This window comes from Salmo salar, chromosome 14 (assembly GCF_965601325.2).
Source record: "Salmo salar chromosome 14, fSalSal1, whole genome shotgun sequence".
Lineage (NCBI taxonomy): Eukaryota > Metazoa > Chordata > Actinopteri > Salmoniformes > Salmonidae > Salmo > Salmo salar.
Window position 1 is genome coordinate 12,025,664 of NC_138304.1, and position 134,346 is coordinate 12,160,009.

The following is a 134,346-nucleotide window of genomic DNA, read 5'->3' on the forward strand; positions in this document are numbered from 1 at the left end:
ACAACCTTGCACGGGTGGCAGAGGAAAACTTCTCAATGAACAACAAGAACAAGAGATCTGTAACATGGTGATGGCAAATAATGCCATCACATTGAGACAGATCCACGCTGCAATCCTACAAGACAATGCCATATTCCAAAATGTCAACTCTATAAGCAACTCCACAATAGACCGGATATTGAAGAAGCATCAGATGACAATGAAGCAAATTTACAGGGTACCATTTGAGAGGAACTCTGATAGAGTGAAAGAGCTGCGGTACCAGTATGTACATGTAAGTCAGTTACTGGTTGTCCATCATTATAACCTTTTTACAATTAAGCAGTGGTTCCCAAACTTTTTTGGCTTCAGTACCCACTTTACCTGATTTGTGTATCCGGGTAATCCAGGTATGGAAGTATTTGATTTATCTGACTTCAACATTTCGCCTAAAAACTGCAGCTTACTGTATGATGCAATTATCATTATAATCCTTATTTTGAAGAATATAACATACAATAAGAAAAGGGGTCAAAGAGCTGCAATTAGTGCCTCCCATGTACATCTATCTAATACTGTGGGTTTTACTGTAACATTTCAGTAAGTCTAGTCATTGATGATTTCCCCCCTCCCCTTTCTGTCAAATACCCCCTGTAGTACCTCTGCATAGGGGTAGGTTTGGAACCACTGGAGTAGTGGCCAGTAGTATATTGAACTTGTGGAGAACAGAGAACATTCCTATGTAATTGTCTGTAACTGTAGTGTATGACTCTTCTGTATGACTGATTTGATGTTTTCTTTTTTTTACGCTATTGTAGAGAATAATGGCATTGGAAGGAAACGAGACCCATCACATCCTCGTGTTTGTGGATGAAGCTGGCTTCAACCTGGCCAAGGGCCGAAGACGTGGCCGTAATATTATTGGCCACCGGGCCACGGCGGATGTCCCAGGCCAGCGAGGGGGCAATATAACTATGTGTGCTGCCATATCTGAGAATGGTGTGGCCACTCACATCCCCAGTCTTGGCACATACAATACACAGAAGCTCCTCATCTTCTTGGACCGCCTTCATTTTGATTTGATCCCTGAAAATGAGAGAGGTCTCGTGGGGCCTCACCTACCACAATATGTCATTGTATGGGACAATGTGAATTTCCACCGTGGCCCGCTCATCAGGGCCTGGTTCAATACTCATCCAAGGATGGTCATGGTGTTCCTACCACCTTACTCTCCTTTCCTCAATCCTATTGAGGAGTATTTCTCCGCTTGGAGGTGGAGAGTGTATGAGCATCGGGCTCAAGATCAGAGGTCCCTGCTCCATGCAATGGACGCTGTGTGTGAGGATATTACAGGAGATCAGTGTAGGGGATGGTTGCGACATGCACGCCGTTTCTTCACTCGTTGCATCGCAAGGGAGAATATACGCTGTGATGTGGACGAGAATCTGTGGCCAGACAGACAGCAGCGTGTGGATGGCCAGGAGGGTGAGGATGGTGGCCAGGAGAGGGAGGGTGAGGACAGCGACCAGTGAAGAACTGTTAGTTGTGAAACTCCAGCGTTATTTACAGCACTGTAGGCTGCATATAATTTTCATTGTTTTTTGTTTGTGTGTTTATATTACAGTATATTATGCTGTATACATTTTCTTTTTACTCTGATGTATGGAAGTTACTTTATGTGTGTGAATGATAATGCTTACAATTTCCTTGGCAGTATGAGTGCAATGTGTGATGTCAAACCTTGGAGGCTACTCTTACCCTAAAATCCTATTTCTTTTTTTCAGTTTTATACACAATTGTATTCTGTTAGCTGGACAAAAAACAGTACAGTAACTATTGTCAATGAAGGACTGGGCTAAGACTGAAAGGTGGACATGAGGGATATTTCAATGGTCCTCTGCCATAGTGACAAAACATCTAAACATTTTGACTTGCAGTGCTTACACAATGCCAAAGGGACGAAGCATTTTGGGGGCACTGACTGTTTAAATGAGAAGGAAATTTAGTTTTGGTTAAAGCACCAAGAGTGTTGAGAACGTCCGGTCTGTTTCAAGAAATGAGCCAAAGCAATTGAGAAGGATCTTCGCCATTTTCGTGGCACTGACTCTTTATATGGGAAAGGAATTTAGTTTTGAAGCATGAGTGAACAGTTTTAGGAGAGATATGAGCTTTTGCAAGTGAGCTATAGTGTTGTGCTGAACTGTAAGACTGTTTTGCCAAATGATCTTAGAGTTTTGAGAATGTAATTTCTGTTTCAAGAAATGAGCCAAACCAATTGAGAAAAACTGTAAATTGTATTGGAGTGAGATAATTTCTTTCTTCCGGGAAATGTATACCGAGTACGTCCACATCCCCGTCAGACCATTTTATTGGTAAACTACACGGTAATGTAAAAGTTAAATGAGTTAATATAGTACACTTATCATCATTTGGTTGTAATCCAGAGAGGTTAGAAAAATGATCTAGATCCTATATGATGCTGTGGAGGGATCCAAATGGTGGATTTAAAAGAAGACATGAATCATCAGCATACAATGACGCCTTTGTTTTTAAGCCCTGGATTTCTAACCCCTTGATATTATTGTTGGATCTGATTCTGCAAAATTGAAATATTCCAGGCATTTATATTTAACTCCAGTCGTACTTTTTCAAAAGCCGTTTCAAAGTCAGCTATGAATGCCAGGCCTGGTTTCCCAGATTTTTCATAGTGTTCTATTGTTTCCAGTACTTGATTTATATTATCTCCAATGTATCGTCCATGTAAAAAACCTGTCTGATTAGGATGAAAAATATCTGACAATATCTTTTTAATTCTATGTGCTATGCATTTTGCTCAAATTTTTGCATCACAACACTGAAGTGTAAGAGGCCCCCATTTTTTTTTTTTTTATTGACTGGATCTTTATATATACCACTTGGATCCTGTTTCAGTAATAATTCAATCAGACTTCTTGTTGAGTGCCTGATAATCTACCATTTATATAGGAGTGGTTAAAACATGCTAATAACGGTCCTCTGAGTATATATATAAAAAAAGGTTTGGTATACCTCCACTGGTATTTATTTTACCTTCATTTAACTAGGCAGGTCAATGAAGGAACAAATTCTTATTATCAATGACAGATTTGTACCTTGTCAGCTCAGGGATTTGATCTTGCAACCCTCTGATTAGTAGTCCAACACTCTAACCCTGCCCTCACAAAATTTTGCCATCAAGCCCTGGAGTTTCCTGGACTTAAAGGATTTAATTGCAATGAGAAGTTCCTCCTCTGAAATTTGGCCTTCACATGAGTCTTTCTGTACAGCTGTTAATTTGACATTATTAATATAATTGTTTTTTATTCAATTAGCTTCAATTAGTGGCGATAGAGGAGACTGAAACAAAAACATATGCTTAAAGTATTTTGCTTCCTCTTTCAAAATACAGTTTGGTGAATCATGGGTGACTCCATCATTTGTAAAAAGTTTCAGTAAATTATTTTTGGTATCATTTCTATGCTGAAGATTAAAAAACTATTTGGTGCATTTTTCCCCATATTCCATCCAGTTCGAACAATTATCTGGAGGTGTCTTGCAAAGTCCTCAATGCTCCTTACCAGAAGAGGCCACCTGTACATGTTGCATGGAACCAGTGGCGTTTCTCATTGAGGGGGAGTATATCGGGGTCAAAGGTGAGGATGATGCCAAGGGCGGGGTGGGGTAGCGAGGCTGGGGAGGCACCTCCTTCACCGGCTGCTGGGGACACATACGGGACAGGGATGAGGAATATGTCAATGAATAAACAGTAATAGATAAACATATTGGAACAAAGATATATTACAAATATATTACACATATATTTAGTATTGTAATATATATAGAGAAATATATATATTTACAATATATTTATAATATTATATACACTGTATGTATATGTGCACTGGGTGTACAAAACGTAAAGAACACTTTCCTAATATTGAGTTGCACCCTCCCTTTTGCCCTCAGAACAGCCTCAAATCGTTGCGGCATGGACTCTACAAAGTTGGCTGGATGTCCTTTAGGTGGTGGACCATTCTTGATACACACGGGAAACTGTTGAGCGTGAAAAACCCAGCAGCTTTGCAGTTCTTGACACAAACCGGTGCTCTAGATTTTGCTTGCCTGAAGTAGAGTATCTTGTGATAAAATGCAGACCACACGATTTGCCTAGAGAGTTTTCAGCAAAACTTTTCGTGGCTGTTTATTTACCACCACAGACGGATGCTGGCACTAAGACCGCACTCAGTCAGCTGTATAAAGAAATAAGAAAACAGGAAACAGCTCACCCAGAGGCGGTGCTCCTAGTGGCTGGAGATTTTAATGCAGGGAAACAAATCAGTTCTAAATAATTTCTATCAACATGTTAAATGTGCAACCAGAGGGAAAAAAATTCTAGATCACCTGTACTCCACACACAGAGACGCGTACAAAGCTCTCCCCCGCCCTCCATTTGGTAAATCCGACCACAATTCTATCCTCCTGATTCCTGATTACAAGCAAGCACCAGTGACTCGGTCTATAAAAAAGTGGTCAGATGAAGCAGATGCTAAACTACAGGACTGTTTAGCTAGCACAGACTGGAAAATGATCCGGGATTCTTCCGATGGCATTGAGGAGTACACCACATCAGTCACTGGCTTTATCAAAAAGTCCATTGAGGATGTCGTCCCCACAGTGACTTACGTACATATCCCAACCAGAAGCCATGGATTACAGGCAACATTTGCACTGAGCTAAAGGGTAGAGCTGCCGCTTTCAAGGTGCAGGACCCTAACCCGGAAGCTTATAAGAAATCCTGCTATGCCCTCCGACGAACCATCAAACAGGCAAAGCGTCAATACAGGGCTAAGATTGAATCGTGCTACACCGGCTCTGATGATCATCTTATGTGGCAGGGCTTGCAAACTATTACAGACTACAAAGGGAAGCACAACCACGAGCTGCCCAGTGACATGAGCCTACCAGACGAGCTAAATCACTTCTATGCTCACTTCGAGGCAAGCAACACTGAGGCATGCATGAGAGCATCAGCTGTTCCGGACGACTATGTGATCATGCTCTCCGTAGCCGACGTGAGTAAGACCTTTAAACAGGTCAACATTCACAAGGCTGCGGGGCCAGACAGATTACCAGGACATGTGCTCCGGGCATGTGCTGACCAACTGGCAGGTGTCTTCACTGACATTTTCAACATGTCCTTGATTGATTCTGTAATACCAACATGTTTCAAGCAGACCACCATAGTCCCTGTGCCCAAGAACATGAAGGCAACCTGCCTAAATGACTACAGACCCATAGCACTCACGTCCGTAGTCATGAAGTGCTTTGAAATGATGGTAATGGCTCACATCAACACCATTATCCCAGAAACCTTTGACCCACTCCAATTTGCATACCGCCCAAACAGATCCACAGATGATGCAATCTCTATTGCACTCCACACTGCCCTTTCCCACCTGGACAAAAGGAACACCTACGTGAGAATGCTATTCATTGACTACAGCTCAGCGTTCAACACCATAGTACCCTCAAAGCTCATCACTAAGCTAAGGATCCTGGGACTAAACACCTCCCTCTGCAACTGGATCCTGGACTTCCTGACGGGCCACCTCCAGGTGGTGAGGGTAGGTAGCAACACATCTGCCACGCTGATCCTCAACACTGGAGCCCCTCAGGGGTGCGTGCTCAGTCCCCTCCTGTACTCCCTGTTCACCCACGACTGCATGGCCAGGCACGACTCCAACACCATCATTAAGTTTGCAGACGACACAACAGTGGTAGGCCTGATCACCGACAACGACAAGACAGCCTATAGGGAGGAGGTCAGAGACCTGACCGGGTGGTGCCAGAATAACAACCTATCTCTCAACGTAACCAAGACTAAGGAGATGATTGTGGACTACAGGAAAAGGAGGACTGAGCACGCCCCCATTCTCATCGACGAGGCTGTAGTGGAGCAGGTTGAGAGCTTAAATGTTTTTGGTGTCCACATCACCAACAAACTAGAATGGTCCAAACACATCAAGACAGTCGTGAAGATGGCATGACAAATCCTATTCCCCCTCAGGAAACTAAAAAGATTTGGCATGGGTTCTACAGCTGCAACATCGAGAGCATCTGACTGGTTGCATCACTGCCTGGTACGGCAATTGCTCGGCCTCCAACAGCAAGGCACTACAGAGGGTAGTGCGTTCAACCCAGTACATCACTGGGGCTAAGCTGCCTGCCATCCAGGACCTCTAAACCAGGCGGTGTCAGAGGAAGGCTCTAAAAATTGTGAAAGGCCCCAGCCACCCCAGTCATAGACTGTTCTCTCTACTACAGCATGGCAAGCAGTACCGGAGTGCCAAGTCTAGGACAAAAAGGCTTCTCAACAGTTTTTACCCCCAAGCCATAAGACTCCTGAACATGTAATCAAATGGCTACCCGGACTATTTGCATTGTGTGGCCCCCCCCAAACCCTCTTTTACGTTGCTGCTACTCTCTGTTCATCATATATGCATAGTCACTTTAACTATACCTTCATGTACATACTACCTTAATTGGCCCGACCAACCAGTGCCCCCGCACATTGGCTAACCGGGCTATCTGCATTGTGTCCCGCCACCCACCACCCGCCAACCCCTCTTTTACACTACTGCTACTCTCTGTTTATCATATATGCATAGTCACTTTAACCATATCTACATGTACATACTACCTTAATCAGCCCGACTAACCGGTGCCTGTATATAGCCTCGCTACTGTTATAGCCTCACTACTGTATATAGCCTCGCTACTGTTTTTTTTCACTCTCTTTTTACTGTTGTTATTATTTCTTTACTTACCTATTGTTCACCTAATACCTTTTTGAACTGTTGGTTAGAGCCTGTAAGTAAGCATTTCACTGTAAGGTCTACGCCTGTTGTATTCAGCGCACGTTACAAATAAATGTTGATTTGATTTGATTTGATGTGTTCAACAGTGACTGGTTTCCCAGACTTCAGGGTCGGTCACCTTGCTGCTCTCCATTTCAGCCCGTGAATAGGTTCCTCCTTTTGTCCAGGTAGGCAGGATAGTTCAAGGTCAAGCTCAAGGAGTATCTTCAGACCCAGAGCCTCTAATACACTGTCGGTCTCCTCTCTTTCTCTCTGGATGGGAACACTCTCTGGAAGACAGTGTCAGAGAGGAAGAACACCACATAACATAGCAGTTGCCGTTATTGTCGGATGATAATCAGTAGTGAATTGGGTTAGCCATACTGTACGAAGAAAAAAAAAATGTATGAAATGTATGCGTTCACTACTGTAAGTCCCTCTGGATAAGAGCGTCTGCTAAATGACTAAAATGTAAATCAGCAACTCACAGACCCGAGCTGGTCAAGAGCACCCCACCTAGAGAGAAACGTGACCTCAGAACATGACCCACAAGTCGATAAGAGGCCCCAAACCAATCTTCTAAGAGACCAAGACCCCCAGGAAGGAGGATACATACAGTATGCAAACACCCACACAAACACACACACGCTACTGTACACAAAGTCCAGAGGTAAAAGCTAGAGGTGAAACGTGAGCCCAGACTGTTGAATGTAGCATACCCCCCCATGGGATGTAGGAGAGACAGACAGTGAGTGTGTAAGAGGTCAGACACCTGATAGTACGGTTCAGGTAACCTTAGTGATTCACAGGATTTTTAAGGACTTAATGCTATTCATTAGCCTAAATGCTACAAGGTCCACTTAGGGTAGGCTGTGCCACCCAATAACACTACACTGGCACTTAATCCAAGTGCTGTGGTTACTTAGCTACAGTAATACACACTCTAATTAGTAAATATTAAGATATCAAGAGCCCAATTGAAAGAATGATTCATTGAATGCATGAACACATAAGCAAACGTATGCTTTCCATATCTAATTTTGAGAAAGCTTGTCATATGTTTAGCTGTTTTATAAGCATCCGTAAGTCCCCCACACAATCACAGCAATGATAGCCTATCTTTCAGTAATAGGACAATATGAAACAAAATAAATCACTATCTGTTTACAGTAGCAGGAGATTATCAGTCACCTCACCTGGAGACTGACACACTGAACAAACATTTGAGACAAATGTAATGGTGTAATTATTATTTCCCCATTTTATAAAGGAAAACCATCCTTTTGTTCAAGGAATCCGACAACATGGCTTGGCATTCATTATTTCAGAAAGTCAGTTGTGTAAATACTAAAACTACTGATAACATGTCTAGACACAGATCTATCTCCGCTGGTGAAACTATACCCTGCAGTACTCCAATTATCACATTTTGCCCTCTCAAAACACCCAACTACGGTTCCCACATCATTTTGTTTTTATACCAGAGATTCTTCTAAACAAAGATGTATACTTACAATAACTGCTGGGTTCCCGGCATAGATTAAGTGCTGGTATGTTTGAGAAACGGTCTTCAACTTCTTTGACGTCCTCTTTAGCCGGCCAGCCAATGAACAAGGAAGAGTGGCCCATGTTCCAAACCCTCAGATAGGGGCCTTCTTAATGTTAATTATTCAAGGGTGGGATTGGATGTCCAGGGATATGGAAGTACAGTAGACCCAATGTCATGTGGATGTATGTATGTGAGGGAACCAAAGGCTGGGGGCAGGTGAAAGAAATGACATGTGACAAAGGAAGGCGAGCAATGCCTGTCAGTCAGATTGAAGGCAGCGAGGCATTGAATACCGCTTGGCTGACTGGCTAGCCATTATGTTGTAACATCGGAGACATTCAATGGCATCAGGATTGATAAAGAGATCTGGCTTTGCAGTGACGGGGCCAAAACAAAATGATTGTGGCTGTAGGGAGAACTTTTTGGGTACGTGCTGCCCCCCCCCCCCCCCCCCCCCAAAACACAGACACACATGCTCGCGCATACAATCCCACATACAACAGGCCATCCTCCCCAAATATGTCACAGATTACAAAGGCCTTTTAATCCCTGAATTGTGAATTGTCCTGTAATCCCATCTGCACCATCCCCACCATGGCACACTATTGGGTCCCATTGTGTGGAGTAATAAGCAAAACATTTATGTCTCTGTTATTAAGGGATTAGGGTTAATGACCTGTCTGTCTGGCCTGAGAACATCCTGAGTGCATTATCAATTATGGAGGGAGGCCATCACGGGCGTCAAGGGCCACACACACACACACACACACACACACACACACACACACACTCTGAACAGGTAGGGCCAAACACACACACAAGACATCATCCAAAAAACGAATCATCAAGTATTTGATTAGTTGAATCAGCTGTGTTAGTGCTGGACTGGACCAAAAACTTGCACACCATGTAGGTTCCCCAGGAAGAGGAATGAATAGCACTGCATTAGAGATGCTTAGAGTTCTAGGTGTCCAGTTGAGTTGTCCAAACCAGCACATCTGTGATCTTTAGCTAAATCCAAACAAAGGACACAAGCAAGTGTTGCATAAATTTCACATTTATTTCACTTTATTTTGACAACTGGTTACGTGTCCACAAACATTAGAAGACACTAGAACTCCAACACTCAAAGATAACGTGAGCACTGAGATGATGTCACAGGCCAGTTATTATGGTATAAAGGAACGGGGGGTTACATCTGTGCGATAGGATCCATCACAGCCAATCAGGTTACTTATTTACAAGAAAGGTGCCAATTAAATGTCAAGAGTCAATACAGAGTCATGGAGGTGGGCGTTTCTCTACAGGGCTGCATTAAGGGGGATAGGACATCAATAGCAAGCAGAAAGGGAAAGAGAGAGAGAGAGACCAGGGTGAGGAAGAGACACATCTACATGCTTGGATCCAGGAAATGTAATGCCACATTAAAAAAAGCAGTCAAATCAGTGAAAGAGCCAATCCATATTCGTCTATAGCCAGATCACTGAACTTCAAATGCGTTGTTTTAACTTGTAGTGAATTCTTCTTTGAGGACAGAAAGTCAGCTATTCTAGCATTAACAAGTAGAGTTAAGAGTCCTCTTTACAGTAGATGCAGTAAGATGCATTTAAGGTGCTACACGCTAAAGCGACAATAGTACAGTTGAAAAAACAACATCTCCTTCTGTTGAAGGATATCGTAACCCCCAACCAATCTTACTCACACGTTATTCATTAAATGATGATATGTGATAAATACAATAAAATATACTTGGATGACAATTCAATAGCTCAAACATTTCCCTGCTTAAATACCCCACCTCCAAATAGCAACAATAATTCATAAATAAAGCTTTATTTCCGTCCATTGTTCGAGCAGACAAAATAAAGTGGCATACCAGTGTACAACAAAGCTTAAAATGCATACACCAAGATGACCACAACCTAACCCACCATATGAATCCCAGATTCCGTAGTTAATGGTATTTACCTAGCGATAGGTCGTGTTTTTGAATCAGAAAACAGAAAGAACCGCAGGGGGCGTGATTTTCCACTGAAACCATCCAAATATTGCACTGCAGTATAACAGCAATATATTCCTTATTGGGAGGATATGTTTATAATTGGAGACTATAAGCGCTTAGTATGGGACAGTGTGTGAGCATGCCATGTCTTGCATGTTTTACCTTGCCGTGGCTATCTCAGCATGCTCTGTAGGTTGGCTGGCCTAAAGCATGCACTACGTGCTACACGGGAGAATTGTGTTTGACCGAACCACGACCCTCGCAGTAAGAACAAGGAACAACAGTAGGACATGATCCAATTGGCTGGCTGGCCATGGCCGATCTGCTGCGCTAACACACGACGTTATCGTAAACACAAGACTAGCACTTGATTTTCAATAAAGCATGGTCACGCAAGAGCATAGCACAGCTAGACTAGGAGACAACCGGCAACTTTAGTTTGAAATGGCCCATCTTTTATGGCTGCTAGACCAACATAGCGCTGAAGAGTCACTTTGCTTTAACTTCAGTCGGCGGTGCTCCCTTGATTGACTTTGGACTAGGTTTGTTTCAGAGAGCAGTTTGTAGTCATCTGGATGTAGCAGTATGGTCACAGATACGATAAACGGCTTCCTAAGTCCCTGGATGTGAGACTTCATAATATCAACAGGTTCATACTGTATAGGTTTCGGATACAAACACCAGGCTGTAAAACAAGCTATATAAAAGCAGAGCAAAGGATGTTAGACGCTACTTTACATAAGGAGCTGATGTAGGCTATATACTGTATTAGGCCTATTTAATCCAAACGTATAGATTCACATGGACACATGGTGGCAATGTAAGGTTCATAGCATCCCAGTAAATAAATGTTTGCTTTGATACATGTAGTATTGAGCTAACGTGGTGGGCGTCAACGATGTGAAAATGTGGGATTGATGAAAAACTGGAAAGAGAGAGAAGGGAAAAAAGGAGAGGCACTACCTGGTGCATAACGATATACTTTCAGACTCACAACTCGACTGTCGAAAAAAAGGTCAAAAATATCCCACTAACCCATCAATACAGTAGGATCAAATTTGTCCTTAAAATTATTCAACATACTGTAACCCACCACCATAGAACGGAAAAAAACGTCAACTTGCTCGAGTGGAGCCATTCTCAGTGTATCCACATGGTATAATTCACTCATAAACAGACATTCAGGGTCAACATAGAGGAGTAGAATAGTAGGTTTTGATGTTTTTAAGATTACATTAATATCTCTCTAAAACCTGGGAGCCATTTTGTCAAGTCTACACAACAGAGGATATCTTTACTATTTAAAATTGAGATTGGAATGCTTTGGTTTAAAGCAACTGAGTGAAATAAAGTGTATATAATGCAACAATAAAGTGCGACGCAACAAAACTGGTCAGTGATCCCATACAACAACAAAAAAAGAACAAATAATGTACATACTCAAATAATATGGAAAAATACACAAGGTGAAAATAAGTCAAGGACACAACTGCTCTCCACTGTCAGGCAGCCTGCGAAATTACATGCTTTATACTCTACTGTAGCAAACGTGTTACTATGAAATGTTAGCACAGCGAACTCATCATTATCCAAACATGGAAGCCAAAGAGTCATCCTATTCTCCTATCATATTCTATTCTGTCCATCGTATTATCCAACTATTACAATTCTATCCCACTGTATTCTGTCCAAAACATTGGATTCAAAACATTGTCCTATTATGTCACTTTTCACCCTACACAGTCAAATGTACCTTTACAGCATCCCATCTATCACACTGTATATCGTCCAAAACCTTCGATACAAAACAGATGCAACGTCAACGAGTTACAGTATGCGCCTGCAGCCCAGCGATTTTCAACATGAGGTAATATGGATATGCTGTTTTAACATGAGAAAGAGCATTGATAGTTACTGCTATCTTCCCTGCACTCAACACACACAGAAACAGAGATCTCTTATGAGAGGACTAGAAAAGGGAATATACAATTTTCCCATTATTCTTTTTCTTATTAGACTACAGTGTTTATAAGAAATACATGAGAGGTTTGGATATGGGGCATCATATACAAATAGAGGGCGGTAGTAGTAAGTTGCATGATATTGGAACTGATAACAGCTCGGACTAAGACATAAACGTTATATTGTTTCTTTGTTTGGCTAAACCCTATAGGGACTGTAAACCTGGAAGGTAAAGTCTACATACACATGACAATAGGGAGCATCACAGCCAGCGGAGATAAGCCCCACTACTCAGAGTTGCGTTGTTAGTTACTCTTACAGTATATGGGTTTTAATGGTCTTTAATGGGTAGTTTATACCATGCATGATCCAGGTAACCAGGAAGAGGCGTCAAATAGGAGATCAGCTGGGATGGTTTTAAGTGCTGTTTGAGGAAGTATCAGCGACAGGATGGAGCACTGTTAGGGCAGAGAGCAGCACAGGAGAGAGCTGTTTAGATAAGCTATATACAGCAGAGGGTCAGTGGAGATTTCAGATGTTTTTTTTTGTTTTGTTCCCCCCCCCCCACCCCCCACCCACAGCGGGTGTTCCAGTTTCTCACATCCTCTTCCCTGACTTTCTTCTGGAGAGCTTAGACCTTGAAGAGGTAAGAGAGGGGAGGGTTAATCTTAAATAAGTGTTTACAAGGAGATTGAAGTAATCTGGTATTACACTAAAAATAAAGATTTGAGGAAAGGTTTTTATTAATGAACACATGAGGTAACAAGGTTGAGGCAGTGAGGGTTACTATACCTGATGGTTCCGGCGAGCAAGGGGTTAAAAGCATACAGCCAGTCATGCATCTCCTTGTCGTTACTGGCCTGGAGGAGTATTCCACGATGCTCGGTGCACACTGCAAATGTGTTTGGAGTCTAAAAACAGAGAGCATATTCTGTGGTTACTAGGAGGATGACACATGGTAAATTAGCTAAACTTGGAAAGATCCAGGATAACATTACGTAAGGGTATATGTATTATATATTTACAAATATATTGACAGAACAAATGTATTGTCATGACGTTGGCCTGTGGGTAAGGTTTATGACCCCCCCATAAATACCTTTCTCCCTTCCCCTCTCTCTCTGACCCTACTGAAGGACTGTTGAATAGCCTTTGTTAAATATAGAGAGTCTGGGAACATCAAACAAATGGGGAAAAGGAACCATATGTCGGTAATAGAACCAGTTGGAAATATGCGTTGGAACTTAATGAATATGGATGTCAGTTCGGTTGTCATCTGAGACATTATGACTGATGACAGGACGACATAAACTGTACCTGGGAAAGTCTACACCCTCCAGTTATCAGAGTCACATGGAATTGTTAAGCAATTGAAATGTTTGATATTGAAATTGTTTGTTAGGAGATTAAATGTAATTTTAGCTTCCAATTGAGAGAATTGGATTTTCATAAGGAAAGTGCCCTGCTTTGATGAAGATACCCCAACGTATCCAATTGACCACCAGAGACATTCTTCCGAGGACAGGAAGATCCCTGTTGGCCAACCCGGCCTACTATCTACGACTAATCTACCGAAGTGCAGCTCAGAGTAAATATTTATTGCATTTTCCTTTTCCAAATGGGCGGTAATTTAGAATGCATAAGATACTGTATTTACGATAGCATAGCTGCTGTTTCTTTTGTTCCTCAGTCTTCCCGCTCTTTCATTCAAGCCTAACCCCCTTTCTTTGTGTAACAAGCCGCCATGTCGGCTCCGTCCACCAGGGGTGTTTTCTGTATGACATAATTTGTATTCTGTGTACATGTAATTCTGTGTGATTAGTTTAGGTATTTGGTAAATAAATAATTAAACCCAATTTTGTATTGCTGATTCAACCTGTTAGCCAGGGTTCGTGAAGATAACCAAGAATTTACAACTTTCATTATGAGACTGAAAATAAGGTGACGATTAATATTGACTGCTATCGATGTAAAATAATACTACGTTTTTAAGAGTTTATTCGGAAGATAACGGCTCTATAAACACTCTTCCGTGGTGTCCCGACTTTCTAGTTAATTACATTTACATGATTAGCTAATCAGGTGATATTAATTACAGAGAAAGGATTTTATAGGATAGCATTTCATATCACTTAATCCGGGCATTGCCAAAGACATGACATTTTGGAGCCCCCGTGCGAGGAATCTAAAATAGGATGACGCTTTCATTTTGATTCAGCCTATATAAAATTGAAAAGCAGATTACATAATATACCAATTTTATTATAGACATTATGGGAATTGTAGACAGGAGTTATTGGTGGTGTGTGCTGGAGATTCCCCGCCACCGTGTTGTGCTCTGACATAGTCAGTGGGTAGCGTAAGTTATACATGAGATTAGCTTGACCAGCGATAAGTATCTCTCTGTCTCTCTCGTGTTTCCACGCGAGTAGACCACGGCGCATTTCGTTGTTTGCTGCGAGTTCCAGTTAAAACATCGTCAAAAATCGCCGAAAAGGGTTTGAACATGTTATGAGTAAAACCTTTCCCTTGCCAAGGGAATCCTATGTTATGCCTGAAAAATGCAAAAAGTAGGATTAGCTTGCTCGAGATGCTAAGCTTACAAAAGGGAAAACAGCCATTTTGTCTTGTGCCACATGGTAAGTCCTCCGCCTTGCGGAACGGAAGTCCCACCCTGGGTACTTCCGCTTGATTTCAGCGTGTGCCAGCAGGGACCTCTTTAGAGTCACCAGTACTTTCCTTTAAGAAGAATTAGTCAGGTGACACTCAAGTCGTTACTCATGATATCCAGACGGATATCGATGTCTTATTCAATTGAACTAATAAGTGAAATTGCCAGATTTACATTCTCAAGTGGATCTTTTAAATAATATCCAAATTGATGAGTTTTCTAAATGAGACATTGTAATCTTTTTTCCACATTAGCCTAGATGTATAAACCTCTCAGGTTAATTAAAGTTTAAATCCCAAATAGCCTATACAGGTTTGATTTATCATTAAAATTGATCAATCAGTAAAATTTGGTTTTTGCAAAACCCATTCAGTAATCCAGTACTGACAGAAGTCCCGCCCCAGCGGGAATCCCATGTGGCTTCGGCCCAAGGAAGAAGTGTACCATAGTGGGGAGTATTCCCAACATTTGATCGACTGTTTACACTTATGAAATCCAATCAATGGAGATTGTATGGATTATCGTCTCATTCAATTTAATAAGTTAAATTGTTGAACATACCTTAATGTTCTTCCAATCAAATGAGACACTTTTAAACTTCTCATATTAACCTGGATGAAGCAACCTCTCAGGTTAATTCAAGTTTAATACCCAGATAGCCTACCCAGGTAGGATTAATCATTGGCATTGATTAATTAATTCAATTTGCTTTTGCAAATTCATTCACGTCCAACTTCCACATTACTGGTACAGTACTGATGGTTCGTCAACATCTATAAATAGATTAAACTTGTCTTTGCAGCTTCCAATGAATTCCAAACCCAAACATTGAAAAAAATAGGAACATTTTTCCTCTAAATTTTTCTAATAATGTGCAAGCTACCAAAGGAGGTGGTCACCACTCCTCCGCTAATTAGTGAACCTCCACCCATAAAAGGATTGATCTCTGACCTCAGCAGCGATACCAACCCTAATTATGCCATTAGCGAAAAAACAGCCGAAATTGCAAACGCTCTCCAAAATCAACCATCAAACACAGGCTTTGTGACGGTTCTCTCCACTTTAGCACTTATGTATCGCCATCAAAGGTTGGCATCGGTCCAATACCACAGTGCACAGCTGAAGCACATGCAAGACATGGCTAACATGAGGGCACAGGTGGAGAGAACTGAGAAACTATTGACAAAAGCAGGAAATGAAAACATTCTGCTAGTCGAGGAACTGCGTTTGAAATCGGAACAATTAATAGAATTGCAAATACTTATGACGATGAACGAGCACAAACTCTCCAACAAAATCATCGTCTGCAGGAACAACTCGATTTAGCCAAAACTAAATGCGATGTAGTCCACGCCAAACTAGATAAATCTGTCGAGTTATCTACAAACAGGAGCGCTCAATTTGATAACATGCAGGCAGTTTTGTTGAACGTTACTCAAGGTAACAATGTTCTACTCCAAATTCTGCAGACCAAAGACGATCAGTTGATGAACACAATGACTAAGTTGGAAGACAAATCAGCAGAACTTATTGAAGTCGCTGACCAAATGAATGATGAGAGAACTCAGGTGATGAGGATGGAAATTTTGATTTCTAAGTAAGCAGAGGAAATCTCATCACTGAATCTCTCGCTCCGTACTCAAGACCTCTATCTGCAAACCATGACAGATAAGTTTGAGACTGAAAGGAGCAGGTGTGACACTCACGTCTCCAAAATCGGTACTCTAAGCGCTCAAGTGGACTCTGCAATGCAGCAGAATACCACCCTTAGGTACCATCTGGAGGAAGTCCAGAATGGTCACGCTCTACAGCATGACTATCCATCCAAGCAACCGGAGTCCAGTACTCAAAGGAGTGAAGACGATAGGTTTCAGATATTGCCTCCATCATGTGTCCCTCAGTCTTCTCCTTTTGGCCATTCGGCACTGAGTAATATGGCGCCTCTTGGCCAACAAAGCCAAAGCTTGGCTTCTCCTCTTGGCCTTTCGGGCCCAATTTCCCCACAGGATGAAGTCAACCCTCTCCGCCCGCTTGATGCGGAACACCTTGACAAACTCGTCAAGAATTTCCCCACCTTTGACCCCGTTCCAGGTCAGCCAAACGATACTGAGACGTTCCTAGCTGACATAGAGGACGCGTTGGATAGCTACCCGAACGCTACGGGTTCTGACAGGGTTTACCTGTTGAAGCGAACGTCGAATAGACACGTGACGAGGTTCATTCGCCTACAACAGCAACACATGCTAAATGACTACGCTAAACTTGCCACAGCTTTGAAATTAGAATTCAGTGGTTCTGCGACTCGCAAACACAATAGCTCACTGGCTAACACGGTCAAACAAGCTCGGAACGAACACCCACAAGCTTTCTACCATAGGCTTCGATCAGCTTACTTTGGCCTACTCACAGAAACAGGAATGGAAGAGCTGTTACCATTCAAACAAATCTTTCTGTCGAACATGTATCCCACTTTCATTACCTACTTGGGCCCTGCAGCCCACGTTGGCTTGCCTATCTTACAACTCAGAGAGCTTGCAAGCACAGCTTTTGAGGCATCAAAAGCTCGCAACGCTAAGAGCCCTGACCACTCGGTTTTGAAGTTTGACCAGGAGCACTCACTCCAGTTAGAGGGTGCATTATCAGGTATTGGAGCGTCGAGAGATGACGCACAACAACAGTTTCTACCACAAAACCATGATTCCAATAACCGCCAAAGTCGAAATAACTGTAAAGTACGTCGCCTTCAAAACGACTATCGCTACAATCGACCTGTTCGCTACGTTCCTGCACCCAACCCACACAAAGTGTCCAAGCACAAGGGTAACAAAGGGTTGAAGGACTATCAAAACATAGACCAATGTTCTCCAGAAGTTCCACTACGGGAAGAACTAAAGCGAGAACAATTTGAGAAAAGGGTAAAAGATAAGTCACAAGGACTAGACGGGGAATTACCGGACACCAGGTCAGCAGAAATTAACACCCATAGCAAGGACATTAAAGCAAAAATTTCTCCCGCTCTCATTCAAGACCCTATCCAGGGCCCGCTTGATCAAGAAACAAGCCCCCGGGCTTTGTCTATAGACTCTGATACAAAAGTTGCAAAGAAAAAGGTCTAACGCTTCGTTAAAGCCAAGCCCACTCAAAATCGGAAAAGTCAATCTGCTTCCACCTTGAACAGAAATGGCACATCACGTCGTTGCGAACGACCACTCCACTTTGTGGGGAATATGTCCACTAACCACGAATCTAAACGGCCATACCTGGAAACAGTCCTGGAGGACTGCTTAACTTGTCATGCGCTAATTGATTCGGGTGCAACAATATCACTCATCTCTCAAACATTGTTCGATGATCTCAAAAGGGCTTTGAAGCCAACTAAACGTTGGTTAAAAGTGGAACGATGCGACACTAAACTTCGAGGGGTCACTCAGACTACCTCGCCTCTCACATTGAGAGTCATGCTGAAACTACACTTCCAGGATGTATCGCTCGTTCACCCTGTGTATGTTACCAGCCTCGAAACTGTACCCCTGCTACTTGGAGCAGACTTGATGGATCGGTTACTCCCACTGATGGATTGGAAAACCAACCAGGTATGGTCACAGGCCACAGTGCCTTCTCCACTGACCACACTGTCTCCCCCTAACGCTAGCTGCAGCGCAGTCATTCACGAGGGGTATCTGTTGAAAGCACCCCTTGGGAAAAAGACGTTTAGAAACCTCTTGGTGCAGAATCCGATCCAAGGAGATATTACGATATCTTGACACATTCCATCAGCCAATCTGATTGACCATTCTTTTCATGATTTCGAGCCAGCTGTCTCTGTGAATGAGCAACTTCCCTCCTCCTTGCAGTCATGCAATACGGTACTTGAGATTAACTTCTCTTGCCCTTCGGACACTTCCGCAAGCACTGCGGCTGTCTCAGCAAGAAAAACATCGATGCGCAGAGTATACTCTGCTTCCGATGATACACCTTCCGCTTTGTGGGCGACTGTCAACCCTTACAATGACACTAATGGCATCAGTCCAGCAACTGACCCGACTCCCACTGGTGAAACACTTTGCGATATCACAGACCGATATCCTCGTCTCAGTTTGCAGGTACTGAAGAGGTTGCCACACGCGGACGCAGTGGTGACTGACAGACCTCGACAGCCACTGAGGGTGTTGAAGCACAAACACCAGGAGATTTGGTTGAAAGGTTACAGCCATTCTCATAATAACGCGGCCACTGACAACTCGTACATAGAGTCCGAACTTTCGTTTGCGCCTCGGATACCAACACCACCCGCTGGTGGGGGGGTCCCGAGACACAAAGGGGGGGAATAGTGGCCCAGACCCATGATGAGCCTTATCGAGGCCGGTGGGGGGCTCGAGACTACGGACAACACCGTACGAGGCCGCCAGAGCATAAATCAAATCTAGTTGTAAACTCCCCTTTGAGAACTGTGAGGAGCAGACAGGCCCCTAGACGGGGGATTATCTTAAAACACACCTAAGATAGTACTGAGGTGTACCACACTGGTCGTAAAGGAAGTCCAGTGGACTTGTCCACCTCCAAAACAAATGGCAACAATAATCATTCCTTGCCATGTGTAGGTTCAACTACAATACAACTAGTAAAATGCTCCAATCATGTGTTCCGTTAGATAATATTTCAGAATAAATCGGTAGGATAACTGGTCCCCTTGAGTACCAGTACCAATACCAGCAACAGTCAGTCCAGCTACAATCAGTAAGAAGGTTAGAGACCTAACCAATCAAATTACCCTTGACAACAGCGACATAGGAGTCACTCAGAGTGCAACACTTGGAGGGGAATCTCCAGTGCACTCTTCCAATGGTTAACACACGTCACTAATAAATAGGACCCTCTGTTCAGGAGAAAAGTTATTAGAAGTCATGAACCATGATCACACCACGTACGACTGGTCTAATACTTAGAGTACTTCCGTCGTGAGGTTAACTCCTCCGTGGATAACATAGCTATGAAGTAGACTTCATACCTATCGCCACTACAATAGTGGAAGACACAGTGACTTGTAGTAAAACCACTACAGACTCCCTCGACACCAATTCTGACTGACCTCCAGGCATTGACCTGAAAATTACCTGACTACGTCAGACTCATTCTGAACAAGTTGTAATCTGCCAGGGTACTTGGATTTCTTCCCTTGACATGTGTGCTTGTGTAAGCATAAACGCACATGCACAACGGAACATCCCATTAGGATTTATGCTAGGATCACTTAAGGCTCCAAGCAAAATACCAGCCTTAGTAAAGTGAACAGTTATTTTGAGGCGTTTAACTCTACAGCTACAGCACTCACCAGTTTTCTTCTCAGAAGTCCATCGGTCATCCCTGTAGACTGCCCAAAACGAGTGCCTTACAGCTGTAGACTTATCATATAGTTGTCAACTTAGGATAGTACCCTAAGCACCACCCCGCAAATTAGGAAAGCCCTAGATATGACATTAGACAATGCCATGATAGGGTCATTTTGCCAAGACCATGGACGTAGATAGAATACAGTCCAATTAGATGATTAAGGTGGCATAACTATATTTTGTTTTGTTTATGCTTTCATTCATTTTGTTTCATTTTCTTCGGCACATAGAAAGTGATAGTGCCATAAACAACTCCCCCATACAACCATCAGTTAGTGCCACAACGCCGCTCATTTGGGTGGAAATGTAATGATATTTTTCATGAGTGTGTGTGCGTTGTTAACATCTGCCTAAGTTACTGCCCAGATATTCCAGTCTGGACGACCAGGCGACGGGTCTGGAACGGCGATCCCAATCCGGCCATCCGCTGCCGAGCCATGGAACGGACTTCTTCATTTGCAGAGACCCTACCCGGGTCGACCACCAGAGGTGGGACTGAAACAGCAACCTCCAACTGGACATCTGCTGCCCAGCCTTGGAGCGGACTTCTTCATTTGCAGACACCCGACCCGGGTCGACCGCCAGATGGGGACCACAACGATGATCCACAACCAGGACAACCCACGTTCATTTTTATGTTGTTTTGCAACATGCAGGATAATCGCAAGATTGAACCCAACATGGGGGGACTGTCATGACGTTGGCCTGTGGGTAAGGTTTATGACCCCCCCATAAATACCTTTCTCCCTTCCCCTCTCTCTCTGACGAGTGCGCCATCGTGCATACATTAAATGTGTCCTATTTAGCTAGCTTGCTGTTGCTATCTAATTTGTCCTGGGATATAAAACATTGAGTTGTTATTTTACCTGAAATGCACAAGGTCCTCTACTCCGACAATTAATCCACACATAAAACAGTCAACCGAATCGTTTCTCGTCATCTCTCCTCCTTCTAGGCTTTTTATTCTCTGGACTTTATACTGCGATTGGCAACTTTCATAAATTAGGTGCATTACCGCCACCGACCTCGTTCGTCTTTCAGTCATCCATGTGGGTATAACCAATGAGGAGATGGCACGTGGGTACCTGCTTCTATAGACCAATGAGGAGATGGGAGAGGCAGGACTTGCAGCGAGATCTGCGTCACAAATAGAACTGACTTCTATTTTAGCACCTGTCAACGCAGACGCTCGTTGGCGAACGCGAGCAGTGTGGGTGCAATAATTGAATAATATAGATTTCTACATTTATTTTGCAACGCTAGCGCACATGACGCTAAATGACTATCGCCCCGTAGCACTCACTTCCGTCATCATGAAGTGCTTTGAGAGACTAGTCAAGGACCATATCACCTCCACCCTTCCTGACACCCTAGACCCACTCCAATTTGCTTACCGCCCCAATAGGTCCACAGACGACGCAATCGCAATCACACTGCACACTGCCCTAACCCATTTGGACAAGAGGAATACCTATGTAAGAATGCTGTTCATCGACTACAGCTCAGCATTTAACACCATAGTACCCTCCAAACTCGTCATTAAGCTCGAGACCCTGGGTCTCAACCCCTCCCTGTGCAACTGGGTCTTGGACTTCCTGTCAGGCCGCCCCCAGGTGGTGAGGGTAGGTAACAACATCTCCACCCCGCTGATCCTCAACCCTGGTGCCCCACAAGGGTGCGTTCTCAGCCCTCTCCAGTATTCCCTGTTCACCCATGACTGCGTGGCCATGCATGCCTCCAATTCAATCATCAGGTTTGCAAACGACACTAAAGTGGTAGGCTTGATTACCAACAACGACGAGACGGCCAACAGGGAGGAGGTGAGGGCCCTCGGAGTGTGGTGTCAGGAAAATAACCTCACATTCAATGTCAACAAAACAAAGGAGATGATCGTGGACTTCAGGAAACAGCAGAGGGAGCAGCCCCTTTATCCACATCGACGGGACAGTAGTGGAGAAGGTGGAAAGTTTTAAGTTCCTCGGCGCACACATCACGGACAAACTGAAATGGTCCACCCACACAGACAGCGTGGTGAAGAAGGCGCAGCAGCGCCTCTTCAACCTCAGGAGGCTGAAGAAATTTGGCTTGTCACCAAAAACACAAAAACTTTTACAGATGCACAATCGAGAGCATCCTGTCGGGCTGTATCACCGCCTGCTACGGCAACTGCACAGTTGTACAGGTGCATCAAAGCGGGGACCGAGAGACTGAAAAACTGCTTCTATCTCAAGGCCATCAGACTGTTAAACAGCCATCACTAACATTGAGTGGCTGCTGCCAACATACTGACTCATCTCTAGCCACTTTAATAATGAAAAATTGATGTAATAAATATATCACTAGCCACTTTAAACAATGCCACTTTATATAATGTTTACATACCCAACATTACTCATCTCATATGTATATATTGTACTCTATACCATCTACAGCATCTTGCCTATGCCGTTCGGCCATCGCTCATTCATATATTTTTGTGTACATATTCTGATTCATTCCTTTACACTTGTGTGTATAAGGTAGTTGTTATGAAATTGTTAGGTTAGATTACTTGTTAGATATTGCTGCATGGTCGGAACTAGAAGCACAAGCATTTCGCTACATTCGCATTAACATCTGCTAACCATGTGCATGTGACAAATACATTTGATTTGATTTGATTTTCTGATTTTGTGTAGTCAGCCTGTTAGTGCAAACCAGATGGGATGTCGTATCGCTGCAGAATGCTGTGGTAGCCATGCTGGTTAAGTGTGCCTTGAATTCTAAATAAATCACTGACAGTGTCACCAGCAAAGCACCGCCACACCATCACACCTCCTCCTCCATGCTTCATGGTGGGAACCAGACATGCAGAGATCATCCGTTCACCTACTCTGCGTCGCACAAAGACACGGTGGTTGTAACCAAAAATCAAAAATGTAGACTCATCAGACCAAAGGACAGATTTCCACCGGTCTAATGTTCATCGCTCATGTTTCTTGGTCCAAGCAAGTCTCTTCTTATTGGTGTCCTTTAGTAGTGCAGCAATTCGACCATGAACGCCTGATTCACTCAGTCTCCTCTAAACAGTTGATGTTGAGATGTGTCTGTTACTTGAACTCGGTGAAGCATTTATTTGGGCTGCAATTTCTGAGGCTGGTAACTCTAATGAACTTATCCTCTGCAGCAGAGGTAACCCTGTGTCTTAATTTCCTGTGGCGGTCCTCATGAGAGCCAGTTTCATAACAGGACTTGAAGGATTTTGCGACTGCACTTTGAGAAATTGTCAAAAAATTTATAAAAAATCCTGATTGATTGACCATGTCTTAAAGCAATGATGGACTGTTGTTTCACTTTGCTTATTTGCCATAATATGGACTTGGTCTGCTACCAAATAGGGCTATCTTCTGAATACCACCCCTACCTTGTCACAACACAACTGATTGTCTCAAACGCATTAAGAAGGAAAAACATTTCACAAATTAACAAGACACACCTGTTAATTGAAACGCATTCCAGGTGACTACCTCATGAAGCTTGTTGAGAGAATGCCAAGAGTGTGCAAAGCTGTCATCAAGGCAAAGGGTGGCTACTTTGAAGAATCTCAAATATAAAATATTGTTTAACACTTTTTTGGAAGTACGTCATGATTCCATATGTGTTATTTCATAGTTTTGATGTCTTCACTATTATTCTACAATGTAGAAAATAGTAAAAAAAGAAAAGAAAAACATGACCAAATGTATGTGGACACCTGCTCATCTCATTCCAAAATCATGAGCATTAATATGGATTTGGTCCCCGCTTTACTGCTATTCTTCCACACCGATCTCGACAAACCATTTCTGTATGGACCTCGCTTTGTGCACGGGGGCATCGTCATGCTGAAACATGAAAGGACTTTCCCCAAACTGTTGCCACAAAGCTGGAAGCACAGAGTCGTCTGGAATGTAATTTTATGCTGTAGCGTTAATATTTCCCTTCAATGGAATTAAGGGGCTTAGCCCGAACAATAAAAAACAGCCCCAGACCATTAATCCTCAACCACCAAACATTACAGTTGGCACTATATATTGGGGCAGGTAGCGTTCTCCTGGCATCCGCCAAACCCAGATTCGTTCGTCAGACTGCCAGATGGTGAAGTGTGACTCATCACTCCAGAGAATGTTTCCACTGCCCCAGAGTGCAATGGCAGAGAGCTTGACACCACTGATGCTTGGCATTGCGCATGGTGATCTTAGGCTTGTGTGCAGCTACTCGGCCATGGAAACCCATTTCATGAAGCTCCCGATGAACAGTTCTTGTGCTGACGTTACTTCCAGAGGCAGTTTGGAACTCGGTAGTGGGTGTTGCAACCGGGGGCAGACAATTTTTACGCGCTACGCGCTTCAGCACTCAACGGTCCCTTTCTGTGAGCTTGTGTGGCCTACCACTTCGCAGCTGAGCTGTTGTTGCTCCCAGACGTTTTCACTTCACAGCACTTACAGTTGACCGGGGCAGCTCTAGCAGGGCAGAAATTTCACGAACTGACTTTTTGGAAGGGTGGCATCCTATGACGGTGCCACATTGAAAGTCACTGACCTCTTCATTAAGGCTATTTTACTGTCAGTGTTTGTCTATGGATATTGCATGGCTGCGGGCTCAAATTTTATACACCTGTCAGCATTGGGTGTGGCTGAAATAGCCGAATCCACTCATTTGGAGGAGTGTCCACATACTAGTGTATGTGTTACATATTTTTTCATTTGGACAATTGAAAATGAGATGGTGCATCTCAAGAGATTTCATCCTGTAAAATTTCTAATAAATAAACATATTTACAGTGCATTCGGAAAGTAATCAGACTCCTTGACTTTTTCCAAATTTTGTTACGTTACAGCCTCATTCTAAAATGGATGAAATAGATTTTTGTTCCTACCGCATAATGGCAAAGTAAAAGCACGTTTTTTTTTACATAAAATAAAAAACAGAAATATGACATTTACATAAGTATTCAGCCCTTTTAATCAGTACTTTGTTGAAGAACCTTTGACAGCGATTACAGTCTCGAGACTTCTTGGGTATGACGCTACAACCTTGCACACCTGTGTTTGGGGAGTTTCTCCCATTCTTCTCTGCAGATGCTCTCAAGCTCTGTCAGGTTGGATGGGGAGCGTCGGTGCACAGCTATTTTCAGTTCTCTCCAGAAATGTTAGATTGGGTTCAAGTCCGGGCTCTGGCTGGAAGGTGAACCTTCTCCCCAGTCTGAGGTCCTGAGCGCTCTACAGCAGGTTTTCATCAAGGATCTCTCTGTACTTTGCTCCATTCATCTTTCACTCGATTCTGACTAGTCTTCCAGTCACCGCCGATGAGAAACATTCCCACAGCATGATGCTGCCACCACCATTCTTCACCGTAGGGATGGTATTAACCAGGTGATGAGCAGTGCCTGGTTTCCTCCAGGCGTGATGCTTGGCATTAAGGCCAAAGAGTTCAATCTTGGTTTTATCAGACCAGAGAATCTAAATGCCTGATTGGTGGAGTGCTGCAGAGATGGATGTCCTTCTGAAGGTTCTCCCATCTCCACAGAGGAACTCTGGAGCGCTGTCAGAGTGACCATCAGGTTCTTGGTAACCTCCCTGACCAAGGCCCTTCTCACACCAATTGCTCAGTTTGGCCAGATGGCCAGCTCTAGGAAGAGTCTTGGTGGTTCCAAACTTCTTCCATTTAAGAATGATGGAGGCCACTGTGTTCTTGGGTACCTTCAATGCTGCAGAACTTGTTTTGTACCCTTCCCCAGATCTGTGCCCCGACACAATCCTCTCTCGGCGCTCTAGGGACAATTCCTTAGACCTCATGGCTTGGTTTTTGTTCTGACATGCACTGTCAACTGTGGGACCTTATATAGACAGGTGTGTGCCTTTCCAAATCATGTCCAATCAATTAAATTTACCAGAGGTGTACTCCAATCAAGTTGTAGAAACATCTCAAGGATGATCAATGGAAACAGGATGGACCTGAGCTCAATTTCCAGCCTCATAGCAAAGGGTCTGAATACTTATGTAAACAAGGTACTTCTGTGTTTTCTTTTTAATACATTTGCAAAGAAGTTTTCAACTTGTCATTATGGGGTATTGTGTGTAGATTGATGAGGTGGAAAAAACAAATTTAATCCATTGTAGAATCATGCTGTAATGTAACAAAATGTGTAAAGAGTTGAGCGGTCTGAATATTTTCCGAATGCACTGTATGTTATATTTGAAAGTAGTTCTGGTCGGTCGTACCCGGAGCAGAGTCTGCTTGTCCTCACTGTATTCCACCTGGGCGGAGGAAAGGTTGATGACGGAACGCTCCACTCTGTCCCTGTCGTTGCGGTACAGGTAGACGTAGGGCCGGCGCACCACTACATAGCGCTTCACCCAGCCACTGGTGTGGGGCTCCAGGAAGTGCAGGTAGCCTTTCTTAGACACGATGGGGCTGAAATCAACATAATTTCTATTTGATTATTTGTTGTTGATTTAGTACTTTTTTTTTTTAAACAGCCCATTCAATACATTGATTATTATCCAAATAACTCAGGTGTTCTTTATATATTTTCCAACATTAATGTGATTCTAAATAATTAATCTAGCATGGATACTGTCTATCATAATTCCCCACAATATCATACTGCATGACTCATCAGGTCTCTATGGAATCCTGTACAGTAGTCCTAGTTTAATCATATTGTTGTTTCGTTCCTTTTCCTCATTCTGCCATTTAACTGTAAGATGTAAATATTGTGTTTTTTAATCTTCCTGGAGGCTGTTGCCATAGTGATAACCAAAAATGGTCTGGACTCACCTGACGCGGATCTCCTGGATGTCAGGGACGAAGGTGCAGCCTCTACCCAGGGTCCTCTTCTTGTCCACAGGACTGAAGGGGTCCAGGTCTGGGGTGGAAGCGCCAGAGCTGGGCCCAGTGTGTCTGCAGAACAGGGAAAAACACTCTCTCAACGTTCTCAAAATATTCTCTGTGCTCTCTCAATGTTCTATCAACAAAGAGAACAAACTCATTTGCACCTACTATTTGTCCAGGAGCAAGTCTTGGGCAAATAAAATGGGAGTAAGGGGTGACAGTTGAAAGGCGAAAGGTCACATACCTGATGTCATAATGTCCCTCCACCAATGAGGGGCAAGTAGAGGACGGAGTTAGCGTGCTCAGACTAGAAGAGGACGGAGACATCAGCGACGCTGACATCTCAGACAGCTGAAACGCACACACATACAAGCGCATACAGATAATCACACAGACACACACACACACACAGAGATATGCACGTACACAAGAACAAACACAAAAATAAGCACACACAAACACGCACATACAGTGACACCATTATACATAAATCAACAGCTCCAACATACTGTATTGCACTTTGAAGGGTCTGCAAGGTCTGATACTAATCAGGCAATGCGATGAGGTCATGAGAAGAGATAGGTTTCTGCCCCAGGCTTTTTGGTTAAACATGTTACAGACAACATGCTGTAGTAGGGACAAAGAAGCCTGCCATTCTGTGAGAGTGGGGGGTGAGAAAAGAGGGGGCTAGGGGTATGATCAAAAAAGGCTAGGTTGAGGAGGGGCTGGGTGAAAGATTCCATAGGCCGGAGGTAAATCTACAGAGAATATGGGACTTTGGCTTAGGGGATGGGGTTTATGACTGATGATGAGAATATGAGCAAGTACACGTGAATGAATGAAGGAACAGAGTGCGGTTTAGTTATTTTGTTTTTAGTTCAAGTGCTTTGTTAGAATGCAGTTCCTCGTTAGAATTCAGTCATTTGTTGGAATACTAAATTCTCGGAGAGGCTGAGTGTGTGAACGAGACAAGGGATCAGGAGGGGAAAGAACGAAGATGACAAGTATCTTGGGTGGGATCAGTGACAATGGGTCGGAGTCTACAGGGGGCAAGTTTTTATGGGATACAAAGGGCTTCGGGCTAGGGACTGGCTGGTTAAAAGTAGCCTGCATGGGGTACTGTAAGTGGGTTATAGAGGGGGTTAAAGGGTCTGGGGGCTGGGGCTCACCTTGCTCTCACTGGCACTGCTGCTCACCTGGCTGTACTCCCTGTTGAAGGTGTGCATGAGCAACCGCAGACACTGAGACCCCAGGAGGAAAAGAGGAGGAGGAGGAGGAGGAAAAACAAAGATTATTATTACTCATAACAACTACCAATAAAAGTTATAATGCATTTTAATCCAACAAAGAGAGACAACCAAAAAGGTGGCCAAGCAAGTGTTGGGCCTGGTTCCTAACTGAATCCAGGGACTGGTAGTCACCTTGGCAGCCAGCTCCCTCTGCCTCTGGCTGGGGCTCTCCAGGGCGGGGCTAGCCCCGGGGCAGTGGCTGAGGATGGGGCTCTTGGCAAAGTCGCTAATTTCACCACTCTTGCAGAGCGCGTCCTGCCCCACAGCCAGGGTGGCCTCCAGTTTCTCCCGCAGCAGCAGGTAGTGCCTGGTCTTCTCCACCTGTACAGACACAACCAGAGAAACCATTGACTTTCTTTTGGCACAAAATGGCCGCCATGCATCGTCCAGGTGAGTCACCTTCATTGGTGAGTATTAACTCTATTCAATAAAAGGTACTTTGAAAACAGCTACTGTATATGAATGCCAACCATGATGCATAATGTATTCCTATTTATTGACCAACCAATTCTATCACAAATTGACTCCACTACTCTGTGGAGTCTTCGTCCCAAACACCCTACAGACCCCACCAATGCCAGGCCTCACCTCCTGCAGCAGGCTGAGTTTCTCCAGCTCCCATTGGTGGTCCAGGATGAGGCTGTCGCTACGGGGCCTCCACCCAGCCAGGTTCTCTTCCCCACGGACGTATGCCACCGAGGTGTCCAAGACGCGCCTGCGCCGCCGCTGCATGCCTGAGGTGAACAAGAGGGCAACAGAGTGTTTCATATATGCCTGTAGAATAACAGATACATACTGCCAAGAGATCATTTGGTGATATGCCCTGTGGTTAAATCAAGGTTCTGATGTACACAGGATGACAGACATGCGGCATCCGTGCTTGTGACAAATTGTGTAAGGGTGACAACATGGTGGAGCGTTCATTTTTCTCAAGCTTCAACTGTGTCATTCTTTAATTTACCGGGACTTCCGACATCAGCGACATGGCAGAGACTGACTTCATACACTCCAGTGACACGATTACTGAGAGAGAGAGAGAGAGAGAGAGAGAGAGAGAGAGAGAGAGAGAGAGAGAGAGGGGAGAGAATGAGTTGTGTCTACTCTATAAACAACATAGAAATAAAGTTCAGATTCAGAGTTCCAGAAAGAAGGTTGAACCTCTCTGAGGGCCTGAGACAGCCGGTGCTGAAGAGGTTCCTGATGGAGCGTGAGGCGGGGAGCTTGGCGTCACGGGAGTAGAACACCATACAGAAGTCTTTGGTGATCACTGTTGGTTGGGTGCAGTTCTCCATCTGAAGAAAGTTAGAACAAAATGTATCCAAATCAGAACTCACTTAATCCAAGCCGATATTACTTGGGTTACGGTTTAGATGTAATGTTTAGGTTCAAATGTTGATGCGTTTACCTCTAGGTAAGCGGAGAGAGTGATGTAGATCTTTTCTCCATAGGGAGTGACACGGTTCAGGAGGAGGGAGTTGTGCATGGAGCTATCCCACGCCGCCTCAAATCGGTAAAAGGTCCTGTTCAGTCAACATACAGGCAAACGTTACAGGGGTTTAGTGTATAGAACTTGTTTTCATTTTGTCAATGGAGACATGTAATATGATTTTTCTCCATCAGCATATCAGTGAAAAAAATGATTAAGTTGCACAAGACCCTCAAAAACAAGGGGCACTCAAACAAACTATATATACACATATTTACAAGGATAGAAACAAACACCTTTGAGTTCACCTTTTAGAGTGAAGTCAAATGAAAGCATGAGGAAACAGACAACAACAACAGAAAGCTGATTCAGGGAACATACAATTGACAAGAGAGAAGGAGAAGGAGAAAGGTTGTGTGTTATACCTATAGTCAACTCCCAGGGACACACTGCCGTACAGCGAAGCGCGAAGAGAAAAGGGCGAGAAGTTATAAGCAAGCAACTTGGCTGTGGATTTTACAGTAACAAAGTGGCAAAAATGAAGAAACATTAACACAATAGAACATTGGATAAAAATACATGTGGTCTTCAACGCCAAAATATGGTCCAAAAAAAAAAGAATACGGTAAAGAAAATGAGAAAAAGAGAACGAGAGAAAACAAACATACTCAAAACGTTCCATTATGGAAAAGGCCATTAATACACAACCATGTTATTATGTATTACAGTGTGTACAGGAACTAGCTGTGAAAGAGGAGAGGGGACGTACTTGTCATTATATGAGGGCCAGATGTAGCCCGCAGATAGAATGTTGAGAGACAGGATGTTGGGGTCGATGATGGTCTCATCAGCCTCTGGAGTATTCCGGATCCGCCCTGAGAGGTCAAAAGGTCAGTGATGGATCTTTATGTGCTGTAAAGACGGATCTGTGGGATCTGTATGTGCGGTAAAGATTAATTTACTGTGCACATGTCATTGTTGTCTACTCTCATCCGTACTCACCCACCACCAGCTCCTTGACCTCCTTCCACTCCATGTCATTTCCTGTCTCGTGCGCTATGGTGACTGTGATCCTCCGCTGGATGCCCTGATGAAGAAGGAAGGTTCCGTGGCAAGGCATGCCCCCTCTGTGGTCCACCACTGAAGGGATGTAGCTAAGGACAAAAAAATTGCATATTCATCAATGACACACATTAATGACCCTAAACTGTCAGTAAGGCTTTATTTTACAGTTCTATTACCACTGGTATTTACCATGAAATTACTTGGTGAGAAAATGCTGTAATTTCAATGGCTAAAGGTGCAATGTGTAGAAATCAATCCACAATTTCCTGGTTGCAAAAACTCTAATAGTTTGCTTAATTTCAGTTTATGTGACAAAACAAGCAGTCATTGTGTAGAGAATCATTGTACCATCTAAACCACTATGAAATATATTTTCCATAACCAAAAATATTGTATTTTCAGCTGTTTGAAGCTGGTGTACAAAACAGAAAGTAAAAGACAAAATTTAAGAATGGGAAGCATAGAAGTAGTGCATGTATAATGTGGTGGCTAATTTCCACATTACCAAATGAGGAGTTACAAACACACCAGTCCGAGTTAAACTACATCTTTAATACTTAAGATACTTTTGCAAAAGTTCTTGACCCCCAATAATGCACTCTCTCGAATGAATCATTGTACAAAGTGATTACCCAATGGCTACAGGGATCTTTTATAGCAACGATACACCCCCTTCAACGTACATTCACAAACCACAGATACTTAGTAACAGTTCACAAAGGTTAAGTTTTGTATGACAGATATCAATAAAACACATCAGACAGTAACTGCTATGTCAACAGGATTAATGGTATAGACCAGTATCTGGTCTCCTTAGAACCGTCCCTCCCTGGTACGGTATTGAACAGAACTATTTCATCCAATGGCATATATCAATTGTCAACTCTAGATACTCCCATCTCAAGCAAACCCCCTCTTGACCCCACTCCTGGACAGGCTCACTGGGGGGAGTGAGCCTCTAGGCCATATATTATCACAGGATAAGTGTGAGATCTAAGAGAGGACATACAAGGGTCCATTTACTGCCATAATCCTCCCCACAATAAAGAAAAGGAGGGAGTGACTTGCTCACAGACATTGTGGAGACAAGTCATTGGTTCCCCATTAATCACGCATCCCTTCACATGGTTTAAGAAATAGGTAAAGACACATTCCCATGACGACAAGTCTGACCTCTCCCCTCTCTGGGCCCCAAGTGTCTGAGCCCCAGCTACGGTAGACGTGCAACTGAAAAGACACCAGAGTCCAATGGACACTTTCTAATGACAAGTACCTCAAATAAGCATATTATACTAATATAACATCTTAATTATCTGTTACCCAACTAATTCTGATTCGTCCACGACAATAACAGATCTACCACTTCTTAGACTTGCTTTCAATGAGAATGACAGATCTATAACTCATATTTCTATGTGAATTTGGTTGGGTTGCCCAAAAAGTGACATATTGCAGCTTTAATGACCATGAAGAAGGGAAAATATTTTTCAAGGTGCTTTGGAGAGAACTTAACAAAAGAGAACAAATGTTTTATTTAACTAGGCAAGTCAGTTAAGAACAAAGCTCTTATTTACAATGACAGCCTAGGAACGGTGGGTTAACTGCCTTGTTCAGGAGCAGAATGACAGGATTTTACTTTGTCAGCTCGGGGATTTGATCTAGCAACCCTTCGGTTACTGGCCCAATGCTCTAACCACTAGGCTACCTGCCGCCCAAAATAACGTACTGTCATGACGTTACCTTTACCCTTTTCTCTCCACTCTACAGAATGGACTATTGGAAAGCCCTTTGTGAACGTAGAGAAAGTATGGTAACATCAAAAGGTTGGGGAATGGAACAATATTTCCCTTTCTCAACCAGTTGAAAGTGTCCGTTGGTACTTAAAGAATATGATGCTAGATCAGTTGTTTTCTGGGACATTATATCTGATGATAGGACGACATAAATTGTATCTTGGAAAGTATATTTCCCTCACTAACTTTAAACATCAGCTATCTGAGCAGCTAACCGATCGCTGCAGCTGTACATAGCCCATCTGTAAATAGCCTACCCAATCTACCTACCTCATCCCCATATTGTTTTTATTTTTTTTTCTGCTCTTTTGCACACCAGTATTTCTACTTGCACATCATCATCTGCACATCTATCACTCCAGTGTTCATTTGCTAAATTGTAATTACTTTGCTACTATGACCTATTTATTGCCTTACCTCCTCACGACATTTGCACACACTGTATATAGACTTTATTTTTTTTCTATTGTGTTATTGACTGTATGCTTGTTTATTCCATGTGTAATTTTGTGTTGTTTTTTGTGTCGCACTGCTTTGCTTTATCTTGGCCAGGTCGCAGTTGGAAATGAGAACTTGTTCTCAACTAGCTTACCTGGTTAAATAAAGGTGATTTAAAAAAAATTGTAAGTCTACACATTCTATCAGATTCACATGGAATTGTTGTGCAATTTAAATGTTTAAATATGAAACTATTTGTGAAAATATTAAATGTAATTTTTGCCTCCTAAATAAGATCATTGTTTCATAGTAAAACGTAGTCCCAGTCAGTGGCCACACTCAAGTGAACAGACATTGGTTGAGAACTATGAAACACGCCCTTCTCTCCCCCAGTACAGTTCCCGATGACGTGAGGACTGGTGTCCGTACATTTAAAAGGGCGAATTTCAACATGGAGGTGACAATCACCACACTGGAATGGTGAATTTCGACTAGACCAGCCAGAATACAGCACGAGCTGGTATGAACTTTGAACTATTATTCACTAAAGAAGAAGTGATACCTCCTAGACGTCGAGTTGTCAGCTGCAGCTGTAAATGTACGTGACCTAGGAAAGAACAGACATCTCCTAAGAACAACAAGGTACTTTAACGTATCCGCTCTACAACACTAGGACCAGAAAGATTCTTCAAAGGACAATGGGCGATCTCTGCTGGGTAAACCAGTCTTCCATCTTCGACCCATCTATCGAAACGCAGCTCAGAGTAAATATATATCTTGCATTTTCCTTTTCCGAATGGGCGGTTATTAGAATGCATAAGATTCTGTATTTACGGTAGCAAAGCTTCTCAAGGTCCGATAGAGACCCAATCCCTTTGTCCCTCAGTCTTCCTGCTCTTTCATTCAAACCCAACCCCCTTCCTTTGTTTAACCAGCAGTCATATCGGGTTAGCCCACTAGGGGCTTTTCATGACATGATGAGTAATCGATGTGTGATCTATCCTGTGTATATATATGTAATTCTGTGTGATTATTTAGGTATTTAGTAAATAAATAATTAAGCCAATTTGTGTATTGCTGATTCAACTTGTTAGCTAGGGTTCGTGCAGATAACCAAGTACTTACGACAATCAGAACGAGACCGATCAAGGTGACGATTAAATAATTGACTGCTATTGATATAAAAGATCTTCAGATCTTTAAGAGAGTGGATTCGGGAGATAACCGCTCTATATAAATTAATGCTTCTGTGGTGCCCCAGGTTATTAATGGTTTAATTGTTGCATGGTTTAATTCAATCACGTAATCAATTAAATGTTAGATAATCGATTTGATAAAATAGCATGTCATATAATTTAATCATAGTCAGAGACATGACAATACTTACTCTCCATTGGCCTCCAGCTCACAGATCTCGAAGAAGGCCATGAGGTCATATTTGGAGTGGCATGGGCCGGCCGTGGAACGGGTCAGGGTATTCAGCTTGGTGGCTGGTACTGTGAAAGAGAAGGTCAGAAATGTGTCTGAAAATTTGTGACACGCCAGCACAATGATGTGGATGAAGCTAGGGATGTTTAAAAAAAAATATGAACTCAGCAAAAATGTCCCTTTTTCAGGACCCTGTCTTTCAAAGATAATTCGTAAAAATCCAAATAACTTCACAGATCTTCATTGTAAAGGGTTTAAACACTGTTTCCCATACCTGTTCAATGAACCATAAACAATTAATGAGCATGCACCTGTGGAACAGTCGTTAAGACACTAACAGCTTACAGGCGGTAGGCAATTATGGTCACAGTTATGAGAACTTAGGACACTAAAGAGGCCTTTCTACTGACTCTGAAAAACACAAAAAGAAAGATGCCCAGGGTCCCTGCTCATCTGCGTGAACGTGCCTTAGGCATACTGCAAGGAGGCATGAGGACTGCAGATGTGGCCAGGGCAATAAATTGCAATGTCCGTACTGTGAGACGCCTAAGACAGCACTACAGGGAGACAGGACGGACAGCTGATCGTCCTCGCAGTGGCAGACCACGTGTAACAACACCTGCACAGGATCGGTACATCCGAACATCACACCTGAGGGACAGGTACAGGATGGCAACAACAACTGCCCGAGTTACACCAGGAACGCACAATTTTTCTTAGAAGGAATGAGCGTTACACCAAGGAGATCGATTTGGAGGTGGAGGGTCCGTCATGGTCTGGGGTGGTGTGTCACAGCATCATGGGACTGAGCTTGTTGTCATTGTAGGCAATCTCAACGCTGTGCATTACAGGGAAGACATCCTCCTCCCTCATGTGGTACCCTTCCTGCAGGCTCATCCTGACATGACCCTCCAGCAATGCCACCAGCCATACTGCTCGTTCTGTGCGTGATTTCCTGCAAGACAGGAATGTCAGTGTTCTGCCATGGCCAGCAAAGAACCCGGATCTCAATCCCATTGTGCACGTCTGGGACCTGTTGGATCGGAGGGTGAGGGCTAGGGCCATTCCCCCCAGAAATGTCAGGGAACTTGCAGGTGCCTTGGTGGAAGAGCAGGGTAACATCTCACAGCAAGAACTGGCAAATCTGGTGCAGTCCATGAGGAGGAGATGCACTGCAGTACTTAATGCAGCTGGTGACCACACCAGATACTGACTGTTACTTTTGATTTTGACCCCGCGTTTGTTCAGGGACACATTATTCCACTTCTGTTTGTCACATGTCGGTGGAACTTGTTCGGTTTATGTCTCAGTTGTTGAATCTTGTTATGTTCATACAAATATTGACACATGTTAAGTTTGCTGAAAATAAACGCAGTTGACAGTGAGAGGACGTTTCTTTTTTTGCTGAGTTTATATATAAAACATATATAAATATTTTACAAATTTTTTCTCCAGTAATGCCTTCTTGAACATGTGAACTTTCATGTGCCTCAATTGCAAACTTGCATGGGATCTGTAAATATAAATATTAAATTATGAGTTTAGCCAAGGAGAAAGCACTGAGCTAAATAGGGAAAAAGACAGGATCCTTTCTGGCTAGCCATGATTGGCTGAGATAATGGAGGGGTTGACCATGCTGATGGTTGGCCATAAGCATTTTTTGTCATAAGCCCCATTTGGGATGGGCCGTCACATTTGTACTACTAACCAATATCTGGTTAGCATTCTCGTACAAAATGGCTGCAGTGCCAACTTGCTCAGCTTGGTGGCTGGCACTTTCTCAAAGATGTAGAAAGAGACACATACCAAATAAACCACTCACCTGGTTTAGACAAGGGCATGACCCTTGGGAACTGCCTCCTAGAAGGTCGAAGGGGACTGAAATAGAAGTGTGAACTTTTAAAATGGTCTACTTTAGCAAGACAGTGAAACGGGATCATTTGAAGAAGAAGAGGGAAAGTCCAGTTTTCTCACCTGATGAGGTCTTTGCAGAGGGGTGGGAATGGCTGCTTCTGGTAATGGCCAAACACCTCAAAGACGATGGGCTGGGTCTTGATGTACTCCACAAACGACTTGGTAACCTCTACCGTGATCTAATAGATAATCAAAAGCGAGGTAGGCTATCAATAAAGTCCCTTAACAAGGCCAGCGACAATAGGATGAATACAAGGCAATACAACAACAATCTGTAATTCATGATTCATTCATGGTAATATCATAGAAATAATAATAATAATAATAATAATGAATAGCAATGTTATTTCTGGTCAGTGCTTACATTCTGTACATGGTAGAATCCCAGCGGAGGTCCTCTGCCGGTGTTCTTGAGTGGCTCAGTGGAGAAAGCCTCATCATGTCGGTGGATGAAGCTGGAAGTAGGGAAACCACATTCAATCAATATGCGTACATATTCACTATACATATATATTAAAACTACGACACTGTTACATTACTACTATGTACTATTGACTACTCTCAATATGCCGCACTGATTATGATCACATTTGGTGGACACTTGTCTTGCACCATCAGACGAGTCTACTTTAGGAATAACACTAACCATAAGAATTTTGTTTGTTTAAACCAAGAGAGGATGGAGTCGTTTCTGGATGAAGAAAAGAGAGAAGTGAAAGGTCTTGAACGACAAGGCTTTTGCATTTACATTTGAGTCATTTAGCAGATGCTCTTATTCAGAGAGAATTACAGTAGAAATTACGGGAAGGTGCTTGGCTTATGGGGCACAGACAGAATTTTCACAGAGTCAGCTCAGGGATGTTAGACAGCAACCTTTCAGTTACTGGCACAATGCTCTAAACCACTAGGCTACCTGCCGCCCTTTTCCATAGCATAGCTTTAAAATAGTTAGCGTGTTAGATGTCTTCTAAAATGTAGATTCCTGCCTAAATAAAAATCGTTGTAAATTGCTGAGGAGACAAACTCAAGTACATAGTCAAAATATGATGAAAATAGGAAATAAAGTTGAGGAATTGAAATGACTCATTTGCTTTCTACACATAACAATCAAATTATAAATGACTAACTATAAGATTTCTCCTTCCTTATAACTGTCAAATAGATATGATCATATTTAGTGACAGTACAAAATTGCCACCATTTCATAGACTCTGCCTCCCTGCACCTAAACAAGCCATCCTGGATTGTTTTCCCACATCCTCATTACTCTGGCAGTGACATGTGTTACTGTTGCTGTCATGTCTACAGCGCTATCACCTCTCTTGCTTTGCTAGCCTTTTGGTTGGCATAGCAGTGAGCAAGACTCTCGCTTATCGAGCTCTTCCGAGTGTCCATCGGCGGCTTGGTGCTTGGTCAAGTGACTGCCGCAGGGATTTCTGCTCTAACAATTCTATGGATGTAACTGGCACATTCAACACTGGACGTGGCTCTAATCGGGTACTTCTCCATTGAACTGTATCAATTCCAATAGTGTCGCTATAAAGCCCCCCTTTCCCTCTGGTCTCACCGTTATTAAAGGATTGTGCGTCGGGTTGGCTGTTCTCAGAGGGGCTCATCACAGAAAATGCAATTGATGTCATGTGTTTGACTGAAACCTGGCAACAAACCTTATGAATGTTTGTCTTTTAACCTCGCGATCAGACCTCAAAATGGCTATAACTCAGGTACACAATCTGACCTCATTTGAATGCCTAGCGCTCAAACTAGCGCTCCTCATTTTGATATCCAGGCCTCCCATATTCTCCCTTTTCTTCCACTCAAGACTTAAGGCGCTAACATCTTCCTGCTCCATGTGCTGCTTGGGGACTTAAACGTTCATGTACACTCCAGCATGTGAATTTTACAACCTATGTCAAAGGCTACAACCTGGACCTGGTGTGCTACACTGGCCATAGATCCCTCCGACATGTGTGGCCTGAACCTCACCATTTCTGACCACGTGGCCACCCTATTTCATCTTTCCAACCCCCCTGATTGAACTGATTCAGTCCCATGAGAACCCTGACGCTCACCACAAGGCCAAGTCTACCCACTACTCTAACATCAATAAAGGTCATAACCCGAGAGCTCCCTTCTCCATGATCTATAAGCTACTACTGTCACGTAACGACTGTAGGTTGCCAACTCCAGTCCCTCTTTGAGTCCCTTCAAATCAGGCGTTTTAGGCTCAGTCCTAGGGCCACTCCTTTTCATCATCTATATCGTACCCTTCCGGCCAAATACTCCGTCAACACAGTCTGGAATTCCACTGTTACGCTGATGACACACAAATCTATGTTCCCTCCAAACCCACTTGTCAACTGTCTAAAATAAATAAAAACATGGATAAGCTCGACTTCCTGAAGTTCAACGGCGATAAGACAGAAGCTATGTTGGTGGTACCCAGATCTCTCCTGAAGAAGGTTGAGGAGTTTGACCTTAACGTCAACGGCTGCTCTATCTGTCCTACCTCTCAAGTGAATAATCTGGGGGTCATCCTCGATTCCACACTTTGATGCCCACATTAAAACCATCACAAAATCTGCCTTCTTCCATCTCAAGAACATAGGCAGTCTCAGCACCTCACTTACCGACTCAGTTGCTGAAACCCTTATACATGCCTTCATTACCTCACGCCTGGACTATTGCAATGGACTCCCTGACAGCTCCCTCAACAAACTTCAGTATATCTAGAACTCAGCTATAAGACTCCTCACCCGCACCAAACCCAGGGAGCACATCACACCCACACTTCTCCACCTCCACTGGCTTCCAATTAAATTCCTTCTCCTCACCTACAAATCCATGCATGACTTGGCTCCCTTCCATCTTTCCAACATGCAACACATCTACACCCCCATCCGCAGCCTTCGATCCTCTGTCTCTGGCCTACTGGTCACCCCCCTCTCTCCAGACTACGCTCCATGGGGGATTGTGCCTTCAGCAATGCCACCCCCACTCTCTGGAACTTTCTCACCCCTGAACTCCTAGTGCGTTTTAAACCTTGGTCTAGCTGTTTTTTTGTCTTTTTAATCTTCTTATCGTGTAAGGGATGCAGAGGTTGTTGAAGTTAGCCTCTCAATTTGAACTGCCTTGATGACTTTGTCGCTGTTGTTGCTGTTATTTTTTTTGTCCATTTTTTGGGTGTCATGCGCCTTGCTTTTAGTATTGTCATGTTTATGTATTAGCAATTTTTTCTTACTCTGTAAGGGTCCTTGGGTATTTTGAAAGATGCAAATCAAATGTATTATTAGTATTATTATAGAAGTGACGACAGACTGTTCTGCCATGTGACGCAGAGACGTTCTAACTTCAGCTTTTCGTCAGGCTGTGATCAAGAGAAAGTGGCCTTGTTTCAGTTCTATTCTTCAGTTCTATTTTTTTCATGTTGGGCGGTTTAAACCCCAGTGTGAACATCATAGAGAGATTAAACTCACATCAATGGACATCAATGGAATAGTATGGGTGTTGGGTTTCAGGGAACCCCACGAGGGGTTGCAACATACTGATCTGGGTAGGCCAAAACACGCAAGACATCGCTGCCTGTGCTCTCAAGGTCGTACTGCCTTGGTTAGCGACCGGACTCACACATACGCCTATGGAGTTGAATGGTACGACATTAAATGTTTTGTTTCTAAACAGTCCACAGACACATTTACAAGGTAAAAACATATTCAGAACTAGTCCAATACCCATGGTACTCCCTGAATTCAGGGAGTTTACATTCTTAAAGTACCTGAACCACTGGCACTTGCAGATGTTCCTAAGGAGAGATTTTAGAAACAAATGCCTCTTTATGCATCATCATCATCATTCAAAACACTTTTCCTCACTGACATCTTGTCAAGTCTATCTAAAACCTCCAAAACTGTCCTGGTCAAAGCTAAAATACAACAAAATGAAAGGGCTTGAATGAATGGGAGGCACTTACTTGAACTGGCAGAAGATGTCAGCATACTCAGCGGAAATGCTGGAGGCCTGCAGCACTGTGACCCTGAAGGTGAAGGTGGAGCCTATGTGGAGGTGGGACAGGGCCTTCTCCAGGGGCAGTTCCAGACCCAGACCACCCTTCAGTGGGCTCCTGGGGACCTCTGGTGTGGCTGTGATGGGGGACAAGTCTGTGGTCATGGTAAGTACACATGATAAAGACAGGAAATGCCTGCAGTCCTGCACACGGTATGACGGGGAGACACAGTGCTTTACTCCTGCACCATGACTTACACAAATTATAAGTACATGACCTTTCAGTTAAGTCTTCCCCTACGAAACACATTTGTGCTGTTCATATCTACCACCACAATTATGTCATCGAAAAACAACATGATTGGTAGGATCTCCTTACCTGCACAGGTGTTGTTGTTGACCTCGTCAGGGTCAGCTCCTATATCAGAGTTCTGTCCCTCCCCTTCCACGAAGCGTAGCTCTTCATGAGAGGTGTTAGAATGGGACATGCCGCCAGAACACGACTCTGTCTGGAACTGACCAGCCAAACACATGGCCTTTTAAATAATGACACAGCATTTTCATAATCTAGATACTGAATGCAGACAGCGATTTGGCAAGTATTCAAGTTCATGTATAATTTCTTACTGATTCTACCTTCTCAAACTGTTGGTCCTCAAAGGATATCTTGGCGGTTCCTGACTGCCTTACGCCAGAACCATAGTCAGGGGCTTCTTCATCAGCTGGGGAGAGACAATAAAAATGTTGTAATCTCATCCGTTTTGAAGGCCATTTTTATCAAACAGCAATTCACTAATCTCTCAGCACCCACTTGGGTGTCCTTTACAAAACACTAAACAATTGTGTCTAATACTGTATGTTAACTTCTTTGGGAACAGGGGGCAGTATTGAGTAGCTTGGATGAATAAAGTGCCCAGAGTAAACTGCCTGCTACTCAGGCCCAGAAGCTAGAATATGCATATAATTAGTAGATTTGGATAGAAAACACACTAGTTTTCAGAACTGTTATAATAATGTCTGTGAGTATAACAGAACTCATATGGCAGGCAAAAACCTGAGAAAAATCCAACCAGGATGTGGGAAATCTGAGGTTTGTAGTTTTTTAAAGTGATTGCCTATCCAATATACTGTGTCTATGGGGTCAGATTGCACTTCCTAAGGCTTCCACTAGATGTCAACAGTCTTTAGAATGTTGTTTCAGGCTTCTACTGTGAAAGGGGAGCGAATAAGAACTGTTTGAACCAGGGGTCTGGCTGAAAGCCTTGAGTTGTTTATCGCTCGCGGCCGTGAGCACGAGCTCCGTTCCCTTTCCTTTCTAAAGACAAAGGAATTGTCCGGTTGGAATATTATTGAAGATTTATGATAAAAACATCCTAAAGATTGATTCTATACATCGTTTGACATGTTTCTACAAACTGTAATGGAACTTTTTTGACTTTTCGTCTGGACTTGTGCATTTGGAATAGTGAACTAAACGCGCAAACAAAAAGGAGGTATTTGGACATAAAGATTAACTTTATCGAACAAAACAAACATTTATTGTGGAACTGGGATTCCTGGGAGTGCATTCCGATGAAGATCATCAAAGGTAAGTGAATATTTATAACACTATTTCTGACTTTTGTTGACTCCACAACATGGCGGGTATCTGTATGGCTTGTTTTGGTGGCTGAGCGCTGTACTCAGATTATCGCATGGTGTGCTTTCACCGTAAAGCTTTTTTGAAATCTGACAAAGCAGTTGCATTAAGGAAAAGTTTATCTATAATCCTATGCATAACAATTGTATCTTTCATCAAAGTTTATGATGAGTATTTCTGTAAATTGATGTGGCTCTCTGCAAAATCACCCCCAAAAGAAACATTACTGAACATAACGCGCCAATGTAAACTGAGATTTTTGGATATAAATATGAACTTTATCGAACAAAACATACATGTATTGTGTAACATGAAGTCCTATGAGTGCCATCTGATGAAGATCATCAAAGGTTAGTGATTAATTTTATCTCTATTTCTGCTTTTTGTGACTCCTCTCTTTGGCTGGAAAATGGCTTTTTTTGTGACTAGGCGCTGACCTAACATAATCGTATGGTATGCTTTTGCCGTAAAGCCTTTTTGAAATCAGACACTGTGGCTGGATTAACAAGAAGTTTATCTTTAAAATGGTGTATAATACTTGTATGTTTGAGGAATTTTAATTATGAGATTTCTGTTGTTTTGAATTTGGTGCCCTGCAATTTCACTGGCTGTTGTCAAGGTGGGACGCTAGCGTCCCACATATCCCAGAGAGGTTAACACAATTTATCGCACAATAAAAGGATATAGACATGACAATATGGCACAGTAGCTGGTACCTGAGATGGCCTGCACTGCCACCCTGAGGAAGCCCTTCACCTCTCCCTTCTCACTGACGATGGCCACGCGGTGCACGAGCGGCACGGGGTACAGCAGGTTACTCAGGTACACAAAGGCTCTGCGGACGGGGGAGGAATAGAGGGGGAGAAAGGAATAGAGGAGGAGAGGGGAATAGAGGAGGAGAGGGGAATAGAGGGGGAGAGAGCGATAGCGGGGGAGAGACGGATAGAGGGGGAGAGAAGGATAGAGAGGGAGAGAGGAATAGAGGGGGAGAGAGGGATAGAGGGGGAGAGAGGGATAGAGATAGAGAGGAGGAGCGGTATCAGACACAGGGCAATCATTTCAGAGCAGAGGACCGTCGTAGAATGTTGAGGTAATCTCTAGTGGGGCAAGATTATTGACCCTGGCCCTGTTCAAATATTTATCATGTGCATCCTCCGATAAGTGTATTGTATTGTATCTGTTTCCATCCTTTTGCTCTTATTAGGAAACCACTGGCTACTTAGTGATTACCTCAAGAAAGTAAGGGAATGACATTTGAAAAGACTAGGAATTGGGACGGTGACTGACCTGCCCACCAGACGGAACCATGGGAAGCGGTCATAGAAGGGGTCTCCTCCGGTCAGGGCCTGGTCACAGTCCTCCACAGTGCTGCTGGGCACCTCCGCCGCACGGTCGTACATCTCCCTCATCAGGTCCAGCCTCTGTCTATAGGGGGCAGCACAGACAACGCACACGATCAGGACAGAGCACATCATAGCAACAGACACTGTAAAGTTGACGCAGACTGGGTAAGTCCATATAGGCCTACATACCAGGGCCTCGCGTGTACAGAGACACATATCATAACGTAAAGCCATAGATAAATAACCGGAACAAATGCTCAGAGACAGAAACGCACTCACACAGTCTAATGTCAAGGTCCTCACAAGTATAGTAATACTGTACAAACACACACACAATTCCCGCACACACATACCGGAGTTTCTCCAAGGTCCAGTAGTGTGTAGCGCCGTTCTTCTGGTCCTGGACCTCCACAGCTACGATGGTGCTGGGGAAGGGCCGTTTCTCCCGCTCCATGGCCACGCTGGGGGGCAGCAGGTCCGGGGGCAACGGGGAGTACAGTGTGTCTGTCAGCAGCACAAACTGGAACTGGACCTGTAAAGGAGAGGACCCTTTTAGCATTTTAGCATGTGAGCAGGTTAGCGACAAAAATCGCTGTTGTCAATTCAAATCTCATTTCGCGGACTCATCGAACCGTTTCACAATAGAGCCGATCTGATTCAGTGACTTTGCCGGGGCACTGTTTCGCAATACCAGTCTTTGCTGACTCATTGAATCGATTCATAGTTTTCTAAGAATAGACTCATTCGATGTACACTCATTTGGTAGATTGACTGAACTGATTAATAACGCAGTTTCATTTGACTGATACCTCACAGTTTCACCACTAAATCCTTGTTCTACTTTATAGATTGTATTTAATGACAGTGTACCTTCTTCTTAAGCTCCACACTGATGGCGTTGGCTTCCTTGAGGAAGATGGCGTTGCCCCACAGCAGGTCCCTGAGGGAGGTGAACTGGTAGAAACGCCACTTACGGAACGCCCAGGATGCAAGCTCCATCTCACGCTGTGTCCACGGAACTATGGGAAAAACTTAAAACATTCCATAATTAAGGAAATACTCCATTCTCTGGCCTTACCTCAGAAATAGATATTTTATTTCAAAATCATTGTAAACATTTGATAAAGGTTGTTCTAGATGGGTAACTGTCAATCAATGTCTCACCTTCCTCCTCAGGCTCCTCCTCTTCGTCTGGGGACTCCAGGTAACGGGAGTTTCTGTCCACCTGTTTCTGCAGGGCCTCCAGTTTACTCTCATAGTCCTGGGAGAGACCCCGGTACAGACACATCAAATCACATGACAGAATAACGGCTACATACACTCACTGGCCAGTTAAAAAATTGTCAAAGACTCCAGCCACCCTAGTCATAGATTGTTCTCTCTGCTACCGCACGGCAAGCGGTACTGGAGCGCCAAGCCTAGGTCCAAGAGGCTTCTAAACAGCGTCTACCCCCAAGCCATAAGACTCCTGAACATCTAAGCAAATGGCTACCCAGACTATTTGCATTGCCCCCTGACTCTGTACCGGTACCACCCTGTATATAGTCTCGCTATTATTATTTTACTGCTGCTCTTTAATTGCTTGTTACTTTTATCTCTTTTATATATATATATATATAGTATTTATTTTGATTAGATTTTTTTATTTAACTGCATTGTTGGTTAGGGGCTGGTGAGTAAGCATTTCACTGTAAGGTCTACACAAATTTGATTTGATTTGATTGGGTACACCACCCCGTTCACGAAAAAGGTTCTCTCCCACAGACAGAGTCACGTGGCCATTGCTCGCTATATAAAGCAGGCAGACCGGCATCGAGGTATTCAGTTACTCTTCGATTGAACGTTAGAAGGGGCAAAACTAATGATCTAAGCGACTTTGAGCGTAATATGATCGTCGGTGCCAGGCGCGCCGGTTCCAGTATCTCAGAAACGGCCGGCCTCCTGGGCTTTTCACACACGACAGTGTCTAGAGTTTACTGAGAATAGTGAGACAAAAGACATCCAGTCCAGTGGCAGTCCTAACAACAGTGGTGTGCAGAACCGCATCTCGGAACGCACAACTCGTCGGTCCTTGTCACGGATGGGCTATTGCAGCAGACGACCACACCGGGTTCCACTCCTATCAGCTACAAACAAGAAGAAGCGGCTCCAGTGGGCACGTGATCGCCAACACTGGACAACTGAGGAGTGGAACAACATCGCCTGGTTCGAGGAATCCCGGTTCCTGTTGCCTCATGCTGATGGCAGAGTCAGGATTTGGTGGAAGCAGCATGAGTCCATGGTCCCATCCTGCCTGGTATCAATGGTACAGGCTGGCGGCAGTGGTGTAGGAAACGTTTTCCTGGCAAATGTTAGGTCCCTTGATACCAATTGAGCAACGTTTGAACGCCACACCTTGTATAATCCATGCCCCGAAAAATTCAAGATGTTCTGGAGGCAAAGGAGGGGTCTGACCGGTACTAGATGGGTGTACCTAATAAACTGGTCACTGTGTGTCTCCATATACAAGTAACTGCCAAAATAAAGGAAACACCCAATAAAGTGTCTTAATAGGGCGCTGGGCCACCACGAGCAGCTAGAACAGCTTCAATGCGCCTTGGGCATAGATTCTACAAGTGTCTAGAACTCTATTGGAGGGATGTGACACCATTCTTCCATCATTTGGTGTTTTGTTGCTGGTGGTGGAAAACTCTGTCTCAGATGCCAATCCAGAATCTCCCATTAGTGTTCATTTGGGTTGAGATCTGGTGACTGAGACAAACACCCTTTAAACCCCCTACTTATGCTAATTTGAGACCCCTCTTTCAAAGTCACTGAGATGTCGTCTTCTAGCCATGGTAGAGGAAAATAATGGGCAACTGGGCATTTTTATACATGACTCTAAGCATGGGATGATAACTGCTTAATTAACTCAGGAGCCACACCTGTGTGGAAGCACTTGCTTTCAATATACTTTGTGTCCCTCATTTACTCAAGTGTTTCCTTTATTTACGCAGTTACCTGTATTTATAAAAACAAAAGATAAGCTTTTTAAGGGGTATCTCTTAGTGGCCTGTCTTACCAGTCGCTGTTGTTCCAGAAGGTTACTGGCCTCCTCTCGTTCTCGGCGGTATTGATCTTCTAACTCTTGAAGCCTGCAAACAAAATTATAGCAAATAATTTTCAAGCAAAGTCATACAAAGTCATACAAGAGGATGATGTGTTATTCCAGCTGGTGCTTTGCCAAAGGCAGTCCATCGATTATCGTACCTTGACTCCATCTCCTGCTTCATGTCGATGCCCTGTTTCTCCAGCAGCTCTCTCTGGGCGAAGGCCCAGTCCACGGGCTCCACGGGGGTCTCAGCGCAGGGGGTCCTCTCCCGCTCCTGCCGCGCCTGCTCCGGGTCATTGAAGCGGAACACGTGGCTCTTCCCCATGATAATGCGATTTCCTGAGGTCAGGAGTCAGGTCAATCTCATTACACCTCAGTCATTTCATCAATGTCATAAACCTATTACAGTTTTTTTTTACAATCTCTTACACACTAAAAGCGATACTTGAGGCACACAGTGAAACCGTTAACTCACGTACCTAATCTTCAGACCAAGTCTGCAAAACTGCAAGCACATTATCGGCTTTAAACTCAGTTTGCAATTGTAAAACACACTTTTTGCAAAACACTAAATACAGTTCTCTACATTAGACACATCATTCAAAACTAACAGGTCTTCAAAATGCCACACTCATTTACCGATTACCTACGTCCAGTGCTCACGTGTGAAAACACTTATAGCTAATTTCTTCACTTATAAATCAGAGCTTGAGCACTATACATAGGCTTCAGGTTGTCTTTCTTGGTTTGGACAACAAAGGAGGCCAATTTTGGAGAGTTAGAGGAAGAGGAGTGAGAGGAAGACGAGGACAAGGAGGATGATGAAAACAATGTTTTGAGAAAGAAATACATTTGATTTTTTTTCCCCCTTTACATTTCTGTTTATAGTGTGAATATATACTGAATATGCATACATACTCTATATATTTGTGCACATACGTGTACGTGTGAGTGCTATGACAAACTGCCGTGGACTCCACTGAACATGCAAAAGACACAAGATGGTAGTGTTTTCCATTTGTCACATCCGTGTGTAGTTGGCGTGTATAAGAGCTAATCATTTGATGGTTTGTGTGTAGAGTTGTGATGCAAAAACACCACTTTGAGAAGAGTTAAAATCATTTTGAATAAAGTGTTTGGTTTTGCAAGAGATGTGTGACGTTTTGCATGTTGTGCGTGTGTGTTTTGGGGTTTTGTGTGTAGAGACGAGGAGCCATAGTCTCAGAAATCATCTGTAAGCAATTGTCAAAAACTGTAATGATTTTAACCTTGGACTGTTCAAGTGTGAATCATCTATGGTGATTCTTTGTGTATTTATGATGTTGTATATGGAAGCAGATTCATGCCAAGACAAATACAAAATATTTAATTAAAATCAGTGTAGTGTTTCTCAGTATGTTTTGTGTCTGTTGTATATCTTTTCCCGTACTTAGTGGAAGATGCTGAGGGGTTTAAGCCTTACCTGAACGAAGCAGAGTAGGCGTGGTCACCAGTTTCCCGTTGACGTAGATCTCCGCCCCCTCGCAGGGCTCCAGGATGACGTTCCCTGTGTCATCATCATCAACAGACAAGAACCACCGGGGATGGTGAACATTTGGCCATTCTACAATGCCTCCCTTTCTTACACTACATCAGGGCTGCCCAATTCCAGTCCTGGAGGGCCAAAACACTTTGAGTTTTCATCCTCTCCTTCTAATCAGGGACTAATTCAGACCTGTCACACCAGGTGAGTGCAATTAACTACCGCGTAGAAACAAAAAAACAGAAGTGTTTTGGCCCTCCAGGACCAGGAATTGGGCAGCCCTGATGTACATGTACTGAATGGATCATTTGCTTGCCCTCAATGAGCTGTGATCTCCAAAGACTGCGTAGGCAAAGGCAAGAGGGTAAAAGGCAACTGGTCGGCTAACTATTGTCTTTTTCTGCTGTGATTACATAAGGGATAGTCAACGAGGGGCTATGCGTTCTTTGGAAAATAATGAATGACGTGGAAGGCGTGTTCCACGAAGCGCTAGCGGAATGGAACTGACCTTCCACGGTGTTACACTATTTTCCAGAGAACGCACAGAGGCCCAAGTTGATTATCCCTTTTGTACCATGGTTATAATTTAACACATTTGCCCTAGAAATGTGTTCATTTGCCGGAAGAAACATGTTCAACATTCACGGAAGTAGCTAGCAAGTTTACTAGATAGCTAAAGTAGTTGCCATGCTAACCATTTTACATTGGTAACCAGTTTAGAAAAGCAATAAGGCACGACGGGGGTGTGTTATATGGCGTTGCGTCGTGCCTAAGAACAGCCCTTAGCCGTGGTATATTGGCCATATATCACACCCCCCTCATGCCTTATTGCTTTTATAAACTGGTTACCAACGTAATTAGAGCAGTACAAATAAATGTTTTGTCATACCCATGGTATACGGTTTGATAAACCACGGCTGTCAGCCTATCAGCATTCAGGGCTCGAACCACCCAGTTTATAATTTACTATAAATATAGCCTCACTAGTCCAAGTCTCTTTAGTCCATAACCCAGTCTCAATAGTCCCAGTCTCTACAGACCCTATAACCTCTGGTGCACGCAAGCAAAATCTGCTAGATTCTTTTCATAGAACTAGAACTACTAGAAACTATCATGGTTCGTCCACAGTTGGTCAGTTCAGTCTCACCTTCTCCCCCGGAGCCTGTGGTGCTACTGAAGGTGCAGTGCTCGTCTTGGATAAAATGGCCACTGAGCACGATGTCCTGGCGACTTTTGGCGTCTTCACGTCCAACCCTGAGGGAAAAATGCATAGGATATTGAGTAGATTGATTTGCTTTACATAGATGTCTTTCTTGTAAGAACACTGTTTCACTCTTCAAATTCTGAAGGAACTATCGTTGCCCACTTCACATGACCATTTTGTCCTTGATAATCCAGGTAGTCAACTTAAACAGCTGTCTCCTTACTCCAAATCCATCTGTACTGTACTACAGGACTGGAGGCCACTTCAATACAAAAGAGGTACACATTTCCTGCAGATTAAGGAGTAGTTCTCACTTGGTGGTCCCATCTTTGATGTAGTAGAGTAGGCACTCAGACATCAGTGGGTCCTCATTCAGGTTTACCAGGTGAGGGGTCTAAAAGGAAGACAAGAACATTGTGACTTTGCTTCCACATATGTTGACATTTTGTGTTGAAATATTGTTGACAGGGGTTGTTGTAGCATGATGGAAATGGATATCATGTACAGAGGATCGTGGGTACTGTAGTACATCTCACTACAGTTGCCATAAGGGGTGTACTGGGGTTCTGACCTTCTTGGGGGAGAACACGCCCACGGTGCCTCCATCTTCTCTCATGGCCACACCCATCTCAGCCAGTAGGGCCTCCCTACAGATAGCAGAGAACCACAGTTATTTGAGACAGATGGATTCAGATAAGGATAATGGTTAAAGGTTAAATCCGTCTGACACACCTCTGCATCCGGATATCTTCAGTACGGCGCAGCTTCTCCTCCCATGTCTCATTGAGCTCAGCAATGATTTTCTCTGTTTCCTACAGGGAAAAGAACGACAAATGTCTAAGTTGGCATGGTACATACACGCCATAACATTATGGTTAGCCTCCATGACCCTTACCATCTCTCTCTATCTCTAACCTCCTGGTTCCCCTCCCTGATCTCTTTCTCCATCTGTCCCCAGCTGTCTAACTATCCCTCTATCTCTCCACTGCCCTTCCTCTCCTCCTCTCGCTCTCCTTCCCACCCTGTCTCTTTCTCCTTCCATCTCACTCACTCACTCACTCACTCACTCACTCACTCACTCACTCACTCACTCACTCACTCACTCACTCACTCACTCACTCACTCACTCACTCACTCACTCACTCACTCACTCACTCACTCACTCACTCACTCACTACCTAAGTTCACCCTCCCTTCCTCCTCCCTACCTTGAGTCTCTCTATGGCCTCCTCGGAGGCAGGGCTGAAGATGCGGTCATGCAGGTTTGCCATGGAGCCCGCACGGCTGGACAGGGCGGAGAGAGAGGGGGAAGGGCTCATCCCAGTCATGGCATTGGTCACTGTGGATAGATCACCCGTTTGATTGACAGCCTGGCGATTATTGACAAAGTTCTTGTAATCGCACAAGTCTGCCAGAAGAAGAGCGGGAGTGTGTGGGGGAGAGAAGGAAAGAGAGGGAGCAAACAGCAGGAAGGTGAGGAGGAGGAGACATTGGGGGCGGAGAGAAAAACGCAGAGAAGTGGACATAAGGAAGAAAGGGAAAACAAGGGAGGAGTAAAAACAGAAGAAGAGAGCTCAAAAAAAATGTATCGTAGAAGCAGAGACAGGTGCTTACCAAAGGCATTGCAGAGAGAGCGAGAAAAGAGCAACTTACACTGATGGATATGCAAAGCATACGAGAAGTTAGAGAGCAAACGCTTTTCTCTGCCAGTCATATGCAAAATACATACAGTAACAAGCTAAAAACAAGCAATGTCATATGATATATAGGGCAGCCAATCTAGAATAAATGTAGTTTAGTTCTTACTTGCAGCATAATCTCCAGGCTGAAAGGCTGTGAAAGTATTATTCAATTAAAATCAATGCAATTCCCAAAAACTAAATTTATCCCGCAAGCGACAATTATGCAGGGCAAGCAGTGTGAATTAGAAGTAAGGCAGCAGAGCTCTAGAGCCCTAGCCAGAGCCCACATTAAGAACCCTGGCATATCAAAGACCCTCTACAGAAGCAGAGCGTCCAATCAGATAGCTACACACCCAGAGAACCAGAGTGTAACACAGGCTGCATCCCAACAGTCTAAAATGCCCCCCCCCCCCCATCTTCATCTACACTGATCTGAAAGGACTGGAAAGGGGAAAGTCTATTCTCTTAGAGGAGTATACCATCTTGCTTTCACCGATCCCATGTTTGCAGATCAGTGCAGAGGAAGAAAAAGGAGATGAGGAGAAGATGCCATGTTAGACTTTTGAGACGCATTCCAGTCCCCAAGAGGTGGACAGTAAAAATCTGAGTTTCTTTTCTTCAGTGTGTACTGGATTTATGGATTTTTAGATGGGTTTTGGGTTGGAGTCCTTCCATATCGCTCTGGGGTGTTATAGGATTTTAGTATGGTAGAGGTTTAGCTTTATTTTCAGTTAGCTGCAAAGCGGGGGGGGTTGCTAGAATATACACACTTTTCAAACCAGCTATCACAGGATCGGGACATCGATACGCTGAGAGGAAAGAGGAGAGAGAAGAGTGTGTGAGACACTCACACACACATCTGTATGGCTCTCATCCTGTGTGTGTGTGTGTGTGTGTATGTGTGTGTGTGTGTGTGTGTGTGTGTGTGTGTGTGTGTGTGTGTGTGTGTGTGTGTGTGTGTGTGTGTGTGTGTGTGTGTGTGTGTGTGTGTGTGTGTGTGTGTAGGTAGGTACTCACTGTCTATGATGTCTCCCAGGCCCTGGGCGTAGAGGAGGTCCTTGAGTCGGCACACCTCCTCCTTCAGCTCACGCACCAGACGGTTGTTGGGGTCCTCGTTGATGACGGCGTTACAGCGGATCTGTTTGGCGCGGTCAGCATACCTGGGAAGGGTCAAAACCATTAAAAGGCAGGTTCACCCCAAAATATGTCCACTGTTTATATGATGGGAGAAACATCGTCATTGACAGGGACAACATAGGACCGTTCAAGGTATCATTATTTGCAGTTCCTGGATTACTTCCTGGTTTAGTCTCTCAATGCATAAAAATGAGGGTTCCTCAAGGGTTCTTTGGGAAGGGTGATGGTTCTATGTGGACCCATAATGACTCAAAGAACACTTTGAGCTCTTCAATTGTTCTTTGCAGTTCACAAAAGGGTCCTTTGCTCTTTTAGTGATAGTTAAAATGTAGGGGAGGAGGCTCGGCCTGGTTTGCTCACAGCTCTTTTTGTGTAACCGTGAGTGAGAGTGTCATTCCTGTTTATCTAATGTGTTGTGTTATGCTATTTTATATAACTACGGCCAGTGACGGTGTCGTGTGAAAGACTCACATATGGCCTGGTGCCAGTTGAGAACAGTTGACTAAATCAATCAGTGGTTCTCAATTATCTCCTCAGGGACCCCCAGCTCTTCCAGCGATATCTCAACTTGTCTATTAACACTTACAGAATTTTAAATATAATATGGCTGACCACATTGAGAAAGGTTCTTTACAACCATTCTCCATAAAGGTGTCTTCAGAAAGTACAGCATTCATACCCCTAGACTTATTCAACATTTTGTTGTTTTACAGCCTGAATTAAAAATGGATCAAATAGAAGCACCTTTGGCAGTGATTACAGCTGTGAGTCTTTCTGGGTAAGTCTCTAAGAGCTTCCCACACCTGAATTGTACAGCAATTGCCAATTGTTATTTTCAAAATTCTTCAAGCTCTGTCAAATTGGTTGTTGATCATTGCTAGACAACCATTTTCAGGTCTTGCAATAGATTTTCAAACAGATGTAACTCGGCCACTCAGGAGCATTCACTGTCTTCTTGTTAAGCAACTCCAGTGTAGATTTGGCCTTGTGTTTTAGATTATTTGCTGAAAGGTGAATTAATCTCCCAATGTCTGGTGAAAAGCAGAATGAACCAGGTTTTCCTCTAGGATTTTGCCTGTGCTTAGCTCCATTCTGTTTCTTTTTTATCCTGAAAAACTCCCAAGTCCCGTTACAAGCATACTCATAACATGATGCAGCCACCACTATGCTTGAAAATATGGAGCGTGGTATTCAGTAATGTGTTGTATTAGATTTGCCCCAAACATAACACTTTGTATTGAGGACAAAAAGTTCATAGCTTTGCCACATTTGTGTCAGTATTTCTTTACTGCCTTGTTGCAAACGGCATGCATGTTTTGGAATATTTTTATTCTGTACAGATTTCCTTCTTTTCACTCTGTCAATTAGGTTAGTACTGTGGAGTAACGACAATGTTGTTGATCCATCCTCAATTTCTCCTATCACAGCCATTAAACCCTAACTGCTTTGAAGTCATCATTGGCCTCATGGTGAAATCACTGAGCGGTTTCCTTCCTCTCCTGCAACTGAGTTAGGAAGGACACCTGTATCTTTGTAGTGACAGGGTGTATTGATACACCATCCAAAGTGTAATTAATAACTTCACCATGCTCAAATGAATATTCAATGTTTATGCTTCTTTGTGAGGCCTTGGAAAACCTCCCTGGTCTTTATCTGTCCTCGTGCTCCTAGATCTTAGTGCTGCTTTTGATACCATCGATCACCACATTCTTTTGGAGAGATTGGAAACCCAAATTGGTCTACACGGACAAGTTCTGGCCTGGTTTAGATCTTATCTGTCGGAAATATAGCAGTTTGTCTCTGTGGATGGTTTGCCCTCTGATAAATCAACTGTAAATGTTGGTGTTCCTCAAGGCTCCGTTTTAGGACCACTATTGTTTTCACTATATATTTTACCTCTTGGTGATGTCATTCGGAAACATAATGTTAACTTTCACTGCTATGCGGATGACACACAGCTGTACATTTCGATGAAACATGGTGAAGCCCCAAAATTGCCCTGCCTGGAAGCCTGTGTTTCTGACATAAGGAAGTGGATGGCGGCAAATGTTCTACTTTTAAACTCGGACAAAACAGAGATGCTTGTTCTAGGTCCCAAGAAACAAAGAGATCTTCTGTTGAATCTGACAATTAATCTAGATGGTTGTACAGTCGTCTCAAATAAAACTGAAGGACCTCGGCGTTACTCTGGACCCTGATCTCTCTTTGGATGAACAAATCAAGACTGTTTCAAGGACAGATTTTTTCCATCTACGTAACATTGCAAAAATCTGAAACTTTCTGTCCAAAAAATGATGCAGAAAAATGTATCCATGCTTTTGTCACTTCTAGGTTAGACTACTGCAATGCTCTACTTTCCGGCAACCCGGATAAAGCACTAAATAAACTTCAGTTAGTGCTAAACACGGCTGCTAGAATCTTGACTAGAACCAAAGAATGTGATCATATTACTCCAGTGCTAGCCTCTCTACACTGGCTTCCTGTTAAGGCAAGGGCTGATTTCAAGGTTTTACTGCTAACCTACAAAGCATTACATGGGCTTGCTCCTACCTATATTTCTGATTTGGTCCTGCCGTACATACCATACGTACGCTACGGTCACAAGACGCAGGCCTCCTTACTGTCCCTAGAATTTCTAAGCAAGTTGGAGGCAGGGCTTTCTCCTATAGAGCTCCATTTTTATGGAATGGTCTGCCTACCCATGTGAGAGACGCAGACTCGGTCTCAACCTTTAAGTCTTTATTGAAGACTCATCTCTTCAGTAGGTCCTATGATTGAGTGTAGTCTGGCCCAGGAGTGTGAAGGTGAACGGAAAGGCACTGGAGCAACGAACCGCCCTTGCTGTCTCTGCCTAGCCGGTTCCCCTCTCTCCACTGGGATTCTCTGCCTCTAACCCTATTACAGGGGCTGAGTCACTGGTTTACTGGTGCTCTTCCCTGCCGTCCCTAGGAGGGGTGCGTCACTTAAGTGGGTTGAGTCACTGACGTGATCTTCCTGTCCGGGTTGGCCCCCAGAAAGGAACTGCTGGTCCAGTTTCAGCTGTTCTGCCTGTGGCTATGGAACCCTGACCTGTTCACCGGATGTCCTACCTGTCCCAGACCTGCTGTTTTCAACTCTCTAGAGACAGCAGGAGCGGTAGAGATACTCTCAATGATCGGCTATGAAAAGCCAACTGACATTTACTCCTGAGATGCTGACCTGTGCAACCTCGACAACCACTGTGATTATTATTATTTGACCCTGCTGGTCATCTATGAACATTTGAACATCTTGGCCATGTTCTGTTATAATCTCCACCCGGCACAGCCAGAAGAGAACTGCCCACTCCTCATAGCCTGGTTCCTCTCTAGGTTTCTTCCTAGGCTCTGGCCTTTCTAGGGAGTTTTTCCTAGCCACCGTGCTTCTACACCTGCATTGCTTGCTGTTTGGGGTTTAAGGCTGGGTTTCAACCAGCTGGTTGAGTTGCCCATTAAGAGTAAACTAGTTTTGTATCGGAATTTGCATAGACTTTTTAAAACATCCAAAAATGATACATGTATTTACATGATGTATGCTTAATTTACTTATAATGGAAGATATGCCTAGTTAAATGAGGACTTAAATCAATTATTAATAAAATAGGATACATTTGTGTGTCAAAATATGAATATTGCAATGCATGTAAATGAATGTGTTTACAGTTTATATGCTTAGAATACCAGTAAAATTATTGAATGATATTGTGAAACATATAGAAGATAACAGGCAGACATCGAATCGTGATATGAATTTCAAAGGATTGTTGTATTTGCACAGACAAAGAAAGTCCCATAACAATATGTCTCCATTGTCCATTATCACTAGCTTTGACTGAATAGCATTTCCTTTAACGGGCAACTCAACCGCCTGGTAGAGCATAGAGTTCCTAAATTAGTAACAACAACACATTTGTAATCGAATCATTCTTAAATTACGTTTCAGAGGTCAACAACATTTTGCAACGTTGTAATTGTCCATTTTATACACAATTAGTTCATAATTAATTATAATAATTGGTAAATGAGGTTAGGTTTTGCTCACGTTCACTTGCTGGTTTTCAACCATCTTTGAATGCATGTTTAAAAAAAATATGGGAGTCCAATAACGATAACCGCATGATCAATTTACTAAATTACATTGGATGAGGTGATAAAATATGCCAAACAAAAATTCATATGCTTAATTTCATTTAAAATTGGTTGTCAAAATTCGCTCCACCGCCCAGTTGAGCTGCCTGTTAAAGGGTTAATGGTTCTTTATAGAACCTTAGGAAATGATTATTTTTAGCACCACACAGGTTCTATTTAGAACGTGATGAGCATGGTTCTTTATTGATCCTTCAAACAAGGATTCTATCAAGCACCAAAAAGAACCACTGTCTTGTACTATTTAGAACCACTTTTGTGTGTAGCCATTACACTTGTGTACATTACTTTATAAGGAGGCAGGTGGTTGGAACTGAAACTGCTCCTCACAGTGGATGACAGTGATACTGAAGTACTGTAGGGTCACAGAATAACTATGGATTTGAAGGTTTTTTTAACCGGAGAATTTGACCTCAGAGCTGGGTTGTTACCTGAGGGTGCTCAGGGTCTCGTCATAGTTGATGTCAGCAGGGCTGAGGGCTGCCACCATGGCGGTGCGAGAGTTACCTCCTAATGGACAGAAAGGGGCAAAGAGGTTAATAGGGGATGAGGGCGAGAGGAGGAAGGATTATTTAAAGGGCATCTGCAGAGGAATTAAACAAAAGAGTAAACAGTGATAAGGATGCTACATCTTATGTTTATTGATGTTTTGGGGTTTTGTTTGCTGCAGCCCCCTGCTAAAATAATGGGGGGGCGGGCATTGGTTGCCCATCTTTTTCCCTGGAAAAAACCAAACAGGTCTTTGAAAACCAGTGGGATTTGAGTTGTAAGCTGCTTGGTTGGATATGGGCATCTAATATGTTTATAGACGTGTGAATTGTTCACCCTGGAAATGATGGAAAAGTTGAATAAAAGCTTTGAATCATCATCTGCAGGGGAATTAAACAAAATAGCAAACAGCGATAAGGATGCTACAATTGGTGTAGGTGGCTGGTTCTGGGCTAGTAGGTGGAAAGTACGTACCCAGGTTCTCTCTAAGAAGCCAGGTCAGCACTGAGTCTCTATAGGGGATGTGGCTCTCCACCTTCTTCTTCTTCTTGTTCTGTTAACAGTTCATTTTAACAATTAGGACAAGGATACTGCCTCAATAAAAGTGCATTTACCTGTGTGGAAATATAAGAATAAACGCTTGTGAATCATCTACTTCCCAATCTCTTAATACCATTTCCCCAAATATTTTCTGAAAACAAAAATGGAAGAAGTCATTGAAATTGTGTACCTTATTTGGTGCTGAGTCCTAGAAAAATAAGAAATTGACAGAACTTAATTAATTGGCAGTCTTACCAAAATTGCTTCAATGACCAAACAGACGAAGAGTTGTGTACTGAAAAGTACAGACTCTCACCACTTCAGCTAAAGCAGAGATGACTTTCCCCAGTGTGGTCAGAGATTTATTGATATTTGCTCCTTCCTGAAAAGGAACAGATGGGGCATACTTAATCAAACGAAAAGCCTTGCGTGCAACACAAAAAACTACACACGCCACAATCTTGAGAAACAGAACCTAGAGGCTTTGTAAAGTTCATAGACATGTCAACTTGAAATGTTAACTCGAAACGGAGGAATTCATTCATTGATATCACTGGGGGGGTCGGATTCAGCCCATAAAGTTGACCCAAAAATACCCTCTCACCTTCAGCCTGGTTCCTTTGGCTCCTGTAGAGTCTGCTCTCTCACTCCCAGCCAGATCCACCAGGCTGATCTTGCTCACCTGCAACAAGAAACTCTCTGTTATCATTTGTTTTAGAATGAATCTGCTTTGATACTCTGTATCACAGTGGGAAATGCCCAGATTCCAAATGCACAGTGGTAGCCCCAAGAAACTCTCTTTGAGGACTTATCTGTAATGAGTACTGTTATCATGAACGATAACACAGTGAATGTCCAGATAGCATCGCAATAGACCTCAATCATAGAGTTATAAACCATGCATAGGTCAAAGTGTTACAAAACCCTAGTGTGAGGCATCTTGAAGGATCTTAATTTGAGACAGTTTGCTACAGCAGGAAAATAATCCTGCAGCAAGAGGAAATGTGAGTTATTATGTGGATTATAATTAATGGACATTTTTTGTAGAGGTTGATACATTTTTCTTTAGGGCGAATCAAGTCCGAATTTTTTGGGTGGAAATTACAAACGTTAGAAGCCCTTTTAAACCTTGAATGCACTACAAATGTGCATTTCCTGCAATGCAGGACATTTCACAGCAACAAGAGTGATCAAATTAAGATCCTACATCTGTAGGGGTTTATAACTCTATGGCCTCAACCTATTGCAGTAGCTTGAGTATGAGGTTGAACCTGGTTATTAAGTCTGCGCAGTACCTTCTCAGATGTGTTTTCTGAATCCATGTCGTGTTTCTTCTGAGTGAAGATGATGTTGAAGACAGCATGAGAGCGGCTGCTGGTCTCGTTCATGTTGGTGGCTGCCACCGTCCTGAAGGAAGAAAGAATTGAACCTTATGACATCAATCCATCCCTCATCCATCTATTTATTCATCCATCCACCTATTCATCCATCTATCCAGTCCATCCACCCCCCACATCCACCGACCCACCCACCCACCCATCATCCATCCATCCATTCTAAGTCCCATTTACCTGGCCTTGTTGCCAGACTCCATGAGGTCCTGGATGTCGTTGTAGGAGGTAACGGCCAGTTTGGACAGGTCCTCCACGTACGGCCCCATCAGTGGGTGCTCTCTCACACGCAGGTTCCCCTTGTTCTTCGGGTTCAGCAGGTCACGCACACGCTCACAGTAGATCTCCATGTAGCTCACCTGTGGAGGTTGTCAATATTCTATAGAAGTGCCAATCAAGAGAACTAAGTGCCTATTAAATGTCTATTGAGCAGCACCACCTTGGGGCAGATAAGACACTCTTATCTGAACTCTTATCATATGCACAGCAAAATTAATGGTGTGCATTTAACTCGGAAATGTACACTAAAACGATGTTGGAGGCGGCTTATGGTAGAGAAATTAACATAAAATTATCTGGCAACAGCTCTGTTGGACATTCCTGCAGTCAGCATGCCAATTGAGACATCTGTGGCATTGTGTTGTATGACAAAACTGCACATTTTAGAGAGTGGCCTTTTATTGTCCCCAGCACAAGGTACACCTGTGTAACGATCATGCTGTTTAATCAGCTTCTTGATATGCCACACCTGTCAGGTGGATGGATTATCTTGGCAAAGGAGAAATGCTCACTAACAGGGATGTAAACAAATTTGTGCATACAATATGGGATCTTTTCTGGGATCTTTGATTTGAGCTCATGAAAAATGGGACAAACACTTTTATCATTCAGTATGTATCACCCAGGAGGTAAAAGCCCTAACCCACTGATAAGCAGTAGGCCTGTCCTGTATAGAAGCTCATTCTCAAACCACTAGAGGGAGCACTCACCTCCACGGAGTAGGACAAGCTGTTTTCCTTATTGCTGTCACTTATCTTGGTGAAGAGGTCCTCACACAACTGGCAGACAGAGAACATGGAGGAGCATTGTTAGACTCGCATATGAACCAGGGTTGGGGTCAATTCCATTTCAATTCCATCCAATTAAGGAAGTACATTGAAATTCCAATTCCAATTATCTTCAACGCTTTTCAATTAGGAAAATGTGGAATTGGAATTTGTTTTAGTTTCAGAATAGACTGGAACTGATATGAACACAGCACATGTATTATCAATAAAAGGCTTTGATGTTTTTGGCATAAAACTAAATGGGTTTCCAAAGATCCAGTATCTGACATGATGAAGTAAATTTACATTATATGATGTTTAACTACATTTTGTCGTTCATTCATCTATCCATCCATATATCCACCCATCCACCCTTCCTCCCATCCACCCTTCAATCAATCCACCCTTCCATCCATCCATCCATCCATCCACCCTTCCCCCCATCCATCCACCCTTCCACCCATTAACCCATCCACACTTCTACCCATCACCCACCCACCCATCCATCCATCCATCAACCCACCCTTCCATCCACCCTTCCATCCACCCACCCATCCATCAGTCCATCCATCCACCCTTCCACCCATCCATCCAGATTACCAGTGGGATGATGCCTTGCTGATCCTTCTGGTCCTGCTTGCCCATCATGGTGTAGCTCTTCCCAGATCCAGTCTGGCCATAGGCAAAGATACAAACATTGTATCCCTCAAAGGCATGCAGCAACATCTCCTCCCCAATGTCCTTGTACACCTGCTTCTGGGAATGATAGTTGATGTCCTCCGGCTGCAGAGAGAAAGACAGAGTTTGAGTATGAATACACGGTTAGTTAGCTATTACGGAGTGAATATAGAGCTCATGGCTTGCATGGTCTTGAAACGCATGATATTCAAGTCTTTCAGGTGTATGTGGTGAAACTCACTGTTGTGTGTGACCAGTAAGAGTAGTCGAAGTTATAGCTCTTGTTCTCCTTCGGCTGTTTGGGGTTTATGATTGCTAAAAGCACAGACAACAAGTAAACAAAAGTTAGAGAAGTGCCCAGACCAAGCCCATAAACTAGCAGAAAGTAAGCTATGGTGAAACACTGTGTAGTCCTTGGCTATGGCAGACCAAATGTAAATAGCAAGTAGAAAGAGTATTTGGCTGGCTACATAGATATCGTTAGTGGAAAATGCATTGTCATCATTTTTGGGATAATTGTAGACCTGGTGGAATCTGAAATTAGGCCAGGCGTTTGGGGAAAGCTGAGCAAGTGCCTCTCTGTGAAGGCTTGAATGGCCAAGGCACAAAAGTTGAGCATGCTCCTGGTAGCAGCTACTGTCTGTGGTCCATATACACTGAGTGTACAACACATTAGGAACACCTTCCTAATATTGAGTTGCACCCCTTTTGCCCTCAGAACAGCCTCAATTAGTCAGAGCATGGACTCTACAAGGTGTAGCAAGCGTTCCACAAGGATGCTGGCCCAGGTTGACTCCAATGCTTCCCCCCGTTGTGTTAAGTTGACTGGATGTCCTTTGGGTGGTGGACCATTCTTGATACACACGGGAAACTGTTGATCGTGAGAAAAAAAACAGCAGCATTGCAGTTCTTGACACAAACCGGTGCGCCTGGCACCTACTACCATACCCTGTTCAAAGACACTTAAATCTTTTGTCTTGCCCATTCACCCTCTGAATGGCACACATATACAATACATGTCTCAATTGTATCAAGGCTTAAAAATCCTTCTTTAACCCGTCTCCCCCCGTTCATCTAGACTGATTGAAGAAGGGATCATAGCTTTCACCTGGATTCACCTGGTCAGTCTCTGTCTATGTGCCTACACTGAGTGTTTTTGTACACTAAGTGTAGGTACTGCAGTGATGCAGTGATGCAGTAGACCCAGTCTATTGCAGTGATGGTGTTCCTCTGATTAATACAGAAGCATCATCAGTGGTGACTGACCTATGATGATGTCACTTATGCACTTCAATAGACTGGGTTTGGGGGTTATATATTGTATATCAGTTATTCATAGGGACATGTAATCAGCCAAATTGGAAGTCTTTGTTGTGTGGAACAGACTAATGTGGTTCAGTCCTCCTGAGACAGTTGCATCCAAGAGAGAGGGTAGGACAACTTGGCTAAATAAAAATATTCTAAAGTGGCTTCCTTTCCTATTTTCTAGTTCCTCATCCTTGTTCGCTTGACTGGAAAGGTGAAATTGAAGAGGATGGTTGACATTGCTATTGGCCATCCTCCCTATTACTTTCACCAATCCAGTACTTTCACATCAGTCAGGAAGAGGAAAGGAAGCCATTTTTGAGTATTCCGAATCTGTGCCATGCTAAAGACTGTGGGAATGAGGTCATCATCAGACCGTTGACAGGAACAAAGAAGCAGAATATGCACACACACACACACACACACACACACACACACACACACACACACACACACACACACACACACACACACACACACACACACACACACACACACACACACACACACACACACACACACACACACACACACACACACACACACACACACATCATCTGACCTAGCGTCTCAGCTGAGACAGAAACAACGAGGCCTTTTGGACCCTCTGGGTCACGTGATGAGGGATGAGAAGCTCTAGAGGTCACCCCCACAAACACATACACACAGAGACAGGCTCTCAGTTCCCATTGGAGCCTTTGTCTCATGTGTTGCACGCCTCACTACCCACCATCCAGTTGCTTTCAAGCATGTGTTTTCCGAGCACCAAGCAGAAGATGGCAGAAGTGCAATGTTTCAGTGATTCTCTACAGTAGAGATGATCGGAATCCACCATGAAGGGTCTATGTTGTGAAGTGATGAATTTATTAAAATAAGCTTGAGATGGTGTTAGATCGAATGTATAACACCTCCAAAACCATTTAAAATGTCATATGAGGCTGTCTCCTAAAAGCCCAATCTAAAGCAGACCATATTAGTAAATATTTAATCAAACTACATTCATTATTGATGAGGACATCTTTGCCTGGAGTTATCAGACTGGAAAATGCTGTATATCCCAATGGAATGCCTTTCAAGGATTAATCAATACATATTACAGAGATATTACTAGTATAGAACATTACCTACATAGACTCTAACATTTCCCCTAACAGTACTTAGGCAGGGCGGACCCCCAATCACTGCCTTCATCAGTTGACTTGGCCCAACTAAAATATTTTAGATTTGAAATACTTCAATAGAAATGTTTTGTTTTGGTTGTGGTAGCCCAACCCTGGATAGGCCTTCTGATTTGGGGGCCAATTAAGATCCAACCCAGGTTAATCAAGAAGTAACCTACAACGAAAGAGCAAAGCTGAAGTCCTCAGGTCCATGTGTTTTCTTACACCAATGACAATATAATAGACATTTCTTATAATACAAATATGCAATACTCACTTGTGGTGTTCCCTGACATCTGGATGATGCACTTGCTGTCCTTCCCGATCTCTCGAGAGTTGAAGGGACGGACCCGGACGGCCACCTTCACTGAAGCCCCCGCCATGATGCCTGTCAGTGGGGGGATGCGCCCGCGACTATAGAGGGGTTCAGTCAGGAGGGGCTTGTCACCAGGTAGATGACTAACACCTGTGGAGAGGGAAGCCATAGTGAGATGGTGATTTGAATGAAGATCTAATTTGAACTCATTTGTAATGCCATCATCTAATAAACATTTTTTTTTTAAATACATTTCTGAAAAGACTGCGCACCCACAAAAACATTGAGATGTATAAACTTGGCGCACGCCATACGTATACGCATGTTTCCCGTTATGAATCAGACCTGTCGTGGAACTGTGGGGGCATGAACGAGCATTATACACTCTTCTAAAAAAAAAAGTGCTAAGTAGAACCATACAGGGTTCTTCGGTTTGTCCCCATAGGGGAACACTTTTTGGTGCTGGTAGAACCCTTTGCAGAGGGTTCTATCCAGAACCCTCTATGTAGGGTTTTTCAAGGAACCCCATGCATAAAATATGGTTCTGCCGAGAGCCGTCTATGAAGGGTTCCACCAAGAACCATTTTATCATCTAAAGGTTCTTCCTAAACCATCTATGAAGGGTTCCCACGAGAACACTTTTTATGAATGTATAGAGCCCCTCAGCCTTTTTATGACAATACATAATATTTACTGTATCAGAAGGCTGTTCTTCGAGGGCCAAGTTATACCCTAACACAGTGGTGTTAAGAATCTCCCGGTTTACAAGTCACATAATGTTGGCTTGTAAAGTGATGTGTAATTCTTAATTGAATCCAGCCAGAGTTAGGATATCCAACAAGAGGAATTGTCAATCACCCGCAACCTGCATTCAGAATGACTGCCAAGGTAGGGAAGATTAACAATAGAGACTACCTCAAACATCTAAACTGGAACAACCATCTCAGTAACGGGTACCGTAAATCCAATTACTAACAGCGTGGATTAGTTTAGAAAACGGTGTGTTATTTATCTTTGTGTAGCATAAAATGTATCAACCAATCAACGTACATGCAAAAACACAGATATTACAGTAAAACAAACCATTCTGAAACGCTCCCTGCAATAGAGCATGCTGGGAAATATTATAAATGGGGTTTTTGTAGAACACTTCTTTCCCTTCCAAAGAATCATCAAAGACTTCCAAAAACAGTTCATGAGATGTTAAAGGTTCTAGGTAGTTTTCCAAAAAGGGAAACGGTCCCTCCACAAATAACCCCTTTTATAGTGACAATAACACCCTTATTTTCTGTATACTGGGGAGGAATTGGAATTAGGCCAAGACAGTATCTAAGGAAATAGCATTGCATGGCGAACTTGATCAAATGACAAAAACAAGTGCACATTGTTGTGAACCTGTAAACAGATTGTTTGAATTCAATAATGTTTTGTATTTACTTTTTCATGAACCTAAATATGCTGCACTGTCTGCGAATTCTGAAACATTTTCTACTTTCTAATCTAAACTAGCCTACAGTAGGCCCACATACAGTGGTAGCCTACACACTTCAATGCAAAAGATCAACTGTCTGTTCACCTGTTCAATTCTACTGTATGTAAACCGCACTCTCTTTCGCATATAAAAATGTGAAATTATAATATCGAATAGGCACAATGAGAGATGTGCACGATAATTTGTTGTATGGCTACTTGGGGAATATGAACTCATCATGGCCATAAAAGGTGAGGAATTTATTTTGCAACGGTTATGATATATGTACTATGTTTATAAGTGAAATATTGTCTGCTCGGGAAATTTGACAATACAGTATTCAGACGTAGCCTACAAACGTCAATGGAAAAGGTGAACCGTCTCGGATCAAACAGAGCAAAATACTTTAAATAGCTTATCTATTTACTACTGTGAACTGGGTGCAATTAAATGAGAGATGGGACAAATGGTAGCCTATCTTAACTTGTTGTAGGCCTATAGGCTATTTCGCGGATATGAAAACATCATAGTCAGAAAAGGTGAGGAATTTATTCTGCAATGACCATGGAAATTAAATAAATCATAGGAAGTAGATGCCTATTTCCCACTCTCCCACCCTGGCGCTCGACGTTGACGGTTTACTAAGCGCCGGTCCTGGCAACCCAGCATTACGCACACCTGGCAACCATCATTACGCACACCTGCGCCCCATCATTATACACACCTGGACTTCATCACTACCTTGATTACTTCCCCTTTATCATGCACTCTGTAGCCTCATTCAACAGACAGTATTGGTTCGGTTTTCTTGTCCAGATGCTTCTCTTGTATCGCTCCACGTTAGTTTTTATTAAACTCACCACCTGCTTCATGACTCCCTACGTCTCTGTTAGAATAGATGTTCACTTTTCTCACTAACAGCAAATTATTACATTTTGTTATTTTTTTATCTTCTTGTTTTTTGTTATGAAAACGAGTGTCATCATAAAGTTGAAGTCGGAAGTTTACATAAACTGAGTTTAAATGTATTTGGCTAAGGTGTTTTACCATTCCTGACATTTTATCCTAGTAAAAATTCCCTGTCTTAGGTCAGTTAGGATCACCACTGTATTTTAAGAATGTAAAATGTCAGAATAATAGTAGAATGATTTATTTCAGCTTTTATATCTTCCATCACATTCCCAGTGGGTCAGAAGTTTACATACACTCACATAGTATGTGGTAGCATTGCCTTTAAATTGTTTAACTTGGGTCAAACGTTTTGGGTAGCCTTCCACAAGCCTCCCACAATAAATTGGGTGAATTTTGGCCCATTCCTCCTGACAGAGCTGGTGAAACTGAGTCAGGTTTGTAGGCCTCCTTGCTCGCGCGCACTTTTCAGTTCTACCCACAAATTTTCTATAGGATTGAGGTCAGGGCTTTGTGATGGCCACTCCAATACCTTGACTTTGTTGTCCTTAAGCCATTTTGCCACAACTTTGGAAGTATGCTTGGGGTCATTGTCCATTTGGAAGACCCATTTGCGACCAAGCTTTAACTTCCTGACTGATGTCTTGAGATGTTGCTTCAATATACCCACATAATTTTCCTCCCTCATGATGCCATCTATTTTGTGAAGTGCACCAGTCCCTCCTGCAGCAAAGCACCCACACAACATGATGCTGCCACCCCCGTGCTTCACGGTTGGGATGGTGTTCTTCGGCTTGCAAGCGTCCCCCTTTTTCCTCCAAACATAACGATGGTCATTATGGCCAAACAGTTCTATTTTTGTTTCATCAGACCAGAGGACATTTCTCCAAAAAGTACAATCTTTGTCCCCATGTGCAGTTGCAAACCTAGGTCTGGCTTTTTTATGGCAGTTTTGGAGCAGTGGCTTCTTCCTTGCTGAGCAGCCTTTCAGGTTATGTTGATGTAGGACTCGTTTTACTGTGGATATAGATACTTTTGTACCTGTTTCCTCCAGCATCTTCACAAGGTTCTTTGCTGTTGTTCTGGGAATGAGTTGCACTTTTGCGTACTATTGTTTGTACAGATGAACGTGGTACCTTCAGGCGTTTGGAAATTGCTCCAGACTTGTGGAGGTCTACAATTTTTTTCTGAGGTCTTGGCTGATTTCTTTTGATTTTCCCATGATGTCAAGCAAAGAGGCACTGACTTTGAAGGTAGGCCTTGAAATACATCCACAGGTAAACCTCCAATTGACTCAAATGATGTCAATTAGCCTATCAGAAGCTTCTAAAGACATGACATCATTTTCTGGAATTTTCCAAGCTGTTTAAAGGCGCAGTCAACTTAGTATATGTAAACTTCTGACCCACTGGAATTGTGATACAGTGAATTATAAGTGAAATAATCTGTCTGTAAACAATTGTTGGAAAAATGACCTGTGCAAAGTAGATGTTCTAACCGACTTGCCAAAACTATAGTTTGTTAACAAGAAATGTGTGGAGTGGTTGAAAAACAAGTTTTAATGACTCCAACCTAAGTGTATGTAAACTTCCGACTTCAACTGTATATCACTATTAATATACACCTAATGTGTGATAACTAGCAAATTAATTAGCTAACTGACATTAGCCTGCCTAGCTGGACCTTCTGAAGAAGGAAAATGTTTTATTTGTACAATTTCCAAAAGATAACCAAACAAAAACATTTATGAGACGTGTTTGTGCCGTCATTAGTAGCACAATTTCTAACTTATTTGCATTTGTTTTTTACATGCACTTCTATGTTGACTTCTCCATTGATGTTGTTTTTAAGTTTTCACAGACTTTTCTTAGCGAATGTACAATCGTCACGAATTGAATTATGGTGAGTTTCAGGCCCCGGAGTGAACATAATTGTACACTCGCAAATTTGACTGAAAACGAGGGCTGAGGGGCTTACGTTGCAAACTTCCCTTGCTTGGCTAATCATTTGGACCACCCGCCAAGATGGCGACGGGGATTCCCCCAAGGGCATAAGGCGAGGGTAAGTGGACAAGGGTGTGTCTTTTATGAGTTTGAACTGCAGCCAGGGTGTGAACAAAGATGGGGAAAGCGACATCCCGTTGCTATTGACCGAAGCTCACTATAGTTTCCAGACCCTACTGGATTGGCTGTTAATACCTATTCTGTGGGAAAAAATCCTGGAATGTTTACAGTAAATTACTGGCAGCACAGAAACCAGTAAATCACTGTAGATTTACAGGCCCTTTACTGTAACACAAATTTACTGCATATTACTGGAACACAAGTACAATTATGGATTTGTAGAATTTACAGTGCATTACTGGAAGCACAGTGGTTAGTAAACTGTTGAAGATTTTCAGCGCCAGTAGCTAATGCCAACAACAGGCAGTTTTTAGCACAGTCATAGCAAGTAAAACATTTCTGTAACCGCTAATGGGAATGTTGTTGTCGTTAAGGATGCATTGGTCTTCAAATTAACCTGGATTTGTTACAAGATACCGTTCTGGTGTATCTTTGCACATCTCTGGCTAGCGCAAAGTACATTGCTATAATGTTCACTGTAACTTGCCACTAGCTTCCTGTAAGTTCCTGTAAAATTCTGAGCAATGACAACACAACACTGTAAAAAAAAGTAAATGCAACTGTAAGCATGTTAGCATTTGTATAGCACTTGCACTTCTAGAGGCCTGAAAGTCTTCCAAACTGGCTGTGATTACAGTGCAAAACAGATCAAAATGACACAGATAAATATTCAACCATTTGAAGTTTAAGACCTGCTGTCACTGACGTGTTCTTTATACACCTTAAACAGCTAGAAAACTACTACAACATATCAGTTCAATTGGTACACAGCATCAAATATAGCCACTTACAAGGCCCGCCTCAAAATAAGTTAATGAGCCAGTGATGCTTTCCCCACCTACAATATTTTCATACAATACACAATAATTTAGAGAATGCTGCAGTAAATATACAGCAGACAGTACTTTATTGTTAAATGTTACTGTAATAAAATTACAGCAAATATGTAATTATATATATCAGCATACCAATTTGGTGTTTTATTTAACTTGAACTTGTAGAGGCCATAACCAAGGTCTAAACTGGCAGTGACTCCCAGGACAAAAAAGATCGAAAGGACATGGCTAAACACTCAATCATTAAAGGTTTGAAACTTGATGCCACTGATCTGTTCCTATATACATTTAATTGTTAGGAAACTACTACCGCACATCAATTCAATGGGGTTTATTGGCATGGGTAACATATATTTACATTGCCAAAGCAAATGAAATAGACAATCAGAAATGAACAACAAACACTAAACTCACAAACATGCCAAAGGAATAAAAACATTTGTCATATAGTGACTGTATACAGTCTTGTAACAATGTGCAAACACATCTAATTTACTTTGGTACAGCACTCTCACTAACGGGTGAAACAAGTATAGCCTCTTACAATGTATACCTCCAAATTTGTGAGAAGGGTGCAATTGCGTGCTGCAATTCGGGGAGTTCCGGCATGTAGGCTTTCCTGCATCTTCAGGAACACCTCTTTATACTTACAGTGCATTTGGAAAATATTCAGACCCCTTCCCTTTTTCCACATTTTGTTACGTTACAGCCTTACTCTAAAATGGATTAAATCTTTTTTTCCTCATCAATCTACACACACAACCCCACAATGACAAAGCAAAAACAGGTTTTTAGATTCTTTTTGCTAATTTATTAAAAATAAAAACAGAAATACCTTATTTATATAAGTATTCAGACCCTTTGCTAGGAGACTCAAAATTGAGCTCTGGTGCATCCTGTTTCCATTGATCATTCTTGAGATGTTTCTACAACTTGATTGGAGTCCACCTGTGGTAAATTCAATTGATTGGACATGATTTGCCTATATAAGGTCCCACAGTTGACAGTGCATGTCAGAGCAAAAACCAAGCCATGAGGTCGAAAGAATTGTCCGTAGAGACAGGATTGTGTCGAGGCACAGATCTGAGGAAGGGTAGGAAAATGTTCTGCAGAATTGAAGGTCCCCAACAACACAGTGGCCTCCATCATTCTTAAATGGAAGAAGTTCGGAACCACCAAGACTCTCAAGGGGCTGGCCGCCCGGGCCAAACTGAGCAATTGGGGGAGAAGGGCCCTGGTCAGGGAGGGTGACCAAGAACCTGATGGTCACTCTGACAGAGTTCCTATGTGGAGATGGGAGAACCTTCCAGAAGGACAACCATCTCTACAGCACTCCACCAATCTGACCTTTATGGTAGCGTGGCCAGACGGAAAACACTCCTAAGTAAAAGGCACATGACAGCCCGCTTGGAGTTTGCCAAAAAGCACCCAAAGGACTCTTAGACCATGAGAAACAAGATTCTCTGATCTCATGAAACCAAGATTGAGCTCTTTAGCCTGAATGCCAAGCGTCACGTCTGGATGAACGCTGGCACCATCTCTACGGTGAAGCATGGTGGTGGCAGCATCATGCTGTGGGGATGTTTTTCAGCGGCAGGGACTGGGAAACTAGTCAGGATCGAGGGAAAGATGAACGGAGCAAAGTACAGAGAGATCCTTGATGAAAATCTGTTCCAGAGCGCTCAGGACCTCAAACTGGAGTGAAGGTTCACCTTCCAACAGGACATTGACCCTAAGCACACAGCCAAGACAATGCTGGAGTGGCTTCGGGACAAGTCTCTGAATGTCCTTGACTGGCCCAGCCAGAGCCCGGACTTGAACCCGATCGAACATCTCTGGAAAGACCTGAAAATAGCTGTGCAGAGACGCTCTCCATCCAACCGGACAGAGCTTGAGAGGACCTGCAGAGAAGAATGGGAGAAACCCGCCAAATACAGGTGTGCCAAGCTTGTAGTGTCATACCCAAGAAGCCTTGAGGCTGTAATCGCTGCCAAGGTGCTTCAACAAAGTACTGAGTAAAGGGTATGAATACTTATGTAAATGTGATATTTCTTTTTTTATATAAATTAGAACAATTCCTAAAAACCTGTTTTTGCTTTGTCATTATGGGGTATTGTGTAGATTGATGAGGGGAAAAAACAATTGAATCCATTTTAGAATAAGGCTGTAACTTAACAAAATGTGGAAACAGTCAAGCGGTCTGAATACTTTCCGAATGCACTGTATATTGTTACATTTTTAAGCTAGGACAGGCGGGAGGCTTTGGGCGCTCCAGTACAGTAGGTGGCGTTAATGCACAAGAACGTTGGATGCCGATAAACCCCAGAGAAGACGGGGAGGGGGCGACAACGGTAGTTAGCTAACCATACACCAGTAGACAGTGTCCTTTGTCCCCGCATGTCGGGCGCTGTTTTCCCGCAGTTCTGTTAAGGACGGCGAGGGCAGGTGTTCAACAGGCGGGAGCGAAGGACACTGTGCTTGCTTGCTAACTAACTAGCTAGCTAACACATGGTGTCCCTAAAGAGCAAGTTAGCGCACCGTGTCCCTAACGAGCAAGTTAGCTAGTTAGTTAGCTAGCTACACAGTGTCTCCCCAGCCTCCGGTGCTAGCGGGGGGCTGTTCATGAAGGAACCAATGGAATGCTTGAGGGGGAATGCCCACATGCAGGAATGCCCCAAATTGCGGGCTGCAGCTGCCCATTATTGAAATGTGTTAATGAGCCACAACAATACCATGAATCCGCAAAAGGCTTTTGGCACTCCAAAATTACAGTATGGTACTGAATTACAGTAAATTACTGTAGATTTACAGAGAAAGGTTTTTAAATTCCCAAAACACCGTTTGTCACTGTATTCTGTGGGTGGTACTGTGTTTCAGTACATTTCTAACAGTACAGTAGCCAGTGTGTTACTGTAGATATACAGAACAAATATATACATATTTTTATATATTGGTATGTAGCCTAGTGTATTATGTACAGCATTCTAACTAATGGGTGCAAGAAAATATAGCCTTTTACAAGGCGCACCTCAAAATATTGTAACGATCCTGGGTTTATAAGCGCAGAAATCGACTCTGCCGCTTGAGCATGCATTTGAGGCACAGTCGATAGCGCGCCGGACTTCGGGCTTGAAGGTCGAGGGTTCGAAACCTGCTCCCTGCTGTTTCATTACAATATGTTAATGAGCCAGAGTTTATTTCGTAACCCACATTTTCCCACAATGCATCATAATTCACAGTATGCTGCTGTAAATATACAGCAAAATAGGGAATACAGTATTTTAATACACTATTTTAATACCCTATTTTAATTTGTCAATTTAAGGCAATGTGTAGCCTGCTTGCTAGCACCAACATGAGGGCAAAGCTAGCGTGGCTATCTGTATAATCGATCACTGCTCTTATTTCTCTTCATTCTCGATGGGTATTTAAATATGTTCGTCTACAACGCTGCAGCTGACAATGCCAATATTTAACCTAATTAGGGCCTGCGTCGGTAAGCCTATTGACCAAATAATGTCCCATCCATTACAAAATAGTTTGGCTTGTTACGTTTCATGATTTCCTTGATTCTACAGAAAGCAATAGGCTATCAACCCAACGTGGTTGCGAAAAAATCTCCCCAGTCATATCTTTCATGTGCACACGGTCAGAACACATATATGTTTGCCAGCATCACAAAACATACAGCCCGCACAAAATAATGTAATAAGTGCATAAATTACATAATTGCCAAGGATATTAAGTGATAAATATTATGCACCGACCTAGTTCGTGGTTTTCTGTTTACACTCGAAAAGACCCGATATTCGTAACGTAAATATTGTAATCTCCAACATCTTGCGCTGCCGCACCTCAATGCAAACGCACTGTCAAAGCAATAGGCTACTAGCCATCACTCCATTTGGTGCTATGCTATTCGCCCACTGTAAATATCGATGTCATTGAATTCATCCGGCCATAAATTCATCTCTGCGACACACTAACAAATTCAGGATGATCAGATTTAGTTGTTTATTTTGACTGTGAATCAGATTGAATAGGCTATTGACAAGGTTATTCTGTAAACCTGTAAAAACAATTGTTTCAACCCTGAGAAAGAGCGGAGCACCAACCTTGGTTCCCCACTGCGTCAACCCAAGGCCATGATCAAAAAACAACATCTCATCAGAAAATAACACATCTCAATCGTTTTACCTAACCACCTCGAATCCGACGACCGCAGTGGGTTCCTCCTTGATATTTCTTCCTCCCGTCGATATCAGCTAACAGCCTCCCTCAGTGTATCCATGCAGGGAGTATCCGCCCCGAGCAATAGAAAGAGACACAGAGCTAGACCACCCAAGTCAGGGCTATGGGTGAATGGGTTCTAACAACAGGGCCTGGTACACAGTAGCGCGTCAGTCTGTCTGCCAGCCAGACATGGGTAGGGTAGGGGAGTAGACAGGGAGGAGAGGAATTAGGCTAGAGCTAGATGGATGCAGGAGGCGAACTCAGAAGAGAACGACCTTTGGTTGGTCCACAGTAAAATGGCTTAGGTGCCTCAGCCAAGGCTGCTGGGAGTCAGTGATGACATCAGCATCATCGTAGTGGAAGCAGGCAGTAGAGATCAGTTATTTAAGAAGGAAAAAAATGTATTGCAACAATAATAACAATATTACACATCAATACAGGGACATTTCTGTGAATACAATGAAGAAAAAAATGAAATAATCGAACACCATGCGAACCCAGTGATGCAACACAGAGAAGGGAGGAGGGAACTGATGGAGAGAGCAAACAGGGAATGAAAAGGCTGGGATGGATAGGAAATGACTAGGGATCCATGTGTTGCCGCCATTATACAAAGCACAGATACAGTGCTTTGAGGTGGGGTAGATCTCATTGGTGTCTCACTAAGCTAAACAGTGGAGAGTAACGTTGTAATTCTATCCTGGGTCAATGCATGTACACATACAGTACTACACCAAACATGCATCCACTGGCTGTTCAGTGAATGAAGTCTTTGTTGTTCGAGTTCAAGTATTCAGCTGTGTGGACACGAGTCAACAATTTGGGTCATTGTTTCTGGCAAATATGTTTTTTTGGTCTAGTGACACAAAGGATTTGGGGTATTATACTGGACTGCAACGCTATTACAGAGTAGAGAGCAGAGATATGTTAGAAATATTCTAAGAAGTCACCATGTAATTCCTTGTCTTTGTATTTTCGTGAGTGATCTCTGTGAAGTAAATATATGAATGGGATTTTCCTCCCTTCAAGATACTGTAGTTCTCTTCCGAGATATTCTAATGAAGCTCTTTCTCAAATCAATTTACAAAGTCATCATTTTGAATAGACAATATCCTTGATCATATTCTCTATCAGAGCCTGGTCATAGAGGCTGTATCACAACCGGTCGTGATTGAGAGTCCCATAGAGCGGCGCACTATTGGCCCAGCATCGTCCGGGTTTGGCCGGTGTAGGCTGTCATTGTAAATAAGAATTTGTTCTTAACTGACTTAGTTAAATGAAAGTTAAATACAATTTAAAAAATAGAGGAAGCTGAGGAGGGTAGTAGAAGATCAATGTTTCAACCCCATCTGCTGGACAGCTGTCACTATTACATAAAGCCGGTGTAGATAATCAAATCAAAATAACACAATCAAATAACAATACCAAGGCTATATACAGGGGGTACCAGTTCCGAGTCAATGTGAAGGGGTACAGGTTAGTCGGGATAGTGTTTGGATCGGGATAGTTTGTTGATGATGTGGACACCAAGGAACTTGAATCTCTCGACCTGCTCCACTACAGCCCCGTCGATGTGAATGGGGGCGTGTTCGGCCCGCCTTTTCATGTAGTCCACGATAATCTCCTTTGTCTTGCTCACGTTGAGGGAGAGGTTGTTGTCCTGGCACCACACTGCCAGGTCTCTGACCTTCTCCCTATAAGCTGTCTCATCTTTGTCGGTGATCAGGCCTACCACTGTTGTGTTGTCAGCAAACTTAATGATGGTGGTGGAGTTGTGGGTGAACAGGAAGTACAGGAGGGGACTAAGCATGCACCCCTGAGAGGATCAACTTGGCAGATGTGTTGCTTCCTATCCATACGACCACGGGGGTGGCCTGTTAGGAAGTCCAGGATCCAGTTGCAGAGGGAGGTTTTTAGTCCCAGGGTCCTTAGCTTAGTGATGAGGTTTGGGGTCACTATGGTGTTGAACGCTGAACTGTAGTCAATGAACAGCATTCTCACATAGGTGTTCCTTTTGTCCAAGTGTGCAAGGGCAGTGTGGTGTGCGATTGAGATTGTGTCATCTGTGGAGCGGTATGCCAATTGGAGTGGGTCTATGGTTTCTGGGATGATGGTGTTGATGTGAGCCATGACCAGCCTTTCAAAGCACTTCATGGCTACCGATGTGAGTGCTACGTGGCAGTAGTCATTTAGGCATGTTACCTTTGGTTTCTTGGGCACATGGACTATGGTGGTATGCTTGAAACATGTAGGTATTACAGACTGGGTTGGGGAGAGGTGAAAATGTCAGTTGGTCCACGCATGCTCTGAGTCCACATCCTGGTAATCCGTCTCGCCCGCGGCCTTGTGAATGTTTACCTGTTTAAAGGTCTTGCTCACATCGGCTATGGAGAGCGTGATCACACAGTCGTCCGCAACAGCTGGTGCTCTCATGCATGCTTCAGTGCTGCTTGCCTCAAAGCGAGTATAAAAGGCATTTAGCTCATCTGGTAGGCTCGCATCACTGGGCAGCTCACGGCTGCGTTTCCCTTTGTAGTTCGTAATAGTTTGCAAGCCCTGCCACATCTGACGAGCGTCAGAGCCGGTGTAGTAGGATTCAATCTTAGTCCTATGTTGATGCTTTGCCTGTTTAATTGTTCGTCTGAGGGGATAGTGGGATTTCTTATAAGCGTCCGGATTAGTGTCCCGCTCCTTGAAAGTGGCAGCTCTAGCCTCTAGTTCGGTGTGGATGTTGCCTGTAATCCATGGCTTCTGTTTGGGATATGTACGTACGGTCACTGTGGGGACGATGTTGTTGATGCACTTATTGATGAAGCTGGTGACTGAGTTGGTATACTCCTCAATGCCATTGGATGAATCCCAGAACATATTCCAGTCTGTGCTAGCAAAACAGTCCTGTAGCGTAGCATCCACGTCATCTGACGACTTCCATATTGAGCAAGTCACTGGTAGTTACTGCTTTAGTTTTTGCTTGTAAGCAGGAATCAGGAGGATAGAACTATGGCCAGATTTTCCAAATGGAGGGCAAGCTTTGTATGCGTCTCTGTGTGTGGAGTAAATGTGGTCTAGAGTTATTTTTTTCTCTGGTTGCACGTGACATGCTGGTAGAATTTAGGTAAAACGAATTGTTTTCCTGCATTAAAGTCCCCAGCCACTAGGAGCGCCGCTTCTGGATGAGTATTTTCTTGTTTGCTTATGGCCTTATACAGCTCGTTGAGTGCGGTCTTAGTGCCAGCATCGGTTTGTGGTGCTAAATAGATGGCCACGAAAAATATAGATGAAAACTCTCGGTAGATAATGTGGTCTACAGCTTATCATGAGGTACTCTACCTCAGGAGAGCAATACCGAGACCTCCTTAATATTAGACAACGCGCACCAGCTGGTATTTATAAATAGCCACATACCAACACCACCCGTCCTACCAGACGTATCTGTTCTGTCCTGCCAATGCACGGAAAACCCACGGATAACCCCGCCAACTGTATATTATCCGTGTTGTCATTCAGCCACGACTCAGTGAAACATAAGATATTACAGTTTTTAATGTCCCGCTGGTAGGATAGTCTCGAGCGGAGATCATCCATTTTATTCTCCAGTGATTTCACGTTGGCCAATAGAACGGATAGTAGAGGCTACCCACTCGCCGACGAATTCTCACAAGGCACCCCACTCTCCGCCCCCTGTATTTCCGTCTTCTCTTCGCGCAAATGACGGGGATTTCGGGCCTGGTCTCGGAGAAGTAGTATATCCTTTGCATCGGACTCATTAAAGAAAAAATCTTTGTCCAGTTCGAGGTGAGTACTCGCTGTTCTGATATCCAAAAGCTCTTTTTGGTCATAAGAGACAGTAGCAGCAACATTATGTACAAAATAGGTTACAAACAATGCAAATAAAAACACACAAAATAGCACAGTTGTTTAGGAGACCGTCAAATGCTTTATGATGTGGTTATAATGCATTGTAAGATCTGCCATAAGAACCTATGACAACCTTATCATGTCTCATTTTCCTCTCATAATATAGTAATGATTCTGATTACCTAACATCTTTAGTCATTTGAAAATGTGCTGCGTAGAGACAAAAGATATTAAAGACTAATACATGCTTATAAAAAATAATCAAATGTTTGAAGGTCACTATTTTGTGAACCTGTTTTGCAGTACTGACCTGTGCAAGGATCACAAAAATTGTATGCTCGGTTTGTGATGGACAATAGTGACAAACTGATAGCCTGACAGACGCCACTTCTGCTCTTCTGTTCATCAAATAAGGAAAGACCTGATTTAGGCAGGACAAACAGTGTTAAGCTGGCACATAATTTGGACATGTGGGGCCAGTACATTTAAATTCAATACAGGTGTCCTGACAGTGCTCATGATCATGCCAGATTTGATTTCCCCTTTTTTCTTTGCCCAAACCAAATCAATATACCCTTTCTCTTCCCCTTTCTCTCTGTCTCTTTCTCACTTCCTCTTACCCCCTTCTCACCCACCTCTCTATCTCTCTTCCGTCCACCCCATTCTCTCTCGCTCTCTCTCTCTCTCTCTCTCTCTCTCTCTCTCTCTCTCTCTCTCTCTCTTGCTCTCTCACTCTCTCTCTCTCGTGCTCTCTCACTCTCTCTCTCTAGCGCAAAGGCCACAGAGATAAACAGTCTGTCTAATTATTGACCACGTGTGACATCAGAGGGAGGCACACGGATCGTTCAAGATCCTGTTGTAACATAATAGCTAAACCAGACTGGACAAAGCCAATTGAACTGCCCCCTACTTCGAGAAACTCACAACTTTGTTTCATCAAGCGAGGAAAATTCTAAATTATTAATCCTGTCCACTACACATTCATTCACAATGGATGGTATATTGTTATACCTATTACATGTGTTTCTGCATGGATTTCTCAAAATAGAGTTCTGGCTGTCACATTGTATTCTCATTCAATCGATCAATTTATGATGTGAATCAAATGTATATTATAGTACTCCTTCAAGTAACCCCTTTAATTTAACTTACTCCTTCCTTCCTTGAACTCCTTTAAGTCGACAAGTTGGTCAAAACTCCCATCCTGAATGACTTCACTGTACTCAAAGTCAATGAAAAGTCATTATTACTTAAAATATTTATGTGATACTGACTCAAATCTATACTAAAAATAAACTAAGGCAACATGTAAAGTGTTGGTCCTAATGTTCATGAGCTGAAATAAAAGATCCCAGAAATGTTCCATACGCACGTACTCTCAAATTTTGTGCACAAATTTGTTAACATCCCTGTTAGTGAGTATTTCTCCTTTGCCAAGATAATCCATCCACCTGACAGGTCTGGGTTATCAAGAAGCTGACTAAACAGCATGATCATTACACAAAGGCACCTTGTGCTGGGGACAATAACAGGCCGCTCGAAAATGTGCAGTTTTGTCACACAACACAATGCCGGAGTGCATGCTCCGGCTGCTAGAGGTTTCTTTCCACTACCTGTTCGGACCAGGACCGTCCAACGTGCCGCCCCGCGTGTTAGCCGCAGGTGATAGGGCAATTATCGGCCATTTGCACCCAGAAATGTACGAGGTAAATGTGCAACCCCATGGCTGCACCCCTGCCCAGTCATGTGAAATCCATAGATTAGGGCTTAATTTATTTCAATTGACTGATTTTCTTCTTTGAACTGTAACTCAGTTTAACTCAGTAAAATCTTTGAAAGTGTTGCATTCTGCGTTTATATTTTTGTTTAGTGTAAATGAGAGTGACACCAACTCTATTTTTGTAAGTTGTGATAACGAATGACCTTGATTCCCAGCATTCTCTACTGCAGATATATATTTTTTACAATTGTTTTTCATATCTGTGTTTTTGCATGTACATTGATTGATTGATTAAATATTATGCTATAAAAATATATATAATTGTTTCTAAACTAATCCAATCATTGAAGTTTTGCACCTGTTACTGAAATGGTTGTTCCAGTTTAAATGTCTTAGGTAGTTTTTGCCCACTCTTCTTAATTAACCTTGGCAGTCAGTATGAATGCAGGTTGCGGGTGAATACAAATGTCAACTGTTGGCTAGCCTAATGCTGGCTAGATTCCAATAGGAATTGCTCATCCCTTTGCAAGCCAAAGTAATGTGAACCGTTAGGGTTGCAGAATTCTAGTAAGTTTTCCAGAAACCCTGGTTGGAAGATTACTGTAAAAATATTTGCAGAGTTTTGCAACCTTTCTTGAGGCCTGATGTTGCCTTCCAAACCACGCATTCTATACTGTAAAACTGGATAAGTTATGGCTACTCAAACATTTTGAGGAAACCGATTGCCTAAAAAAAAGTTAAGAAACTTAAAAAGCTGAATACAGGAGTACTACCTTCATATGCGTAATACAAATGCCGTTTTTTTAGTAAACTGTACTTAAATTTAATGTCCTCACTAAGCCACGCCTCCAATAATTTCCCAGTGTACCTTATCTTTTCGATTCAATTAAAGAGTTACCACCCATGACAGTATTTGTTAGTGACAGAAACATGGTTGTTGAATTCCTTCGTTGTCATTTTTGTGGCCTTCATTAAGTGAGTTCCTAGCTGAATATTATTATCATACTTGAACCATTGCATATATAATAAGGCCTTATACATTGCCCTGTAGCTTGTTGTTTGGTTGGAACCGAAGGAAGTTCTCTCTGTAACGTAGAGATTTTCTTCACTGAAAGAGCTGGTTACAGCTAGCAAGCCTCTGCTTTATCCTGTTGGGGCTAGGGGGCAGTATTGAGAATTTTGAAAAAAATATGTGCCCATTTTTACCTGCCTCCTACACCAACTCAGAAGCTAGGATATGCATATTATTACCAGATTTGGATAGAAAACACTCTGAATTTTCTAAAACTGTTTGAATGGTGTCTGTAAGTATAACAAAACTCATTTGGCAGGCAAAAACTTGAGAAAAACAAAAGAATTTTGTGGCTGTACTATTTTTTCGAGTCATTGTTAATAGATCACACCGTGAGAAAGGATTCATTTCGCACTTCCTACGGCTTCCACTAGATGTCAACGATCTTTATAAAGTTGTTTGAAGCGTCTATGATGAACAGAGACCGGATGACAAGGAAGAGAAGTTGACCTCCCTGGGATGTCGTCACTTCATTATTGCCGGCACCTGCGCGATCATGTGACGCGAGACATTTTTCAAAAACGTTTTTCAAGACACAGGAGAGGTCGGGTTGAAACATTACTGATGTTTCACGTTAAAAATGGCTCTAAATATTGATGCTAAACAATGTTTGACATGTTTGAACGAACGTAAATAGATTATTTTTTAAACTTTTCGTCTTGACTTCCCCCCCCTACTTTTTAGTAGCCACCGAAGCCTAACAACTTGGAGTTATTTGGACATCAATTATGAACTTTGTCGAAAGAAACCACATTTGTTGTGGACCTGGGATTCCTGGAAGTGCCAATGGATGAAGATAATCAAAGGTAAGGGATTATTGACAATAGTATTATTGATATTACATGGTTACAAGATGGTGCTAACCTGTATAGCCTAGCCTATTGTTCTTAGCACAGCACCCGGTTTATTGCAAAGTGTGATTTCCCAGTAAAGTTATTTTGAAATCTGGCAATGCAGTAGCATTTATGAAATGTTAAACTATAATTATTTGAATGACAATATTATAATTTACCAATGTTTTCGAATAGTAATTTTGTAAATTGTAACGTTGATTGACCGGAAGCATTTGAGAGAAAAAAAAATCTGAATTTCACCGCTACTGTAAAATGCTGTTTTTGGATATAAATATGAACTTGATGGAACAAAAAAATGCATGTATTGTATAACATAATGTCCTAGGAGTGTCATCTGAGGAAGATTGTCAAAGGTTAGTGCATAATTTTAGCTGGTTATCTGCTTTTGGTGACGCCTGTCTTTACATTTTACATTTACATTTTAGTCATTTAGCAGACGCTCTTATCCAGAGCGACTTACAAATTGGTGCATTCACCTATAATATCCAGTGGAACAACCACTTTACAATAGTGCATCTAAATCTTTTAAGGGGGGGTTAGAAGGATTACTTTATCCTATCCCAGGTATTCCTTGAAGAGGTGGGGTTTCAGGTGTCTCCGGAAGGTGGTGATTGACTCCGCTGTCCTGGCGTCGTGAGGGAGCTTGTTCCACCATTGGGGTGCCAGAGCAGCGAACAGTTTTGACTGGGCTGAGCGGGAACTGTGCTTCCTCAGAGGTAGGGAGGCGAGCAGGCCAGAGGTGGATGAACGGAGTGCCCTTGTTTGGGTGTAGGGCCTGATCAGAGCCTGAAGGTACGGAGGTGCCGTTCCCCTCACAGCTCCGTAGGCAAGCACCATGGTCTTGTAGCGGATGCGAGCTTCGACTGGAAGCCAGTGGAGAGAGCGGAGGAGCGGGGTGACGTGAGAGAACTTGGGAAGGTTGAACACCAGACGGGCTGCGGCGTTCTGGATGAGTTGTAGGGGTTTAATGGCACAGGCAGGGAGCCCAGCCAACAGCGAGTTGCAGTAATCCAGACGGGAGATGACAAGTGCCTGGATTAGGACCTGCGCCGCTTCCTGTGTGAGGCAGGGTCGTACTCTGCGAATGTTGTAGAGCATGAACCTACAGGATCGGGTCACCGCCTTGATGTTGGTGGAGAACGACAGGGTGTTGTCCAGGGTCACGCCAAGGCTCTTAGCACTCTGGGAGGAGGACACAAGGGAGTTGTCAACCGTGATGGCGAGATCATGGAACGGGCAGTCCTTCCCCGGGAGGAAGAGCAGCTCCGTCTTGCCGAGGTTCAGCTTGAGGTGGTGATCCGTCATCCACACTGATATGTCTGCCAGACATGCAGAGATGCGATTCGCCACCTGGTTGTCAGAAGGGGGAAAGGAGAAGATTAATTGTGTGTCATCTGCATAGCAATGATATGAGAGACCATGTGAGGATATGACAGAGCCAAGTGACTTGGTGTATAGCGAGAATAGGAGTGGGCCAAGAACAGAGCCCTGGGGGACACCAGTGGTGAGAGCACGTGGTGCGGAGACAGATTCTCGCCACGCCACCTGGTAGGAGCGACCTGTCAGGTAGGACGCAATCCAAGCGTGCGCGGTGCCGGAGATGCCCAGCTCGGAGAGGGTGGAGAGGAGGATCTGATGGTTCACGGTATCAAAGGCAGCAGATAGGTCTAGAAGGATGAGAGCAGAGGAGAGAGAGTTAGCTTTAGCAGTGCGGAGAGCCTCCGTGACACAGAGAAGAGCAGTCTCAGTTGAATGCCCAGTCTTGAAACCTGACTGATTAGGATCAAGAAGGTCATTCTGAGAGAGATAGCAAGAGAGCTGGCCAAGCACGGCGCGTTCAAGAGTTTTGGAGAGAAAGGAAAGAAGGGATACTGGCCTGTAGTTGTTGACATCGGAGGGATCGAGTGTAGGTTTTTTCAGAAGGGGTGCAACTCTCGCTCTCTTGAAGACGGAAGGGACGTAGCCAGCGGTCAAGGATGCGTTGATGAGCGAGGTGAGGTAGGGGAGAAGGTCTCCGGAAATGGTCTGGAGAAGAGAGGAGGGGATAGGGTCAAGTGGGCAGGTTGTTGGGCGGCCGGCCGTCACAAGACGCGAGAGTTCATCTGGAGAGAGAGGGGAGAAAGAGGTCAAAGCACAGGGTAGGGCAGTGTGAGCAGGACCAGCAGTGTCGTTTGACTTAGCAAACGAGGATCGGATGTCGTCAACCTTCTTTTCAAAATGGTTGACGAAGTCATCCGCAGAGAGGGAGGAGGGAGGGGGAGGGGGAGGAGGATTAAGGAGGGAGGAGAAGGTAGCAAAGAGCTTCCTAGGGTTAGAGGCAGATGCTTGGAGTTTAGAGTGGTAGAAAGTGGCTTTAGCAGCAGAGACAGAAGAGGAAAATGTAGAGAGGAGGGAGTGAAAGGATGCCAGGTCCGCAGGGAGGCGAGTTTTCCTCCATTTCCGCTCGGCTGCCCGGAGCCCTGTTCTGTGAGCTCGCAGTGAGTCGTCGAGCCACGGAGCAGGAGGGGAGGACCGAGCCGGCCTGGAGGATAGGGGACAGAGGAAATCAAAGGATGCAGAGAGGGAGGAGAGGAGGGTTGAGGAGGCAGAATCAGGAGATAGGTTGGAGAAGGTTTGAGCAGAGGGAAGAGATGATAGGATGGAAGAGGAGAGAGTAGCGGGAGAGAGAGAGCGAAGGTTGGGACGGCGCAATACCATCCGAGTAGGGGGAGAGTGAGAAGTGTTGGATGAGAGCGAGAGGGAAAAGGATACACAGCTATTTTACACAGCTATTTTCAATGTACTCTCCTAACTCTCCTACTCTCCTAACTCTCCTAACATAACCTAACTTTATGCTTTTGCCGTAAAGCCTCTTTGAAATCGGACAATGTGGTTGGATTTAGGAGATGTTTATCTTTCAAATGGTGAAAAATAGTTGATTGTTTGAGAAATTTAAATTATTAGATTCTTGCAGTTTTGAATTTCCCGCCGTGGTCTCTTGACAATGAATCCCGATACCGGGCAGGGATCCCCAAGATTTTGAGTATAAGCTGTATAAAGTTGTTCTATTACTTTTTCTTGACACAGGAATCAGTGGGAAATGTTACTGTAGGTTGTTTTTCAATTATGGCCAACTCAAATTCCATTTTAAATAATGATCCATTAACCACAAAAGCCTGTGTTAACTCACTTTTTCGAGGAAAGGGCTCTAGACAGACGAGTGAAATATTGATTTAATTTGGTACACATGAAAGTGAATGTGCACTCTCTCTATCGCATGTGTGTGTAGGCACATGCCTCTTTGTTTGTCCTCTGTTTAGCCAATCCTCTCACTTAAAAAGGGTAGACTCCTCTAAAATCCTGAGCAAATGCAGCACAAGGGGTGGGAAAGATCAACAGGGCATACACCCCCTGCAACAACTCAAAACCAAACTCAACTGGATCCAAGCATGCCTATTTCCAAACTGTGCCAAGCGCAAGTCTTCACTTTTCTCATGGTAGACACGCTAGTAAGTTCTTCATACTATGCGTATTTGAAATACATTTCATTATGCTTCTTGATGTTTCAATTGATAAATGGATATTTAGTGAACATTGTATAGCAAAAATGAGTTCCCAAAATATTCCATACAACAGGTGTTTGAGAGAACGTTCAGTTAGGCCTAACTTCTAATGTCATGACCAAGGAGAAACCATTTCACATGTAAAATAGCCTCTAATTACCAATAAAGGCATTCCATTGCCTCTTAACAAATGAGCAAATATTGGTAATAGTATAAACCCCCTCTACAACTTCACCCATTCAAACTAGGAAACATATGCCTTCACATGAATATGGTCATGAGAATCACATGCTCTCATTAATAATTGGTCGATAATGTTAAAAAGTATGTTAAAGTGAACAATCTTTAACAGTTGATGGTTGACAATATAATATAGAACATTTGAGCCAATTCCACCTCTGTGCAGTTTTGTCCATGACGTGACGCACAACGCTCGGTGCCCAAGAGGTCAAAGACCTGTTTGTTTTAAATCTTCACCAAAACCCGAAGTCAACTCCAGTCCCTCTGTCTGTCAGTGCAAGTCACAGTCGTCGTAAACACCGAAGCGAGGAGCTAACGATGATGCAGCGGACTTTGTTTCGCAGGGGAGCGCTGCTGGCGCAAAAGGCGGCTGTGGAGGTATCACTGCTCCCGATGAGCGCGCCTCTCCAGCCGCGCCTTGACCGTGCCATGTCCTCGGTGACCATCCCGCCCCCGGAGTGCATGCTCCGGCCGCTCGAGGTTCCTTTCCGCTACCTGTTCGGACCAGGACCGTCCAACGTGCCGCCCCGCGTTTTAGCCGCAGGTGGTAGGGGAATTATCGGCCATTTGCACCCAGAAATGTACGAGGTAAATGTGTAACCCCTATTGCTGATAAGTTCATTGTTTGATAACTATTTTTTACTTTTTGGCACCGCAAGAGGGGTTTCATTATCCAGCAGTTCTGTTATTTATAGACTACTCAGTGCGCCTATAAATTCATGGTCAATATGAAGGAACACATTTAGGATATTATTTATTATTTCTAAATTGAGATGTGAATTAAAATATATATATTATTTTTTTTGCAATTTATGGAATTATCAAAACAAGTCTCATGTGTAATCGTGAATGCGTCAAATAAACATTTTGACACATTTTACCCTTCACAACTGATCTATCAACATTTGACAAAGGATTTAATGAACCACTCACAATGAATCTATGTAGGTCTAGAACTACAACTGTTTTGTTCAACAGTTTTGACACGTTGCTTGTAGATCATGAACGACATCAAGAAGGGGATCCAGTACGCTTTTCAGACACAGAACAACATGACGATAGCGATGAGCGGCTCCGGACACGCAGCCATGGAGTGCGCCGTCTTCAACACGGTAGAACCCGGGGAGAGCGTGCTCGTGGCTGTCAATGGAATATGGGGAGAGCGCGTGGCTGAAATCGCCGAGAGAATGGGTATGTTTTACGCACGGTTTTACTCACGAGTTCAGCAGTCTCGAAACAAGACCAGTGTTTGTGAGTTGATGTAATTTGAGAACATTGTTTATGGTCTTGTATACATCTGTTTTGTCCGGATATTAGACTTTCATCTGGCTTTATTCCAGGTGCCAATGTTCACATCATGGTAAAAGCACCGGGTGGAGTTTTCAGCAATGAAGAAATTGAAAAGGTAATTGTTTGTTAATACATTAGGCCGACCAAAGTAGCATTCACATAGAGATTGTTCAATACAGGTTTCAATACAGGCTCCTCGGCAACTTCAAGGTCACCAACCCTCACCTCTACTTATACAGTGAGCCCCAAAAATATTTGGACAGTGACACATTTTTTGGTGTGGGGGGGGGGGGGGGGGGCTTTCTGTGAAGGGAGTAGTAGACAGCGTTGTACGAGATTTTCAGTTTCTTGGCAATTTCTCGCATGGAATAGCCTTCATTTCTCAGAACAAGAATAGACTGATGAGGTTCAGAAGAAAAGTATTTGTTTCTGGCCATTTTGAGCCTATAATTGAACCCACAAATGCTGATGCTCCAGATACTCAACTAGTCTAAAGAAGGCCAGTTTTATTGCTTCTTTAATCAGAACAGTTTTCAGCTGTGCTAACATAATTGCAAAAGGGTTTTCTAATGATCAATTAGCCTTTTAAAATGATAAACTTGGATTAGCTAACACAACGTGCCATTGGAACACAGGAGTGATGGTTGCCCCCCCCCCCCAAAAAAAAAAATCCCGTTATTGTAATGGTGAGAGGTGTCTTGAGGGTATGATATTTGTGCATCTGTAACTTTCTCACTCATCATTACTCATGATTATTTCAGGACAATCTGTAATCATAGTAGCATCCACATGAATGTAGAAGTGTTTAGAAACATATTCTATTCTTATATTTTTTTCTCCACCTACAAGAGAGGGGGCAAAAAAAAAAATGTGTCCACTTGGTGGGTTGCCCCCCCCCAACCAAATATCATATGGCCCCCAAAAGGCTAGAGCCTGCCCTGATTGCAGTCATATAGCCTATATATTAAGTTAATATAGTCAACATGGCAAGGGCTTGGTTAACTATGGAGGGCATTTAGTGCCAAAAGTATTTTGTTTATGACTGCCTATCTCCTGTCTATCGATAGGCCCTGGCCAAACACAAGCCCGTTCTGTTCTTCCTCACACATGGAGAGTCCTCTGCTGGCCTCGCCCACCCCGTCGACGGCATTGGAGACCTCTGCCGCAAGTGAGACTCCGCTCCATCTCAAAACATACTGCACTATATCTCCACTGTATTTCTCTCAGTTCACACGATGATGACAGCGGCTTCAAATCCAAGGCCTAAATTCCTCTCTCGTCTCTCTCCTCAGACACAATACCCTGTTTCTAGTAGATGCTGTCGCGTCTCTTGGGGCGTCGCCTATTTTCATGGACCAGCAGAGTAAGATAGCTTCAGACACCTATGTCATTTTCAGTCTGTCTGTCTTTGTGTATGGGTGTAGGATGTCATCGTTTTCTTGTCTTTGTAGATATTGACATCCTGTATACTGGCTCTCAAAAGGCATTGAATGCACCTCCTGGCACAGCACCCATCTCCTTCAACGAAAGAGCATGGTGAGGGTTAGTGTGTGTGTGTGAGAGGGAAGAAAGAGGGGGAATGATTGAACGGAGACCAAATGAATGTTTGAATTTGGAGAAATGTGGACTTTACACACTCCCTATTGAACACCCCACCCCCCCATACAGCCAGAAGATGTTCAACAGGAAAACCAAACCAGTGTCCTACCTCTTTGACATGGCTCACTTGTCTAACTATTGGGGAAATGATGGTCAACCAGCCAGACTGTAAGTCTACAGTATTATCACTGAACAGTACTTTGTTATGAGAAAATCTCCCATCCTAACCAGGTGAAATAATAATACATTAATAACAATCTTTCATTTTGCCCCGTTTCAGATACCACCATACAGGACCAGTGTCGGGGTTCTTTTCCCTGAGGGAAAGTCTTGCTATTCTTGTTGAGAAGGTGTAGTGGCTATTTCTATCAATTTTAAAACCCTATTTTCTTTTTCTTATAGCCACAGTGGAGAATGAGCTGACTATTCGTTCCTGACGTGTGTAGTCCATGAATCCAAAAATCCAATGTCCACAGGTTGTTTGCAGTAAAAAATTAAGTTACATTTATTCCATATCTTGGCTACAAAATGTGGCAAAAAGTTCATCAAAATATGATATTTAAGCTATAACTTAAGAATTCTTGGATCAAACAATTGAACAATAACACAAAGACAAAGGAAGCGCGGTCAAAAGACGGTATGGGCTCCAGCCAGCTAATCCCAGCAGGCCTCTGCGCCCATGACTATTGAAGCCATCTCCAGCCTGCAGAGGAAGGCATAGACACGTACACATGATTAATATCAGTCAAACAATATGACAAACAACCAGAATGGCATATAAACAATAATATAATTCTAATTTATACAAATAACAAAACCTGCTATTTGGCTCTTACATACCGGCCCCTTATTGTATGTAACGTGAGGCAACAACAATTATCAAAACATGTTTAGAAAAGAGCCAAAATGTGTGGGTGTATGACATGGGGTATGACATCATTTGTAGCTTTAGCTGATGCACTCTGTTTCGCCACCTCAGATGGCAAACTTGCTGTGCTCTGACCTTTGAGACTTCTCCACCTTCTCACTGAAATCAGTGTCACAGTGGCTAGTCGGGTCCTGCTGGTTGATCAAGGAGATCCTATTGGCTGCATCCGGTACCTGTGTGTCACGTTGGTCACTGCATTCTCTAAGTGAACCCAATCCTAGTAGGGTCTTGACAGCATACGGGCCTTCTACTTGACTTTGGATCACCTGCCAGGGGTCCACTACTTGTGATGCATTTGTTCCTATTAGCAATCTAATGTCAGCATGTATGTGACAGCTGAACCTCTCCCAGATATGGCCACTTGGACAGCTCATCTTGTCTGGCAATGTTTTCCTTTGTCACTGGTAGGTTTTTGTGAGTGTAAACTTCAGGTAGTTTAATGAACTTGTTGGTGTCAAGCCCACTCACCTGTGACAGGCCTTTCCTGACCCATGGTACGCAGCAGGACGTTCCTTCTTGTTCCTGTAACATTCAGCTGCTGAGCCAGCTTGTCGGTGCAGAATGTTGCTGAGCTACCTGGGTCTAAGAATGCATATGTTAGCAATACCTTGTTTCCTTTGCTGGATTTCACATGAACCGGTATGATGGATAGAACAAACCTCTCTTCACCGACTCAATATTCCTGGTCCTCTTTTCTGTAGCTCCATATGAAGCACACGAAGGTGGACTTAGTTGCACACATATGAGACGCCTACTACAGTCTCTGCTCATGTGACCCCTGTATCTTCTCCCTGTGCAACTTCCTTTAGTAATGGCCACAGTTCCAATGTGACCCCCACTGCAGTACAGACAGATTAACATGGGGTTTATAAGCTTCTATTCACCTGGGTCTGTTGTGGTTGTTGCTTGAACCCTGACTCAGCGGTTGCTACAGTGGTGGCAAAGGTGTACTTGTGGTTTATGGGTTTAGCAAGGTTGTATTTGATGTTACCTCTGTCACGGTTGACACTTGAGTCTTGAATGTTACCAAACACAGGGTCAGTAAATACTGTATCTTGACTTGTTTTTTAAGGAACTGAACTAGGTCACTGCATTTTGCCCCAGCTGCTCCGTCGCTATTGTAGCTCACAGGCAGTGGACCTCCACCTTTCTCTTAGCTTGTATGGAAGTTTCATGACAAGTACTATCATGCTGGATGCAAGATCCCGTTCCTGCATGTAATCTATTTCCTCCATAGCATTTCAGCACCCTCTGAGACATAAAGCAAAGGCCTGCAGTGCTTTGGGGCCTTCAGCCTTGACGGTTAACCAGCCAAGGGCCTCCTCCATTAATGCAGACGCTATCTGATATTCATTACCAAAATTATCTTTGAGCAGTTTCTTAGCTCTTGGGTAACCTCTGTCATGAGCCATATGCTGACAGCTCCTAGGCTGTCCCCTAGTGTACCTCTCAAGAAAGTACAGCCTGTCCTTAGCACATTCTGTTCTACTTTCAATGACATGTTCATATGATCTGATAAAGATCTGTACTGCATGGGATCTTCAACAAACACAGTGATCTTCTGTGGCAAGGCAGAAAGATACTGTTTGACTAGAATGGCAGTTATGTCATTTTACCTCTTTAAGATGTTAGGTTGTCATGTTCACCGTTGTCCTGTATGGTAGGGGTTCTTGCTTGCACTCCCCTATGACCTCCATGTGAATGGGTCGGTTCAGAAGGTCTGCCTTGGCCCTGTCCATGTTAATGGCCTGCAGACTTGAGTTAGGGACCGGTGCAGCTGTATGGTCTCTCCTCTGAGCTCTGTGCGAATTAGCTTGCCCAGAAGATTTGTTTCGTGCAACATGTTCTTCATAGGCTTGTAAACCTGGACTACCGTAAAACTTAAATTAAATGCTGAGTCTCAAATAGCCGCCTTTCCCTTTTAATAGCCGAGCAAGGGCACACATTTCAGTAAATAAACGCCCGCTTCAAATAAACGCTGGGTCCAAATGATTTGTTTAGGAGGTTATCATGAATTACTATGTCTTGTTTACAAGGTTTAATTTGATACATTAAATAATTCAGTAATGACTCCAATCCGTTTTTATCGCCAATAAGAAACTGCCAACCATTGGCTGCTAACAACTGAGAACTGCTAGCTAACTGGCAAGCACAAAAACATTCAACTTCGGGAGTACAGGCCCCCAGAAATCGTCTGGTTGTCCACTAGTGGCAAAAGTAAAAACTGACAAATGCCCAGTCAAAGAGGAGAATAATTATTGTCAATGGTTTTTATTTTTTTATAGAAGCATACTAAGACAAAATAAACTCAGCAAAAAAAGAAACGTCCTCTCACTCTCAACTGCGTTTATTTTCAGCAAACTTAACATGTGTAAATATTTCTATTAACATAACAAGATTCAACAACTGAAACATAAACTGAACAAGTTCCACAGAGACATGTGACTAACAGAAATTGAATAATGTGTCCCCGAACAAAGGGGGGGGGGGGGGTCAAAATCAAAAGTAACAGTCAGTATGGTGTGGTCACCAGCTGCATTAAGTGCTGCAGTGCATCTCCTCCTCATGGACTGCACCAGATTTGCTAGTTCATGCTGTGAGATGTTACCCCACTCTTCCACCAAGGCGCCTGCAAGTTCCCGGACATTTCTGGGGGGAATGGCCTTAGTCCTCACCCTCCGATCCAACAGGTTCCAGACGTGCTCAATGGGATTGAGATCCGTGCTCTTCGCTGGCCATGGCAGAACACTGACATTCCTGTCTTGCAGGAAATCACGCACAGAACGAGCAGTATGACTGGTGGCATTGTCATGTTGAAGAGTCATGTCAGAATGAGCCTGCAGAAAGGGTACCACATGAGGGAGGAGGATGTCTTCCCTGTAACGCACAGCATTGAGATTGCCTGCAATGACAGCAAGCTCAGTCCGATGAGGCCGTGACACACCGCCCCAGACCATAACGGACCCTCCATCTCCAAATCAATCCCGCTCCAGAGTACAGGCCTCGGTGTAACGCTCATTCCTTCGAAGATAAACGCAAATCCGACCATCACCGATGGTGAGACAAAACCGTGACTCGTCAGTGAAGAGCACTTTTTGACAGTCCTGTCTGGTCCAGCGACGGTGGGTTTGTGCCCATAGGCGACGTTGTTGCCAGTGATGTCTGGTGAGGACCTGCCTCACAACAGGCCTACAAGCCCTCAGTCCAGCCTCTCTCAGCCTATTGCGGACAGTCTGGGCACTGATGGAGGGATTGTGCGTTCCTGGTGTAACTCGGGCAGTTGTTGTTGCCATCCTGTACCTGTCCCGCAGGTGTGATGTTCGGATGTACCGATCCTGTGCAGGTGTTGTTACACGTAGTCTGCCACAGCGAGGACAATCAGCTGTCCGTCCTGTCTACCTGTAGTGCTGTCTTAGGCGTCTCACAGTACGGACATTGCAATTTATTGCCCTGGCCACATCTGCAGTCCTCATGCCTCCTTGCAGCATGACTAAGGCACGTTCACGCAGATGAGCAGGGACCCTGGGCATCTTTCTTTTAGTGCTTTTCAGAGTCAGTAGAAAGGCCTCTATAGTGTCCTAAGTTTTCATAACTGTGACCTTAATTGCCTACCGTCTGTAAGCTGTTAGTGTCATAACGACCGTTCCACAGGTGCATGTTCATTAATTGTTTATGGTTCATTGACCAAGCATGGGAAACAGTGTTTAAACCCTTTACAAGGAAGATCTGTGAAGTTATTTGGATTTTTACAAATTATCTTTGAAAGGCAGGGTCCTGAAAAAGGGATGTTTCTTTTCTTGCTGAGTTTAAATGTGAGTGTGTAAATGATAACACAGTGCGGGAAATTAAGAAATGATTTAAAATGTAGGAAGTGAATGCTGGGATTAAACAATTAACCATGCAAATTAGCAAAAGCTGTGTGCATTAAGGAAATGGATACCTAGCTCAAATAGAAGCCTGTCTCTATTAAGTGCCTGTTGTGTTCAGTGATTTAAGCAAATAAACGGCAGGCTATAAATAACATTTTTACAGTAAGCACATATGATTCACTGAGCCCTCCATGAGGTGCACTGAGCTCTCCATAATGGAATAATAACCTTAATGAATAAACCGTATTTATGTTTATTATGATGCAGTCCTATTACCTGATTACTTTGAACATTGCTTCTAATTCTCTATTAAATCTATAAAATGTATTTACTAGCAGTTTTGGACCAATTTCAGGCTTACTGTGCCTGTCCCATCAGTACCTAGTCTTTGTCTTCCCGTAGGGACTGGAGGAGTCCTGGAGGCACCACAGGGAGGTGGCAGGGTACCTCTGGAAGGGCCTGGAAGACATGGGGCTCAAGCTATTCATCCAGAACAAGGTAAAAGACTTGCCATGCATCTGAAATCGCACCCTATTCCCTATTCGGTGCACTACTTTTGTCCAGATGCTATTTGGATATGAAGTAGTGCAGTGTGGAATAGAGTGCCGTTTCGGACAGACTGTCAACCAACAATTTACATTCTACAATAATAGTGTCACTTTTTTTAACATCCTCCAATTTCAAGGCTGGTGCAATTCCTTGGTCTTGAATTTCACAGAGGTGTGTCTAAATGTGGGACTGTGATATTTTGTCCATGCAGGACCTTAGGCTGCCCTCCGTCACCACCATTTCCATTCCTGAGGGCTACAACTGGAGAGAGATGCTGCAGTACATTATGAAGCACCACAATATGGAGATGACTGGGGGCCTGGGGCCCTCCACTGGCATGGTGAGTGTAAGGGGAATGTTAAAGTTCTAGCTGATTGCCTATACATAACTACTAACATGAATCTGTTTATTAACCATTGCATTTGATATGGGAGCTGAAACCCTGTCTGTAGAACAAATTGAATGGTTAGACTACCAGTGTAGGGAAGAAAGTACCCTGTTGTTGTCAAGGCTGTCCCACTAAGCATTTGACATCAGGCAACGTCTTTTGGTCCTCCTGTTTTGGTCCTCCATCTTTTTTTGGTCCGGGCCGGCCTTGATTTCACCGTCCACAGACATCCGGACAGGCCTTGATTAGTCCAAACATAGACATCTATAATTGGTTCAGATCTGAACCAATCATAGACATTTATGTATCACAAGTTTGGACAGCACAGTACAGAACAGCAGAGTACGGTAAATTACACTACAGTAAAGAAAAGTATAGTACAGTAGAGTGCAGTACAATACAGTAAAGTATAGTGTACTGTATTGTACCGTACTTTACTCTACTTAACTCTACTGAACTAAACTGTACTCTACTGAATAAAACTTTACTGTCCTGTACCGTACCATACTGTGTTCTACTGTGCTAAACTATGATGTTCAAACTTGTGAAACATAGCCTAGACGTCTATGATTTGTAATGATTTGGATCAGGTCTGCACTGACCAAATGTGTACTTGTTTGGGGGCGGAGCTCATTAGAATAATAAGAGACAACAGGTAGCCTAGCGGTTAGAGCGTTGGGCCACTAACCGAAAGATTGCTGGTTTGAATGCCCGAGCTGTCAAGATGAAACATCTGTCGATGGGTCCTTAAGCAAGGCACTTAACTCCTGACGCTGTACTACTATGGCTGACCCTGTAAAAAACAACATATTTCACAGCACCGACAATAAAACATATTTTTTTTAGTTTATACCCAGCGTGCTTTGCAAGCGTTTAGTTTTACATTTAGGTCATTCAACAGACGCTCTTATCCAGAGTGACTTACAGTCAGTGCATTCAACTAAGACAGATGAACAACAACATATCACAGTCATAACAACCGTTACTCAGAATGTTATTGTAGTTGAAGTGGTCTGTTGGTTTATTCTGAACATTATCGCTGCCTGTGTTAAAGCTTTTGAAAAAGCTAACATAAGTGCATGTGATGGATAGGATAAATAATACATGCACTATATAAACAAAAGTATGTGGGCAACTCTTCAAATTAGTGGATTCGGCTATTTCAGCCACACCCGTTGCTGACAGGTATATAAAATCGAGTACCCATCCATGAAATCTCCATAGACAAACATTGGTACTAGAATGGCCTTACTGATGAGCTCAGTGACTTTCAACGTGGCACTGACATAGGACGCCACCTTTTCAACAAGTCAGTTTGTCAAATTTCTGCCCTGCTAGAGCTGCCCCGGTCAACTGTAAAGAGCTGTGAAGTGGAAACGTCTAGGAGCAACAACGGCTCAGCCGCGAAGTGGTAGGCCACATAAGCTCACAGAACGGGACAGCCGAGTGCTGAAGCATGTAAAAATCATCTGTCCTCGGTTGCAACACTCCCTACTGAGTTCCAAACTGCCTCTGGAAGCAACATCAGCACAATAACTGTCCATCGGGAGCTTCATGAAATGGGTTTCCACGGCCGAGCAGCCGCACACAAGCCTAAGATCACCATCAATGCCAAGCATCGGTTGGAGTGGTGTAAAGCTCGCCTCCATAGGACTCTGGAGCAGTGGAAACACGTTCTCTGGAGTGATGAATCACGCTTCACCGTCTGGCAGTTCCGAAGGATGCCAGGAGAACGATACCTGCCCCAATGCATATTGCCAACTGTAAAGTTTGGTGAAGGAGGAATAATGGTCAGGGGCTGTTTTTCATGGTTCAGACTAGGCCCCTTAGTTCCAGTGAAGGGAAATCTTAACGCTACAGCATACAATGACGTTCTAGACAGTTCTGTGCTTCCAACTTTGTGGAAACAGTTTGGGGAAGGCCCTTTCCTGTTTCAGCATGACAATGCCCCCATGCACAAAGCAAGGTCCTTACAGAAATGGTTTGTCGAGATCGGTGTGGAAGAACTTGACTGGCCGGCCTGCACAGAGCTTTGATCTCAACTCCATCAAACACCTTTGGAATGAATTGGACTGCGTGCCAGGCCTAATCGGCCAACATCAGTGCCCGACCTCACTAATGCTCGTGGCTGAATGGAAGCAAGTCCCTGCAGCAATGTTCCAACATCTAGTGGAATGCCTTCCCAAAATAGTGGAGGCTGTTATAGCAGCAAAGGGGGAACCAACTCCATATGCAATCTTCAGTTGGCTCCTCTTTTTTATTATTTTCTATTAAGAGGCATGATAAATTATTATTGTGATACAACGCTTACTTGAGAGTGTATAGCAGTTGAAATATTGCCATAGAATCAATGACAGAGAAACACAAATGTTTTCAATGTCTGTAAATTACATATTTTCAACGTCCGGAAAATATGTATTTTTCCCTTTCTTTCAGCACCTAAAATGCACCTGATTTCAATGTCTGGAAAATATGTATATGTATAAGACATCTTTTAAATGTAATTTTGCATACTGGGGTGTCTTGAGCAATTATTTGATGGTTGAATTTCTCATGTGAGCTCTGTCAGTGATGTGTCCACCATTTTGTTTCACCCCAGGTGATGCGCTTGGGTCTGATGGGATACAACTGCCAGAAGACCAATGCAGACATGGCACTGGCTGCCTTAGCCGACGCTTTGAAGAACTGCAAAAAGAGCAAAGCATAAAGAAAGTTTATTATGCCTTTTAATACCCTAAACAAACATGTATTCGGCCATGATGGAGGACACCTGGAATGAATGGACAAAGGTGTCAATCTGTGAAAGTAGTATCACGGGTGTTTGTGAGCCCAGAGATTTGAAGCACAAATGTAAAAAGACAGATTCCGACATACATTCACCTGCAACTGCTTTTCTAATAGAGACTTTGTAATTACTGTAGATGGTAAATGCTCTCCAGGGAAAGAATATAAAATATGTTTCAAGGAGTCAATAAAATATATACAATTCTGCATTGTGTCCATGTTACCTTGCATATTCAGGGAGGAAAAATGGCCTTCAAAAGACAAATGATGTAAGTGCCAACACATTTGACCACACCTCAAATCATTTTTCCAGACAGCATGATAAGAAAATGGTTGCTCATAGAAATAAACTTGAACAGATTCAACACTGCATAAGCTATATTGTACACACACACACACACACACACACACAGGATATTTAGGTATAACAGGAGTGTGTTAGGCTATTAGTGGGTTGTGTCGTACTTACCAGTGTTCGCGGGGTCATGCCAATCAACCTGCTATCTGCCAATCACGGGAATGCCTGGAATGTTCTGATACCGGGCAGCCTGGTGGTTGGTGGAGGGGCGTGAAGGGGGGTTGGGCAGGGGGATGGAGCATTGGAAGTTAAGACCGGGTTTAGCCATTGTTCTCTCTCTTACGTCTGGGCTTCACAAGAGAAGGTCACGGTTGGTTTGTAGTGTACCTTTCATGTATTTGGCGTGGGCTACGGCCAAACAGTAGCCTGTGTTAAGTATTAACCGTCCATTCGTTAACTCCATCCTCTGTCAGGACAATTGTTCCTTCATGATCTAGTCAGGTCATTACAATATGATTGTATTCATAGGCTACGTGCCATGGTTGACTGGTGGGCTACGCAAATGACGCATACAGTGCATTCGGAAAGTATTCAGACTCCTTGAGTTTTTCCAAACATTTTTACATTACAGCCTTATTCTAAAATGGATTAAATAGTTTTTCCCCCTCATCAATCTACACACAATACCCCACAATGACAAAGTGAAAACAGGTCTTTAGAAATGTTTGCAAATCTATAAAATTCAATAACAGAAATACCTAATTTATATTAGTATTCAGACACTTTGCAATGAGACTCGAAATTGAGCTCAGGTGCATCCTGTTTCCAATGTTTCTACAACTTGATTGGAGTCCACCTGTGGTAAATTCAATTGATTCGACATGATTTGGAAAGGAACACACCTGTCTGTCTATATAAGGTCCCACAGTTGACAGTGCATGTCAGAGCAAAAATCAAGCCATGAGGTTGAAGGAATTGTCCGTAGAGCTCCGAGACAGGACTGTGTCAAAGCAAAAACTTTTGTCAGAGTACCAATGTCTGCAGCATTGAAGGTCCCCAAGAACAAAGTTGGCTCCATCATTCTTAAATGGAAGAAGTTTGGAACCACCAAGACTTCCTAGAGCTGTCCACCCAGCCAAACTGAGCAATCAGGGGAGAAGGGCCTTGGTCAGGGAGGTGACCAGAAACCCGATGGTCACTCTGACAGTACTCCAGAGTTCCTCTGTGGAGATGGGAGAACCTTCCAGAGGACGACCATCTCCGCAGCACTCCAACAATCAGGCCTTTATGGTAGAGTGGCCAGACAGAAGCCACTCCTCAATAAAAGGCACATGACAGCCCACTTGGAGTTTGCCAAAAGGCACCTAAAGAAACTCCCCAAATACAGGTGTGCCAAGCTTGTAGAGTCATGCCCAAGAAGACACACAGTGTGTGTGTCTGAATACTTATGTAAATGTGATATTACATTTTTTTTATTTTTAATAAATTAGCAAACATTTATAAAAAACAGTTTTTGCTTTGTCATTATGGGGTATTGTGTGTAGATTGATGAGGGGAAAAAATTATTGAAAACATTTTAGAATAAGACTAACGTAATTTTGGGGTGAAAAAGTCATACTGAATACTTTCCGAATGCACTGTATAGTGTCCTCATATGAAGCCCTTGTGTTCCCACATAACTGAACTGTACCCCACGCTGCTGGCGTTGGACTGGCTTCTCAGGGTCTGGCAGTCCGACGAGCCAGGAGAGGGCTCCTTCTCCTCAATTCCACCTTTCCGCTACACCGAGACTCTGCACTTATCCCATGTGGGTCAACCAGTCATTAACTTTGTGAGTTTCACTACCACTGACAGCTGAGTATGGTACAGCAGGCCTAACAAAAATCATTCTACACAAGGATAGGCTGCCTACTCACCTGTCAAGGTGGCTTAGCCTACTATGATATTTTGCCCTAATGAAAGTGTTTGTTGTATTCTGTCACAGTGCAATACTGCATGGACCTATAACTGTAATCACGTGTACATTAATTTTCCCTGTTCTGCAGGTTCAATGGTGAGAATAAGAAACCAATGCACAGGGAATGTGGCTTCATCAGAATGCAACCAGGCGGCAATAGAGTAGCCTTCATTATGGCACAAAACTCAGGTATTGGACTGTTCAAACTCCAAGCCTAGACATAAACATCCTGCAGCGAATTCAGGGGGTAGACCAAGTGGGACTTGAACCTGCAACCTTTTCATGTCAGTTCAACACCTAAGCTGGTGTTCTCTCCTCTAGAGGGCTGAAGGAGATAGAGTAAGGAGACCTGACTGGACAGCAGTTAACTCTACACGCCCATGCCCTGGCCAGGACCCCATGTACAGCAGGTAAGACAGGCACTTTCCAGTCTGATGTCCATAAACCACTTTCCATTCAACGAGGTTGGCCTATGCCCCTAATAGATATTCAATGCCTGGTCTGAAAATAACTGTTACCCCTTTTGGTATTTCCTGATCTGTAGGGACCAGATAGCTTCAGGGGGAGCTTAGGTCTTAAGACTTCCACATGCTTTGGTTTGCCCTTCGCTTGAAAAACGAGACAAAAGCGTCAATAGTACAGTTTGTCCATCTTGAGACGCCAGAGCCAGTATACACTTCCTCAAAATAAACAGAATTAATCTAAGATAACACAAGAAAGGAGGGTGGGTGTATAACATGCACGAACGTATCTCATCATGGACAACTTTAGCAGCTCTGCAACTACTCGCTACATAGCATGTAGCTAACCCTTTACCCTAACTCCTAGGGCCTCTTGAGTGGCGCAGCGGTTTAAGGCACTGCATCACAGTGCTTGAGGCATCACTACAGACCTGGGTTCAATCCCAGTCTCCTGACCAGGAGACCCATGTGGTGGTGCACAATTGTCCTAGTGGCGCCTGGGTCAGGGGAAGGTTTGGCCAGCCGGGATGTCCTTGTCTCATCGTGTCTAGCAACACCTTGTGGTGGCCCGGGCGCATGCACGCTGACTTCGGTTGCCAGCTGTATGTTGTTTCCTCTGACATGTTGGTGCTTCTGGGTTAAGCAAGCAGTGTGGCTTGGCTTGGCTGGGTCAAAAAATGAACTCCTAATTGCTAACATTTGTGTAAGCAACAACAAATTACAATTCAAAAATATACTATTGGTAAATTCGTATAATATTGTACAAATTGCAATTGGCAACTTATTGTACGAATTGCAATTCGGAACATATCATACGCAATGGATGACGGACATCCACAAATTAATACATATCATATGAAACGTAACTTATCATACTAAACGGAGTGCTTACAGAATAATACCATCCAAAAACCAATACCCTGAAGAGCCTGACTACATGTGCTTCCGAAGGAGTTATCTAAGCCATCCAGTGCCACTGCTCCAAATTGTACAACAGGAAGAGCATACGTGCACTGAGAATACGGATTATAGAACACAAAAGCTCTATTAGACGCAAGGACGAGAACTACCCTCTAGCAGCCCACTTTATTCAACACCAACATACAGTCAATTAACTAAAGTTTTGGGCAGTAGAGAAATTGCAGAGAAATGATAAGAGGGGGTGATTCTGACCGGTTCTTACAACAAAAAAAGGCTAAATAGATCCACCGCCTAGATACTGTTGCTCCCCATGGATTAAACGGCTCACTTGGAGTGATGAAAACCTGCTCCATGACAGCCCTTTTGGCAAACTCCAAGCGGGCTGTCATGTGCCATTTACTGAGGAGTGGCTTCTGTCTGGCCACTCTATCATAAAGGCCTGATTGGCTGCAGAGATGGCTGCCCTTCTGGAAGGTTTTTCCCATCTCCACAGAGGAACTCTGGAGCTCTGTCAGAGTGACCATCGGGTTCTTGGGCACCTCCCTGACCAAGGCCCTTCTCCCCCGATTGCTCAGTTTGGCTGGGGTGGCCAGCTCTAGGAAGAGTCTTGTTGGTTCCAAACTTTTTCCATTTAAGAATGATGGAGGCCACTGTGTTCTTGGGTACCTTCAATGCTGCAGAAATTGTTTTGTACCCTTCCCCAGGTCTGTGTCTCGACACAATCCTGTCTCGGAGCCCTACGGACAATTCCTTCGACCTCATGGCTTGTTTTTGCTCTGACATGCACTGTCAACTGTGGGACCTTATATAGACAGGTGTGTGCCTTTCCAAATCATGTCCAATCAATTAAATATTTTATTTATTTATTTAATTTCACCTTTATTTAACCAGGTAGGCTAGTTGAGAACATGGAATAAACAAACATACAGTCAATAATACAGTATATACCACAGGTGGACTCCAATCAAGTTGTAGAAACATCTCAAGGATGATCAATGGAAACAGGATGCAACTGAGCTCAATTTCAAGTCCCATCGCCATATGTATTTTCATATGTGTTTTCGCTTTGTCATTATGGGGTATTGTGTGTAGATTGATGAGGGAAAAAAATATTTAATCATTTTTAGAATAAGGCTGTAATGTAATAAAATGTGAAAAAAGTCAAGGGGCCTGAATACTTTCTGAATGCACTGTGTAGCCTTTTGTGTAATTCCTTGCTCTGATGAGTTTCTGATTGCCGCCATGGTGTGCTTCCTGTGTGTTTTTATGCCATGCATTTTACGCACCAGTGCATAATCTGTCTTTTACACAGGCAACCCTGATCGAGTATCCCTTTACGTACATTCTTTGTTTACATTCCTGTGCACGATTTTTCATGTCGCATTTATCTTTCATATTTCTCATGTTGCCTCTCTATACACTGATGTGATACTGGTGCAGGTGTTTTTCATAGTTTACTTGTCATGTGACATTTACCTGTCCCCACCTCTATTTCTAGAGACACGTCAGCTTCCGTCCACAACGCTGCCTGACAAGACTCTAGTAGTTAAAACGCGTTGCAGTTGTGCGTCCTGACGTACTCGGCCGACTGTTCCCATATGGATTATTTTGTAAATATATTATGTTAATAGTTCACTAACGTTTATTGCAATGTACCGGCTGCCTACTCGTCTTCTTTCTACAGAATAATATGAAATGCTCTGAGACCAGGTTGGCTCGTGATGTTCAATTGCAGGCGCAGACGCTCTGATTTCAATACAATTTGGAGTACAGCTGAGAAAATAACACACTGACTAAACAATGGACTAATTAGACAAATGAAAGCAGTACTTTTCAATGTGTGAGATAAGAGAGACAATGCGTGTGTCTCATGGGGAACGCGTGAGAGCAACATTTGAAGAAACAAGTGATGTGTTGTTTTTTCTTCAAATAATTTGTATGTTTTGTGTGAGTTCAGTATGAAGCACTTCATTTAATGCTACCATAAATCAAGTTTTGTCCTTCCCACAAAGGCTGTATTGAACCCCAATGGATCTGTTGAATAAAAACAAATGTAACTTCCTGATGGCGTCGACAGAGATGTTCGCTTCGCTTCAGGTCCTTAGAAAACTAGGCAGTTATTTGTTATTTTTTAAATGTATTATTTCTTACATTGTTTACAAGCATTTCGCTACACTCGCATTAACATCTGCTAACCACGTGTATGTGACCAATAAAATTGGATTGATTTGAACAATTAAAATCATCTAATTGTCATGATTTTGCTCCTCTGTTTACAACACCCTTATCTCGATAGTGTTACGTTTATTTTGCATATAAAAACTCAATATTAACGGCCCAGTGCAGTCAAGAATTAGATTTTCCCGTGCGTTATTGTAATAAAGATAATCTAACGTTTTACCTAATGATATATAAGGAGGGCATTTGCACAAAATGTTTCACAACAGCACACAACAAAATTCCAGAGACATATTGAGCGACCAACTGATACCAATCACGACCACACCCAGAGACAGATGGCTGACTTAAGCCCTAGCCACACGAACTGACCACTGGTGTAAAGAACAACATTCCATGAATATCGCAAGCACCCAGACACGAATTACCAGAAATACACACACACACACACTTAGGTGTGTTGGACTCTGAGGACAAAGGACACTGCCAAGGGCCAATGGGAAGTCGACACCACCTGGAGAATGGACCGTCCCTCCACTCATCGACCAGTCAGGAGAGCGGACCTACTAGACTCAACGTCAACACACTGTTATTTCATTGTATAAATTGGATGTACACTATGTTTCGGGGCTCTCTTCTGCTAGTTCCCTATGAGCTAAACGAAGGAGTCCGTGCACGCTCAGCCAAATATCTTTGTCTCATAATAAACTGCCTTACTATAAACTGAATCCACCTGGTACAGCGTCTTGACTTGGTCTCCTTCTCAAGTAATTGATCATCAACATTATATATATTTTGACAATGAGGTTGGAATAACACTGTGAAATTGTGAAAATTATGATAATGCACTTTTTTAGTGTAAGAGCTGTTTGAAAAGACAGCCTGAAATGTCCGCCTGTTTTGGGGGCATGGAGTTTTGGCCTGCCTGGTAACGTCACCTGGCAGTAAATTAATTAATAAACAAATAAAAGTTACAAACCTCTCTGCCAATAACAACTAGTTTTCCCTACCCCACTCAGACCACTACCAGACAGCAACATTTTAGCTTGAGGAATTGCTCTTTGCTAGGAAGCTGTTTAATTTTGACAATTTTAATTGAAAATAATCACAATAAGGTACTAAATTGTTATCCAGAAATTATTTGATATTGAGATAAAAATTGCTGCATTGGACCTTTAAGTAAATACTGCAAGTGACCACAGGAAAGATGCTGTAAAGAGATACAGATTCAATCAAAACTACAGTTTCCCAATAAAATACATTAGTTAAAGATAGTATTTAAAAGGCTAAAAGAAATAGAATAGGCATCATTCTGTCTTTTGTACTCAATGGTACACATTGATGGGTACAACTGGGGTGTACTCATTAGTGCACACTGTAGCAAAACATTTTGCAACAAAAGTGTTTCTTATTGAACAAATGCAAGGTAGATCCCTCCCAGTTTCTGCCCATTTGCTTCCTAGTGAATACACCCCTGAGATCAACAGCACTGTACAGTGTGGACAAAGCCTGGATAGACTGTTGCATCCCATCACAACATAGTAGTAACTCATCATACATTTCATATGTCCTTCACAGGGGTGCAGCAAAAAGCATCAAATTCTTGTCCATAGAACAGATGCTATCACTTTGTCCATTTATTCAGTGTAAAGTCCCAGATGATATTCTTTAGTTATTATCAGACTGGATCTTACTTCAGAGATTTGAGCACCTACCACAGTACACATGCTCACTGCAACACGGTAGCGGAAACGACATTACAACACTGAAAGATACATGGTTCTGTACAAGTACTTTGAACAAAAGTTGATCATCTGAACTGAAGATATGTGTATATGAAATTGACTGTGACTACACTTTGGATAATCTCTCATGGCCGGGAAGTGAAAACGTACGCGAGAATTTTACTTCTGGGTAACTGAGATTACTCTTTGGAAGAAGAGCAGTCATTGTTGATTAAATTGATGATGATTATACAAAATGTGATACTGTGACTTGTACTCTGCACGAAGGAGAGTCACTGTTTAGATGGCCATCACCAATCTTAAGAAAATGTGTTCCATCAAAAAGTTAGAGGATGTCTGCTGTCTATTTCATCTGAAGCACAGAGCCTTCAAATTCAAGGACTTGAAGCTCTTGTCCTTTCAACCACAGTTCTTCTCCCAATTCCTTCATGGCTCCTTCATAATGTAGATGTACAGTGTTGACAGAAAGTGCTTGCAGGATTCGGCAACTGGAGACAGCCAATGGGTCTGAGGAACGGCATCTAACTTCACCACACATTTCTTAATGTCGGTCTGGAAAAAGACAAAAAGGTCATATTGGAAATGTCACAGTTAGAAACTTTCAGGACACACTTGTCTCACATATCATTATTTCCTAAATTCCTTGTGTCCTCTAGCCTTTCTTCCTTCTCAAAACACATTGGAGGAGAAGGTCAGAGGGAAGGAACATTTTTTTTTGAGAAGGAGTATGTAAGGAATCAATGTTCCTTCAATTGAGAAGAAAACAAAAATTGTTAGTTATGTGTTGCCCATGTGCTTCCCCTGAGAACCACTAGAGGGCAGCATAGGGAAACTACTCATATCAGTGTCCTTCAAAAAAACGACATGGGCAGAGAGGAAGAGACAAAGCGAGAGGTTTCAGTCTCTCCAAACTGTACAAAATTAGCCCTATGGGCTTATGGGCTAATTTTGGACCTAAACTTGTCCCCTGCCTTCCCACATTTGGGACAACGACACCCATTTTTAGGCGGAGACATGAGCATCTCGTCATTATATACAGATCTCTGATGGAGGGGAGGACACTAGCTGTTGCCATTGGCGTCGGCTAATGGGGATCCTAATAAGTCAAATCAAAATCCAGAATGCGGATTTAATAATCTTCCTTTTACTTAAGCCACAACTATGTGGTAGTTACAAAACAACAAAAAACTGTCCCTTGGTCAGCAACAACAGTTCAGCAACAACAACACTCACCCATCCTCCACGTTTCTTCAGCCAAGGGGCCAGGTTCTTGCGGACAAACTGACCCAGACTGTCCACTATGGTTTGGACCGTAGCAGGCTGGTTCTGACGTACACAGTCCACCGCCAGAGCGCCAGCCACGGCATACATAGATACTACCTTACCCCATGTGATGCCTGTGGACAGGAGAGAGAGAATCACAGATTAGTTGGCTGATTGTGATGTAGTGGATCTTGATGCTTCATACTTTTTATTGCAATACTAAGGCATTAATGAAAAGTACTTAGCTAATATCAAAACAGTAGACTCCTAATAAGTGTGCATTGTAGTTAACCAGTCCCAATTCAAAAACATTATTTGTGACTCGTTTCACTACTTCACAGGAGAGGCATTTGAACATAAACATGCGTTTTTCGGCAGAAATGCCTTCTGGAACATGTGAACTTCATGTGACTTAATAACAAACTTGTATGCCATCTGTAAATACGAAACAAATTGTTAAATTGCGAGTGTAGTTGGTTTAGCTATGGAAAAAGACAGGAACTGTCATGTCCTGACCAGCAGAGGGAGTAATTGTATTAGTATTTGGTCAGGACGTGGCAGAAGGGTATTTGTTTTGTATGGTTTGGGGTGGTGGTTTGTTTAGTAGGGTATTTGATTTATGTATTCCGGGGGGTTTTGGGTTATGTTCTATGTTTGTATTTCTATGTTCTTTCTAGTTCTTTGTATTTCTATGTCTAGGTTTGGGTGTTGGACTCTCAATTGGAGGCAGGCGTTTTTAGTTGCCTCTGATTGAGAGTCCTATATATAGGTATGTGTTTTGTTTTGTAGTTTGTGGGAGATTGTTCCATGTATAGCTTATGGCCTTACAGGACTGTTTATTTGTCGTTGTGTTTCTTTTGGTGTACGTGTTTATTTTGTTTTTTCCTTCTTTCCTTAATAAAAGAAGATGAGTGCACATATTCCTGCTGCGTTTTGGTCCACTTTATCCAATGACAACCATTACAGGAACCTTCCCGCTAGCCATGATTGGCTTAGATAATGGATTGGCTGGACATGCCGAGAGATGAGTTCAGATTGGTCTGCCGTGTACATTGCATTCGGAAAGTATTCAGACCCCTTGACTTTTTCCACATTTTGTTATGTTACAGCCATATTGAAAAATGCATTAAATAGTTTTAGAAATAGAGGTGGGAACAGGTAAATGTCACATGACAAGTAAATAAATATATAAACACATCTACAACATTATCACATCAGTGTATAGAGGCAACATGTGAAATAATATGAAAAATAAATGCAACATGAAAAATAGTGCACAGGAATGTATACAAAGAATATGCGTAAAGGGATACTCTATCAGAGTTGTATGCGTAAAAGACAGATTATGTACTGGTGCGTAAAATACATGGTATAAATAAAACACACAGGAATCACACCATGGCGGCAATCAGAAACTCATCAGAGCAAGGAATTACACAAAAGGCTACACAGTGCATTCGGAAAGTATTCAGACCCCTTGACTTTTTTCACATTTTGCTACGTTACAGCCTTATTCTAAAAAATATTTTTTTATTCTCATCAATCTACACACAATACCCCATAATGACAAAGCGAAAACAGGTTTTTAGAATAATTGGCTAATAAATAAAAATAAATAAAAACAGGTATATCTTATTTACATAAGTATTCAGACCCTTTGCTATGAGACTCGAAATTGAGCTCAGGTGCCTCCTGTTTCCATTGTTCATCCTTGAGATGTTTTTACACGCTTGGAGTCCACCTGTGGTAAATTCAATTGCTTGGACATGATTTGGAAAGGCACACACCTGTCTGTCTATATAAGGTCTCACAGTTGACAGTGCATGTCAGAGCGAAAACCAAGCCGTGAGGTTTATGAATTGTCCGTAGAGGTCTGAGACAGGATTGTGGCGAGGTGAGATTTTTTTTTAACGATATCGCAAAGAACTGCAAAAGTGTTGCTCTCAACTTTCTGGAGGGTTGAGTTTTGAAATCAGTGGAATGCCCGGTGGAAGCAGAGTATGATAGCTAAGGAGATGGAGAAAATTATTGCGTTTGATTGCAAATATGCGGAGGTAGACGAAAAGAGAACACACAGAAGGCTGTTGTAGACATCTTCAAACTAAGGGCAACTATGGCATCCATAACAGTGAGAAGCGTTCATTCATGTATACGGGTAAGAGAGTCAAGCTAGCTACATTTTCAGATATGTTTCTAATTTTGTCAGAAAGTCGCTTTCATTGCAAGTTAACTTATACTGTTAGCTAGCTAGCTAATGTTAGCTGGCTGGCTCGCTAGCTAACATTACGTGTATGATCTATGTAGTAATATTATTTTTATTTCAGAACCATTTGCATTGCTAGTTATAACCTAATGTTAGCTAGCTAGCTAACATTGAACCTAGTTGTGTTAGCTACCTGCAGATTCATGCAGGGTAGTAATATTATATTGGGAATATGGTTCATTGTTTAGCTAGCTAGCTACATGTCTAAACAAAAGACTCCACTATGCAAGTAACCATTTCACTGTACCGTTTTACACCTTTTGTATCCTGTGCATGTGACAAATAAACTTTGATTTTATTTGATATAGTGTGTGTTTACCAGAGACTAATGTGAAGAACAACATGACCTGCATCAAAGTCAAATTAGGATATAACGTTAGGCCAACGAGACAGTGTCCAAGTTCTAAAATTCTCCAGTAGTAAGCCGTTTTCTGTAATTACCTGTTTATCTTTCAAAGCAGAATTACTCTCCCATTGTTCCTCTAGTGTATAATAACATTTTATAGTTCTGGAGTCTCTACTTTTATCCAATGTAAAAAACATCATTTCAAATGTTACTATATAAAACTTAATTGAGCCGATCGGTCACATTTGCTTACAGGTAACTGCCAAAATAAAGGAAACACTTGAGTAAAAGAGGGATACAAAGTACATTGAAAGCAGGTGCTTCCACACACGTGTTGTTCCTGAGTTAATTAAGCAATTAACATCCCATCTTGCTTAGGGTCATGTACAAAAATACCCAGTTGCCCATTAAGTGATCTCAGTGACTTTGAAATAAGAGTCTCAAAAGGAGCATGGGGGGTTTAAACACTTTAAAAGTGTGTGTGTGTGTGTGTGTGTGTGTGTGTGTGTGTGTGTGTGTGTGTGTGTGTGTGTGTGTGTGTGTGTGTGTGTGTGTGGGGGAGAGAGAGAGAGAGAGAGAGAGAGAGAGAGAGAGAGAGAGAGAGACCAGATCTCAACCCAAATGAACACTTGTGGGAGATTCTGGAGTGGCACCTGGGACAGGGTTTGCCACCACCATCAACAAAATCACCAAATTATAGAATTTCTTGTGGAAGAATGGTGTTGCATTCCCCGAATAGAATTCCCGACACTGGTAGAATCTATGCCAAGACGCATTGAAGCTGTTCTGGCAGCCAGACGCCCAATTCAAGTAACTGCCCAGTGTTTCCAGATTTCTATGAAATACAAGTGAAATCGTTTTCTCTCCAGAAAATGGTAACGAAGTATGTTAAAAAGCAGCTTTTCTGTGTTGGAATGGTGTGTGCGTACCCCAACAACAGAATGGTGTGGGTGTAATCACGTAAGTAGACCATTGATTGGACAGCGTATCCTCCTCTACATGGCTGATTGGCCAGCTCATCCTCCTCATGAAGATGAAATCATGTTCTATGAGGACAGAGCAAGCATTTTTTAAATGGTTGGTTTGAGATACATGTTTGAGGCGTTCTTTTTAATTGTTTTATCTCCAATTTATGCTTTGACCACAAATACAAGTATAGAACGAGTCAACAACATTATTTGGTATGAGTTAACAGAATATGACGTTTAAAAAGTGAGACTTGCACTGGGCAGTTACTTTAAGATATTATGTTTGTGTTTCCTTTAGTTTGGCAGTTACCTATATCTACATGCTCCAGTTTAGTGCACATATGCAGTCCCAAGACACTGCATACTTCAGAAGTCTACTGTACAGTATAGCCAGTAGAGAGAAAGAGCAAGTGATGGTTGCGATCGCATCAGAGCTTCACATCAAAGAGGAGTTCATTTGTTTCCTATTAAAGCCGTTCGGGTGTCAGCCTTGTAATGGCTGTGATGCAACAGCAAGGCTAATGGCATTAGCCTCCTTTAAACCGTTTTGTTCGCCTGAACTGACTGACCTTTGGCTTGGCTCTATAGACTTCAAGGAAGGTTTAAATAAGGTAACTCCCTCTGGGACAGGACTGTACTCACAATGTCTAACTCCCTACAGAGATCTGACCCTGATGTGAGACAACACAGCCCAGAATAGAGAGAAGATTGTCTGGGTATAAGAAGAAGATGGAGGGAAGGGAGAGGACTGGAAGAGCGAGAAATGGGGCACGTTGGGGAAGCAAGCTTGGTTGGTGCACTTGGCAGGAAGTGTAAAAGAGAAAGCTGCTCTTTCAATGCATATGTCCATTAATATGTTATTAACATATTATATGGGTCATAAAAATAGAAAATTTCCTCACTACACACATATGTTTCTGCATCTCACCGGTAGAAAAACAGGCCATCTACATTTCCTGGTTGTAAGCTAACCACAATATCCAGAATTTATAGCGATTTCAGGATGCCTTCAAGGGTGGGAACACAATTGGACAAGGAAGTATGGCTCCCGTCAGGCTGTAGTCTTTACAAAGCCAGGGAAAACGAGTCACCCTAGATATCCTTCAATGTCCTGGCAGATAGGAGCGTCGTTAAGTCCAATGGCTCTACTGAACAAGGACAACCATATCTACTCATCCTAGTGTGATCGTGCAATCGGCGAAACACAACGGCCACAATAATTGCTACAAAACATGACTCCATTTATTTGTTAGATCAGACAGCAGGCTCAATCAAACGATTGGTTCAACTCTCCCGGCACAATTCTTTTTAAATACCACTCTAGGGCATCATTATGTCTGAAACACCTCTCATCAATCAGAATTATGTAGAGGGACTGGAAAAACACCCCACATAGTGTCTAGCGGCGAAAAGTGTAGCCAAAGTACTTCCTCATCAAATGTAGAAACCAATTATGTCACATAATGGTGTATATCTGGAAGTTGGAACCCTCCATTTCAAGAGTTTTTGAACCACAATTCATGATCAAACCTGTGATTATGATTCATTACGGTCCGTTTTTCTCAGTGTAGCATTTGATTGACATAACATCATTATTCTCTATTGCAATCATCACACGTAAAGACTCTTGCTTATCTTTCCAGTCCGATAAATATACAGCTGTTGAACCCCACATCCCTTAAAGGCCAACGTTGCCTGGGTCAGTGGTTTGTTTTTCTCTCTGTAGGAATCCCACGGTGTTCCAAAAATGCCCCTGGTGACGTCAAAACAGTCACAGTTCAGCCAAAATGTTAGCTCGAAAAATGCTTGAAATTGAGGCTATTTTTATCTTTCCAGACATAGAGCCAAGTTTGAGAGACGTATTATTCATGCGGTCCAGGGGACTCATACTGTGCTGTAGCAGTAATTCATGTGTGACATTGAATAACTCTTTTTATCGTTAATCATGCCAGAGTGGCAAGTCCCCGAAGCAGAAACTGTGTGTACTAGTAAACAGACAAAGATGTCCAGTGAGATGCATTCACACAGCAGAGACTGTATGTACCAGTGACGGAATAGAACAGTTGTTCCAGACACCCAATGTTCTCGTGTGTTTCAAAGTTACGTCAAAGTAAACGGACAAAGAGAAGACATGGGTATGTGTTTTTTGGTACATGTTCCGAATTTTGTCATGGACTGTCAGATGATAGTGTCAAATGATAACCCAATTCTGCCTTTTAAGGAGTGCGTCATCTCATATTTATGGCAAATGATGCTATTGTGTGAAACATGTATCACAAAAACAATGTTTAACAAAGTGTTTCAAGAAGCAATAGTTTCAAATAACCAGGCATCTTGTAGCCCTGTCCCAAAACACACATTCCTCAAAGCTCATGTAGGATTGCTTTTACCCCCTCTAAGCACAAACGCATAGGGTTTAACATCAACTTAAGATCTGTTCCCAAACCTTGGGACTATAGAGTTAATCATGCATGTCAGTGGGAAAACGTGGGTAAATTCTGTTACGTGTGCAGATTCTTAAAGGGCTTACGCAACATCAACCTCCTAAATCCCCACATTTGCTACCCCTCCCCTTGCAGCTGTTCACCTGCAGAAAAGATCTCTGTTGCCACGGCAACAAAGGCATCAGACACCGTGGTCTCCATGGCCACTGAGATGTTGAGCTGTCTCGCCACGTTCCGGTAGACACTCGGCCGCATGCACTCCAGCTCATCACCTAGGAAAACCAGGAAGGACCACAAGGCTGAACAATTAGAAACAGGGTAGCACTGAGAAAGAACAGGTCTATCCACCCAATTAATAACTTAATGACAAAGTAACTTAATGACAAAGTGACTTCATTGAAACAATCATTGAAGCACAGGGGCATTAGGAAAACCAGACTGGTCAGAGAAACTGTCATAGGTCAGTTGTTCCAAAACTTTTGGGCTCTGTGTCCAAGCTTTTAGAGATTTGTTGTAATAATCGTAGTAAACAGATTCCTTGTCTCGGCCATAACCCAACCCAAGCTGAACAAATCAGCCAAAGCCCATAACCCACCAGTGTCCAGACAGGTCCTGCACCACCCTTTGGTAAACGTAGATGACCACATTACCTTGCTGTTTACATTGCTCTTCAAATCTTGCATGTCGGCCTGCCTCACCTGCCTTGGTTAGCCTACTAAACTGAACAATGCCGTAGCTTGAATGCCCTCACCTCGGATTGTCAGACACTTTTGATACCTATCTCAGTCATGCACGTCAGTCCGCTGCCTGTCCTTTAACCTCAAGGAAGAAGCAATATACATGTGGAGGACAAAACCAGTGCAGTGTGTCCAATCTGTTCAGGGACCATAGGGAATGTCAAGGGAAACACAGCTCCTAAGCACTGACCTATACTGTAAAATGCTAGATTTGAAGACAAGTTGTGCACATGCATTCAAGCAGGATTTTTTTTGTTGGTACATTAAGTTTCACATGTAACAGTTTGCAGCAGGTTCTTACCGAGACAGAGAAGCACAGCAGACACCTCACAAAGCGTTGAGTCCACCTGAGTTTTGGACGAGCCCAGCCCGTAGATGTTGAGCCTAGAGTGTATGTAGTCCCTACACAGTGCCTTGGACTGGGACACCAGTTCTTTGTCGGACGGGGAATGGTCAAAGGCTTCCATCACCCCGGCTGCAAACACAGAGGAGCGACGAATCACCTCCATCTCCAAAGCAGGATTCTGATCAGGGAAAACCTGATCACTTCGGTGTATCAGTGCCTGAGTGGTTCTTCTCAGCTGGAGCCACTACAATGAACTAAATCTCCAATCTGTTGAGAAAGTCAAATGTTTTGTATTTATCAAAATAAAGATTTTTGTGAATTTATGAAACAATAGAAATGGGTAAAAATGCATGATTTAATATCATACACCACTTTCTTATGTAACTTCAAGTAGGTTGAATGATTCATAAACTTGCCGAAGCCCAAATGTAGACACCTTTATAAATTATTTATTTTATTAATAAGACGTGTTCTGAGGGCATTCCATAACAACAACTTGCGAGATAAGTCATGGTCCAATGACTGTACCAGTTAGCCCATATTGCGAGGCTCATTAGCTAGACAAACAGGTGTGAAACACAGACAGGTGTGCACTCAAAGTGAGAACACAACATGGAATCCATGTTTGGTTTTCATTTGGGGGATGGGGGTAGCATCTAAAACCTGGATTTAAAGTAACTGTCCAGTGAAAATCTCACTTAAAAGTGAATATTCTGTTAACTCATACCCAAATAATGTTGTTGACTCATCCTATAGGCTACTCATATGTGGCCAAAGTTCAAAAACCTCACCTCTAACTTGTATCTCAGACATACATTCATACAGTTTCTTGACTGTGTCCAGCTCGCGAATAATCACCTAAATGAAATCTAGACATTCAGGTAGCATCGAGAATTGCAAAAACAACGGAGAGAGGACTACATTTTTTTGCAAATTTAAACAGCAAGGAAATATAACCAATTTTCAGTGAGGCTCGTTGAAGACCAAATGCAGCCCCCTTGGCAAAATGAGTTTGGCACCCCTGGCCAAGCCCATTATTGGACTAAAGGACTTTACTTGTTTTGTTTAAAGGGCGAATTACATCTGAAAGCCAAAACAGACAAATTCTCCATCTAAACTAGAATCCATTACAAATTGCAGTATGGTTCCAGAAAGATAATCCCTCTACTTTCATATCACATCAAAATAATTACACAAATGCAAAATACACACTTACTGTGTACACTGCTTAAACCGGTTTTATAACACAGTTGCAGCTTACAGTATTTTTCAGTGACAAAACGTTTGTGGCATCTGTCTTCCGTTCACACATGTTTGGAGACCGATATCTAATTAGCACAGGTAGTCCATTCTGTCTTCCATAAACAAGCGCTGTAACGTGGGGATATGGCCATGTTTGAACCCTATAAAGGTATGTGTCAATTTAACCTTGTATTTTGAAAATGATGTATTGCTGATATGGAATTAAGGTCCTTATTCTTCCAAAACCGTACCAAAAGCGATTTATGTTCATGTTCAGACCAAGCGTTGCAGCTCTTTTCACAAAACTCCCCCCCCCCCCCTTCAGAAAACGCTTTCATCCAAAGAATCTTATTTAAAGGAACTGAGAGTCATGATCAAGGGCTACCCCAGGGCATGAGACAATATTATTGGTATAGGCAGGCCTACGATTATTTAATATCCATACGTGTATAAGAAACGTATCCATGTGTTACAAGCTGTATTTAACCGCACAATTAGCGTAGAGCATTTCCCATCATTTATTTTACTACGAAAATATACCAATTTATGTAGGCCGTTAAATATATATGCATCGCTTAGAATTACGGTGAAATAGCATTTTCTTCTTCATTACTCATTCATTCTCAATCACACCTATTAACCTGGGTATTATAAGTAGCCTATGTTTAAAGAGGATATAGAGAACTCACCTGACACCTGCTTAAAGACACGCATCACAGGGAATTCAACGATGACATTTTGATTGGATTCAAATCATTCCTCAGGTGCCAAGCTAAGACAAGTCCTCTCGGATGCGATGTTCAAATTATAATTCCTGTCTGCATACCGTCACAATCTAATCAAACAACCCCATCTCAACGGGAAAATAATTTAGGGAATTCCTTGTCTTGCACGCGCAACCTTTTACAATTAAAACCTAACGCTTTGGCAAACTGAAAATAAGCCCCGTGAATAAATGAAGCTACTAGCCCGTACAGACCAAATTCATAGAACAAGTTTCAGATTAACAAGCTCTTCAGTTTCCTTCCTTCTGTGGCAAACGATTTGATTTGTGCGGAGGAGACGGGAAGCGCAGAGTGCGTATTTTGACGCACTCTGCGCAGCGCAGCGGTCCTTGGCCACAGTCATAAACTTTTTTAACGGAGCATGTATTTTTGTCTCCTTTAACATAATAACCATGAATATTAATTAATATTCATATAATTAGTTGGATCATATGTCTTGGTTATCTGAATGAAACTCATTCTAAATTGTATTTAAATAAAGGTGAAAACTAGCCTACATAAAACAAATAGGCTAGCCTGCAACTCTATAAAATAATGATCTCATAGGCTTACTAGGTATAATCAATTTATATGGGTATTGATTGAACACCAATAGCACTGTTACCATTGTTTAGTTTACCTATACAGGAAGAACACCATGTATTATCGCTATATTTAACTCATCCCAAAGACAAAGGGGCCAGGAGTGGCACACCTTTAATCCCAATGGGTTAAAAGGATTAGAAATAGAAACCACCTCCTTAGTCCTTAACACGCAAACATGCTCTCCACATTCCAAATGTAGGCTATAACAATAAACAGTGTTGGGGAAGCTACTATGAACATGTACTTTACCAAGCTATACCAATTACTTCTTACTGGAAGAAGTGAAGATACATTAAAGCTACACTTAAGAAAAATATAGTTTACTTGTAAAAGTAGTTCATTGCGTCAAAACTACTTAGCGAAAAAGTATCATATCTAAATCTAGAATGTCAGACTACAAATTACAAGAACGGATCATTTTGGAGTCAGATGTTAACAGAGTGTGTCATTTCGCCTATTAAACACAAAAACTACGTTTCAAGTGAGAAATAGGCAGGTCTGATGGTAAAAAAGGGAAAAAGTTATTGCCTACTTCACCCATATTTAATTTTCTTTCTGCCAAAATAGTGTGTTGTTCCAGTAGTTAGCTACACCTCTACATGGCAAAAATGTTATTAACTACTGAAAACACTACAGAGATTTAAATGTAGTTCAATTACCACCAAGTTACTGCAAAATGTAGGTAGATTACTAGTTGAACTATATGTAGTGCACTACTCCCCAACAATGACAATAAAACATGACTTTATTACTTAAGATTAATCAATTGATTTACATAAGGGTAAGGATTTCATTTGGAAAGGTATGGGTGGTGGGGTTCAGTAATGTAATATGTAGTATTTCAAAGGTACTACATAAATACTAGTCAAACATGAGTCCAAACCACTTCCTTCAATGGAAATAGATGAACAGCTTCTATGTGTGCGTGTGTGTGTGTGTGTGTGTGTGTGTGTGTGTGTGTGTGTGTGTGTGTGTGTGTGTGTGTGTGTGTGTGTGTGTGTGTGTGTGTGTGTGTGTCTCTGCTTTTCAGTCTCATAAAAAGCCGATTGTTGGAAATCCCTCCAGGTCATCTCTGTCAACATGCCCTGTGCCTGGTACAGGGAAAACACTTTGGCTAGCCAGTAGATACATTTTCCTGCCACTCCAGGAAAGCTGATATTTATGTCTGGGCTGTTGGGGCCCTGTTTCAGTGGCTGGTGGCAAAACCTGCTCAGACAGCCTGAGGGATGCTGCTCTGAGGATTTTCTCTTTCCTCTTTCCTCTGTTTGCGCCTTCTTCACTGCCCCCTTTTTACTGCGGATCTCTTTCACCATCCTCTCGACTGCAACCTGTGGCAGAGGGGCATCCTGGGGAGGATGCGCCGCTGGTGAGTTTACTGGAGCAGGTGCCTGGGGTGTGACTGGGACAGTGACCGTTTCACTCTCTGCAGTAAGACGCTGCCACCGCTCCTGTGTGTCCAGGAGATTCCCTGGGCTGGTGTTAAGAGCAGAGCTGATGTTCTTATACTTGGCCAGATGTTTCACATGCCTGGAGATATGCTGCCTTGCGGTAGGGTGCAGGAGGCTGTTTGGGTCAGCGCATGTACTATGCACTCGGGCAGCATAATCCCCATCCACCTGCTTCAGGATTCATGTCTTTCTCACCATGGTGCTTGGCCAGGACCCCATTCATGGCTGCTCTCATGGGCTCTTTCCATCGACAGTGGTCCAAGACAAAACGTGACCTCCTGTCTTGATGGGCCTTGTGCAGGCAACATGGTAAGAAGCTGACTGGGGCATTGGTGGTGTTACTAGCAGAGGTGTGCTTGGCAGATCTGAATGAGAGGTACAATACTCTTTTAATAACAAAGCGTTGACTATACACAAACCTAAACCGTGTGTGTGTGTGTGTTTGTGTGTGGAAATGAACCCTAATGACATTCCTGAATAGTGTACCATCTAAATAGCTGTGAAATATATTTTCATTAACAAAATATACCGTTTTTACAGCTGTTGGTCCACCAGCTTCAAACAGTGTTTTTGGCCCATCAGGTTCAAACAGTGGTTTTGGTCCACCAGCTTCAAAAACAATATTTTTGGTTATTGAAAATCTATTTCACAGCAATTTAGACAGTACAATGATTCCATACACTATTCAGTACATTTTACATTTTAGTCATTTAGCAGACACTCTTATCCAGAGCGACTTACAGTAGTGAATACACACATTTCATTTTTTAATTTCATGCATTTAAAAAAAAAAAAAATTGTACTGGCCCCCCGTGGGAATCAAACCCATAACCCTGGCGTTCACACACCATGCTCTACCAACTGAGCCACAGTGCTTGTCGTCTCACATAAACTGAAATTGAGCAAATAGTGTAGAATTTTTGCAACCATGAAATGACAGAGCGATTTCCACTAGATAACAGAGATACTTTTTTTATTACATGTTTTACATTTATATTATTTCTCAACAGTAGATTCCTTCATTGGTTTTCTTTGCATTTGATTTTTCTCCCTTCACTTTGGTCTGCTTTTATTATTCTTATTTATTTTATTATATTTCTATTGTTTTTCTATTTTCTTTGTCTCTGCGTTGTTGGGAAGGGCCCATATGTAAGCGTTTCACTGTTAGTGTAACGGTCGTCGTACGTAGTGGACCAAGGCGCAGCGGGTTGAGTGCTGATAATGACTTTTATTGAACACAAACAAAACAAAATAACGATCGACCGAACAGGCTTGCAGGCTAAACCACACAGCTATGCAAACAACAACTTCCCACAAAGGGACAGGTGAAAACAGGCTACCTAAGTATGACTCTCAATCAGCAACAACGATGTACAGCTGTTCCTGATTGAGAGCCATACCAGGCCAACACAAAGAAATACACAACATAGATAGAACATAGAAATACGAAATATAGAACATAACCCAAAAACCCCGGAATACTCAAACCAAACACCCCTCTAAATAAACACATATACTAACACACCCCAAACCACATATAACAAATACCCCCCTGCCACGTCCTGACCAAACTATAATAACAAATAACCCCTTTACTGGTCAGAACGTGACAGTTAGTCGACACCTGTTGTTTACAAAGCATGTGATGAATACAATTTGATTTGATTCTGAGATGGAACAAAGGAATGAGTAGTGTTCATGAAAAAAAATGTTTCAATTTTGGGTGTGCCCATGTTGCTGGGGATCAGAAGTAACTGGTGCGAGAGAGACAGGTTGAGGTTGCCAAGTTCAGAGTAGAACAGAAGGTATCATATGCTGAGGCAGTGAAGAGAGTAGAGGATGATGGTTCAAGGGTGGTTAGTAGGCCTAGGCCATACAGAGTGATAGGAATTTGTGCTTCAATAAGGTTGGTTTCTTAGCATTCATTGTCATGGTTATCAACTGTATGCAGAAATGGAACGTAAATCACAGAAAATATATGTTGTGATAGCAGCTGCAGATAAGTACTTGGGTGTTTGAGAGTTTCAAGGTGTATTGAATAAAAGAGACCCGTCCTCCTAGGCCGTCGGCCTGGTGTAGGGTCAGTTAGGGTTAAAGTAGTGTAATGGGGTGTTTTATTATTTTTATGAAATAGTAGTACATAAGTGTAGGGTTAGTTGGTGGTATGTAATAGTGGTATATAAGTGTAGGGTTAGTTAGTGGTATGTAATAGTGGTACATAAGTGTAGGGTTAGTTGGTGGTATGTAATAGTGGTATATAAGTGTAGGGTTAGTTGGTGGTATGTAATAGTGGTATATAAGTGTAGGTTTAGTTGGTGGTATGTAATAGTGGTATATAAGTGTAGGGTTAGTTGGTGGTATGTAATAGTGGTATATAAGTGTAGGGTTAGTTGGTGGTATGTAATAGTGGTATATAAGTGTAGGTTTAGTTGGTGGTATGTAATAGTGGTATATAAGTGTAGGGTTAGTTGGTGGTATGTAATAGTGGTATATAAGTGTAGGGTTAGTTGGTGGTATGTAATAGTGGTATATAAGTGTAGGGTTAGTTGGTGGTATGTAATAGTGGTATATAAGTGTAGGTTTAGTTGGTGGTATGTAATAGTGGTATATAAGTGTAGGGTTAGTTGGTGGTATGTAATAGTGGTATATACGTGTAGGGTTAGTTGGTGGTATGTAATAGTAGTACATAAGTGTAGGGTTAGTTGGTGGTATGTAATAGTGGTATATAAGTGTAGGGTTAGTTGGTGGTATGTAATAGTGGTATATAAGTGTAGGGTTAGTTGGTGGTATGTAATAGTGGTATATAAGTGTAGGGTTAGTTGGTGGTATGTAATAGTAGTACATACGTGTAGGGTTAGTTGGTGGTATGTAATAGTCATATATAAGTGTAGGTTTAGTTGGTGGTATGTAATAGTGGTATATAAGTCTAGGGTTAGTTGGTGGTATGTAATAGTAGTACATAAGTGTAGGGTTAGTTGGTGGTATGTAATAGTCATATAGAAGTGTAGGTTTAGTTGGTGGTATGTAATAATGGTATATAAGTCTAGGGTTAGTTGGTGGTATGTAATAGTGGTATATAAGTGTAGGGTTAGTTGGTGGTATGTAATAGTCGTATATAAGTGTAGGTTTAGTTGGTGGTATGTAATAGGCGTATATAAGTGTAGGTTTAGTTGGTGGTATGTAATAGTGGTATATAAGTGTAGGGTTAGTTGGTGGTATGTAATAGTGGTGTATATAAGTGTAGGGTTAGTTGGTGGTATGTAATAGTCGTATATAAGTGTAGGGTTAGTTGGTGGTATGTAATAGTGGTATGTAATTGTAGGGTTAGTTGGTGGTATGTAATAGTGGTGTATATAAGTATAGGGTTAGTTGGTGGTGCAATTTTTTCCTTTCCCCCTTCCTTCTTCTTTTGTGTATCACACACTACCGCAGAGTAGATGACAGCATGCACAAACAAAATGTGCGAACGCAATGATACCAAAGAAGAAGAAGAAGACCTTATGGAAAAAGATGGCAGGTACACAACCGCAGGTGAGCTCTAGAAAGGTATGATTACACCTCGTCGGATTTAGGGGTTTCAAATATGGAGGACGGGGACGGGATAGGCGTCAAGTACAAAAATTAAAACCGTATTTCAGTAGCAAATGAGGAAGGACTTGAGGAAGAAAGTGGAAAAGTTGAAGAAACAAAGGGGAAAAAACTTGGAAAAAGAGAAGATGTTGAGAGGGAAAACGTGCTACAGCAGTTCGGAAGGTGAAACTGACAAGAGGAAGATGAGGGTACAAGATCGAGGGTACAAGTAAAACTTTTGGGAAAGAGAAGATGTTGGATGTCAAGTAGAAAATCGAAAACAATACTTTATTAGCTCAGAACGTGAAACTGATGAGAGTGACATGGAGTTTGAAGGAACTGAAGAGAGAAAGGATGACGATTAAAAAAATGAAGGAGCGGATTCGGAGCTACAAGGTGTAGAGTTTGATGTGTGTCATGCCTGCTCCCGCTCTCCCTCTGCGCCAGGCTGTCACCATCATTACGCGCTCATTTATAAGGGGTGCGTAACTGGTGGCAGGGAAGTCAGACGCAGGACAGCAGAACTTGGTAATAGCCGGAGCAGTTTAATAGTAAAACCAACGGCATAAGAAATACAAAATATGGGCACAATAACCCAATGCGCACCAGTCAAACAATATGTGCACAAGCACTTACGGCAAACAATACCACACAAAGACATGGGGGGAACAGAGGGTTAAATACACAACACGTAATGAGGGAAATGAAAACCAGGTGTGTGGGAAAACAAGACAAAACAAATGGAAAATGAAAAATGGATCGGCGATGGCTAGAAGACCGGCGACGTCGACCGCCGAACACCGCCCGAACAAGGAGAGGCATCGACTTCGGCAGAAGTCGTGACTTCATTGGACTCACCTGGACTCCTTCCCTTTGTTGATTACCCAGTCTATAACTGTCTACTCCCCCGTTTGTTCCCTGTGTCTGCATTAATGTCATTATGTGTTTATGTCCAGACGCTGTCCTGTCCTGCTCCATGTCTGTGCTAATTAAATGTTTACTCCCTGTACTTCCTTCTCGTCTCCAGCGTCGACCCTTACAGAATGCAGACACCACTAAAAGAAGCATCCGGGAGTTTTGGTTGGTGACGTGGGGTCCGGGTGCTATCGCCGAGGGAACCGGGGGTGCCTCAGCTAGCTCGGCGGGCTTCCACGCCTTAGCTGGCTCGAGAGGTCGTCTTGCCTCGGTGGCCTCGGCATGCGCCCACCACACGTCATGCCTCAACCACATTGTCAGGCTCCCACACCTGAGTTGGCTCGCCAGGCTCCCACGCCTCTGCCGGTACTTCGGGCTTCTACGCCCCAGCCGGCTTGTCCAGCACCCATGCCTTGGCCGGTCCGTCAGGCTCACCCAGGTGGGACGCCGGGGGGTGGGGGTGGGGTACTGTCACCCATGCCCCCGCTCTCCCTCTCTGGCGCTCGAGGGCGCCAGGCTGCCCTTCATTACGCACACATGCCACCATCATTACGCGCTGCAGCGCTCAATGGACTCACCAGGACACCTTCCCTTTGTTGATTACCCAGTCTATAACTGTCTGCTCCCCCATTTGTTCCATGTGTCTGCATTAATGTCATTATGTGTTTATGTCCAGATGCTATCCTGTCCTGTTCCATGTCCATGCTAATTAAATGTTCACTCCCTGTACTTGCTTTCTCGTCTCCATCATCGACCCTTACAATGTGTCTATGAAGGCTGAGAATAAATAAAAGGATGACAAAGATGATTCTGGCCCAGTGGGAGTGAGATTTTTGGAGAGAATGGATCCTTGCCTTCTGGCTGATCCATATTTGGTGTCAGACTGGATGGAGAAGCCCTTATGGAAAAAACATGTTTTGGACATGTGAAATCACTTCACGTGTGATGACGATATTTCACATAAACCAACATCTTTTCATTTCAGAAAGAGAAAAGCTCAATTAATAGGGACAGAATAGCAAAGTCAATTTTTTTAACTCCTTGAATATTACAGGCTGCAGCTCTGCTTCAGAATGTCACAGACAGGAATCAATATATTCCCATATGCTTCAGAGTCACGTCTTTCGCGGGCATTTTTGAGGCATCACCGATTTGAGCATTGTTATAGAACGCTTGATATAATTTGGATATGTTTCATGTATTTCTTCCAAAATATATAGCAAACAATATACACTGCTCAAAAAAATAAAGGGAACACTTAAACAACACAATGTAACTCCAAGTCAATCACACTTCTGTGAAATCAAACTGTCCACTTAGGAAGCAACACTGATTGACAATAAATTTCACATGCTGTTGTGCAAATGGAATAGACAACAGGTGGAAATTATAGGCAATTAGCAAGACACCCCCAATAAAGGACTGGTTCTGCAGGTGGTGACCACAGACCACTTCTCAGTTCCTATGCTTCCTGGCTGATGTTTTGGTCACTTTTGAATGCTGGCGGTGCTTTCACTCTAGTGGTAGCATGAGACGGAGTCTACAACCCACACGAGTGGCTCAGGTAGTGCAGCTCATCCAGGATGGCACATCAATGCGAGCTGTGGCAAGAAGGTTTGCTGTGTCTGTCAGCGTAGTGTCCAGAGCATGGAGGCGCTACCAGGAGACAGGCCAGTACATCAGGAGACGTGGAGGAGGCCGTAGGAGGGCAACAACCCAGCAGCAGGACCGCTACCTCCACCATTGTGCAAGGAGGAGCAGAAGGAGCACTGCCAGAGCCCTGCAAAATGACCTCCAGCAGGCCACAAATGTGCATGTGTCTGCTCAAACAGTCAGAAACAGACTCCATGAGGGTGGTATGAGGGCCCGACGTCCACAGGTGGGGGTTGTGCTTACAGCCTAACACCGTGCAGGACGTTTGGCATTTGCCAGAGAACACCAAGATTGGCAAATTCGCCACGGGTGCCCTGTGCTCTTCACAGATGAAAGCAGGTTCACACTGAGCACATGTAACAGACGTGACAGAGTCTGGAGACGCCGTGGAGAACGTTCTGCTGCCTGCAACATCCTCCAGCATGACCGGTTTGGAGGTGGGTCAGTCATGGTGTGGGGTGGCATTTCTTTGGGGGGCCGCACAGCCCTCCATGTGCTCGCCAGAGGTAGCCTGACTGCCATTAGGTACCGAGATGAGATCCTCAGACCCCTTGTGAGACCATATGCTGGTGCGGTTGGCCCTGGGTTCCTCCTAATGCAAGACAACGCTAGACCTCATGTGGCTGGAGTGTGTCAGCAGTTCCTGCAAGAGGAAGGCATTGATGCTATGGACTGGCCCGCCCGTTCCCCAGACCTGAATCCAATTGAGCACATCTGGGACATCATGTCTAGCTCCATCCACCAACGCCACGTTGCACCACAGACTGTCCAGGAGTTGGCGGATGCTTTAGTCCAGGTCTGGGAGGAGATCCCTCAGGAGACCATCCGCCACCTCATCAGGAGCATGCCCAGGCATTGTAGGGAGGTCATACAGGCACGTGGAGGCCACACACACTACTGAGCCTCATTTTGACTTGTTTTAAGGACATTACATCAAAGTTGGATCAGCCTGTAGTGTGGTTTTCCACTTTAACTTTGAGTGTGACTCCAAATCCAGACCTCCATGGGTTGATAAATTGGATTTCCATTGATTATTTTTGTGTGATTTTGTTGTCAGCACATGTAAAGAAAAAAGTATTTAATAAGATGATTTCATTCATTCAGATCTAGGATGTGTTATTTTAGTGTTCCCTTTATTTTTTTGAGCAGTGTATATCCTTTTTGCCCTTTCCTTACTCAATTCAAGCCCTGGTTTTAACCAAACACACCAAGCCCTTCCCAGACACAGAGGTATTTAATCAGTGCATGCGACAGTATTGGAGTATTTGGCTACACCGACATCTACGGATAGCACAATTGTGTCTGTCAAACAGGTAAGCATACCACTTCTTTTTTGGAATAGGAAGAAATAGGCTCCAATTATATATGTAATTCTATGATTATGCCCATAAAAAATGTTGGTGCACACGTGCACATATAGGAGGTCCCTTACCAGGTAGAAGGGAATTTTACTTTAATAACCTCAGCGCTGGGGGCAGTATCCTGAATTTCCGGATGACTGACGTGCCCAAAGTAAACTGCCTGTTACTCAGGCCCAAACGCTAGGATATGCATATAATTGGTAGTATTGGATAGAAAACACTCTGAAGTTTCTAAAACTGTTAAAATAATGTATGTGAGTATAACCAAACTGATATGGCAGGTGAAAACCCGAGGAAAATCCATCCGGAAAGGATTTTTTTTGAGATCACAGGCCTTTTCAATTCAGGCCTATGGGATATACAAAACAAATGGTCCCAGATTGCAGTTCCTGTGGCTTCCACTAGATGTCAACATGTCAACATGTGTTTAGACAGGGTTTCAGGCTTGTTTCTTGAAAAACGAACAAGTAGTTGTAGTTTATCCAAGGTGTTCTCATCAGGACAGGTAGACTTTTGGCGCGCGTGAATGAAGGCGCGCTCTTCATTATTTTCCATTTCTATTGAACTCCGTTCTTTCTGTCTGAAATATTATAGTTTATTTACATATTAGGGTAGCTGAGGATTGATTAGAAACAGTGTTTGACTTGTTTGGAAGAAGTTTACCGGTAGCTTTTGGATTCCTTTGTATGCATGTTGAAGGAGTGGATTACTGAAATGAATGGCACCAACTAAACAGACTTTTTGGATATAAAGAAGGACTTTATCGAACAAAACGAACAATCATTGTGTAGCTGGGACCCTTGGGATTGCAAACAGAGGAAGATCTTCAAAGGTAAGTGATGTATTTTATCGCTATTTGTGATTTTTGTGAAGCCTGTGCTGGTTGAAAAAGTATTTTGATGTGGGGCGCTGTCCTCATGGTATGCTTTCGCCGTAAAGCCTTTTTGAAATCTGACAACGCAGTTGGATTAACAAGAAGTTAAGCTTTTAAATTTTGTCATTTGAATTTGGCGCGCTCCAGCTTCACCGGATGTTGTCGATTTCGATCCCGCTAGCGGGATCCTTGCCCTAATTAACCCCTGCATCGGAGAGTTACAATGTTGCTATCACTATGCAGCCAGCTGCCTGTACTGTAGTAGGAAACAGAGTTTCTTACTAATAATATGACACCTGTTATCACACATGGCACGACCCCACAATTGTTACAATAAAATAACAGTTTTACATAACATATTTAACAAATATTTTAATATTTGTGTAGAACTGTAAAAAAGAGTGAGAATTTGAGATTTAGAAACAAGTGCTTTCATAAAAGCTTGGTGGGCCTCGTTTCGCTGGAGCAGTGTAAAATAAGCTTTGTGTCAATAACCCAGCATTAACGAATTGAATTTATTGACATATCAAATTTGATTGACCAACATCAGTTTCAGCATTTATTTATTTTGTCTCTGCCTAAAGTGGCCTCTTTCCTCTTCTTTGGTACTGCATTGCAGTCAGCGATGTTTTCTCTCGGTAGCTGTCCATGGTCCAGAAATCAAATCATCTGAGAGAGACATAGAGAGACAGAAAGAGAGTGAGAGAGTGAGATTAGGATGTAGTCTATTTAAAGAAAAAAATACAAAGTAAGCAGGTGATAGATAATTGAGTAATGATCAACGAATTGAGTAATGATTACCTTTTATTCAGACAAGTTGACTCGCCTGACCTTCCTGGCAGCAAAAGCATGCACTGCTTCTTGGAGGTTGAGTAAGCCAACTCGTGCTAAATTTAAATGGTGGCGAGTCCATTGAGTCTCTCTTGACTCATAGTAGGACGCAGGTAGTTTTGATGAGTTTGAGCTAGGAGAATGTGCGCTCTCCACTTGCCATTGTCAATGGGAGTGTGAGAAGAACTCTCAGGGAAACAAAGGCATTGGGGTACAAGGAGGCCATTTGATGTCCGGATATGTACCCCAGTGAGTCGAGTGGTTTTGCCTCACTGTCCAGTCTCCTGCTCAAGACTTTGAGCTCATTACACAGATCTTTTGCATCGGTGTCCCTGGAATCCCTGTACGCAAGGGCCCTCTCCAGTGTTGCACAGTCCCTGGTAAGTGCTGCGGTGTCCATGCCCTTGATGGTGGGGATGTTGTACAGGATGCTGAAAACACTGCTGTGCTCTTCAAGCTGCGTAAAGTGCTCGTTGACGGACTGGATAGCAGAATCAAGAATCTGATTAAAGAAATTTACTTTGAATTTCTGCTGAGGGTCAGTCACAGGCTCATCCTCTCCCTCATAGCCAAACAGACACTTTTTGTTCCTGGGACGGACCGTGGGCTGCACTGGGAAACAGGGCTCAATACCCATCTCCTCTGCAAACTCTTTTGCGCTTGCTAATGCTCCAGCGAAAGCTGCATCAGAGCGGTAGTCTTGGAGGAATAGTCAGGTTGAGTTCAATTGAGCCACTGCTAGTGAAAGGATAAAACTCACCGCCTGCAAACTCTTTCTGCTGCTGTTCACTTCGAACAAGATGTCATACCAAAGACCACTGCGCACATGAAGCCAAAGTTGTTCATCCTGGCGGCAATGCTGTTTGCCTCCAACCTTGTTTTAGCACCACAGCTGTCTGTGAGCTTGGTGTCGGTGGCGAGCGACAACAGGGCATCATAAATCTCCCCGAGTTGGTAACGCACGGGTTTCACAGCCTCCACCCGGCTCTCGTGGCGCTGAGGGGTTTCACTGTGAGTCCATCTTTTCCCTGACCAGCGCAGGTTTGCACTCGTGTGAAAAAAGTTTGCAACAAAAACAGAAGGCTGCATCGTTGTGATTGGAATAGACAAGCCATGGTCTCTCCACTCTCTCCCCGTTCGCCATCCTCCTGTTGTAGTGGGACACCAAAAACTTTTGTTGCCCCTCATCTCTTGTGAAATTCCCCTCCTTATCCTGATGTGGCCCAGCCTGTACAAACATATCCCATAAAGATCTATTCTTATATTTTGGCCACTTACCGGGATCTTTTATGTTTTTTTTGGTCTGGGAGTCGGATTTAGCAGCAGCACCACCACTGTCATTGGGGATGGGGAGCAACGAATCTGAGTCTGTGTCCAAGATAGTATGGACTTCGCCGGCATTGTTTGGAGGTGTGGCTAGGCCTGGTGCAACCACCTGTTCTTTTGCAGCCAGAGAGCTGCAAAATTTCTTTGGTTTAAAGATTGTGCCTCTTTTTTCAATCGTTTTTTTAAATGTTCACTTTCTGACAGTTTTTGTCTTTTAGACATGGTAGCAAATTGTTTCAAATCTCTATAGCTCACTTTTAGCTATAATTATATCCACTAGTAGTAGCTAGCTAACGTTAACAGGCTAGGTTAGCCTACTGCCTTAATCGCTAATCGTGTTCGTCACACACAAACATAAAAAACAATACATTCATTTATTTGGGGCGGCAGGTAGCCTAGTGGTTAGAGCATTGGGCTAGGAACCGAAAGGTTGCTAGATGAAATCCCTGAGCTGACAAGGTAAAAATCTGTTGTTCTGCCCCTGAGCAAGGCAGTTAACCCACTGTTACTAGGCCATCATTGTAAATACGAATTTGTTCTTAACTGACTTGCCTAGTTCACAAAAAAATGTGCAGATACATTTTTATTAATGTTTCACAATTGGATAATCCCACATAAACACAGACATCACCATAGCTATCAAGCATAGTGGGAGTGAATTTCGGGAGAAGCGCGAATGGGGTGGGGGCGGGAACTGCAGCAACGCTATGAGCTGGTGGCTGGGGTGCCGCCGGCAGTGCAGTAGCCAATCAGGGGCACCGGAGGCCGGCCACTCCAAATTCAAGTGGCGGCCGCCTTACCTTTCCTAATGGGAGGGCCAGCCCCGAGTGTGGGTATAGCCTACATAATGAGATTATTATGGACAAAAGAGAGAGATTCTTTTTAGTTTTCTAACGGCAGCCAAGCATCGATCATCAGGTCACCAGAATAAGACTAAAAGGAGCATCAAGCTCAACTTTTACACCCTGTGATGTTCATCATAACTCCTCTGTAGCCTAATAAACTGCAGGTTTTCCCGAGTTGTAGTGGGAGGACCACACAACATGTCATCGCGTAACTCCATGTTTACTTCGATATGATGGTTATTATATCAATATTTGCGCATTAAAAAGGTTTCCACCGCCATTTCTCGCCCAATTTTACAGACACAAAAAGATCCAACCTTTTCTGCCGTATTTTGTTTTGGCGACGTTTGGCAAGTTTAACGACAAATTAGCTTTTTCCATCAGGCCCGTCGTGATTTTTTTTTAATCCGAAATACTTTACGATCATCAAAAGGTTGGATAGAAACCTGGTTATTGATGCTACAGAGAAGCATTATATTAACTAACTTTATCATTTTAAAATATGAATTCTCTAATCCACCTTTATTAACCCCAGCTATTAGTATCAAATTAAAAGTGCTATTGGTTAAGATAAAACCTGTTGTAGAGCAATGGATTCAAGAACTACAAGTTAAATACCACCTTGTAAATACTGCCCCCTCCTGTATTTTCTAGTGACTGCAGGTAGGAGTTCACAGGCTTAGTCAATGGAGATCGGAGGAAACAGTGTCAAATAAATCATGTGAGAATATCATTTAGTGTATGGAGTGTCTTTTCACCTTTAATTATCAGTCAATTATAAGCAGAAGTGGTTGTAACATAGAGCCTGAGGAGCCTAACCAAAGGGTCATGGTACCAGACATCCACTGTCCCTTAAACACAGAACAACTTTAGGCGCATCAGTTGGCTGTTGATCCCACTGCACATTCAGATTCCTTTGGAAATGATATTTACCTACTGTCTTTTGGATACCTGATGCATCTGTAAAGACAGATTAAATGACTTTGTACTTTGTATGTGGCAAGGATTTTCAAACACTATATTACAGTTTTTCTCAATTGTTTACACACAAATACTGGTACTTGAGACACAATGACCACAACATGTAACTCATGCACCAACCCCCTGAACCAATTCTGCTAAACTACAAGCACAATTCCTGCTTTACACTGCTTTACACTCAAATTGCAGTTCTGAAACACACTCAAATTCTCATCCCAACCTTCTGCAAAAAGTCTTGCAGGAAGTTCATGATGTCAGTCTCCAACTTCTCTGTTGGAGCACTTATCGCTAAACTCAGGACAGCAGCTGGAAATTATGACATCAGCATCTGCCTGTAAAGGAAACATAGAACTTAAGGCCAGCCAGCCCAGTATATTTCAGATGGCATGACAACTTTCCTTTGCATACAGAGAGGCGGGAGCTGGATGCTGGGAAGAAAACACACTTAGAAACCATAAATAACACATGGACATACAACCCCAACCTTATTACCAACGAAATGCACCCCTGCCCTCACTGAGACAGGATCTATTTTAGTCCATGGGTTGCCAACCTTTTCTTTCTTTAATCTACTGCATACAAACAAACTCGAATTCCTGCATATGTTGTTATTGGTATTTTAATGACACAGGGAGGGAGAGTGAGCTTGTCTGAGATGGTCAGCGAACCCATAACCTTCAGGAACGGAGTCCTGCACACTACCAATGGCTCCATAAATGCTAGTTCCCTTGGGGGAGATAATACTGAATACGTGCTTACCATATGAATGCCAACCTGCCCGAATTAGAAGAATCTGTGTAAGTACCACTTCAGAGCATTGGCAACCCTCGGCCCCACAACGCTGCGTGTGGGACACCCACACCGCTAAAAATCATAGCCAAATGCAATTTTCTTTTCCTTAATAATGATATTGGCAGAAGAATGCCTCAGTAGAAATCGTAAGCTGTACACTGTTATGGGTGCTTTGTATTTGGCTCCTCTTTTAATGTACAATCAGAACCTTGCATATATTAGGTGCATGTGCACATTATGTGAATGTCAGGTTGCTGCAGTATATTTTAAATAAACATAGGAAAACACTTCATTCATAACACTGGATGCATTGCCCAATTGTGTTTTGGTTGTCAAAACTATTTGCACATTCTTATTACAGCTTATTAATGAAAATCTGTTCACGGCAAAAAGCTAAAGTATTACAAAGATCACTTGTAAAGCAACAAAAAAAATTGTGGACATCACATCATATCTGTAATGAATATTTTTAGCCCCCTGATTCAAGTTTGGATTTGTGTAAACACCGTTTTAAATGCTGCCATGGTTCACTATTTTATTAACAGAGCAAATATAGTGGTGCATGACTAGCATGCAAATACAGACTTTGACCTGCTCCCCTGAAACAAATGGGGGCCGATATATTACTTCATGCCTGGCCAACAGGTCCTGAAGACCATAGAGCTGAAGGCCCCCTCACAGCTGCTGCAGGATGGGGACCAATTTCAGGCAGGCATGGACAACAACGGCAGTTCAGGAGGGGAAATATATACAATTAGTCTTAGTATGCACAACACAGTCCAATTTGGATGACAGAATAATCATTACACAACTATTATTGAATTCAGTAACGAGCAATGAGATGACATATCTAAATCATAACCCCGCACACAATTACTCTGCATCACAGCTCAACCCACGGTCCTGAACCAGCCACAGCATGGGAAACCAGCTCAACTTCAGTCTATGACTTGGCGCCTTACGGAACATCCACACCAAATCATTTGCACTCAAGTGTTTCATGTTCAAACATACACTTTCTGTGAAATAAACATTGTGCGGTAATTGTTGTGTCTAGCAGCATTACACATTGAAATCTAATTTACTGTATGACTGTAGGATCATCATTTAGGACTTACCATGCAAATTAGCACTTGGTACTCTAAATCCACTACTACTAGGGCCTCCTTGTCCACCTCACCAGTGCAAAGGAAATGTTAGCACCAATCACATAAGAATGTTGGTGCTGGTCCCCCTTGGGCCAGGCTGGTGGCCAAGATCTCCCCTGCAGTTTTAATATGTCAACAGAAATGTGTTACACTTCATTTACTGCTTCCAAGAACATCCGTGGAAACACTAACAACAATTCATTCTGCAAAACAGGAAAAACAAGCATACTTAAAGTAGTCCTTACTTAAAGTACTTAAAGTAGTCCAGTCGAAAGATGAGTACTTTAGACTTTTCCCAGCCGGCTTACCCTCAAAGAATCAGCCCTCAATACCTGCAATAATTTCTTCAACAGAACAAGTGATTTTATTATTACCTGGGCGAGCCTGACAGGCCGGCCAAGGCATGGGTGCTGGACAAGCTGGCTGAAGCGTAGAAGCCCGATGATCCCTGACGAGCCGGCTGAGGCACTCCCGGTCCATCGGCGGACCCAACGTCACCACCAAAAACAAGAAAAACACAAACTCCCTGATGCTTCGCATTGTGGTGTCAGCATTCTGTAAGGACAGACGCTGAAGGCAAGAAGCAAGTGAAGGGAGTGAACATTTAATGTAAAACAGACGCCAAACAAAACAAGACCAGCATCTGGACGGGGGGAACAAAACGGCATTACGACAATAACGCTAACACGGGGAACCAACTGAGGAACAGACAGATATAGAGGGGCAATCAACAAAGTGAAGGAGTCCATGTGAGTCCAATGAGCACTGATGTGTGTAATGATGGTGACAGGTGTGCGTAATGATGGGCAGCCTGGCGCCAGAGAGTGCCAGAGAGGGAGAGCGGGAGCAGGCGTGTCATACTTAGCGGTATTATTATCCATTGCCTGCAATATCAAGTGTTCTAAAATAAACTGATAGAATCCAATCAATTACATTTCATTGCACCACTTTGTAGCAAACATTGATTCACTTGATGCATGATTCACGTTTGATACAAAAATACAGTGCCAGCATAAATAATAAATACCCCTTGACGTATTCCACATTTTGTTGTGTTACAGCCTGAATTCAAAATGGATTAAATATATTTTCTTTCAATTTTCTCACAATTCCAGTGGGTCAGAAGTTACCATACACTAAGTTGACTGTGCCTTTAAACAGCTTGGAAAATGACAGAAAATGATGTCATGGCTTTAGAAGCTTCTGATAGACTAATTGACATCATTTGAGTCAATTGGAGGTGTACCTGTGGATGTATTTCAAGGCCTACCTTCAAACTCAGTGCCTCTTTGCTTGACATCATCGTAAAATCAAAAGAAATCACCCAAGACCTCAGAAAAAAAATTGTAGACCTCCACAAGTCAGGTTCATCCTTGGGAGCAATTTCCAAACGCCTGAAGGTACCACGTTCATCTGTACAAACAATAGTTTGCAAGTATAAACACCATGGGGCCACGCAGCTGTCATAACGCTCAGGAAGGAGACGCGTTCTGTCTGAATGTACTTTGGTGTGAAAAGCGCAAATCAATCCCAGATCAACAGCAAAGGACCTTGTGAAGATGCTGGAGGAAACAGGTACAAAAGTATCTACATCCACAGTAAAACGAGTCAAATATCGACATAACCTGAAAGGCTGCTCAGCAAGGAAGAAGCCACTGTTCCAAAACCGCCAAAAAAAGACAGACTACGGTTTGCAACTGCACATGGGGACAAAGATCATACTTTTTGGAGAAATGTCCTCTGGTCTAATGAAACAAAAATAGCATTGTTTGGCCATAATGACCATCGTTATGTTTGGAGGATAAAGGGGGAGGCTTGCAAGCCGAAGAACACCATCCCAACCATGAAGCACGGGGCTGGCAGCATCATGTTGTGTGGGTGCTTTGCTGCAGGAGGGACTGGTGCACTTCACAAAATAGATGGCATCATGAGGAATTAAAATGATGTGGATATATTGAAGCAACATCTCAAGACATCAGTCAGGATGTTAAAGCTTGGTCGCAAATGGGTCTTCCAAATGGACAATGACCCCAAGCATACTTCCAAAGTTGAGGCAAAATGGCTTAAGGACAACGAAGTCAAGGTATTGGAGTGGCCATCACAAAGCCCTGACCTCAATTCTATAGAAAGTGTGTGTGCAGAACTGAAAAAGCATGTGCGAGCAAGGAGGCCTACAAACCTGACTCGGTTACACCAGCTCTGCCAGGAGGAATGGGCCAAAATTCACCCAACTTATTCTGAGAAGCTTGTGGAAGGCTACCCGAAACGTTAGACCCAAGTTAAACAATTTAAAGGCAATGCTACCAAATACTAATTGCGCTCCTCTGTCTCTGTTTGTGTAGGTCATCTGTCTGATGCTGTCTAGTCCGAAAGAGTGTGACATTGTTGTCGCCCGTAGCATTGAATGCAAGTGAAGCCAGCAAGTATTTGGTCTACCTTGATAAAAAATATACAATAATAGCCAACCAGCATTGAGCTAAACTGAGTGAGCTCAACTGTGAATAGTCCTGGTGCACCAAAACAAAAGTGTCAAGGGAAGCCAGTTTGTATTTGGCTTTACTCCTATCACATTGCATTGAGAGCATACGTAATTGACAGAAACTCGCTGTAATTGACAGAAACTCGCTGTACATCTCGTTGGGTTGTTGGCCTCCGGTGGCTAGCTAGCTAGCTAAAATTGGCCTTTTCCTAAATTAGCCATGGATGGAGATAGGGATTTGGACTGGTTTTACTTAATTTTCTGTACTGGCCACTGATTATAACAGTGATTTTGATCCAACCATAAATTCATACATGGTGCCCCTGGCCTGAGAGGATGGAAGTTCAATATGTAGCTAGATGTAGAAGGCTAATGTTTTAGCAAGGTAGCCTAGGACAACAAAAAATTAAAGTGTATACTGTGTGACAGATTGTTGGCTTTGGGATTTCTCTACAAGTAGGGTGAGTCAACATGTTTTGTCTACTTGCACAAACACATATAGTACACACACAAACAGAAATCAGAACCATGGACAGCCAGATCATATTTAACTTACCTTAATTGGACTAAATTGTTTTTGGTATATTTTAGTTGTCATTGTATTAGTCTAAGCATAGGTGATTTGATGATGGTGTAATGTTGAGGTTGAAATGGTGCTGGAATAGTGGAGGCAGCTCCTGTTTTCTTTGCGACTTGCAGTAACTCTCCGTGGTTCTAAATCAATAGTTGTTTACTTGTCTGATAACGTTGGAAACATTAACTTGCTTGACCGTGCTGTAGGTCATGTAACTGTTTGTTACATGCAATATGCTTAGCGGACTTCAGTGGACAGAGGTTACTCTCCGGTTTTGTGATGAAACAAAGGTGTGGTTGAATTTATTCTGCCACCGTGTCTTCTTATTGTCTTGGCCTTAGGCCTATATATCACGGTGTCAAGGCATATAAACTAACAGGTTATAGAGCTAACAACGCAATTATCACAAAACGTAGGCTGTAACATGGTATTTTTTTCTGGCTTGGCTACCCCAGTGATTTTACCCACGCACCGCTACTGCCTATTATTGTAATTGCAATCTTGATGACGTGCCATATGATTCGGCGAGCTAAAAACAATGAAACAACTTCCTTAATGGCAGTAGTTTTTCTGCAAGCAGTGCATACAGACCCTAATGCATGAAAATTAAGACTTGAAGTTATTCATTTTGTTAGTGTTATCCATATAACACTTATAAGCACACTCAGTCTAGAGACTCAACTACTGTATGTTTAAGTGACGCATTCATCAATGGCGAATTTATGACAGGTGCAGATGTTTAGTTCATATTCCAACAATATAATATAACAGTTTTAGCTTCCGTCCCTCTCCTCTCCCCTACCTGGGCTCGAACCAGGGACCCACTGCACACATAGACAGCAGCCACCCTCGAAGCATCGTTACCCATCGCTCCACAAAAGCTCCAGCCCTTGCAGAGCAAGGTCTCAGAGCAAGAAACATCACCGATTGAAACGCTATTAGCACTCACCCCGCTAACTAGCTAGCGATTCCACACCAGTTACACCCGACCTGAAAAAAATCTAAATACACACATTGCGAGATATTTGACAAAATAGACAGACATGCCTATATTTCCCCCATAGGAAACAGTGGGAAGACCGCAGTTCCAATACTATTTTTGGCATTTACATTTTGTTGTATACATTTTAACTATAAAACAACGTGAGCAGGACTAATTGCCAACAATAGCGAATCAGGCAATGTGACGTTGAACAATAAGCTTGGAGTAGAACGTTCGGAAGGCGAGTTGGTGCCACGGTGCTCAATATAACTATTGTTCTACTGTTCACCGGACGTGCTACCTGTCCCAGACCTGCTGGAACCCTGACCTATTCACCGGACGTGCTACCTGTCCAAGACCTGCTCTTTTCAACTCTCTAGAGACAGCAGGAGCGGAGATACTCTCAAAGATCGGCTATG

The 134,346-nt window shown here is 42.9% G+C and overlaps 3 protein-coding genes across 16 annotated transcripts; 1 reads left to right on the top strand and 2 right to left on the bottom strand.

The window, feature by feature from the left end:
- Nucleotides 1–9,444: 9,444 nt before the first annotated feature.
- On the bottom strand, nt 9,445–73,236 carry LOC106568769 (kinesin-like protein KIF1A). 14 transcript variants are annotated; one of them, XM_045693859.2, is made up of 51 exons: nt 72,881–73,236; nt 63,306–63,494; nt 60,805–60,878; nt 60,486–60,668; nt 59,829–59,897; nt 59,020–59,198; nt 58,744–58,855; nt 58,053–58,130; nt 57,765–57,830; nt 57,639–57,656; nt 57,383–57,461; nt 56,851–56,929; nt 52,137–52,279; nt 51,890–51,928; nt 51,244–51,270; nt 50,646–50,845; nt 50,170–50,249; nt 50,009–50,084; nt 49,752–49,831; nt 49,381–49,487; nt 48,174–48,257; nt 46,870–47,050; nt 46,682–46,754; nt 44,785–44,881; nt 44,491–44,639; nt 43,974–44,152; nt 43,565–43,702; nt 42,994–43,112; nt 41,275–41,360; nt 41,018–41,153; nt 40,607–40,793; nt 37,283–37,327; nt 37,001–37,091; nt 36,697–36,815; nt 36,545–36,618; nt 34,682–34,790; nt 31,001–31,152; nt 30,768–30,873; nt 30,424–30,447; nt 29,978–30,092; nt 29,731–29,864; nt 29,534–29,595; nt 29,161–29,306; nt 28,705–28,893; nt 28,453–28,524; nt 27,528–27,634; nt 27,230–27,352; nt 26,671–26,863; nt 13,160–13,278; nt 12,969–13,004; nt 9,445–12,825 (listed from the first exon to the last, which is right to left on the bottom strand). In XM_045693859.2, the coding sequence occupies exons 2-51, from the start codon at nt 63,409–63,411 to the stop codon at nt 12,807–12,809; spliced, it is 5,259 nt and encodes a 1,752-aa protein (XP_045549815.1). In that variant the 5' UTR covers nt 63,412–63,494; nt 72,881–73,236; the 3' UTR covers nt 9,445–12,806. The 14 variants fall into 14 exon arrangements, with proteins under 14 accessions (XP_045549815.1, XP_082816854.1, XP_082816853.1 ...); XM_082960728.1 differs by having other exon boundaries at nt 41,266–41,360; XM_082960727.1 differs by having other exon boundaries at nt 41,266–41,360; nt 44,491–44,651.
- Nucleotides 73,237–84,401: 11,165 nt separating this feature from the next.
- On the top strand, nt 84,402–95,816 carry agxtb (alanine--glyoxylate aminotransferase b). Its single transcript, XM_014139437.3, has 11 exons — nt 84,402–84,790; nt 85,201–85,393; nt 85,543–85,607; nt 86,560–86,660; nt 86,785–86,855; nt 86,944–87,028; nt 87,161–87,259; nt 87,372–87,441; nt 92,291–92,386; nt 92,649–92,777; nt 95,425–95,816. The coding sequence occupies exons 1-11, from the start codon at nt 84,521–84,523 to the stop codon at nt 95,530–95,532; spliced, it is 1,287 nt and encodes a 428-aa protein (XP_013994912.1). The 5' UTR covers nt 84,402–84,520; the 3' UTR covers nt 95,533–95,816.
- A 4,332-nt stretch (nt 95,817–100,148) lies between these two features.
- LOC106568812 (bcl-2-related ovarian killer protein homolog A) lies at nt 100,149–113,845 on the bottom strand. Its single transcript, XM_014139481.3, has 5 exons — nt 113,468–113,845; nt 111,492–111,803; nt 110,597–110,725; nt 104,403–104,566; nt 100,149–103,721 (listed from the first exon to the last, which is right to left on the bottom strand). Exons 2-5 carry the CDS (start codon nt 111,697–111,699, stop codon nt 103,596–103,598), a joined length of 627 nt encoding a protein of 208 aa, XP_013994956.1. The 5' UTR covers nt 111,700–111,803; nt 113,468–113,845; the 3' UTR covers nt 100,149–103,595.
- Nucleotides 113,846–134,346: the final 20,501 nt, after the last annotated feature.

What these genes read in the sequence shown, in the direction of transcription:
- agxtb (XM_014139437.3), top strand. Translation starts at nt 84,521, where the DNA reads ATGATGCAGCGGACTTTGTTTCGCAGGGGAGCGCTGCTGGCGCAAAAG. An exon ending in TGAAATCGCCGAGAGAATGG is followed by an intron (nt 85,394 to 85,542) that starts GTATGTTTTACG and finishes GCTTTATTCCAG; the next exon opens with GTGCCAATGTTCACATCATG. An exon ending in TATTTTCATGGACCAGCAGA is followed by an intron (nt 86,856 to 86,943) that starts GTAAGATAGCTT and finishes TTGTCTTTGTAG; the next exon opens with ATATTGACATCCTGTATACT.
- LOC106568812 (XM_014139481.3), bottom strand. Translation starts at nt 111,699, where the DNA reads ATGGAGGTGATTCGTCGCTCCTCTGTGTTTGCAGCCGGGGTGATGGAA. An exon ending in TGCTGTGCTTCTCTGTCTCG is followed by an intron (nt 110,726 to 111,491) that starts GTAAGAACCTGC and finishes TGGTTTTCCTAG; the next exon opens with GTGATGAGCTGGAGTGCATG. An exon ending in AACAGAGATCTTTTCTGCAG is followed by an intron (nt 104,567 to 110,596) that starts GTGAACAGCTGC and finishes TCCTGTCCACAG; the next exon opens with GCATCACATGGGGTAAGGTA.
- LOC106568769 (XM_082960726.1), bottom strand. Translation starts at nt 63,411, where the DNA reads ATGGCGGGGGCTTCAGTGAAGGTGGCCGTCCGGGTCCGTCCCTTCAAC. An exon ending in GATGTCAGGGAACACCACAA is followed by an intron (nt 60,879 to 63,305) that starts GTGAGTATTGCA and finishes CTGTGCTTTTAG; the next exon opens with CAATCATAAACCCCAAACAG. An exon ending in ATCAAAGATGGGACCACCAA is followed by an intron (nt 49,488 to 49,751) that starts GTGAGAACTACT and finishes TTTTTCCCTCAG; the next exon opens with GGTTGGACGTGAAGACGCCA.